This window comes from Scatophagus argus, chromosome 13 (genome assembly GCF_020382885.2).
Source record: "Scatophagus argus isolate fScaArg1 chromosome 13, fScaArg1.pri, whole genome shotgun sequence".
Classification (NCBI taxonomy): domain Eukaryota; kingdom Metazoa; phylum Chordata; class Actinopteri; family Scatophagidae; genus Scatophagus; species Scatophagus argus.
In genome coordinates, this window is record NC_058505.1 from 19,064,256 (window position 1) to 19,186,151 (window position 121,896).

Consider the following 121,896-nt stretch of genomic DNA (forward strand, 5'->3'; position numbering starts at 1 on the left):
CCATTTCATTTTCTTTACAGCAGTCTAACACCGGAGTTTTCAACCTGTGATCAGCTATTCAAACCATGCTGCAATGCAACCTCAGCACCATCCACCAGCTCACCTCCTTTTAGCCGCTCGCTCAACACAAAACACAAAAACCTGATCCAGTGCCAGTGGCTGTCTGTACCTACAGCCCACTTCTATTCACTGAGTAGAAGGGTGGGGGCGTAGGCCATAATTAAAGATGGCGGCAGTGCCGTCGCACAATAGCTCTGCACAGAGAAGGCTTTTATTGCATGTATTTTTCTCAACAGGAGAGTGGGCAGTCTACCCTCTGTGAGCCTTTAATTGGTTTAACAGCTGGAGAGGATGAAGAGGAGGAGAAGTGGAGGGGGAGGAGAGGAAACAAAGACATAGGAGAAAAGTGTGACTCGCTAGGATTTTAAATTTGTGGTGTCTGATGCTGATAAATTTATCAGTGGCAGACTGACTTTAGATATTGTGCATCAGAGTGGAAATTAATCATTTGCAACCCTGTCACCTCCCATCTGCACACTGTGTTCATTATCATGCATCCAAATTCTGATTACGAGTGAGCTGCAGTTGCCGGAGCAAATCGTGGGCTCATTGGCAGGTAACGTTTTCCCTGCAGCATCAAGGATCATATTATTTAAAACACTGAGATTGCAAAGACAGAGCCAGTACTTTTTTGTTTCAAAATTTTTAAAACATACAGTACTTTCCACATACTGGTGCGGCTGTGTGTGTGTTTGTGTGTGTGTGTGTGTGTGTATCTGTGTGTGTGTGTGTTTGTGAGCAATCACTCTGTGTGTGTTTTGTGTGTTCTTGGGTGAAAGTGGATGCTGACAAGTGTCTTTGTCTGTCCTCTTCCAATAAATGAAAACTAGAGCAGAGCCTTGGGGCAAGGTGAGGCCACTTTGTTCCTCTGGAGGTTTCAACTAATGGAGATCCAATGTTGAGTTGGAGGACTGGCCCTCAGCGATGCTGTGGGGATTAAAAATGTAATCCACTGTACACATTGCTATGTACAGGCTGGAAACTGCAGCCTGGGTTGTATAAATAGCTCCCCTTCTGTACTTTTCCAGCAAACTTTGAAAACATGGTTGATGACCGGTGAGACTGAATCAAAACAGTAAAGTTATGGACTAGAAAACCAAAAATATGAGCTACAGTATTCTTAAATGCATGATAAAACTGATAAGAACTACAGAGCTGGGTGATAATTCCCTGAGTTTCACACCTGTCCCTTTCACATTACATATCATTTGACCAAAATATTGGTTACGGTAGTTAAATACAGTTGAAAAGACAGCTCTCAAATCTACAAAAGCGCTACTTCTGGGGAGGCTCATCATAGAAAGTGTTAATGCTGTATGTTATCAACAATTTTTGGAAACAAAAATTGCTATTTAACAAAGTCTGCACTGTAAAAAAAACAAAAACAAAAACACTGAACCAAAAGCTTGTAAATGAGCATAAAAACCCTGCTTGGTTTCCCAATATATATATATTTATTTTCTGTTTTTTGAATTTTTTTCACTCTTCAAGGTGTTCATACTGTTACAGGCCAGGAAGGTTCCAGGAGACTTGCAATATCTCCTACCTGCGCTTACCATTACTCTTGCAGCAGCAAATACAATATGTACGGTAACAATGACAAGCTTACTGCTGAGATGAGCGAAAAGAGTAAATACATTTGTGGAAAACTACCAAGACATACTTTCCAAGGGCAAACTTAACTAAAATAGAATGCATTCATGGTTAGAAAATGTTGAGGTTGTCACCAGATAATGGTAAGCCAGCCTTATCGTTCTTGATATCTACTGCAGCCTACTCCTTCCCGGAAGTAGTAGTACTGGTACTACTACTTCCAAGATATCAGCAAACAGTGTTGAGATGTAAAGAAACTGGGATTATTTCCAGTATCTCACATTCATACTGCTTTTTTTCTTGATCTACAATCATTGAATATTCCTTACCTTTTTTTCTGTGGCTATAGACAGATTTTTACAGGTGCCCTGTGGACATATCATGTTATTTGGGCCTACAGTCCTGGATATCTACAGTTTCTGTCTTTATAAGCAGCTTATCTTTAAAAACAAAAGGGTTTATGCAATCTGTAATACCACCCTGTTCTCTTCAGCATGCCTATTCATCAGCAGTATATCCATCATTATTCCTGCCTTGTTACGAATGAATGTTAGCTTCAGTGGAGGTCTAATGGGCAAGGTGGGAGGGTATAGATAGAGGGATAGATGGTAAACATGTGTGATGTGTTGAGGGGGACTTCCACAGCTACACTCCAGAGACAGAAAAGCTTATTTCACACTTCATTTCATTTTAATACCTAGAACAACAGCATGGGAAAACACACACACACACAAATACACACAAAATATCTCCTTGATATATTCCAGATGTGATGGGCAAACACACGCTCAAGCACATAAACCTATAAACACCATAAATTTCCATGTATGAACATGAATGCACACACACATTTGTTTGTCACCCACACACTTAATGTTGAAGGATCAGGAAGAAGGGATTCACAGAATAAAAACGAGTAATAAAAATGGTTAAAAACCAGAAGCATAACCATATTGTGGCTAGATGATCCTAGAAGAGAGCTTGCCTTGCATTTAATCTTTAAAGTATTTTTTGTGTGGGCCAACAAAAAATCAATCCAGCACTGCTCATAAACTGGGAATGTATTGAAAGTCTGTTTGAGATGTTAAAAGACAGTAAAATAAAAAAGTTTAAATTTCATTAGGTGCTCTAACTACGTGGTTGAAGGGGACAAAAACATATAATCTTATTGTTATTATTATATTGTGTTCTCTAATCTCAGCACGTTGAAAGCAAGGACGTGCTCGCTGGATTACACACATAGTTTTATTTTATTATTTATTATTTGGTATAGGTGACTATAACTAATTCTTGGAATGTTTAACATTGACACTTGAATCTGGCAGGTAGTCAGATTTATGTAGTTCTTTTCAGTGTTTCAGCAGCTCAGAAATTAATTGAATGTTAATTGGATGCTAAGTAGCTAGCTAACTGACTGTGTCCCCTTGTGATTGCCTTGTCATTTTACTTGTTGAGAGCTGGTAAAACTTCTCAAAATCCACCTACTCACAAAATTCCACAAATTTGTCCATATATCAGCTATAACCCTTTCATATATGAATCTTTTGAGGGACAACAACATTCGAGACAGCTGACCTGACTACTAACTTATGTGAAGATAGATGTCATGTCTCCACTTCCACTTTCTACAAGCGGAGACAAAATTTTCCTGTTACGAGTGATGCCGCTGTTCACAAGTGACATCATTTGGAGCCAGAAGTTCTGCAGTAGCGGCTGAGCAGTGGAGCCATAGGTTCACATTCTCGCCCATACACCCTCCTAACCCAACTGCAAGCAGAGCAGAGCTGTCAATCAAAAATTTCCACCTTTTAATAACATCACATAACTAATTAAAACCAAATTTATCAGAAAAACTGAACACTTGAACATACATGATAAGAACTGTCTAAAACGGCAGAAACCGACGTTGCCTTTTTAGTTTGGCCCATGTACCCTCTGCTAACATGGAGAGTTTTTGACCTGTACTGAACCCTGCCACCAGGGGGCAATCAAGATGTTTTGGCTTTGCTTCTGGGTGGCTCTCATGTTATTCATTCTTTTGTATTGTTAGTGGACCTAACAGAAAGGCAGCTCTGAATGTATTGACTGCTTCTCAGTAGCCTTGCAACCTTGAGTACCTCAAGGTACCTCCCTCCAAGGTATGGCTTTATACCCTTAATATTTTTATGTAATATAAATTCAGCTGTCTGGCGAGAGTGTGACAGAACAGAAACGGTCAATTCCAGTGGGATGAATGTAGCCACTGTAACTTAGTTAATGCTAGCTAATAACTACAGTCATTGTTTCAAATGACCCTTTCTCAAAATACAAAATTTATTCCATGTATGATGTTGTACATAGTACACATTTTTTCCTTTTGTTTATTGCAAGCATGAATATCCCTTCAGTCCATGCATGTCCAATCAATAGCACACTTTTTAGCATCCTCACAAAGTATCACAGGCGTATAGCTGATTTTTGCATGTGACAGTGAAAGGCTGGTCACAATAAAGTGGTCACATGATCCCTGGTTATTCAGGTTGTGATTCAAAAGGAGTAAAAAAGTATTCTCTCTACTGAGACTGAGTGTGTGATCAAGTGCTGATATCATTACAACATTCACTGATGAAGGTAAAGGTGCTCTATAACCCTCATGTGTGACATGGTACTTGTATAACTTGCCCAGGTAATAATAAAGATTTGCACAGGTCTTGAATAAGTCTCTTTAAAGGGTGCATACCTTTTACATTTAAATTTCCATTAACTTGTTGTTCTGTACTCACACAAATGCTCACAGGTTGTGACAGGTTGTGAGACCTAAAGATTACCTGTAGACATGACATTATTATCACTATTTGAAACAGAAACAAAGATGCACACACAACAACACACACCACTTGCTCATATCACTGGCAGTGTGAGCATATACATCTTGTCTTGTCTTGCATGTCTATGAATGTCGACCAATCGTATATTGCACTGATTTGAGCTGACACCTCGCACTTTTCATGTTATCAGTCATTAATGAGAGTGAAGAGCGTCATGGGTGTTGTAACCCACCTCCACACACACATACACACGGACAAAAGCCATCCCAGCCTGCCACATTTCATTCATTCATCCATTGCTGACAAGAGAAACGGAAACACTTAAACAGAATTTCACAGCTGGGCCTGATTGGATATAGTTTGTTTATTAGTTTGGTTATGCATATCACTTGCCTGTCAACACACAGCCAAGCATAAACTCATACACAAAGAGAAACTACAGAATGAAAAAAAATCAGGGCTCAACAATAAGGATTGCCTTTTTGACTGTGGCAGGTAAAATGCCGCCACCACTGGGCTAGAAAATTTAGCTATAGATAATTAAAGCTGATGATGAAAGCACCTGGGTGTGCACCTGGGTAACACAATATTATTATATTGGTTTCTGTAATTTTCACTCGCTGCAATTGTTTCTGAAATTGAATTTGAGAGGAAAAATGAAGTAAAGAAAAAAAAAGAAATCAAGAGAGAAAGAGAGCAATTAAACAATAAGTTCTAATCATCCATGAGCCCGGTCTGAGCCCCAGGTTATACACAGCAAAACAGCTCAACACCAACCAGTTCCTTTGTCTGGAGCCAAACTCAGGTAGCAGGGCAATGATGCAGACAATGTATACACATTCAGTCACTGAGTAGCATAGATGCTATTTTTGCCATAATAAAGAGAAGATGGCTTGATGATCTTGTCAGGAAGTACTTGTCCTTTTGTTAGTTATATTTCAATTTAGTCTTTTATTTGATTAAACTCTTGATATATTAGTTTTGTGTTATGTTGTCACCAATAAATAGACAAGCCTTTTAGTCACACATCTGCAAATGTCTTCCATGGTAAGAATAAAAGTCACTGGATCACCAGAGTTGTTATACTTCAGCCCAAGGGGGGCATGAATGTCTGTATCAAATTTTGTGACAGTCAATTCCAAAATGGGATGAGACATTTCAGTAGAAACCACAACTTATGGTGGCAATAGAGAAAAACTGCAAAACACCAAAGCATTAAGATTCATCCCCTGAGCACCAAACTGCATCCTTCATTTGCAATCCATACAATAGCTGTTGAGATTTTTCATTCTCGACAAAGTGGTGGACCGGCAGACACTGCCATCCCTAAGCTATGCTAACAGTGTAGCTAAAATAGTATAAAGTTAGAACAGCAGCTGAAGTGTGAACCATTTATTCTTTTGATTCTGACTTTCAGCCAAAAGAAACATCCATTCTTCTGATCGTTCCACCCATCCCCAGCTAAAACACTTACAGACACCCCAGTGAACACAGCACAACACAAAATTTATGTTTTGCTGCACACTCCTCATTTTTGTATGGTGACACTGCTGTAGGTCCAAACACACACACACACACACACACACACACACACTCACACAGAAAACCTCCCACTTGGTTTGTTGAGGGTCACAGAGATACCTCCTCTTCCCATCAAGTGCTAGCCATCTGGTGCTGCATTCACCACACCATGGACTCATATGGAGTGTGTGTTCATGCATGAGTTTGTTTAATGTGTGTGTGTGTGAGAGAGCATCTTTGTGTGCAGTGGTCTGGAACCTATGGACCCCTCCCATAACACACACATACACACTCATAGGATGACAACTCAAGTTCCCGTCTGGAGTGTATGATGGTTAGCTGTGTTAAGAGGATGGTGGGTGGAGTGGGTGAGGGGTAGATAGGAGGGCTATGGGAGGTGGAGATGATAGAGTGCAGTGGTGAGATGGAACAGGGAGATGATGGTGACTGAGGGTAAAATGATGGCTCAGGGCAATGAAGATGGAAGTGGTGGCTGAGGTGAAAAAGAGAGTGCAGCGAGGCAATGAAATAGTTGCTGTTTTCTCCTCATCTGGGCTGTGACTCACCAGGTTTTATGCTCCATGCTGTTTGTGATGATTTAATTATCTAACAGAAAGTCCCCAAAGTAGGAAATTTTTTTGTCGTATATGATATTTGTTTCTATGGATGTTTAATTTTCTATTCATAAAGCGCAGGGTTGGAATTTGGCATCCATCACCAACCGAATGTTGCTCTCAGCTACGATGATGGGTAAGCAAAAGTGTCAGTCTAACAAGGGCGATTTGTGTCAAACCGCAACGCAAGCTGAACTGTGCGTTTGTTTGTTTCACTCTGACATTTTAATGAGGATCGGCTTGCTTGAAATTTCACTAACAAGGGTACCCAGGGATCAGCACAACCCACCAAATGTTTATCAGTGGTGTATTCAAAACTGCAGTATTCGTATGTGACGAATCAGATGACTATATGTAATGTCAGTGGAGGTATGGGGGGAGGGGCAGTACAAACTGATGAACCTGTTAAGTTAATGAATATGGTATAATGAGTGTGGTCACTAATCTACAGGAGGGCTCCATGATGATGAGACGCCACCTTTGGTGAACCTGAGAAAACTCCCACACGTACACACACAAACACTGAAGCATTTGCATTAACACACATGTGGATATCCTCTCACACACATGTGGATATCCCCCCACCCACCCACACAATCAATTTCACTTCTTGTCAGATTTCATTTGCCAGTTGACAAAACAGAGAAAAATAAATTTCACAGTTCCAATTGGTTAATTACTCTTTGTTTGTATGTGTTCATGTGTGCCTTTAGAAACCCCACATAATCTTTTAGCAGAGTGGTTTATAGACTGACCTGTAATCAGATGTCACAACACTTATCATGCCAGTTTCATCATGTTGTGACTGAAAGGGCACTCGACCGACTATACACATGAAGTTTACTCATTATGAGAAGTGCTGCTCAGGAGGGACTCTGCTCTGGAGACAACTTTCCAAATTCTGACAAAATAACCCTGGTGATGTCATGAGGGTTAACTCAGATTAAGTTTGAGACAACAAATTTAATATATAACAGACATCTTGTGTCTATGCAGAGTTTGAAAGACGTGAAGTTTGAGTCATACATGGGACAAAGTCAGAATATTGATGTTTCAGAAGGATTTTCTGTAGCAGGGTTCAAAGCTTGGCAACCAAACCTCATGAAGAGCACATTCAAACATTTCAAATGTCCTGCAAACAAACTTAAAAGCTAATTATCAGGAGTGATTTTAAGGAAATTGGTCTTTTATTAATAGTTTTCTACAATTTTTAATTTCACCTAATGGTATAAGCAACACTGGGAAGGTTTGCGGTAAAAAATGTTTTCTCTAGCCAGAGATTTATGTTGCACTTCTGCAAAGGAGAAGATTACAATGCCTCTCTTCAGCTTATACTATGGTGCTGTTCAGACCTGTCAGCTCTAAATGCAGGTGTGAATACTGCCAAGACACACTGGGGATGCATTTGATATCCAATTCACTATCAGCAATTTCTATCAACAGAAACCTGAGAGAAACCTGTAGAAAAACGCATTTCTGCATTTCTTTAGTCAGAAACACACACACACACACACACAGAGTCTTGTTTCCATCACTTCTGGGGACATTACATAGACTTCCATTCATTTCCTGCCGTCTTAACCACCACCTAACCATAACAATAAAGATTACTTGCCTAATCCTAAGTCTTACCTTAACCTAATCCTAACCTTAGCCTCACCTTAAAGCAAGTCTTCACGCTAATATTTAATGATTTATGTTGTGAGGACTTGCATTTTGTCCTCATAAGTAAGGCGGGTCCTCACATTGTGACTGTGTAAACAGATTTTTGTCCTCAACAACTACAGCAATACTCGTACACACACACACACAGCAAAGACATTAACAGGATGAAAGCTAGCTTCCCTTTTTGTTTTCTGATCTGCAATGCTAACCTGCCATATTTGTCTCAAAGAAATGTTTATTGCTGATTCTCTCAATACATTTAGTGCTGTTTGAACATGCAGAGGAACAACACACACCAGGCAAACAATGTCTTCAAGTCACACAAGCCATTTGGCCGATATGGTGAATGATGAGACCATAAGGCTGCTGGGTGTAAAATCACATTCTAACATACACACACACACACACACACACACACACTTCAAATCACCCCCTATCACCATTAGAGACATCACACATACTCCAATCGGGGCCCAATGAGCCCATACAGAGAAAGAAATGGGCAACAAAGAGTACATTGGGGGGTGGGAGAACAGAAAGATAGGAGAGAAGACAGACTGTTTGATTTCTGTAGCTTTGAAGTAATGTCTCCAATTTCTAATATAACTCTCTCACATTTGATGGGAGTCCACTTTGTTGGAATGAAAAGAGTCGAGTGGAGGACTGAAATTGGAGGTAAAGAAAAAAAAGTGTAATATTTTATGTTCTGTTTCAGATGCTACCTTTAGTTTTTTATTGTCTCCCATCAAATGGCTTGCCTTACACTTAATTACAGGCCTTTCCTGTTATTTCAAAAACTCTTTTTGCCACTTTGGGTCATTGCTGAAAGGAATGAAATTGGTGTTCCGAGCAGAAGAAATGGGTTTCGTGTACAGCCTGTCTGGACAGAGGAGCTCAAAGTTCTAAGTAAAACTGCTGTTCCTTCACTTTGAGATGAGCCAGATGAGATCCTTGGGTCATCCGATTAGGATTTCTTCCAGATATCACCAGGTGTGTTCAGTTGATAGAAGACCTGGGGTCTTTACATGATCTTCAGATCATTATGCAATGGAAAATTAAATCATAATATAAAATAGAATTAAAGAAATAATGAAAACATCAGCTTTGAAACAGATATAGTACCACAAAAATATTGCTTAAGTCAGTAAAGTCAAGACAGTGTTCTGTTTTGGGAATGTCAGAGGCACCATTCTCTCCGTCACAACTCAGTACACCATTAAAATGATTTTGAAGCTGTTCTTATTTGTTGTTTGCAGACTTATTTTTATTATTTTACTGCACACAAATAAAAGACATCCCTTTTTGTATTTCATTGATGTATTTTTAGATTACAGAGGAAAACAGCCAAATGTGTCCACACTCGGCACATTTCCAGCTAACGTCTTCCTCTAAAGGGCAAAAGAGGCCTTAGAACGAGCTGAAACTGGATTCACAGTGTAGTGCTGGTGTGGGTCCAACAACACGAGTCCCACATGGCATGAAGATGTGGAGTCACTACATGGGCTCCCTATGGATTTCAATGTACAAAGAAAAATTCACCCAAATGTTGGTCCTTCATAATTAAATTGGGCTAGTGACCAATGCATTTCTTGACATGAAGTTATATAAATTATCAAGCAAATAATCAAGAAGATGCACAACTTAAAATTCAAGTCAAAATCACCATCATCTCAAAAACAAAGCTCAAAAGAGCTAAAATCTGCTGCACTGCGCTTTACTGACCCACAGCCAACACGTTCACATGGGCATTTGGTCTCCTTTACGCAGGCTGCTGCCCTCCATCCTTTATTCCATCTCTCTTTATCTCTTTTCCTCACTGTTCCTTTTATTTCATTTCTTCCCTTCTTCTCCCCTCCCTCCCAGGTTTCACAGTTTGCTTTTCAGCTCTTTCTCCTGCTAGATGTCCAACTGAGGGGTGAGAGCCTCCACAAAGCCCTGACACCCAGAGTGAAGGAGAAAAGGGGCTGAGAAAAGAGAAAAGGGGGAGAGAGAAAGGCATTGGGAAAATAGAGGGTGAGAGGTCGAGGTGGAAGAAGAGAAGAAGAAGAGACCAAGTGGAGAAGAGAGCTGTGAAGGGAGCAAAGAATAGAGGACAGAGAAAGAGCAAAGAGGGAGGATATTGAGAAAAAGAGGCAAATAGAAGAGGGAGAGGGAGAGGTAGTCCGTGGTAAAAGAGATAGAGCAAGAAGAGGAGAAAAGAGGCAGGAGAGAGGATAATGGAAAAAAGACAAAGATGCAAGGAGGAGCAGAGAGAGAGAGAGAAGCCAAGAGCGAAGAAGGGATTGGATTTGACACAAACAAGAGCGTCCAGCAGTGTAGAAAGGTGGAGATGAGAAAAGGGGTAGAGACAGACTTGATGAAAAGAAATCAACCTCTGAATAAAGAGGGAGGGGAAAGATTTGGTTGCCAGGAGCCTGTGCGTTAGTGTGTATTGTAAGGGATGAAGAGTCATAAGTAGCTGCGAAAAGGCTTGTGCCACCTCTACTGAGAAGAAGCCCTTCACACAACATCTCATCAACTGAATGCGTGTGTGTGTGTGTGTGTGCGGATGTGCACATATCAGTGTGCAATTTGGAGAGGAAGTGTCTTCAGGCGCAAACTGCACACTCATGAGTTTGCCATAGGTTAGGTGATTGCACACTTCCCTTCCCCCCTTGACACACACGCTGTCCACACATGTGCTGTCTGGCCAATCCGCAGCCTGTCGACACCTCAGTCTTATCATCACCTCTGTGTCAGTGTCAGGCTGACAAAATGTGACAAAAAGTGACAAAATGTTCTGCTCTGATCTGAGCCTGTCACACACTTGCTGCATTTACATGCACTTAAGAAATCCGATTATGCTCAGCTTTTGGCAGTAACCTCATTTCTGAAATGTTGTGTGAATTAGAAAAGTGGTCTCTTTAACAAGGTTAAGGGGTTAAGAAAAACCTGGTAAACAGAGGTTAAAAACTGGTTATTCATCCAGGTATGCGCTTGTAAAGGATTATTTTCACATATCAGCAAGACAATGTAGAGAACCTGGCAGGTATCAAAGGTCATATTTCTGATAATTGATAATCCACTCAGATTAATAACTTGTACATTATTTATTCATTTACATCCTCACATAATTAGACCTGTTTTTAGACCTAGTTTTGGCTACTAGTTGGGTCAGTTAAGGAGCACCCAGTGGCCAACTATAGCAACTTTACCCACAAACAAATTAGGAACTAAATTAGGAAATTAATTTGATTTGATTGCCAACTTTGGCCCCTTTTCCAGTGCCACAATGTGACGAGTTGAAGTTCCAGATGCTGGTGTGTGAACAGTTTTCCGTCTTTCTATCTGTTCCAGCATCACACGATCATCATTCAGTCAACATTGAGTTTGAAAGAGAGACTGAGGTAAAAGATATTTTTAAAAAATAACCACTGTAACTGTCACAGGCCTCCATGCTGCTTTCCTGTTTTCTGCCATGTTTGTGACAACAAATATGGCACGCCAGGAAAGAAAAAATCTGCTTCTTTGAGAGCATCCAAACATGATCATTGTCTTTTCAGCAGCCTGATGATTCTGGATTCTGAGAGAGATGGGCCCTGACCAACATGAATTCAGGCACCCATTAGGCACTGCGTTCTTGTACATAGTGGAATAACTAAACAAGTGCAGGGTGGCACCATCACACCAAGAGGCAGCAAGGCTACATGATCCTCTTTTCCATACACATGTGCTGTCTTGACTTGACTCTGTTTGAACCTGGTAGGGATTTGCATCTCCATCATAACAGGGCTACAGGCGTGAGGGTGTGTCTTTAACTGACAACGAGCTTGTCCTCATTCAACAATGCTTAAAAGCAGCAGGCTGATCTAGGCTGCGACTATTGGTCAAAGGAGGCTGTAAAATTTGCAGTAAGTATTTTTCCATTACACAGCATGGCAGGTAACAGAGGTTGTTTACCTGCTGGAGGTGAGTTGTTTGCTGAGGTGCAGCAAGAGTCTGTTGTCTGCATCTCTTCATCTAACATCCTGCTGCTGTTTCTGCTTGTATTCCTCCCCTTGCAGTAAAATTGTATTGACGAACAGCCACCCCAGTTCACCCTGGACTGGTCGCCAGTCAATCACAGGGTCAACACACAAAGACAGACAACCACACATTCTCACACTCACACCTAGGGGCAATGTAGAGTAGCCAATTAACCTAATGTGCATGTTTTTGGTATTGTGGGAGGAAGCCGGAGTACCCGGAGAAAACCCACACAGGCACAGAGAGAACATGCAAACTCCACATAGAAGGGCCCAGACCCAAACCCAGAACCCTCTTGCTGGAGTTTAGTTTGGCAACACATGCTTGGTTAGAAAGGGGGGTTGTGGCCGCAGTTGGTGAGATGTCACTGGTGTTCTTCAGAGATGTTCCATCTCAGGTGAAGCGCAACAACTTGCAGCACAGTTGAACTTGAAATAGAAACCCAAATCAACGCAGCACAGCTTGACTCGGCACAACCAAAAGTGACCATGGAAAAGTCCCAGTGGTAGTAATAGTCATCTCATATAAAAATGTGTTGCAAGATTCAACTTGTGCAGGAAACCAGATAGAAAGATGTTTTTCACGTCTCTCCAATCAAAAAGTCTACCCGAAAGCTACACAGCCGAAAACATTTTTGCTTCAGTCTTTACACTGGAGTATGGAAATGGCAACCTTGAGGCTTAAAGTCAAGAATTTTTCACCAAATATGTATTAACTGTGGTGGCCTTCTTCAGTTCAAGGAAATTCACAAAGCCAGTTTTTCCTTCAATAGGGAGGTGATAAAGGAAATCAATGCCAATAACACAGAGGGTTGTCAGGAAGGTGACATGAAAGAGGAACCTTGATGGGAATCACTAACAGAATTGGTTGTCAGAAAATTGTGCGTGTCATCGTTTTTTCAAAAAAAAAAATCAAAACAGCAAAAACCAAAAAGCAAAGATAACACAATGTCCTTCATACATGTGCACACTTCTTTTCATGTAATGACAGCAAATGTCCACCAAAGAGATACATGTTTGAATTTTAACATTTTATAATATCAAAAGGAGTTGGAATAAACCCTCTTTCAGTGGGTGATGTTCCTTTATCATCCCACTGTCTCTACACCCATGAGTGACAACTTCAGTTACGTCTGTTGTCAATCACACACCTTTATTTGGTGAAGTTCCCTAAAACGCTGCACAGTCCTGGCCACAATCAAACACATTATTGACAAAATAGCATGCATTAGCCTTTGTGATTTTTCTGGTAGGTCCGCAAACTCCACCAGAAACTTTGAATTATTTCTAGTTGTCACTCTGGACTTAGAAGAGTGCATGACATTTTAATACACCAGTACAATGGATAATAGCAGGGTGGCATTGATTAAAAAGTCAAAACCATGAGTGTTTAAAGTAGAGATGTTGGATGGGTACTTGGTCAGTGATTGGGTTGCGATTGCTAAAAGAACTAGTGACATTTTGATACAAAAATACTGATAATGCACAAACAAGAGACATGGTTAGTGTTTAAAAATAAAACCAGAATAAAAATATTTGCGCTGGACGTTTCTACAGACCAAACAGGTGTTAGTTTTGTATGTTTCATTTGTATCACATCACCATTTCTACATCATACCACTTTAGTCAGCAAACCGGATCATTTTAGCGACCACTGAGACAATTTCTAGTTGTCATTGTCTGCATGGAAATAATACAGAAAATAAAGGTATTATTATTCTTATTATTCTATTCTATTACTCAGAGCCTCAATAAATATTAAGGTGACATTTTGGAGTGATGTCAGTTGTGAGCTTATGTTTCAGTGCATTATTAAGTGTTTTGATATGTCACTGGGAGAAATAAACGTTACAGATTGACCAGGGGGTATTACTAAAAACTTGAATTTAGATTTTCCGTGTTGCAATGACAGATCTATCCCACCTGAACCCATAACATACAACGTGTGAGATGGAGACTACCAATGGGATTATTCACAGTCTCTGGTAATTGTTCTGATGCAGGTCTAAAATCAGCCCTCGGTGGTCTACCATTCACAGAGCTTTAATTTAAAATCAGGTCAGTAGTTTACGAGACCTTGCATGTGACCAAACACAGTAACATTCAGACACAGATCTATTCTCCCTTCTGCCTCTCAGTCTGTAGCCTTTATATCACTCTACAATGACACAGCGGAGCTCAAAAGGACAAAACTGCGATAGAAAATAAATTGAAATAATTATAGTCGTCAATGCAGAGAGAGGAAGAAAAGAGGGACAGAGAGAAAGGTGCATGTGCTTTATTGTCCTCCAGCAATGAACTGCTCAGCTGGAGGGTTTGTGGTGAGGAAAGTATGTACGGCTGTCAGTACCTTGGTTAGCAAGATGTTGGGAGACAAAAAAGTGTGTGTCTGCGTGTGTGTTTGTGTATGTGTGCGGTTTTTGCGTCAAGGCCAATGAACACAAACACATTGTTTATTGAATGTCTTCATACTGTGGTGAAGCGATTTTTCCTCCCTACTGGCTACACAGAGATTTCTATTTCTCTCTTTCTTCTCTTCAGGACTTGAGTCTTGTTGAGTGTGTATTTTTGTGCGTGTTTGTATGAGTGGACTCCTAGTGAGATACACAGCAATGGCCTCGAAGCAGTACGCCTGCTGGAATTGCGTATGAAAACAAAGAGCATACAAACGCATGAGTTACTAATATGACTACATATGTATGTGGGTGATTGTATTACTGAGTTTGTGTGCGTGTGTGTGTGTGTGAAACGTGGTGAGGTATGCTGCATATTAGAAGATTTTTTAAACATCTGGATGGAAATCCATAATTGAAGTGAAAATTCAGATTTCGAACAATTTTCACATATCCTCCTGAGACCCGGCCCATTCATTTGTGTCCTTTGTAGTGGACATTGTGTTCACCTGTGTCTTCCTAAAGTATTTGGAGTTAACCTATCAAGCCCTATAGCATTCTGTAGAGGACATCCTGGGCTTTCCAGTGATATGTCATGTGATGGGTTTGCATGCTGGGAACTTTACTTTTTTTCTCTATCAAGATGGCCGCCATACCAACAGCCACATTTTATGGAAAGAGGAGAGGTAAGTTAAATATTCTTTATCTGTTGCTATTTTTTCCATGATAATTATATATATTCTTGTTTATTAACATGTCAGTAACAATATTTTTACATCTGAAAACAGTTTTATTATTTCTGTTTTGAAATAACAGTCATTTAATGAATGTCAATTGTAGTGGACAGCAGGATCATTTTAATGTATTTAAAGACTGCACATTGTTGTAGGAGAAAAAAGTGAAGCAGAGAGGATTCTATACCGGATAATAGAGGGAGATTCAGATTTGGAGCTGTCAGATGAGGAAAAGGATGAAGATGAGTATGAGCCTATGATAGGGGAAGATGGTGATGAAGAGGGAGAGGAAGAAAATGCAGGAGAATCTGATGAGACAGAGTCAGAGTCAGAGAGAAACCAGCAAAGTCGTCGTGCTCTGTGGGCCAGGACTAACTTGTATGTTTTATTTAGTTTCAGGCTATTGTATTCAATCTTATTGTCATTTTTAGAGTTTTGTAATATTTGTACTATATGTAACATACTATATGCAAGTTGTCTAAAAATATGCTCATGATTTTGGTCAATAGGGAGTAATATTGCATGCATGACAATGAAATTACTGCATTAATCCAAATTGATGTGTAAAAAAATTAACTGTTATTCCTTTTATTAACTTAAATTTATTTGTGTTTTTCTTCCATCCATCATAATAGATTCACACCTGTGTTACCTGTGCTCCCTGCCTATCAAGATGACCCTAAAATCCGTGAATACTGGAGTCCAATCCAGTACTTTTCACAGTACATTGACGACAACATCTTTGAAGATCTGGCAGCTTTTACAAATCAAAGACAGCTGCAAATGACAGGAGTGTCAATGAATACTACTGCCCAAGAAATCAAGATTTTCTTCGGCATATCAGTACACATGGCCTGCCTTGGCTATCCCAGAGTCAAAATGTTTTGGGCTAAAAAAACTAAAGTGCCGGTAATTAGCAGGAAAATGACAAGGGACAGGTTCTACAAGCTGAGAAGCTCACTCAAGATTGTCAATGACCTGGATGTGACTGAAGAGACAAAGGAGTCAGACATTCTTTGGAGAGTCAGACCACTGCTTGACCGTGTGAGGCAAGGTTGTCTCAGACTTCCAAGGTGTGACAAGGTGTGCATTGATGAGCAAATAATCCCGTTCACAGGCCGCTGCCCAGTCAGGCAGTATGTGCCAGGAAAGCCAAACCCTACTGGCCTAAAAGTTTTTGTGCTTGCCTCGCCAAATGGTTTGGTCCTGGATTTCGAGGTCTATCAGGGCAAGAATACATTCAGGGGCCAAAGACTGGGAGTTGGAGCTGCAGCGGTCTTACGTATGGTCGAGTCTGTTCCTACAGGAACTTATGTGTTCTTTGATCGATATTTCACGACGATCGATCTCATGGACGCTTTGCTCTCAAAGGGTCTTCCAGCAACTGGAACCATTATGAAGAATAGGGTTCCAAAGCAATGCCAGCTGCCAGAAGATAAGCAGCTGAAAAAAGAAGGGAGAGGGGCTTCAGTGACGTTGGTCCGGAGGGGGCCTGAGCTGGCAGTGACGAAATGGTTTGACAATAAACCAGTTCTGATGGCCTCCACTGTCTACGGGAGAGATCCAGAGGATATCTGTAGCAGATGGTCCAACAAAGACAAAGGTCATGTCCAGGTGAGACGTCCAGCAGTAATCAGGGAATATAATGACAACATGGGTGGCGTAGACCTCTGTGATCGAATGCTGAGCTTCTACCGCATGTCAACCAGGACCAAGAAGTGGACATCACGTGTGATGACGCATTTCTTTGATGTTGCCATCACAAACGCTTGGATCCAGTATAAGTCTGACAGTACAGCACTGAATCGACCAGCTAAGAACACCCAGCAGTACCTGGACTTCAAATTGCACCTGGCTGAGGAGCTGCTGGATAGTCCATCATTTGATGACAGCAGTGAAGACAGTGAGGAAGAGTATCAGCCACCAACCAAAACAAGGATCCCACAACCAGAGCCATCTGTACGCAGACTAGGAGCCAGGCACATGCCAGAGATGATGGACATAAAACATGCTGAAAGATGCAGGAACAAGGGCTGCAATGGCAAGACATACATGAGGTGCACCCAATGCAAGATGTTCCTCTGTATAACCAAAAAGAAAACATGCTTCCAGGATTATCACCGCTAAAATATGCAGGGGAAAATGAAATGCAGTACTGTTTATGTTCTATGTCTTATTCTATAGTTCACTGTTAAACTAAATACATGTTTTTTGTCCTCGCAAGCAACAAGCATCAGAAAAGTGATAGAGAATTTGTTTTTTTGTTTTTTGATCAAATTAAATGTGTTCTTGGGTTAATATCACTCATAATCTGTTAATTTTTTTATTTTCTGAATTCAGTTCTATTTTCACATGGAAATCGTCCTGTTGTACTCCACAGTGGACATGATGTGAAATTAAAATTATAAATATATTCAAAAAAATTAAAATGGTATGGTGTTTTTTTAGGCCCAAATAGATAGGAAATCACACAAAAAAAGAAATTGTAAGACACTTTTTTTCTTCAGTTCTCAGGAGGATATAGTATGCACTTCACTGTTTAACACAATGTAGGTCATGCGTTTTAAATTTTTTTGTCTTCGAAGCATATTGAAGATACTGTGTTGTGTTCGCTTACAACTCCAGCAGGAGTTGTTCTCATCTAGCATATGCTTTGTGGAAAAGACTCCCTATCAAAATCCACCTCCTTTTAGACGTTTTCTAGGCATGTCTGCCTGGGAGGAGACCCTGGGGTAGACCCAGAATTCACTGGAGGGATTACGTATCACATTTGGCCAAAAAACACCTGGGGAAACCCTTGGAAGAGCTGGAAAACATTGCAGGGGAGAGGGACATCTGGAATACTCTGTGTAGCCTGCTGCCAGGGCAATCTGACCCCCCAGTAAGCAGAAGAAAAGTGATGGACCCTAACCCTGAGACTTATTCCTTCTGATGGTAACATGAAAAACAGCCGGCTGAAAAGCGTCAACTTGTAGATACATTTAACATAAACTTTCTTCCAAAAGCCTGAAATGTCAGATAATATTACGCAATGACACAATGTTATTCAATGTACGATGCTGCTTATTATGCAACAGGTCGAGCACCTAAATCTTTGCATGGATAAGAGATATTTTGGCAGTGGATAAAAGTATTAATTATATCAGTATTTCTTGGTAACGTTACATACTAACTGTACATGAGCTGATTTAGAACAACAATGCAATACATTCAAGTATATCTCCTTGTTTCCTTTGTGAGCTGCCGAGCACAAGCACAACGTGCAATTTTTGGCCACTGAGCTGACTCACTGCAGCATCTGGGACCTCATTGCCTTGCTAAAGGGCAGCTTGATAGCAGTGGTTTAAGAGAGTGTAGTGAAAGAATCACATTTTCATCCTCCTCACCGAGAACGAATTTGTAATCTGTCCTCACCGGACACCCTATAACCACAATCCAGCTCCTCCACTTTTCTCTTTTGGAGGCAGGAGAGAAAAATAGCAAGAGAAGGAGGAGTCAGTGAGAAAACGGAATATGGGGTGGGGGAGTTATCACAGGGGCAAGAAAAGAGGAAAGAGGGAGTGACTGCAAGAGCCAGAAAGAGTGATTGCCTATTGACTTGATGAGAGAGAGGATGCATCATTATATAATTGTAAATCCCAGAAAGATAGGGTGTAATAGGGCTGTCTCCCCTCCCACTGCTGCTTTGGTAATTTATCCCTCTCTCTTTCCATCTTTTCTCTCTCTCTCCTTCACCCTGTCACCCATCAATCTTTTTCCAATTACCTGCTCTGTCTATCCACAAATCCATCATAATCATTTCCATGGTAACGGGTTGCATCCTTCGTTGGCTTTGGCCTATTGTTCAATATAATTGCATGCCAAAAAGTAGTCTTTAGAAGAGGGAAGGGGATACACAGAGAGACACAGATCTGGATACTGTCTCCGTGCTCAGCGACTAATGTCTCTCCCACGTCTCCAAAGAGTTCAAAAAGAGACTACAGAGGAGATCGTCTGTTTAATTTCAACCATGGCGTCCATTCATCAGACATTTTATTAACCATTATGTGTAGACTGGCTTCATTCCAGGCTGATGAAACATCTTCTCTGCCAGCACAATTGTCAATTATTGTGAAACTGAGATGGCACAACTGTCTAGCGAAGAACAAAAGTGATACCACCACCCTCCAAAAATCTGTTAAGGTGGCTGTATTTTATTCGGTACATAATTGAAGGTTAAAGTCAAGCTGAAATGAAAAACATTGTTTTAACCCTTTTAGATTGCACATATAGTCACATTGTGCCCCCACTTAACAATATGTGCCAAAGAAAATATACAAAAATAAATGCCAGTCAGTATCAGCAACTCCCCACCAGACTGTTATATGGAAGCAAACAGCACTTTGTCTTGTGTTTCACTTGGACTTTGATGGACACAAATGTAATTTGATCTGCGTAAAAAAAAAAAAAAGATAAAAATAAAAACTGAAAAATACCAAAGCTGCTATAATGAACAGTTCTTGTAGCAACAGTATTGCACAATCTCTTCCTAAAACGACCACTAACAGAAACATGCAAATGGTGGCTGTTGAAAGCGAAGACAACATCAAGCAAGCTGAAGAAAATGTCAATAATCTTCTTGTCAGGATATTTTAATTTAGCAAAGCAGTTTCTGGAAATGGTTTCATTTTTTTTGTAGTTATACAAGTCAAACCTCCCCATTCATGCTGCATATCACAAAGTAGAAGAAAGAAATTAAATGTGTTACGACAGCCAAAACATGATTTATTGTACCTTTGCATTTTTTGTGCTATCATATCATAACATGTTTGAGCAGCACACTCAGCAGTCTGTTGTTTACAATAATCTGCAGAACATAAATTGGCAGAGTCTGTACAAAAAAAAGTACATTTGCATGCCTGCACAGTGTGTGTATTTATAAAACTATGACCAATTTGATAGTCTTCTTTTAAAGCCACATGCAAAGCAGCAAGAAAGCTTGTGTTCAAGTGCACTTCACCAAACAAATTTTCAGCCCAAAGCTTCACTGAGTTTAACACTACAACAAATATGTTAAGTTGTGCCCAGCAAGTTTAAATGTACCAGCACGATGGTGACTTACTTCCTATTAGTACTTGTTTGTGGCTTTTGCTCCACAGTATTTATTCATTACTCTGAAAGTCTTAAAGATATGACATGTATTTCCTCAGATTAACTGACTCTATTTTCTTGTGAAGTGAACTTTAGCATAAATATTAAGTTTGGCGGCTGGCTCCAAGCCTTCTGTGTCCTGCTGTGGGAATCAACCACACAGCTGCATGCTTGACCCATTCACATGAATGTGTATTAGGTGGCCTGAGGTAATTGATATGTATAGGACACATAATGGTGTGAATTCAATTAGCAAGACACTAACTTTGTAATTCATGAGGAGAAGTTGGGATTGTTATCTGCTTTAGAGTAAAATGCATGCATGTCAAGGGCTTTCTCATGTCTGAATGCAGGGGTGATTAAAGTGTTTTTATTGTTTTAAATTAATTATCTTAAAATTAACTTCAAAGTATTTTTTTTAAAAAATGTAAAAAAAAAATATGCAAGAAAAGCATGATCACATATTACACTGGACCTATTATGGCTTGATTATTAATTTATTGTTAAGTGAAGTGGTGCTTTGCTTTAAACGTTTTTGGGTTTTTTTTAATTGTAACAGTCGTGTTAGATGCTCATGTAGTAATGGCTTATTGCAATGCATAAAATAATACATAAAAATGCATATCTGACTATAAGAGAGCAGACCTGGGAGCTGTGGCTGGTATGCCATGCTGATCGGGGAGACGAGTGTTTTGTTATTGTGTTGGTTAGCGATGTGTAACATCCTCTACCTCCCACCAATCACCAATCCTCTCTCTCTCTCTCTCTCTCTCTCTCTCTCACACACACACACACACTTTCTCTCTCTCTCTCAGCTGCATAAAGTCACACAGACATATAGCATATAAAACAGGAAATCAAGAGATCTGACTTTGAAAATAAAAGACTCGCGATTATCAACAAACTAATGCGGCACATTTTACGCAATTTGTATTCAGTAGATTTTTTGGGATAGGCCTATATCAACGGTTCAGTGTGAATAACTCAGTTCATCACCTTTAAAAATCTGTATCCCTATGTCATATTGAATATATGGTGGTGGAGGAGTACACATACTTAGGGGTGTACTTGGATTACAAACTGGACTGGTGCAAGAACGTGGACACTGTTTGCAGAAAGGGCCTCTATTTTCTGAGGCGGCTGAGGTCCTTCAACATCTGCAGGACGATGCTGAGGATGTTCTAAGAGTCGGTGGTGTCCAGTGCCGTCACTTATGCTGTTGCCTGCTGAAGCAGCTGCCTGAGGGTGAGGGACACTAACAGACTCAACAGAATCATTAAGAAGGCCAGCCATGTTGTGGGAGAGGAACTGGACTCTCTGACGGTGGTGTCTGAGAGGAGGATGTTGTCCAAAATAAGGACTACACTGGACTTTCCCTCTCACCCTCTCCTCAATGTGCTGATCAGATATAGGAGCTCGTTCAGCAACGCACTCTCACTCCCATGATGCACCACAGGAAATCATTCCTGCCTGTCGTCATCAGACTACTGGACTCTAGACACACGGACATACATCATATATATCTTATATTTTATTTTATATTTTACTTTATTTTATATTTTCCAATCTTTTCGTTTTCTTGGTCGGGAAAATTGCAATATCTGTAAGAAAGAAGAATTTCCCCTTTTGGAAGAAACTTCACTTTTACTGTATTTTCCTCAGCTGTGGGGATGCAGGAAGATGAAGCCAAAAGGAGATGAACCAGGGCAGGTCCTTGGACCTTGGCAGAGCACTCACGAGCAAAGCTGAGCAGCCATGGAACTTAGCGCCATAAATGATCTTCCTAATCTTTTGCATCCAGAAAACTTGTCCACGTCTCTGCAACACAAAGAGAACTCCACAGGCAAAAATTATTCATTTGACTTTGAATAAAAATGAGCAACTTAAAGAACTTGTAACAACTTTAAATTTAAATAATGAGTCAACTTCCAACTCTGATGAAAAATTATAAAGACGCAAGGCACAGGTATATAACTAAATAATCTTTTTTTTCCACTTATTTTTTGACATTTTAGCACGAATTCCCAGCATCATCAAACACAGTTACAATTTTGGAGACGTTTTCATTTAATAAGGCAGTGTTTCCTTGTATATTTATATTAGGCCAGCGAGGGTGCGATTGTTGTTTTTGTTTGTGGGATCATTTGTAAATACATTTTATTTTGAAAAGTTGTAATCGGAAGTCTTGTCTGGGATCCTGTCTGTTTTGACACTGGCTGCTCTGTGTGTGTGTGTGTGTGTGTGTGTGTGTGTGTGTATAGTCGGCTTCCTGCTGCTGCTCGGTGTCCGCACAGCGTCCGTCTCGTCAGTGTTGATCGGCTCGCCATGGCGGAAGGACGCAGAGAACAGCCACATCCTCTCCTCTCCTTACCACCGGCCAGCAAGCGACCCTGCCTGCGCCCTGCTCCCCGAGGTCCCGGCCCGGGGCCCGGCCACGGCAGCGGCTTGCCCAGCTCCCGATATCGTTCTCCGGAGTCTCTTCTGGACTGCGCCGCGAAGGCAGTAGCGGAAAAGTGGGCCTTCGAGAGAGTAGAGGAGCGCTTCGAGCGGATCCCGGAGCCCGTCCAGCGACGCATCGTCTACTGGTCTTTTCCCCGCAACGAAAAGGAGATATGCATGTACTCTTCGTTTCAGTGCCGAGTTGCCGGCGAGGAGGGTCCGTCGGCGGCTACCGGTGGGGCTGGGGGTGCTGGGTCCGGAGCTCCCACCGCCGGCGGTGGCGGAGGATCTACCGCCGGTACGACGGCTACTGTTGGGGCAGCCGGAGCAATGGGAACCGGAGACGGACTGCCTTTCCGACGGGGTATCAGGTTGCTAGAGACCGGCTGTGTGGAAAACGTTTTACAAGTCGGTAAGTGGAATGTTTCAGTGTAACCGAGATTAAGCTTTTCTGGCACAAACAATGTGGACCGTTTCCAAGTCTGTGCTGCTGCTGCTGCTGCTGCTGCTGCTGCTGCTGGAGCTTTACTGGGGATGATTGATGGAAGTTTTCCCTGCTATCGTGGAAAGTATGCAAAGCGTCTCTTGCCCCCGTATATACAACCACACACGGGTATTTGTGTGTTTTTACTTCAGTGGGCACACAGGAAGACGTTTGTTGTCAAATTCTGAGCTTTTCTCGGCCTCTCCGTGAAAAAGGAAGCGAAGAGAAGGTCGCTTGCTAGCTTAGCCGACCAGCTGCTGTTAAAAAATTAAAGGGCTTCCTATTGTGGCTTCTCATTACTCTGAAGCTGTACCGCTGGCGTCTTTGCCCCGTTTTGCCTTGACGTCGAAGCTTTGCCTGGTTGTGTGTAAGGGCTTTTCAAATAAGACGAGTCGTGTTTTAGCACTTTCTATCAGTACTTTTCTTCCTCTCTGGGGCTCCTCGTCGACGGTGGGTTCTGGCTGGAGCCGTAACCCCGGCAGAGAGGCAGCGGGGGGAGGCGCGGAGGAGGAGGGCTGACAGACGCGGATACAAAAGGACCCAGCGTTATAGCGTCGGGGCTTTATTTTTGTTTGTGCGAATTCCCCGCTGCAAAAGTCGTTTTTTTCCCTCCTCAACTCGCCATCGGTTGAGGACGGCTTAAGTAAGGAACAAAGGCGGTTATTGGGTCTCTTATTATGATTAATCCAACGTTAATCCGAAAAAATCCCTTCACAGTTTTGTGTTTATTTGCTGCTGCTGGTCGGACCGGACAAAGAGCGCAGTCGCCACCAGCGTGGAAAATGTATGCTGCGAGTGTTTGTGTGATGTTTTTTTTATTATTATTAAAGTTAACCCATAAATAGCACTTTATAACATCAAACTGCCTTTTATTCTTGCGCTAGCCCGAAAGCCTCTCTGTCGCTCGTAACACAAAAGGCTTCCAGTTGAAATGATCGATAAGCGTCTCGCATTTCCAGCGCTGCAGAGAGGCTGTTTCCAAACAAAGGGCCATTCCGCAAAGCTCCATCTCCGCTCACATTCTCATTAGCTTCAGACCCCCGGCTCTGCGCAGCCACAAAATGAGCTCAGACATCAGGGACATTGATGAGAAGAAACCGATGGATAGCCAAAAAGAGGGGGGAAAAAAAGAAAGGGGAAAAAAATAGCCTTTTATGGTTTCCGGGAGGATTATTCTTAGGCCATATGGTGTGAGAGCCACTGGAGCTTGACTGGGGTTTCATGTTGCTCCAAGGTATCTGGGGGAAAGCTGCAAACTGCGACTGCTGTATCTAATTGCATCTTATAAATGCTCATCGATTCAAACCCATAACTAAATGAAATTTGAGACTTATGAATATGAAAGTGATATTTTCTCTTAGAGAGATTTGTTTCCTCGTGGATTAATAAGTTTGTAAGTTTGAGTCTGACTGAGAGAGTTGATGTATTAGAACATTTTTATACAGTATAAGTGAAGTTATTTAAGTCACACTTGTTGTGGCTTTAATTGATTGCCTCAAGACTTACATTTAAATCATGTGAAAAGGACTGTTTGTATAGCACAATCTATGTGAAGGGCACTTGAACAAGTTAGAAGTGATGGCCTACTTTTAACACTTCCTGTCATTACAAACACCTCAACTTCCCTACCTCAGCTTGCATTTAGAACAAGGGGGTTCATCTGCTGGTGCGTGCATACACAATGCTCCATTTAAACTAATAAAGTGTACAGCTCACAATGGTATATTCTGTGACTTAACAAGCTGTGTACCATTAGACTGTGAACTTCAGTTGAAGTTTTAAAGTTCAAAACAATGCATACGCCCGTAAGCAAACACTTCCAGTCTTACCTGCCTCACTGGCGAATCGTTTCCAATCTCCCCCAAGGTCAGTCATAACAGCCAGGCACATGGTTTTGTCTTTCTGTCAACAAAACACAAGACGGGCTGAATAGCTGTGTGACATCAAGATAAGATTTGGCTTGTTCTTCACTTTGCAGACCATGGGAACCAGTTACCAGAAAGTTTACTGACTTAACAGGAGAACAGTTTTTTTGTTTTTTGGTTTAGATAGGTTGGGCAACTGAACACCATCATACACAATGCATTCATTAAGGATTGTGTTACACACCTGTAAATGGTAGTGTTAAGATTGCTTTCACCTGACGTGACATTATATTGTCACCACTTAAAATAATGGCAGTACTTGTTTCTAAAAAAAAAAAAAGTGAGATGGATGTGCCTTGTGTACTCTGTTATAGGAACTTGGTGGGGAGCGATTAGGAATGAGACAAGGCTGCATGCTGACACATGCATGTTGGTTCCAAATGTGGCATTGCAGGGAATGGCAGGCAAGAAAACTGGTCTTTTAACCCACATGATATGCATATTAATTGTGAAGATAGGGCTGCAAGCTACATTTCTACTCCAAAACCAAATGCTTTCTTTAGTTTAATACGCTTGTAGTCGAGACAGAGTCGTTCTGCTTGCGTCAGTCTCAAGTTGGCTCATGTCTTTTTTTTTTCTGGCGTAAATCGTTCATGCAATTTTGGGGCAAATCAGGCACTCTTTATTGTAATTCCCCCTTCATGAAAAATCAAATAGTAGTGATGCAGCAAACAACCAGGAACACTGAAAACTCTGTGAAATGATGAGCTCACAAGCTAGGCTATCATGAGGTATCATATTTTTATGTTATTCCTTACAGCTATCACAAGCTCAGCAGGAACTCGTCTCCCGATAACCTCATGCTTGTCTTTAGACTTGTTTTTTGTCATGGTTTCTCAGAATTGGTGTGCCCATAGCCAGATATAGAATAGCTTGTGTTTTTGTTAGGTAGTTGCTAATGGGATCTGGTGCCAGAGAGGAAAGGCGGGGTTGGGGGTTGCTATGCTTTTCTACTATGCAGGATCTGAGACACTCAGTGTCTGGGTCATAGCAAGTTTAGAATGAGACTGTGAGAAGAGGAGGGCAAGTGTTGCCCACTGGTACCATGATGAAAGACCAAAGCATGAGGAACTATCACAGGAAATGTCTTAATTTATGCTAGACATGTTGTCTCACTTATGTTGCCCTCTGGCTGCTGATATTTGTTACCCTGAAAGTTTGCATATGTAACAGCACCTCCAGCAAGCTGAGTTTTAATGAAGAGGTTTTAGAAAAAGAGAGTAATGTCAGTACAAATTGATCATGTTAATTACTGACGACATCTGTGTATGCATAATCAGTGATAAAATGAGTTGACTGGTGTGTCCCTTAGGTGCCCTCCACCCCTGTACATACTGACTAAAGGCCTTTGTCTGTCAGCCTCTTTTAACCGTAATACTTGCGGATTGAAGAGACGTGAGCTCATCAGCAACTCATCAGCCCATGTGTTCATAATAATCTACTCCTCGCTCCAAGTCATAATTAGAATAATCAAAGCTAAGCGTGCTTGTATTTGTAAAACCCCCCCCCCACACACACACACACATACACACACACGTGCACCCAGAAGCCCCCTTGCCAGAGCCTTATAAAGTCCTCAGAGAGCGGGAGGAAGGGATATTAGAGGGGGGAGTTGGGGGGGTGTTCTTAAGCTTTGAGTCAAGCTTGGGATTATTGGGTCATGCTTTGTTACCCAGCTGTAGAAAAACCCCTTGTTCACAGAAGGGGTGGGGGGTGGGGGTGCCTGTGTGCGTATGGGTGTGCACGTTCCCGTCTTCGCACCGTTACATAAAGCTGTAATGGGTCCCTGATGCTTTTTGAAGCACTTGTGACTGACAAAACGAAGCAGCGCGGTTGAACAGGATTAAACTGCATGGGACAGTGAGTTAGTGGGCTGAAAACACTGTGGGGCATCTTAACTCCTAACATCTCAACTCCTGAAATGACTAAAAGCTCCGACAACTCCTCCTTTAATTAGGTATCGAATCAGAACTGTTAAGTACCAAAAGTTGGCATAACAGATGTCTGGTCGGTTTCATACTTTTGGTTTCTTTTTTCTTTTATTTATTTGTTTATTACAGTTTTGGATTTTTAACCCAAAATTTGGAAAAAAAAACATAGATGATTTATTTTCAGGTAAAGTTTGTGTACTCCACATTATAATTAAAGTAAGTAAAAGAGCAGATATTTGGCCAGACTGTTTTTCATTTCCCATCACTTACTAAGGTTTTTAGTGTGGAGAGCCTATGGACTTCCTACTTGATATTACTCTGTTTACTCAGTGTCACTTCACGTATGATTTTCACAGTGTGTGGGCGGTTGGTCTTGCCAGTATTTGCTCAGATGTAATTTCCTGGTAGAATGACCGTGAGGTCCTTTGTCGTGGAAAGCTTGCGAGCCTCTGGTGTAAATCTGCTCTCTGGTTGCTCAAGAGTGTTGCGATAAAAGGCAGAAGAAGGCAATGAGTTCATCCTCGCTTGCCTCATCTCCCGTCTTTTTTCCTGACTTGACTCTTGGGACAGAGTTTGCTGACACAGCTCGGTTTTCATCTTTCTATACATATCTCTGTCTGTGTCCTGTCTTTACCTTTCTGTTTTCTTTTCTAATTGGCCAGTTTCTTTATCTGCTTTTCACTACATCTTGACTTCACGTCTGCTTCCTTTCTTTCCTGCTCTTTTATGTTCTTCACACAGCCTCCCTCACTGTTTCTATAACATACATCAGTAACGATGACTCACACTTTAATGATATTTTGTCTAAGGGCTGTTAGTCGGCCAAACCGAGATCTTAAAGCCCCCCACCCCCCTCCTTCCTCCCATGTCTCCTACACTGTGAGGTTTCTGCTGGTTGAGGAAGTGTTAGTGGTGTTGGCCTGGGTAATGGGGGATGCTGGAAAGAGTCAGTCATGACTGTTGAGTTGACAACAACACTCCGCCTCTCCGGTGTTTCCATGCTGCAGGGATGTTGGCTCATGTTCTTCTGGGTAGCCATGAGTAAATTCACAGGAGTCAGTCCCCTGTAGGACTTAGCTCAGGGTGTATGTGCATATACAGGAGGAGGGAATACATGCATATGTGTTGGAGGGTTTGAGGGTTTTGGTCCTGCGCACTGGTTTATCTTCAAAATAGTTGATAGTAAACTTAACTTATTACACAGACAATACTGTAATATAGCGTACTTTTGCATGCTTTTAGCCATACTGTACTAAACTACTTGTTTTTTACTTGTTTGCTTGTTGGGATGTTGTAAGTTGTATGTTTTTTAGACCGTCAATTTTGGCCATTTTTGACCGTTTTGGTCATTTTCTAGACTATTGATATGATTGGCATGTTAGTCATAATGAAAATGGTTGCTAGTTGTAGTTCTAATATAACAGGCTACATATTGTTTGACCTCATATATGGTTTAGAGTTTTGAGCTGCACTTTTTTTCACATGAATGATATATGAGTTGTGTGTAATCTGAAAGGTGCGCCATGTAGTGATGAACTTACAGAGAACTATCACCACATTCTGCAGTTTTGTTCTGGTCCACGACTTTACTGTTTTGGTTAATTATGTTTTATAGTTCGTTATTGTTTATGTCGTAAAGACCACTGTAACTGTGTTTAGGAAAGTGCATTATAAAACTGCTATTATAACTAAATAAATGCTCATCATCACCAAAAGTGCATTTTTAACATGTAAGTGCTTTGACCTTCACTGTTGTAATTGTAGCTGGATGCTTGAACAATAATTTGCAAAAGCGCATCATTTTTTTTCTCCTTAAGTGAATTTGTTCTTGTATATCAATTTAGCCATTTATATTCACGGCAGAACCCACTCTGAGCCACAACTATAGCCACTGAGCGCACACACACACACACAGCCATTCACACATATGTAGTCTATCTTCAACCCTTCCCCAACGCACAACACAGACAGACAATATTTAATCAGTGTAATTAATTTCATGCCCGCCACACTCGAAGAGAGAAAATCGGTAAAACAAATCGTCCCCACACTCTTATTAGCTCTCGGAGAGGCTTGTGAAAGATGAGGCCATTAAGAAGATGCTCTGTTGTTGCATTCATCAAAGGAGAGAGGCACCTGTACGGATGCGTGTGTGAGAGCACATAAGGGCTGATTATATAAAATCATTCATCAGAGGTTGTTGTTTGAGGGCTTCCTCCAACCCGATTGCGAGGGGACCATCTGTATGTTACATATCGTACACTAAAAGCACAATGGAAGTAGAAAAGAACAGCTTTTTCTATTGCCTCAGCCTTGTTGCTAAGTGCTCTGAACTGGTCAGTTGCGCAGTAGGTCCCGTGTTGTGATCCTCTTCAAGTTCAGCAACCATTTAAATGTAGATGGTCATGCTGTCATCTTTACAGACATTTAGTAAGATAAAAAGCCTCACTGATTTGTCAAATGAATAGGATTTGTATTGGAGCATCAAGCAGTGTCTGAAACCCTCTCTGTCCACATGGAGGACATCTGACTATTTTTCCAAAGTTTGCAGTCTGACATTTACACCCACTTCAGATGGGAATTGTCCATGTGTGTGGAAGCGAGAAAGAAAGCAGGTTTTGAATCTCCGTCAAGCTTTCATTTTTATCATTCTTCACATGACTAACTTCATAACTCTTTGTGTACGTGCAGCTGAGTGTTAAACCTTGAATGCTTTAATCAGTTATTGTGTCTTGTTCCTTTTGTCCCTATGACGACAAGCTTCTCCATGTGCCTTTGAGTGTGGCTATTCAGAACAGCTAGTTTGTTTCAGGCGTACTCGGGCTGTTAAGTGGGCCTGTACCAAATGTCATGTTTTTTTTAATCTCATTCAAAGCTTCCACTGAGGTTTTCGAATGAAGCTTTAAGCGTCTGTTGTCATATTTTACGATATCATCACCCCGGAAAAATCACCAAAATCCATAAATTTAAATAATTGAATGCATCAGATTAAACAGAACACTGGGTGCCAAGCAAATGCAAACACATAATGATATTTTTTTTTCTTAAGTGCAGTTTGTCTGTAAATAAGAACTGCAGCTTCTCAAGTCAAGACCAAAGTTGAAGTTGTCTTTTGTTGTTTCTCAGCTGGTGGAAAGAAGAAGGGGCTTAGTACTGCAGCAAGAATTCCGAAAACAAACGTCTCCTCTGCTCCCTGACTGCAGTCTGGAAAGTCAGCAGGAAAGACTGCTAGCAAGTAGAAGAGCAAATAGTTCTGACCTCAGTATAAAAGTTGTATTTGAAAGATTTAACACCAGCAAATATGGATTATGCCAAAATATGCCAAAAGCAATACTGAATTAATGTAAAACTACCTGGATTATTATTTTAAAGACAAAAATCTCTACACCAGAAGTATTGAATGAATCAAACCTGCGTTCTTGCTGTATCCTCCGAATTTCCAGCATTGTTGCAGTTTTTTTCCTGTATGTTTCCCACATGTGCTTTGAGTTTAAACCTGGCCTCAGGTGTGTCAGCCACATTTTTGCTGTGATTTCCGGTCGTGCCATTTCCACTGCAGACTTGTTTGCAGTAGCAAGCAAAAACTGGCATTCTTTGCTGTTGGTACTGTTTGCTCAGCTCTGTCTCTCAACAGCAGCCTCTGTCTTACACTTGTGTAACAGTGAAACGTGTGTGCGGAGGCTGTGTGTATCTCCACATGTGATGAGATAAAAACGTACAGCAAACACGTTTTTACTATCCCTGTCCTGTTTTAATACCTCCCCATCCTGTGTGTTGGTCCATGTGTTCTCCTCCACCTTTAGTGCTTTTACCTTGTGTAGTGGGTGTGCAATTATCAGCCAAGATCAATGGTAGCCTTGTCCTTTCAGCTTTTGAAGCTTTGACAGTCTCCTGTATTTGCTGTTATTGCTCTGTTCCACACCTGTCTTTTATTGGCTTTCTGTGTGTCCAAGTGTGTGTTTGCCATGGTTATTGTATACATTTGGCCCCTGTCCATCTCTCAGAGAGAGGCTGGGCTTGAAAGAGAAGGCTGAAGGCCTGTATGGTTGTGATTACTGAACAAATGTTGGGCAGAAAGGACCAAAATGGACAGCAATTAAGGAGAAGGGAAGGATTTGAAATGCAAAATACACCCAAATCATACTCTGTCTTTGTATGATCGGGTTGTTAACCTCACATGCACCAGAATCCATGATTGGAGGAGGGACTACTTTCTGTATAGTACTTTTTCTTGTCATATAATCTCATAACTCATCCCACATGGGATTAAGTGAGGGATTTTCATAAAAATAAAGGCAATGCCTGTGGCATGGAACACGACAGGAGGGAAAGTCCAGGATGATTTAAGTGCAGCAGAGGAAAGCAGTGACAGGTAGCATTGTTCAAAAAAACAAAAAAGTAAAGCTCTTGGGAGTAGACCTATTTGTAGAGGCTGTGATTCGTCTTGTTTTCTAGAACCTGAAGTTCAGGCCTCAACACCCAGTGCCAATAAAGTAATTCTATACCAGATGAAAACATCAAACCTGTCTTCATTTTATTTTTTAACTTCATGAGGGGGGGGGGCAGCAGTGCTCTTGTGTGTGCTGCCATTGATTGCTTGATGGTTGGATAGAAATCACTCAAGCAGAACCCTTATTTCATGTGTGTGTCTTCTATGCTCTTGCTTTTTTTTATTAACTGCAGGCAAGGAGCCCCGAGAGCTTAAAGGGATAGTCTGAGTTTTTGTGGAGTATGTTTGCAGCTTTTCACACAGAGCCAGCTTGAAAAAACATTTCAAACCACTACGCATTTACCCATCCTAACAGAATGACAGCCTACAGACATGAGAGTGGTCAGCCTTATTTAACTTTTGACCGGAGAACAAATAAGCAGTTCCCAAAATGTAGAAGTATACTTTCAAGAGTAGCCTGTGTTTGACACATATGTTTTTTCTTTATTCGTAATGCAGATACAGAGATGAAACCCAAACACTGAAAAGATCGAGAATCCTCTGAGCCACGTAGATTACGTTTGACGTTTTACGTTTTTTAAGGCTCGTCTTGCTGTGGCTCTGCGGGTTAGATCTGTGTGGCAGAGTGGAATATTACATTGCACATTACAGAGGTACACAGCATGAACACAAAGCACAGTGTTATGTGTAGCGACAAATGGAAATGAGCCACTTTAGAGAATCTTAAAAGTAATGTGATTATCTTTTTTCTTTTTTTTTTAGCTCCATATATGTGGCATTTTGAATACGGCACGCTAGCACTTTCTCCATAAAGTCCTGCATTGTGTTAGTCAGTCCTTGCTGCTGATGCTTTCCATCTTTCTTTTGAATGCAGTGACTTTGGTGCTTTGTTGTGTTGGCCATCTCCACTTGAAATGGGCAGCCTTAGATCATAGATATCAGGCACTGATAGTCATCGCTCCTCTTTTGAATACACACTCGGCTGTGTATTGCAGTCACTGCCTGTATCCTATGTGCTTTTCCAATCTCAGCAGCACTCAAAGCCGCTCTCAACAACAGTGCTATTACTGCCAACAAGACAGACGAGGGCCCATAGGAGTCCATTGTGTGTGAGACATCCATTATAGTTGGATTAGAAACTATTTCCATACATTTGGTTGCCTTTGATCTGAGGAAATGGGAGTGAGTTGTCAACAATCAGGCTGCATCTCTTCGTTTTTTTCTTTTCGCATGTGTGCAGCTTATTATCATCGTGGTTCACAGATGTGCTCTTTCTCTTCGTAGCGCTTTCATGTTCCTTTCAGACGCTGTATTTAACAGTTAATATATGATTCATGAGCAGTGACCTCTTCAAGTGATTTGGTCTTTTCTGATTGCTAAGGTTTCTCTCCCCCTGGTCATATTGTGCTTTTCGTCACTGTCTTTCTTCCCCCAAATGTGTGGATAGGATTTTAAAAGAAGCACTTAGTGCTAAAACTACGAATAATTGTATCACTTAGAGACCAAGTACCCTATTATGGTGATTCAGACTGTCTGTGCATTAGCAAATGGGCCAGGGCCTCCTGTGTGGCTGAATTATTCTGAGTCGTTTCACTGTGTCAATCTGAAATGTGACTAGCACACCAGTCTTAAATCCCCAAAAGGTCCTAAAATGTGCTAACCCCTCCCGTTTTCCTCCGTAACCAGTTGTGACAGACAGATATTTAAAGGCACAAACTTTAAATCAGATGGAATGACAAAGTCTTGCTACCTGTTAACTGATATGCATGTTATTTTGATGTGCAAACACCAAACAACAGCTTTATTTAAATTACTTAAGGATAAATTTGATTATTATAGCACTCTAGAGTTTACTTTTATTATGATGGCCATTGTTCTTTTTAGTAATAAGAACAGTGTAAACACCAAGGAACATTGGTCTCTTTGGGCGACCTGACAAACTTGCTCTCCTAGCTCTAATACATCTCTCAATTTCTTAAACCACTAAATGCCCCCCCCCCATCAGCAAAAAATGTTTACAGATTGGCACTCGTGTTCAGCTTTGTGCTACCATACTTGCCATAGTCATATGCACAGTTTTTGTGTGAAATGAGGGTTTATTAATACTTAGTCGTCCTCCACATAAAATGGTTTGGATATTCTAGCTAAACTGTTGACTTGTTTCTGAACCTGTCCAGTTATACCGTATAATGTTTGAATTTGTTAACTCATTTGACCTTTTTGCACTTTTGCACAAGTTAAATTCAGTTCTACACATGGCAACATACTTTATATTTTTGTGGTTAAAAATGCACCTTGGGGCTTTATCAGGAGCGTTACAGAAATATTTACAAATGTAAGCAAGCATCATCAGTTATGAGAAGATATTCTTCAGCCTTTCCCTCACTGTGACTCAGCTATCTGAGGTCAAGTCGCTCTGTTGCTAGCCTCTTCCTTTATGAACAAGCCAGGCAGCTAACTGGTGGGACAGATTCGTAAGGGTTTCATCAGGCTGGAGTGCCAAAGTCGCCTCCTCAGCACTTGTTAATTGAATGCTGCATTAATGTGAATCACCCCGTTTTACCTATCATTTTCTCCATCTCTCTCTCTCTTTAGCTTGTCTCTTCTATACATTATTCCCCTGTATTCCCTTCCTCCTTTCTCGGCATGTCCGCCTGCCTTCCTCTCCGCTTTATCTCCCTGCCTGCTAATAACAGCACTCTGTGTGGGTTTCTTTAGTGCAAGGCCTGCTATGGCCCATTAGGCCGCAGCCTCACTGACAAATGAATGGTAAGACAGACTGCAGAGAGAGGAGGAGGACAGGAGGCGAAGATGAAAAAGGGCTGTGGCAGGGACGGGATTGGTGGGAAAAGACGTGAAGGTGTGTGTTGGGGGGGCAGAAGAGAGGGAGAACAGGGTGTGAAGGAAGGAAGGAAGGAAGAAAGGAGGGAGGGAGGGAGGGAGATGAGAGCTGAAAGGCAAATGTAGAGTACATAACCAACCTGTCACCTCTGGTTCTCCCTTCCCCCTTCACACACACACACACACACACACACACACACACACACACACACATGCCGCAGTCACAAAAAAGCCAAAGGGGAGGGAGGGACCTCATTAGGCTCTCAGCAGTCCATCACACACAGGGAGAGAGAGAGACTACAGAGCTCTATGGTGGGGGATGGGGACACCCTGAGAAAAGAGGGGAACAGAGGGAGGAATGAAATCGAATTGATAGGAGCAGTCAAGTGCAGCCACACACACTCGCACACAGTGGATGGAAGAAGACAAGCTCCCACCACACACACACACACACACACATACAGGTCCTCTCTATGCAACATGATTAATGTGGTCAACAGCCGTGAGGATCAGTCTGGTCGAGACCTCTCACCCTTTTACATGCATGTGGACACACACACACACACACACAAATGTTGCCCCCCTCCTCTTTGAGTGTCTCCATGGCCTTTTCTCTGCCGTCTATTCACACACCCTCCTCACCCCTCGCACCCAAACAAAGATGGAGGAGACAAACACAGTGGATGTTTTTCTTTGCAGCACTCAGTTAGACTTGTATAAGCTTGGCATCAATTCCATGCAATTCTAAAGGCCTATTATGAACAAAATTAGACCAAACTAAGAGGGCATGGCAGGTGTTGATTGCTCTGTATTATTTTTTAAAATAAAGCGTTGTGATGGTCACCTAAGGAGGATCATGTAAATTTCAAATTGATTTCAGTTGAGATGACCCGGTCGAGTACATAATGAATCAGGTTTATTTGTGAAATCAGGGTTCGTGGTAGAATTTTGTCTTTTTCTCTCCGCACACAGTGCTCAGTATACGGCAGAACAAGACAGTGTCCCTTTTGTGTACTTACATACTTTTGATGACACAAATATTCAGCTTAACTCATGAAATTTGAGGTCTTCAAGAAAAAGTACTGGAACGTTAAATTGTCAAACTCCAAAGCACAGAAAAGGTAGGCTTTCATGTGTCACTGTTGAAGGCAGGAGAAGAGTTCTTCATAGAACGCCTGGTAACTGACAGAGCGCCTTGCCAAACAGCAGGTCCTGGACTTAAACACAGAGCAAGCAGTCAGAAGGACAAAGTCAGAGCTATGTTGCAGCTGTAAATACATTTCCACAGATACATAATGAACAAATGGATCCTGGGTAAAACCCCTCCTGCTAATGCTGCTGTTTGAAACATTACCTTTTGAAGATGGCCTCAAGACGTTTGAACCCAAACCACTTAAACTGTCAGCTCAGATGAGGGCCAGTAAACTGTCCATCACTGGAAGCACATAATAGGTTACTAAATGTCCACTTTAAGCCTTTGAATTATTTCCTGTTCCTTTGCTGCGTGCTTCACCGTGTGTGCGTGTGCGTGTGTGTGTGTGTGTGTGTGTGTGTGTGTGCGGGTGCGAGCATATATCAGTGAATACAGGCTTTCTAGTAGTTGTCATGCCGTAATAGGATTAGGGGCCTTCTCTACTGCCTTACACCACAGGACCATTGTAGTGCGTGGGTGTGTTTTTTGTGTGTGCTGGGGTTCGTTTGGGAGTTTTGACTGTAGGGGTCTGTCCTGTAAACCTGGGGGGTGGGGACGGGGCGGGGCAGTGTGTGCACGTGTTTGCCTGTTCACAAACATGAAAACATGAACATGAAAACTTTTGTGATACACCGACTGATGTTACTGCTGAAAGCAGCTGTGAAGTGTATAGTTTTATTTCCAGTTGTATATACTGGAAGAGAATGTGTATTTTTTTTGTGTGTGTTAATGTCATGTGTATTTTTCTTTATTGTTCCCTTTTTTTGTTTTGTTTCTTTTTTGTTTTTCTGCCCTGACCTTGTTGGAGATGGTGTTGAATGCAGAAAAAGATCCAACATCCTATCTGAAATTCTCTTGCCTTTTGCCTTTTTCCCTTTAACTCTCTGCTCCTCTTACCACACACACACACACACACACACACACACAAAGCGTGATATGTATGTTCCCTTTTTTCATTTTAAAGTCTAATTTTCACCTAGTTAAATTTTGCTTAAAAAAGGGAGCATGTGGCACGCTAAGCACTTTTTCTGCCATGGCAGCAAAAAGGAAATCTTTGTGAGTATATGTATGTTGTGTATGTGTGTGTGTGTGTGCGCGTGCATGCATGTGCATGTAAATCAGCATTCACAGTGTTGTGAGTTATCGGTGGGATGAAACACCATTGCTGTAACAATGGGATTAAAGTTGTGCTTATGAAAGAAGCAATTAAATGGTATCTTATCTCATCTGCTTCCAACACCAAAAAGCGCTTTCATATTTTCAAGTTTTTCCTATTCTCCAGAGGCATGTGCAGGTTCCCAACAGACGCTGCTGATTGGCAGAAGGCCCTTAACCGCCCTTTCATCTTATTGGTTGGTTGAATTTTGTCAAACGTGGATGTGCTACAGAACTCCTTAGTTTTTTTGTTTTTTTTTTTTAATTCATTTTTCTGCACTGCTGCTGGATAATTAGACATTTGCTCATGGTGAGTGAATGTGTATTTTGCAGCACTTGCACTGCTGTAATATGAGAACAGGGTGGCTTTTCTGTGCTGTTGTGGCGTTTGTTAAGTTGTCCAATTGCAACAACAACCAACTTCCATACAGCGAGGTCTCACGCCTTGTATGTTTGAAATAACCCTCAGAAATCAATCCTGACAAGGAGACTTTAAAAATATAAACTTGATGACTAACATAGATTTTGTCTTACTGTTACATGTTTCATTGCTTAATTTAAAAATAATAAATAAATAAAAGAAATGTAAAAATAGCTTGCTCATCTGTTTGATGCACCTGCTGGTGTTACAGCCTTCATATTCTTTACAGGATATTTGCCGATGCTGAGGTAACAGTTTCAGGGCTGGTTAAGGCTGCATTATGCAACAGTAAACCAACTCTTCATCCTGTTCTCTCATACCTCTCCTCCCCTCTGTCTTTTCCACTTTTGCGATGGAAAAAAGTCGCTAACGGGCATATTCACGGCTATTAACTTTAATCATCTTTCATGTTTTCATTCAGAGTGGTCGGGTGGTGGAGAGGGCGGATGAGAGAAAAGCAAAGAGATGTAGCAGTGGGAGGGAAATTGCTGTGTGATTGAAGAGGGTTTGTCAGGATAATTCTCTCTGATTGGAGTCTCTGTCTCCTCTCTCTGTCGTGGTGAGTGCCAGAGCTGCTACTTACCCTTGACTTGGCCTCTTTGTCCTCCGTTATCCCTCTTTCCTCCTCTCCTTTCCTCCTTCTCTGTCTGTCGAGTCTGACATAGAGGAAACATTAGCTTTCCAAGGATGGCAGTGATGAATTTGACGATGTGCTGATGAGGTGACATCTTCCCACCCCGTGGACATGTTGGATGCTTACTGCTTCTCACGATTTGAAGCTTAAGATTAGATTTAGAAAATAAGCTCAGGTATACTAGTGAAACACGTGTAATGAGTGTGTGTTTTGGGAAGACTTTCCATCAAGCTGAATGTGATGACTGCGCTAACTCGAGGCACGGTAGCTTCTTGCGTCCAGCGGCTGCTTTCTGCAGTTGGAGTGTCTCCCAGGGCCTCACAGATTGTGTTTCACTGACCTGACCTGCCTGTTCTGCAGCTGATGGGCTTTTGGCAAAAGTAGTTCCTAAATTGAATTTTGAGTCCGGCCATTTTGCTTTTTGAATCTTTTACGAAGGGAGGCTGTATTTCCGTGCCGTTTTGTCTCTTCTTCTTTCTTTTTTTTCGTCTAACAAATTTGGAAACCTTTATTTGATTATTTATTCATTCATCACTTATCTCCATTGTTAGATGTTGAGTCATGATCTGTTTTCTAAATGCCAAACAGGACAGCTGTCAGTGATGCTGTGATTTATATAACATGTAAATGTTTGCGCAAGCTTTGCATCAAAGGAAAGTGAATGCCAAGGAAGAACCGAGTGCTTGGAAACAAACACAATTTAAAGATTGATGACAAGTAAAGAGAACACCGAACTCTTTCACTGCCTCCCGAAGCACGTTTAGGACTTTTTAGCCTCTAAATGCTCCTCTGTTTTCACTAGCTAGTTGCTAACTTTACAGTGGGTTCATTGCAACAATATATTTATAGCAAAACAAGGTCTGAAGCTTGACAGTAAAACTTGTTGGCCCGAAAACTGAAACAGATCAGGTAAAAACACATTTGAAAAGCTCTCTGTACAGCTGTAGAGCTGCAGAGTTTGGTAACAGTTCTCTATTGGATCATTATAACCAGTAGCCCCATTCATGTTACACTTACCCATTTTGACCCATTGTTAACATGAATTTATAATTTAGAGCAGCTCTAATGTGGAGAGAGAATTGAAAGAAAATGTATAACCCAACTGTAGCTACACATAATATGGCAGAACCACAAAACTTTGGTTCAGCTTTCGTAAATGAGTTCCATTACCACAATCGGTGGCTGTTCTGGGTGCAGTGAGCTGGCCTTCCCCTGGTGTTTGGGTCATGAGACGGAAAGCAACAGACACTCCACAGTAACAGATGCATGTTCACATTCATGACGATTAGCTGCTTCCCCTGTGGCTGCCACACAATCCAGATATCAGCTCTTACACGCAGCACACAACACACACTCACAAACTCACACAACTCTGTGTATCTAACGCAGTCTCAGTACTGTTCCCATACACACTAAACTAACAGTATTTAAATACACACACACACACTTACCGACCCTAGCCTACATCCCTGGGGGGGGTTGCCATGCTATTTAACCACGGCTTTTGTTGCAGGGGTCTATAGCCAAGCCAGGCACACCTTTTAACTTACAAAGACCATTTCAATTGGAAGCCAGTGGTTACTGGGGCCTGGGGCCACTTTGTGTGTGCGTGTCTTATGGTGGGAAAACCTAAAGACTATGTTCAGACCCTCCTCAATTGTTCAGTTCCCACTCCTTTTCTTTTCTTTTTCTCCTCCTTCTTCCCACCTTTGTACTCAACCCAAACGAAACAAATTCCAGTTGAAGCGCTCCGTAGCTTTGCCTGTTGCAATGCCCTGCTTGCCCCCCTCAAAGATGAGATTTTACTGTCGCCTGAATCATATGTATCATGAAATAAAAATAAAAGCGACCCTCTGCGCTGTTTTGAAATGGCAGACCAGCTAGGAGAACCTTTAGTAGTTTGACTCTGTGTATTATCCCCGATGTGAAACCGGGCACTAGTTTGAGTGTTGCTGCCAGGTGATTGATTCAGCTGGCTCAATACATGGCAGCACAACGGTAGATGACTGGTGAGTAGGCTGAAGAATGCTTCTGATATCAAATACCACAAAGCCAAAGAAGAGTCATCTTTCCAAAAGCCAAGAAAGGCCTTGCAGGGCTTGCCAGGACCAGCTTTAAACACTGCTGGTGAAAACCTGTTACTTATCAGAAGCTCCATTTCCCGTGGCAACAAGATGAATCCCGTAAATAACGTAAAATCTTTTTGGGACCCAGAGGTGTGGCTTTCTTGGCCGTTCCGGGTGAAGACTGGCTGAAAAGGCTGACATCAACTTGGGTTTATTTTCAAACTTTATGTAAATACTTCCATAAAAAGTCCTTTACAAAAGAAAGCACAAATTCAGTGCATTTATATGCACATTAATAATTTGATTCTAATCAGATTAAGGCAAACTCTGACTGTGGGATTTGTTATGTAAAAGGCCTCAGTCAGATTAGTATCTTAGACTGATCTGCATTAATATAATCTGATTAACACACCTAGAATTCCCTTCACTAATTACTAATCACAAATTAATCTTAAAAGTGGAAATCATTTTGACACACAGCTATACGCTTCAATTCAGTTTTCTTCTTTCTTATTCACTTGTTTTTACAGAACGTTATCACAAATCACCACTGTATGCTACCTGTGCGACACCAAACAGCAGTCAAGCAAAACTTTGTTTCCTTTGGTAGATGGGGGAGAACAAAACAGGACTAAAAGGAGATGATTATTGGACTTGTGCTTAGGACTTGAGCCTTTTCCTTTCGGCCTTTTTCTGTTTTTGTAGTCACGTCTCCCTCTGCTCCCTGAAGTATGGTGTCATGGCTGTCTACTAACTTAAGGGGGAGTTCCCCCATTCGTTCCCATTCGTCTGTCTCTTCTCCCTCAGGTCCTCACACTGAAAGGACCTCTTCCTTTTTCATACATGCTGTGTGTGTGTGTGTGTGTGTGTGTGTGTGTGTGTGTGTGTGTGTGTGTGTGTGTGTGTAGGGACAGGCTGCTGTGACATTTCTATTGAGTTCAAAGCAGAGAGGGGGGAGTGTTTATGACACTAGAAAGCAGCTATAAGATCTCAGTGTCTGAATCTGTCACTCTTTCACACACCACATGAACCTATCTCACCCCCGAGCTTGAAAACTTAGAGCTTCTCTTTGTGGTCCATCCTGCTGGTCCATTCATTGTATGGTATTTCATGCCTAGCTAATGATCACTGCATTGACCTCCTATCATAGAAACACAGTCATTGAGCTTTTATCTCTATAAAAGAAATACAGCAGACGATATCTGAGCTGCAAACAGGGCTAGGCTTGCAGCCGTTTACGCACACACACACACACACATTCTCAAACAATCCTGACTATATATCCTCTGCCCTGATGAGACAGTTGGAGACGTTTGTTCCCTGTGGGTTTAAAGTGAGACCATGCTCGTTTTGTGTCAAAGGAAAGGTATTTTCATTCATCCAGGGGCAGGTTTGGAGCGTTGTGTTGACAGGTATGCACAAACACACTCTGACGTCTGGGCAGTTACTATGTTAGTGTGTCTTAGCACATACTCTTTGATGACTGTACAGGAATGGAAGAAAATCCACCCCATCATAAAATCATTCTTTTAATGTCTGTTGTTTGTTTGTTGTGTGTGTGTAGAACTGTATCTACGTTTGGGTCCAGTCATGTTGGTTGTCAGTGGATCTCAACATGTGGAGGTCTCCTCCAGTCTTCATATGAATATTGGTGGTTGTTTGTGGAATGGAAAAGGTACTCAAATAAGAACCTTGAGGTACCAACAAAAGACCAGTAGTTTTGGTGCGTGTACGTACAAAGTCCAAGGGAGAAAATGAATTATGCTCCAGGAATACCAGTTTGAAGGCTTATCAGACACGAAGACACCACTCTGCTCTCTGCAATGTTCTGAGGCAGGACGATAGTTCGCACAGTGTTGGGGGTATTCTGCCTGGTATATGTGTTTAAATGTTTTAGTGGCAAACACAATGCATTGCATAGGGATCGACTGACATGGGCCTATAAAATGATAAGCAATATTAAAGCTATACAGGTATACATCTGTAATAAAAAATAAAAGGTTTGGGGCCAAAGTGATGGAATACAGTGTAGTACAGCAGGTTGAGTCTGTGTCACCTTTTTGACTTCAATGAGATGATAAAAGCATGAAGCTAACTAGAATGCTGAACATCATAAATTCATATAGAAGCCTTTGCTCTAAAATAGACTAGTTTTCTGTGGTCTTTTGCCTTTCTACATTCTCTCCATAATTTCCACTGGGAGTCTGAAACTTTAATGGGCCCCTGTGGGGGACTTGGTTATGATCACACATTTACCCTATGCAGCTACGTTACATTTAGCATTTTGTTGAGGCTCTTATCCATGGAGTGTTTCTAGTTTGTCATTGTCACATAAAGTGTTGCAGTTTTTCAGATTTAGAAAGCAAGACATTTATGCTGTTGTTTTCTTTTGAACACAGGAGAAAAAAGGACATACCCATGTAAGGAGAATCCTCCCAGTGTTTCCTGCTAATTGAAGCGAGAGCAGGCAGTGCCTGTGAGCTCACTAGTCTCCATGCAGGGCTGTCGCCGAGCACTTTGCACTGTCTCTCCAAGCTCTATTCATTAATTCATTTCTTATTGGGACGGAGATAACAGGATTAGTGCTCCAAGCATCCAGGAGTCAGCAGGGAGGGAGGGGAACCCTTTAACCCTCTTCCCTCCTGCAGACAATGGCTGTGTGTGGGTGTGTGTGACTTTGTGATTGTGTGGGTTTGTGTCCTTGCCAGATGGGACTGGTGTTTCTTCCAACTAAGAAAATCGGCAACGCACACATACATACACACGCACGCACACACACACACCACATTCTCCAGCTCTCATCCTCCTTCTGGTTTGTGTCCAGTCATCCACTTCTCTCTACTGTGCACTGGCATCCGGCAGAGCTGTGTTAACAAATCCCAAAATCACAATGTTTTTGACCAAATACTATTCTTAGTATTGATTACTGCTGATATTATGATGGCTTTTTGTAGACAGAGAACATTTTAGATGCAGAAAGTTACTGGTCTCTTGATAATATATGATATGATAAAGTATGACTGCTAGAACATTCGAGTATAGCAGAAAACATAATCATAATGATCACCAGCAGGCTTATACAGTACTGTACAAAAGTCCACCGTTAGATTTGTTGTTTTAGCAATACTGTAATGACTATATACAATCATTTCTCAGTCTCTGTGTTAGAATGCAACCAGAAAAAACGGGAAATGTCTATTCAGTATTAAAAAGCGGGTGAAAAACAGAAAAAACAGCTTCTATAGCCTAAAGTGGCAAATATTTATTGTGACCTCCCCTTATAGCATATCGCAGTTGCAGGAACCTGGCTCTCTTAAATCTAAATGGAATGGAACCCTAATTACTGTCATTGTTCATGCCTGCATTTGTCCCAATTCATGTGAAAATGGAAAAAGGTCTATCGAGCATTACATATACATGTTGTATGAGTTAAAGCTATTGGAAGCTTGCTAACTTTCAGTCACATCGTTCAAAATGCCAAAGATCACAGGATTTGACAGACTTTTGCATGAGCAAGGCCACTCTCAAAGGGAAATCAGCAAACAAACTGGATACTCAAGATGTGGTATTCAAGCTGTTCTAAAGAAATCTGAATGATCAGGAGAGGTCGAGGACAAGAAAAGGACTGGAAGGCCAAGAAGACTTTCAAACTCTGATGAGAGCTTTCACAAAATTTCTTTTTTGAGAGACCGGAAGAAGTCCAGCAAGAACCTGCCTCAGCATCTGACAGCTTCATCGCTAAGTTGACCCTTCCACAGTCCGAAGAAGCCTGATCAGGAATGGTCTTTGTGGAAGGGTCGCAGCCAAGAAACCACTTTCTCAGAAGGGGAAAAGAGTATTATGGAGTGACAAATCCAAGTTGAAATTATTGGGTCTAATCGTAGACAGTATGTGAGAAGAAGAGTTGGAAAGAGATGGAAGAATGAGTGCTTGCTGCCTTCAGTGAAACACAGTGGAGGGTCTGTCCTGCTTTGGGGTTGTATTTCTGCCAGTGGTGTTGGCAATATTGTCCAAATTGATGGGATCAGTGCAGACAGGTTTTAGTTCATCATGCCATTCCTTCTGGAAAGTCCCTGATTTGGAATGGTTTCATTTTTCAGCCTGATAACAATCCCAAGCACACTGTCAATGCAGTGAAACCATATTCGGGGTGAAAAACAGCTGATAAAACACTGACACTGACTTCCACAGAGTCCAGACCTGAATATTATACAGGCAGTATGGCATCACCTTGACGGAGAAAGAAATAAAAACTACCTAAATCTAAAGAAGAACTCTGTGAAGTGTTGAAAGAAGCCTCCTCAGCGCCAAGGGAGATCACGCTAAATACTGACTTTAGCCTGTAGAAGGCGTTTTGTTCTGAAGTGAAAAGTGTGTTTTAAATTTTGTGTACATATTTCGTGTATTTTCTACTTGAAAAATAAATATAGATGGTGATTAAAACTTTGATAAAACATCTAATGGTGGCCTAAGACTTCTGTATAGTACTGTATCTTGATATCAGTATAAAAGCTGTATGTTATTAAGCTTGAGCTTTCTGTAACAACTAGTAATAATCCTCTTATAACCACTTTTAACATCCACATTCTAATGCATGGTTTGCACTGAAAATAGAGCTGCGAAGTGGTTGACAGTTGGATTGAAACTGATTTATCTGTGCAAAGATGAGCAACTTTGGAAGAAAGTATCTAATACTCTGATCATCATAATGTTGCATACAAAAACACCAACTGTCAAGGTGAAAAGAAACATCCAATCACCAATGACTATCCTCAGATCGGAGCATTTGAACTGGAAATTTGCAATGGGAAAAAATACTTCTAAAAATCAGCAGCATCTTCCACTTTATCATTCAGTTGCACTGCATGTTCAAATTTAAAGGTGACATTGTGATTTCCTTCCAAGGTTTGGCCAGATATAACATTTTTAAAATGTTTTTATGCTGTGACTGTTAAGTGCCTACAGACAGTAAACTAGATATAAACTTTAGGATTAGGTGACTTGTCCAAGGACACTTCGATTGCCACTGGCGATTGAAGCGCCAGCCCTTCGAGTAGTGCAATGACCTGCTCTGCCCTCTGAGCCACATCTCCATTTCTTAGAACCCTGTCCTCTTACTATCACACTGTGATATGTAACAAAAAAGTCTGACAATGTCTCAGTCACATTATGATGCTAGATTTTGCACCTTTTAAAGGAATGTCATGTAAGAGCCATTCATTGCTTGAAATGAGTACTATGTCTTCCTAACTGATCTTCAGCTTGCTCTCCATAGCTCCTCATTTACAGCAGTGTCACCTCCTCTTCTTACTTGTCCTCCCCCTCCCTCCCTCTGTTGAGACAGAGTCTATTGCCTCCTCTTGCTGTTACTGTGGAGAGACCGGCAGCATGCATCCCAGGAATGCAAGCATACACACATTCCTACATACACACACACACACACACACACGCACACACTCACTGTCAACCACCCGGTGCCCTGCCAGCTTCGGGGGGTCATTGTGTTTGGCACGTGGCCACTATCTCTCCTACGTTACACACACACACACACAGAAAGAGAGAACATACACTCGCCCCTTGCCTGACTCCTGCCTTGGCAGACAGCTCCTGCTGAGTAAGGAGGCCCTTGCTCTCTTTCTTTCTCGCTTGCTCTCTCTTTTTGTCCCTCTAGTTTCTTTTCAGAGTAGCCTTCTCTCCTTCTGTGTTCCCTTTATGTCCACACAGTATTCTCATTTCATGTCTGCCCACATATTTAACACGACCTCAACCTGCAGAGGATGAGTAAACCAAAGGCACTCCCGTTTTCACTCATTTTCCTGACGCCTGCCCCCGTCCTATCAAATCTTTCAAAAGGTTTTCCTGTCAGCCCGATTGCAGCATCGCTAAGCCGCACTACATGCTTTTGAATTGACACGTTGTAACTGGATGTGAAGATTTAACTTTGGTCATTAGTCATGTCTTTGTTCTGCTGCTGGCAGTAATGTCTCAACAGCTAAGAATTAGAGGTGGGGCATCAGAGAGGTGGGGATTCAGTCAGCTACATTTAGCCTTGAGATACAGACGATGTTTCACAATGGCTTATATTGTACGGCCAGGCTTGCCCAATCCCCCTCATGGTGACTCATATTCATTACAGATGTAGGCTGCTGCGAAAACAAGAGTATAACTTGATATGAACCAGGGTGAAACCCGAATGTGTAGTGGCTGCCTAAGCATAGATTTTTGCAACTCTTTGGTTACTGTGTCACTCTTTTGACCATTGTTCAAACTCATTCAAACCAAGCACGCTGGCTGTTGATTAAGGGATATGTACGTTGAATGACGTCTGAGTCACTGGGACAAGTGTTAAGCTGTTTGCTCACTGTAAACCATACAATGACTACTGTTCTCTAAGCCATATAGATAATAACAGTATTTAGGGACTAGTAAAAACGGGGCAGGCAGTGTGTTCTTCACTACCACGCTGTCCTGTCTGAGATGATTACACTTACACTCTCTGAGAGCTTTGTCCTGGTATGAGAAATATGGTCAAAATGCCTCTAGCTCATTCTTAAACACAGATTTTGGAATACAGGAGAACAAATATTTTTCATGTCGTTCAAAATAACTTTATGTTTTGCCTTTACTTTCTTAGTGCTTTATGTTTTTAGGTGAGCCTTAAATGAACATGGTGACCAACCAACCTGTTATTGGACACGCAAATATCACGGAAATAACAATCCAAATATGGTTGTATAGCTTAACATCCATTTCCTTTACAGTTGTCAATTGAGAGCATGGGAATGTAAGATGAAAGCAGCCCTTTTTTTGTGCTGGGCTTGCACACACAACCATAAACATCTGCGGTCGCGCAATTGTAGCTGATGCCATTGCTGAGACTGAGTCTGCAGTCCCACTGATTGTTCATGGCTCCTTGCTGATGATTGACTTCTAATCTGTGTGGCTAACAGTTTTAATCAGCAGCTGATCACAAGGAACAATATTCTTTTGTTCAGGAACAATGTCTTTGATAATGCTTTATCTCCTTCTCAGTGGGTGACGGTTGGGAGTTTCGTTACCGGAAATATGCAAAGCAAACATCAAGATGTGCAGTATGCTGGTTATGTTGTGACAGCCCAGTGTCCTTGATCCATTTCTGGGAATACGATATATGCAGCCTACTGCTATTTCCACAGTACCAGCTGCCTTCCTGCAGAGGGGATCCAATGCACTTGCTGTAGATTTGTCCACAGTGTGTGCATGGCCATAGTGGAGATTCTGAGACCATGCTGAATCCTGTCCTGATACACAGCCTGGAGTCAGGAAAATGTAAGAAGTGATGAAGTGAAAGTGACACGTGTCCATGTAGGTTGATGCTCATTAGTAATTTCATTTTCATAGGGAAGTATGTGAGACAAGCATTAGTGAGTAATGGATTGCGATGATAGAAAGTGCATTATTGAGTGATGCTTATCCTTCATTAAGTTAGGACATGTCAAGCCTTGACTTACAAGTTTAAATCTGCTTCCTGAGCCCATGAACAGTCACTACCCAGCACTAGACTTGAGGTAAAAGCCTGTCCTAAATATTCGCCCATCTCCCTCCACAGCCGCCAGCTGAGTCTCGTTCAAGTTTCTCTGTGTTTTTTTTTTCCCCCACTCTTGTCACCAAGATGAAGAGAGGATCCTGTTGTGTTTCTGTGGTGTAGCCCGGCACTGCCTCTTTTCTCTGGGATCTGATGAACAGAGCTCGTTTTATGTGTCGAGTTTCTCCATAGCTACACTTTTCTTTATACCTGAGAAGAGAGAGAGAGGGAGAGAGAGTGTTTGTGTGTACTTCTGTGTGTGTTTTTACGTCTGCATGCGTATGTGTGTGTTTCACTGTCATGCCAAGGACAAGCAGGCTTGTCCCGTGCCAAGTGGTGCCAGGCCAGCTGGCTGTCGCTCATGCTTTTGTTTTGTGCTATGCTCTGTATTCAGCCCACGACACACATTGTTGTGAAGAGCCTTTCGCTCGCTCTCCCTCCCTCGCCCCTTTTGTGTGTGTGTGTCTGTGTGTGTTTTATAGTAGTGACCTTGATGTGGGGAGAAAAGTACATGTGGGCCAGTAGAGAGAATTAGAAATTAAATGCTGCTACATGTACTTACCTATTTAATATTCCCTGATGTTTGCCTTCAGATGTACAGTAACCATTGTTTTTGTCTGTTGGTACACCCAAGAGGTGAAGGGGCACTGTTTTTGGTTTTGTGGTGAGAACCCTTGCGTGACTGCTGTTGTCTGACATCTCACATGGGACTCTCCGCTGAGTGCTGGGTGGCAATACAGAAAGGAGTGGGAAATTTTCTCAAAATGATCAACTGTAAGAGTTGTTGTGCTGTCAGTATCAACAGTGTCTGGAAGCACATTTTGGTGTCAAAACTGAAGGGGCTTCATCTAACGGTTTGGTATTTTTTTGAAACTGACCATCCAGAAAGCATTGTTTGGGAATATGGTGGTGAGGAAGTATGCAGGATATGAACTTCTATCCAAAGCTTTGTTGCTTTGATCCTTCACACAGCTGCTTCCAGAACTTTTTTTGTCACTACAGTAAACTGCAGTTGCTTGTGAATTAACAGCAATTCACGAACCAGTTGGGATATAAGAAAATACTGATACACTTGAGTAACGCAGTGTTGTGTTCTGTGGTATTTTATTGTTTTTTTGTTTGTTTTTTTTAATTTTAGTTTGCATGCAGAGATTCCTGGCTGTTGTTCATTTTGTGTAGTGTTGAAACCCCCGATGTGTAGATAGCATTGTTGGCTATCTTCTGCCAGTTGACTGAAGACACTAAGAAGTAAGCACACATCACTAGTGTCAACACAAAAAAATCCAGGCTTATGAAACAATATATTGCCTTGTATACAGGGTCAGAGTATAAGGCAATATATTGAATTGTTCACCTGCATCGTTGTATTGTATCACCACATTCGTGCCAGTTCACAGCCCTACTAACCAGCCTGGAACGGCGATTCTAAAACGATTCCTCAAAATGTTACCATTTAAAAATATTCAACATGTTCACGGTAAATGTCTAAAAACAACCTTTGTTATGTATTTCGTTAAGTTATGCACTTAAGACAATATTCGAACCCAGAGAAGCAATTTTATTCAAGTAGTTTGTTCACCTGTCACTATAACTTAGAGAGAGTCCGAGAATGAGGAAGGAAGTCGCTGAATGTGACTAAACATAACCTGAGTTAACCTTAACACTTGTCCATTAACATTTCTGCATGAGTCACGTTAGATTTTCATCGACAATGGTGGTTGTTTATCAGCGAAGATGATTCCACATTATTTGCATCTTTTTGTTTTCACTGATACAGGATCAGAAACAACATACTTGTACTGTGTGTTCAAAATTTGTGTGACCGGGTTCCCGGTTGTGAATAAGTCTTGAGTGAGGATCAATATTTGACAGAGGTGGTTTATGAAAAGACGCTTTGTCCTTTTGTTAACTTTTGCACATGATAGACAGGTAGGTGTTAACTGTTACGTGAGTCATGTTTTGGATTTCTTCACACACATTTGTGCCAATGAAACAGACCGAGCTGACTGACTTGAAATGCAGCGGCAGAAAGAGAGTGTCTCGAAAGAAGTTTGATTGGCTGGTTCTCCCCCTGTGGTGACCCATGAGAGGATATGTTTTAAATGTCTTGTTCATGAATATTCATGAATAGAGTCCAATCCCTAAGCCCCCCCTCCCTTCACACTCATACCCCACCTCCTGCTGCCTTATGTGTCCAAAGCTGTTTTTAAATCTACATAATTTAGATTGAAGTGCCTTTCAAATGGCCTTCCCCGTTCTGACACTTTCCAGATACAAGAGAGAGCCACACTTATTAATCAAGCTCTCATTGTGTGTGGGATAGTGTGTGTCTGAATATGTGTGTGTGTGTGTGAGAGAGAGAGAACGAGATGGAGACAAACAGTGATAGGTAGTTACAGAGGAAAATCCACAGTGGTAGGGCAGTGCAATAAGAGAAAATTACTGAGGAAGAGAAAGAAAGTTATTCAAAGGGTGTGTGAGAGAGAGTGAAACAGGAAAATTGAGATGAGGAGTAGTCTTGCTGCATTCACACTGGGGCTTAAAAAAGGTAAACCAGTTGACATAATGAGATGCTGTTCAGCCACAAAAGCAAACTGCCACAGTGATTTTGAAAAACAGCATGTTCAACTATTAAATTTGAATCCGTGCAATTAAAAGCGTTGCCGGATCATGCCTTACCTGTTGTCGAATAGACGTTCTATTCTTGACGAGAACAATAAAATTCATCTTCTTTCACATTTTCTTTGTGACAGTCAACCTTGCCAGAGTACAGCATCATTCTCCAGCTGAAAACCATTAACGTTGCCGTTAACATTGCCACATACTCAACACTGGCACAATGCGAGTGTGTGCCATCTGGCATTAAATGATTCTCCACAATGCACGTCAGGATAGGCTCTCTCTTTCTTTGCCAAAATGAAACTTCTTCAGCAAATTGACTCCCTGTCACAATGTGGCCTTTGTCGTCCCACTCTCCTACACCATTAAATTTGTGCTGGATTTGATACTTGATACATTTTTGCAGGCCAGTCAATGGAAACATGTTAATGACACAAACAAAAAAAAAGTCTGGATGGATGTCAACCAACATCTCCACTGATGTGAATACACCCTCATCAGATTCTATTCACCAACAGTGGTGACTTGAATGAGGTGCATTGAAGTCAGATAGAAATAATGCCAATCAAATCATGCTTTATTATTATGGTGTCTTTATGTAATCAAGCATGTATTAAGAACATGGAGACCCATGGGCCAGCACACAAAATTCATATCAAGATCAAAAAGCACATCAAGGTTGCAAACTTCCCAATGGGAAGCCCCAAATGGGGCATGTAAAGGAAAAATCCAACATGTGCGTGTCTGAAAAGTGTTTACAGCTGTCTCGGATATTGTAATGAACATGAAAGACATTTCATTCAAGTAGAGTTAAGCTTGGTCTTTAGTTATGTACAGACTAGCTTTTGCTGAAGGTGATTGTTGAAGCGTAAAAGAATGTAGATCTTAGCTCCGTTTCTTAAAGAGAGGTTTCACGATAGCAGTTTTCAGCGCCATGGGGAAAATACCAGGAAGCAGGGAATGAGAGACAAATACCAACACTTCATTCTCTTGACAAGTGAATGCTCTTAAAGGGCTGGCAGGCTTGGGGTCACATGAGCAGGTTAAGGATTTTAGTTGTAATTTGTCTTTTCCTGGCCCAAATGATGATGCAAATGGTGTTGCTGATACTGCAATTGTAGTATGAGTATGAGTTTTCCACATCACACTGAAAAGAAGAAGTATAAATACGATCATGTTATGACATGTGTGTCTGTATCACACCAGTGTTGTCCTTTACTGCATGGGTTTGGCGTTTGCTTGGTTCTATAATTGTATAATCATAACCAAAACAGTGCCTGAAAGACACATGCGAGAACCTGCAGAGTTAGTTGATAATTCTTCGTTGGTTTGTCACTAAACCAACACCATGTAATATAAAAATAATGATTCGTGTAGCTTCAATGATCCTGTGTAACAAAGGTGTAAACTATGAAAGCTATTATGGAGACGCACGAGTCAGATAATCAATTGGTAGAGCTTTGTGTTTTAATGAAACCCCCAGCATCCCAATAGCCAGGGTTGAAAATTCACTTTTTGGCTCCCACTATGACTGGTGGATTCTCAAATCTACCAGCCAATTACATTTTTTTACCAGTCACTTTCCTGTAAACTGATGATATGATTGTGTGGGCGTTCTCAATAATATGCTAAACTTCTCCAAGGTTATTGAGGCTTGTTAGGGCCTTCATGACTAAACAATGACAGAGAGATAATCATTGTTTTGTTCTAAAATAAGGTGTACCTGTTATCGACATCAGCGTGATACAATCTGGACCGGCCCTCACAGAGGGTGCTATTGGAAAGCACGAGTTTCATTTTGTGCACGCGTATGAATGCGTGTTCACACCCGAGACGGTTATCTTTACCAAGCTGCAGTTTATAAACACTGTTTCCTGTTGGCACTGAAGCATCATAAATAGTTGTATTTCAGCCTCACTTGTCAGACACAAACCCACAGAAGACAGACACAGACAGGCAGAGCAAGAGATGCCCTGGCCAGCTTACGAAGACAGACGGGGAAGAACAAGATGCGCTGCGAGCTAGCACGTCAACTTTTGAGTACATCCCCCCCCCCCTTCACAAAATTGCCTGCATTTGGCTGGTGGCAGGTGCTAATTTCCAACATTGCCAGCAACACACATACAGTATATGTACAGTTCACTTATACACACACACACACACAATTATCCATACAACTGTAGCCCAGGGTTGTTGTTATTAGCCTTTCATTGTCCATACAGCTGGGATCGGAGCGCTTGCATCAGTGTTAGTTCAATCTCAAGCCGTCGCTGCACTCTGTGAATCCAGGCTATTGTGATGGGATGTGATGTGTGTGCGAGTTTGTGTGTGTGCCGGGCCAACGAGTTCATGCCCGTCCCTCCTGTCTGTCCTGTATTACCAACTCATGAAGCAAAATACATCCTTAAAAAAAAACTACAACATTTTATTTTAAAGTGCATTAAAGATGAGCAGAGGGAGAGGGGATAAAAGAGCAATTGAATGACTGAATAGAGTAAGTGAGAGAATGGTCTGCCTGGCATTGTGTGTCCCCTAGTGCATGTCGTAAAGGTCTCTCTCCCTCTCTTTCACCTCAGCTCCGTGTGTGTGTGTGTGTGTGCTAGAGAGAGAGACTGAATGAATGTCTAGTGATTGGAAACCTTTTCTTTTGTAATTTCAAGTCTCTGCCAGAGAGCATTGTGGACCATTGTTTACCAGCCTCTCTTCCTTTATTCTGCTTGTGCATGTGTGTCTATGTGTATGTGCACATTATGTGCGTATTTGTGTGACAGTTGACATTATCAGATGATTGCTCCCACGACGTGTGTGTGTGTTTGCGCGTGTGGGCACACATGCCTGTGTAGTTATGTACATGACAGCTGACATTATTGGATCGCCACTATTGTGTATGTGTGTAAGGGTTGAGTTATTGGAGGATTGTTTGCATGTGTAAAAGTGTGTGCACTTTCAGATTTGGCCTGTGGTTTGACAACATGATGTTCTTAATGTGTTTAAGTTAAGAGTTGCAATTTTGTGTGCAAAGTTGCCCAAAACCATCCCTCGTGTGTCACTTCTTCGCACGTGTTGTTGACTGAACTAAACAAAATTTTACGAGAAAATCATACTGCGGCTCAATTTGTTATTTGTTTAAGAGCTGATTTTTTTAAGTCTCACTTGTAGTTTTTGATGGTGTGGTTCCTGTCATTGCTCGTCTCTCCCCATTCTTCAGCTATAAAACAAGGTAGCTGTCCTGGAAGCATCATGCTTATATCATATATCACGTCCCACTAGCAGCAAAGTTTTTCCAAACTTGTGTGTGCAGACAGACTTTATTTAGACTCAACTCAAACTTGAGCTGTATTTGAAATTGCGCTAGAGTGAAGAAGTGGATAATTCTGGACTGTGCCGTTTTGACTGGAAAGAGCACTGCCTTTTAAAAAATGTGCAATGGTGTGAGCATGTTGCTACAGGTAACAGGAAATGAAGAGGAAAAATACAATACCATCCAAGATGTCCAGCCTGCAGGCTTATCGGAAGCTGAAACACTGGACTGCGTTTAACAACATTGAAAGTTACCGTGGAAAACGTGTTTGCCTGGCCTACCCAGTACCTTGCTGCTGGATGATGTCTCATTGAGTTGTGTAACCCTGAAATGTGCCTTTGAACATGGCCTCACAGTAAATTAAGCCTGTGGTGACTACAGTGACAGATGCTCTCATTTGAAATAAATAAATGAACCTCCACTGGAGAATAAAGCTCACTTTGTTGAGCTTGATCCCAGCTTTAGATGGCAGATTCAAAGGAGTAGACAGCCTGCTTCCAGGGTAATGCTACAGTGGCTTTGTGAGCAGAGCCTGTTTGAGATTGTTAAGCTTTCCCCCCTCTAGTGTTTCTACATCTACTCCATTGAATTACATTTTCCAGTTATGGTGATTTCAGTTTGTGTGCTCCTTCACTCTCGTCTTTTGTCTTTTCATCTCATGTTCATTACAACAAATAGGTTTATCATGTGTTGTTTGCCTCTATCCATCCTCCCCCTCCATTAGCTGTTCTCCTCCCTGTCTCCCATGGCTTCCACCACAAGGCCTCCTGGCTGCTGCCTGCCTGCCTGCCAGCCGCCTCTCGCCCATTGTGGGCTAACAATGGCAGGCGAGGCCCCAGCCTCAAGGCCTGCGGCCTGGGTCTTAGAGGGGGTGTCGTCGGTGGGCGGTGCTTGGGGGAGGAGGGGTGTGCTTGCCTGTGAAAGGCTAACTCTGTGGGGGCAACCAGTAGGGGTGGGAAGCTAGGGGGTGGGGGGGTTCGTACAAGAAAAAGCAGGTCACGCCCAGATTAAAATTCAGTGTCTGTCTGCCTATGTCAGCAAGCTGGCCTGGTACACGTTGCGTGTCCGGAGAGTGGGGATTCTCTTGATTTTCAGGGTGCCTGCTGGCTCACCAGTCAACATGGTGAAAAACAGGAAAGGGAGGAAGCCAGAACTAGAAATTAGAGAGAGAGGAATGAAGACACAATGGGGGGAGTGAGGAGAAATGTGTGTGGATAGGAAGGAGGAGGAGGTAGTAATCAGTGGTCTGGCCCTCTTCATTGCTTTGCTTCAGCTCTTTTGAGCACACCTTCAGGGTGTATGTGTGTGTGTGTGTGTTGATGAGGGGGTCTTCTTAATGGGGCAGCAGTAGCGTCATAATGCATGCAAGACAAAGCTGATTTAGTGATGCATGCTTCCTTTGTGTTGGTGTTGCATTTCGGTGGGGGGGGGGGTCTCTCAGTAATACACACACATGCAGACACATACACAAACCAATCCCCCTCTGTTTTGGGCCCCATCCCCATATGGTGGCTTGGCTTGATGAGAGCTTGATGAAGTCAACCAGAAGTCCCCCACCCTTCTTTCTCTCTCTCCCTCCCTCCCTCTCTCTCTCTCTCACACACCGTGTGTGTTTCTTTGTAAATCTGTGATTGCTTTTCAGCTAATAGATAAATGAGAGTTTCACCCTTGCAAAACTATTGTGGGTGTGTGGGTGTGTGTGTGAGAGAGAGAGCAAAGGGGGCATGTGTGGAACGTCAGCTTGTATACTGGCTTGCAAGCTGTTTTCATTATATTTCATTATTCATGTTTCATGCATGATTGTGCAAGGAGAGCACTGATCAGCTCTGTAGGGGTGGAGGCTAATCAGGGGGTGGAAAGGTTTCTAAACTTGGACGCTCAGATGGTCCAACTTACACCACAAATGTCACAACCTTTCCAGCACATAAAATAAAAGAAAGAATTGAAAAAAATATCATATGGAAGTTGAAACAAAATGCCACATAAAACCTAGAGCGTGTATTTATTTTCAAATTTGCAGAAACTTGTGGTGCAAGCAGGAATTGAACTGAGTCCACGTCTGAAATTTCTGCTTCTTTTGTTTAGTATGAACCCCAGTGAGACTAGCTGATACTATGGTAAAGGTGCAGCCAGATTACCCGGTAAATCGAAAACATTTATTGCATTTGCTTGCTTATGCTGTGAATCTAAACAGTGATTCACCTTAAACATATTTTAACATCTAAAATTAATTGAGGTGACTGTTTGTATGCATGGTACAAGACAAAGTACTTTGCAGCTTTGTTCGTCAGAAATAAAGCTGCTGCTCAGCAGCTGAAATGTTGACGACATACTGTACTCAGGCCACTTTTAGTCAATGCAGAACATCAAAAAGTTGCTTAATTATTCATACTGCGTATTTTTGCAAATTTTGTGAGCTTGTGCAGCGTGTCTGCCTTCAGGGGCTCTATGAGAGTTATCTGCTTGACAAGCCTAGGTGAATGTGCTCTTTTTCTAAAATGTCCACGACGTTACTTTTGTTCAGTCTTCAGACGTCGATTTGGCTGCTTTCATCAGATATTTGCTTTTAGCTGCACTGTAAACAAAAGCACTGATTAATAAAGCTGGATTTGTATTTCAAATGTTCAGCTATGCGCTCAATTGTGTTTGTGCACAAACTACAAATGCTCGGCTTTGTGTCTCCTTCTTCTGTGTCAGTACACAAACGGCGTCAGAGCGAGATTTTTCTCGCCTTTATGTTTTTGTTGCCACCTCGCCATTCCTTGTGTTGTGTCCGCCAACTCAGAATGGAGCCATTTTGTCTCCTTCAGTTCCTGAAATGAAATATAAGCCTCTTAAATGCATACTTATCTTGCCCTGCAGACTGCGCTTGAAGAACAAACACACACATGGCTGTACACACACGCACACACACACACACGCACTAACTAACTAAAGAGGCATTGTGATGCCAGCCCTTGTTGTTCCTGAGACGGCGGCTGCATGCATGTGGCAGATGGTTGTTCCTTTGCTTTGCATGCCGCCATATTAAACAAAAACCATGGCTAAGGCCACGGCTGGTTTAGGAAAAGGGCAAAGTGCGAGAGAGAGAGACAGAGGAGGAAGAGACAAAAGAGGAGCAGAGGGAGAGACCGAGACAACAGGCCTGGCATACATAAACACAAGCAGGAAATCCATGTGTGTAAATTGTGCATATGTGTGTGCGTAACCACATTAACATTGCATTCACTGCTTACACAAATACATATGGACAGACACACACACACACACACACACACACACACATCCTCTTAAATTTACATACAAAGATAACCAGAATACACACATTCGTACTTTCCAGATGAATGGTTTGCTGCAGGGAAGGATCTGTACATGTAGCAGATATCATGTGGTGTGTATGCATGTGTTTTTATTTGTGTGTGTGTGTGGTTACAATAACTGGAAGGAAAAGAAAAGAAAAGTGTCTTTAAGTAAAATGAAGCATGGTAATTGGAGGTTAATTTCAGAGCAGGGACCTTTTCCAGCTGTCGGCTCCTTTCATATGCTTACATGTTTGTGTGTGCATTGTTATCATATTATGTTATCGTCTACTTCAGCTAAGAGGAAAGCTGGCGAAATACTGACATTCGAGAATCATTTCTGCCTTCTGCACTTCCTTCAGTTTTAGCTATACTTCTAGCGCTGACAGTAATGCTAAAATTATGTTCAAAAGTTTTAAAGTATATGTATTAAAAATATTTTGAGTGTAAAGGAGAAATGACATAAGACCCCCAACTAGTGTTTGAGACAATGACCATACAAAATCCTGCAATGTTTCACTTCATTGTTAAGCCAACAGTGTCTTAGCCAAAAATTACATCTTTGCTGTAGAAACATCAAGTGCATGCTAACTGCTAGGGAATCATGTTGTGTGTTGTGTTGTGTTTGCACTTTCCAAATTAGCTGCACAGAAGAGATAAAGGCACACAAAATGTTAGCGGGCGCTCATGTAAGTTTGACGGCTACAGTTTTGAACGAAGCCTCAAAGCTAACAGGTTGTTGCCTGCCAATTAAAAGTAGTTATATATGATGATGACAGGAGACATTTTTCTTATATCGTTTCCTGTATCAATGGTCAACTGCAGCTGTTGTTTTTTGCTAATTGGTTGCCCATCAATCAAACAAAAAATGAAATGTTGTGCATTATACTTCACAGTAATGCACTTGTGTTCATATGCACAGATACAAAGAGGAAGGCTGTTTCTCTCGCCTCTTACTGATTTGCAGCCTTCAGGCATATTTGCACTCTGGTTTATTTACATGTTAAGCTTTGATTGGTCGATAAGACGCCCATGTGCGTTCGCTCTCTGTGAGAATTAACACAAGTGCTATTGTTTCGTGTGAGGCGTCACCCAGCATGCCATAGAAGATTTGCATAAAGTTAAACATTTCTCAACTCGTCATTGTCTTATCGCTTGTTGCTGGTTTAATATCTTTGCACCTGATGTTAACTGCCTCTTTGTGTAGCATTTTTCCCTTTAGAAGAACTGACATCTCTGTGCTCCTTGGCTTAGTAGCTAAGTATTCAAATTACATTACCAGAATAGGGTTTAACTTAGATCATGCAAAGTTTTAAAAAGACAAACAACAACAACCAAAAAAAAAAAAAACAAAAAAAAAAAACAAGAAAAGGAAAGTCAAAAACTGGTCCAAATTTTCCAGCACACAATGAAAGCAGGCTTTATCACCTGTAGGGGATTGACATGAGTCTCCCTGAGTGTTTGCAGCTTGATAAATTACTTCTGCTTGTCTCTTTGTAAGTGTGGCCAGACAAGGCTGCAGCACAATAATGCCTCTGCACTGCAAACAACGGGCCGGGACAAAAAAACACAGTCTTCTTATCTCAAATTTAGCCTTGGGTGAAACAGGGTTTACACACAGAGGAGAAAGGACAGTTTCTGTGTATGACACACACTTACCAAGGCCCTTTAATGCTGCTTCACTTCAACCCAGCTCCAGCTTTGTATTTCATTTAATGTATTTCTTGTGTTGGAGCATTTCTGCTCTGTGTGCTCTCAGGTTTTTGGTCCTGTATTCTACTGCAAAGCTGAAAAGCGGCATTTATGGCTTTTTACCTCACCAAATAACCTTCATTCTAGTGTCGCAAATGCTCACAATGGCATGAATCAACCAAGTGACTCTCCATTAACAGCAGCATCTGTGCAAGTCTTGAATTGGACCACTTTGGCTTTCAGGTTGCATAGCTCGCTTTCTGATTATACAAATCAAGTTCTTGATTGAATTTCACTGTCAAGCAAAGGATGTCATCCCTCCCTCTATCCATCCATTCATTGCTGCTGTGCAGAGGCTACATCTTTTATCTCAAGCAAGATGCCTCTGTGAGTGTGTGTGGGTCAAAAACAGAACATACCAGCGCTCATATGTTTTCCCCCATTCTGATGATTTCGATTGGTCTTTGTCCATCTTGTAATCTTTTTTGACAAGCATTGTGCTGAACACACTCTTCCTTTCAGACTCATCTAGTTTACGTCAAGTGCTGCTTTTCCTCGCTCAGAAGTCTCCTCTTTCTCCCTTTTTCTTTTTTTTTTTCATCGTCCTTTTCTCAGTCAGGTTGGGAACTCGGGGCTAACACGTCAGCCTTTTACTGATTTCCGCCCATGTCAGCTCTGTCGGATATGCAGTTTTCCTCTTTCTTGTTGTTTTCGTAGTGACACATCAGCTGAAAGGGACTTGATTAAACCTTTCTCTCCTATCATTTTCTCTTCCTTCATTCACCCCTCACCCTCCACCCCCCCCCTCCCTGTCTCCCCGTTCTCTCCTCCCCTGTCGCAACAGAATGAAGCAAATCAGGGAATCAATTCAATGTAATCATGACAAATGAGTCCCGGTGGTTAGCAAGGATTTTTGCATGTGTGTGTGTGTGTTTGGGTTTGGGACAGGACTGCTGGGAAATCACAAATGAATCAATCAGCTGTTATCGCATCAGCATACACTGCAGGAGGGATGGATGGATGGATGGATGGATAGGTGGGGTGGATGAGAAGATTCAGTATGTGTATGTGTGTGTGCATATGCATGTCTGTTTTGCAGAGATAGATGGCTGATTGAATACAGGACCATGTGGGTGTCTGTGTGTGTGTGAATGAGAGCAGGCGGGGGAGGAGGGGGGGTTCTGTGTAAACCTTGGAGCTGTCAGAACAGATGGGAGATGGGAAGGGCTGCAGGCTGTGAGGGATGCGTTGGCTGCTGGAGGAGGATGAATCCTGCACGAGGCTACTTTTGGAAAGGGGCAGTGAGATTAGAGCAGGAAAAAAAAAGGCAGTAGTGGGTTGTTTTTCTGCTGGATGTATTTCTGCTGAAGGTGCAGTTTCTTGATCAAAGCAAGCAGTAATGTGTCATCGATGTAGATGGAGTGAGAGAAGCGTTCAGAGACAGTTAGGCTGTGGGTGGCTGAGGAGGATGCGGCAGTGTGTTTGACAGAGAAAGTGTCTGTTTATTTGTTTTGTCGTAGATGTCGGCCTGAATAATAGCCACATTCATTAAATGCGTGCATTTTTTTTGTGTGAAGCGTCCGTGAAGATAAATGTTTTATATCATGCTTGGAAAGGGTGTCTTTGTTTCAGGCGAGGTGGCCCATATCCGTTATTAAAAAAAATCAGTGGTTTTAACATAGAAGGAAAAGAATTGGGACAAAGACGTGCTTTGAGAGGGACATTTTACAAAACGTTTAAACTAATTAGTGTTCTCATGTGGGCATACTATGTAATGGTGACTTCAAAACATAAATTACATAAACGTGTCTTTGGCATTTAATCAATGTCTTCTTACTTATGGGCCAACAAAAGTGCTGACATGCCTGAGAAAAACTTAAACTGGCAAGTCAATATGTCATTGTGTTTTACTTTGCACTGACAGTAACAGTGATACTACACTTTGAAAAACCACTCACTGCTGCTCAGGTGGCAAAGTGTGTTTTGCTCTTTCTTTTTGTCAGTTGTAATCGACACAGACTAATTACTGCCACTGACAACATTTCTTGATTTAGAAGAGATTGCACGATTCTGCAATTGTAGGTTCAACCTTGTTTTGTGTTGAAGGAGTTGAGTGTTTATTGCTGCAGCTGTAGCAAATAATGGAACATCTTTTGGGCCAACACCTTACTTAGACACTTTATGTAGTGTCAAGGTTTGTATCTGTCTGCGTGTCTGCATGTCTGCCTGTCTGCGAGGCCTGTGGTGAGGCTTTGGTCGAACAAGACTATGGGGTGTGTGTGTGTGTGTGTGTGTGTGTGTATGTACACATGCACACTTTGGCTTACCTCCTGGCTCCATTTCCCCAGCTGATTAGGGGTTAATGGCCTATGAGCATGGGGAGCTGTATGCCTCCTGATTGGCTGACTTGCTTCAGCGTGGGCGGAGTTGCCATCGAGTGACAGATGGTGTACAACAGGGAGGGAGAGGGAGGCAGGGCAATAGAGTGTGTGTGTGTGTGTGTATATATATATATGTATATATAAATATACATATACATATATGTATATATGTATATGTATAGTGAGTGAGTATATATAGTAGTCACATATACTCACACCCACATTTTTGGTTTTCTCTATATAGTCACACACACAAACTCTTTTTTTTGGTTTTCTCACACACAATGTTACTACTTTGCAGCATGTATGTATATTTTGACTGAAATGAAGATCATCCAGATTAAAACCATGAGAGGTGGAGAAACTGCACGGGATCAGGTTTTTTCCTCTTTCTCTAAACAGAATCAGAACGAGGATTAAAGCTGAGCTTTGAATGCACACAGCTCCACGTGTAGCTTTAAATGATGTTCAGCACACACAGTGAAAGTGCTGTTGTTGGTAACAACAAGTGACACGCACACACACATTTTCTGCTGCACAGAAGATGTCATTGGCAGATGATGTGTGTGTGTTTGTAGGTTTGTAAGGCAAGAATACATACCTGCAGAACATACACACACACAGACATGATGTACACACACCCCCATGTCATTTTATTTTATTTTTTTCCAAGGATTAGGCCAGATCATCGTACTTGGCAACAGTCCCAGTTTACACTCATCACACTCCTTATTATCCTTTGTTAGAAATTCATCTGTTTTGCCGAACCAGTCCAGTAGCCTGGTATAGAATAGCATGAAGAGCTGCTGTGTACGTGTGTGTGACAAAAAGACAGATTAGTGATATCTACTGTGAATATCACTGACTGGTTTGTGTTGTTTCGTCACTGTGGCATTAAGAACAAAAGCAGACAGGATCTGAAAAGGTCGTTTTGTTGATGTTTTGTTTACGTGTGTGTGTGTGTGTGTGTGTGTGCTTGCAGACTGTCTTATGCAGTGTGTTTTTATCAAGTGTCATTGCATCCCCATCTGCTGAGGACACACTGTCTCCCTCAGCCTTTACACACACATAAAAGTACTCTGTATGTGAGCAGCAGAAAGGAGGGATGCAGTTTTCCACTGAGCCTTTGAATACTGAATCACCAAGCTTTGGGACAATATACGTCTGATGAAAGGGAGAAAGAATATACTCAGCTTTGGAGAACCTCAAGGTTGTGCTCTGGGTCCCCTTCTGTTGGTATTTAATCAGCTTCCCAAGGCAGCATCATTCACTGATGAAGCACACAAAATAGTTACTTCATTCAGTTAGCTAGTTGGGACTAGTTTGTCGATTTAGAGAAGCACACACATTAGCTCTCCTGTAGAAAGTATCAAGCTTCTCATCTTCTCAGCCAGAATACAAAAATGTATGTTTCTTAAAATGCCTATTAACTATTTAACTTTGAATGAGTGACCAATCACAAGAGGCTGTCAGAAATGGTCGCATTGTGTGAGGAAAAGACTTGACTTTGCTGCGAATGCCAAAAAAACTGCTAACTTATGGATTTTTTTATTAATTAAACCCCGAAAATTGAGGGTTTTATGTGTGAACCTGGAAAAAGGATAGAGGAGAGGGGGCCCCCGACAGACAGACAGACTGTGAACTGTGACTGAGACATTTTAGATGTGAGTGAAAGTGAAAAGAGCATCGGTGTCACCATCACATTCATCCCCAGTCATTCATCCCTGTGGCCCGAGCAACAATAGGCTTTAGCCTAATAGACACAGACACGGAGGGGGTGTCCAAAGCTAAGATGGAGGGAGAGAGAGAATGAAGCTCTGCCAGTTGCAGTAAAGTCTTTGTACCTAATATCATGTGCCGTCTAAACTTCTACGCTCATCTGAAATGCTAAACTGAATTTCTGTGTAGAGATGACTGATGATTGACAGGACATTATTTAGACTGCTTGGAGGGAAGACAGCTCTCAAATAGTCCCCCGATGCTTTTAAGGAAAGCACTCCCCCGATTTTTGCCTGATCTTTTGCTCACCGCTGTGATGATTTCAGCACCAGAAGATCAAATTTGGACCCCCTTACACTAAGCTGCGGTTAGTGCAAATTGACTTTACAGGTACACTATATCCATTATAGAGACACAGGGAAGGGATGGAAAGCCTTTTTTTCCTGACATTTATGATATTACCATGAGCTGTGAGAGATTGGTTTGACAGGCGGACTCAGTGGGAGGGAGAGATTTCAGCATTTCCGAGGACTCGTTATGTCTATCAGTGGCAGACATATCAGCCTCTCTCTCTCTCTCTCTCCGTCTGCAGTCTGTTCTCTCTCAGTGTCGGTCTCATCCTTCCTGTCACAGTCAGATGGCCTGTTTGGCTCAGTGGACAGTTTGCGTTGGTCAGTCGTGTCCTTTTGGAGGACGATTGGTTGGTTGGTTGTCAGTATTGTCTTTGAGGGCGGTCAGTTGGTGTGTAGGTAATGTGTAGGTATGTCATCAGGGCTCTCAGCTCACTGTGTTAGGGAGTTGACGTGTCGTTTGGCGTGAAGCCAGCTGGGTCAGTTTATGTCAGTCAGTAGTCTAATTGATGGTATGCCTTTGGCTTTGACGTGGCTATCACCCAGCACTGGTGTATTACAAGTTTGTAAATCTACTTTCCTGGTAGAATACTTTCATGGGAGTTTAGCTTACTTTGTGTCTGTTGATTTTTGAGATACAAGATGAAATGATTGCTTTTGTATGAATAACTTTGTGCTTCAAAGCATTATAAATTGTACAGGGTTGGTGTATGGTAACATTTACACCAGGGATGCACCAGTCCTGTAATGGGAGCTCTCCACACTGCCTATCTGTAAAGTGAGATCAGTTCATCCCTACCTTGGATTCACTGATGTATTAACCAGCTTGGAACGGCTGAATCATATTGTCCCTTCTGAAGCTACACCTGTAGCAGCACACCCACATCAGCGTAGCCGTTTTTGTCAAGGCACTGCTATTTTCAGTTGTTGAGTTCTTGTTTCTGTAGGCTGGTATTTTGATAGTTCTATGTTGGTAATCAACAACTGGTGAAGAGTTTAGTCTCGGTTGAGAACATGTTTCAGTCAGTAACGGTGACAGCGTCATGTATCAATCCCTCATGTGGTCGTCTGTTTCTCATCATATTCTCCTGTAGCTCTTCATTTTCCTTTATCACAGTGAAAGCAATTCACAGTTGATTGTGTGTGTGTGTGTGTGTGCGTGTGTCTGTACTTCCTCGTCTGTTTGTGTGTGAGCTCATGACATTTGGTTTGGAAAAGGCTATTGTGGGGTTTTGCCAGGGAGATGGCTTAACACACACTTACTAGGCTGCTTTACCAGGCTGGCCAATACCCCAGAATTTAACTGTGTATATGTATGTGTATATGTGTGTGTGTGTGTGTGTATGTGTGTGTGTCTGTATGTGTCAGTTTGTCAGAGCTTTAGAGCCCATGCCCAAAATAGCCATATCATTGCTTTCCAGTTAGCTTGCTCATCTTCCCTTTATGTCTCTGTCTCTCTCATGTCTTTCTAGCTGTGAAAGCAGCAGAGGGGTTGCTATGGTTTGGTGAGATACAGTAATCCAATGTGTACACTTGCACACACACACCGCACCCCCCCCCCCCCCCTCTCTCACACACACACACACACACACACACACTCACCTCATAAATAATTGACCCGTCACAGTGAGAAGACAGGACAGACCAGATACACTCTTCCCTCCCCTAGTCTCTGTTCTCCTCTCACGTTTCCCCCCGTCTCACCCCCTTTATCCTCTCCTTCCTCTCTTGCCATTCTTTTACTCAGCTTTCTGTACCGTCTTTACCTGTCTATCTTTTCGCTTCTTCTTTTCTCGTCACATTGTTTCTTTTAGTACCTGGTCTATACATCCCCACAGGTGACAGCTCTGGAATGAAAGGGATTAATAAATTGTTATTTATCTGCTAACAAAACAGAAGACATGTATTCAAAATTAAATGGGAAAAAAAGCACGAACAATGGAATAAGCATAATTGATAAAAACAGGATTGTACTCCTTAGATAGAATCAAAGATAACATAGGTGTAATGGAGGGTGTCGTGTTTTGATCAGTTTAACACAAAATGGATTATTGCTATTTTTTTTCCTCATGCTTGAGAATGTTATTAGATATCAAACATTTTATGTTACTCAAACAATTCTTTAAGAACATCAGACTGGCTGCTGGCTCCTGGTTGGTTTGGTTTGGGCCCTCGTATAGGGCCTTGTGGTACTTCACAGTTGAGGAATTATTAAAAAATCTTTTTTTCATTTTTTTTTTTAATCTTACTTTAAATTTCTATTTAGATGTCAGCTGGAGTCAGACTTAATTTCTGACACAATTCAAAAAGACCTCAATGCTGTTTTTAAGCAATTCTACCTCTTCGAGGCATGCATATCGGAACATTGTATGTGCAACATTGATTGTTGCGCATGAGATCTATCAGTTGAGTTCTGTTGGCCTGTCATGAAAGTGAGGACAGTTGTTAGTTCGATATGTGACCCACATTGCTCAGGCCATCACGCTGGGCTTAGTGTGTGAGGGCCCTAAAGATTAACTGTGCAAAGCAGAGTTAAAGTTCATCTCTACAGGCACCTACCCTTAATACCCGGGGGGGGGGCTAAATGTGTGTGTGTGTGTGTATGTGTGCGCGTGCATGGACAGGAAACGATCACACCCTAGCAACCCCCCTTCTAACTGCGCACACACACACACACACACACACACACATTAATGCATAGGCACATAAATAGAGATAGAGGCGGAGAGAGTATCAGATGGCACAGTGCCTTGTTGGAGAAGTCTCATTAAGATGTGTGTGTTTTGTTCTGGAGGTTCACCCTGTAGGTTTGTAGAGGCTCAGATTACCACAGATTTAACAATATTCTCTGATGTTTCTTTCAATGTTGATTCACTGACAAGATCCAGGTTGAAGTGAAAACAAGGACTTTAATAAACACAACATTAGTGATTTTTATTTTTGCCATCATTATTGCCCATGAAAGTGTTAAGCCAGGAAAATGATTTACACGTGTGGATTATAGAATCTCTATTTGAGCTTTTTCAAATGTAGTTTTAAAATTGAATTTGGCAGTTATGTGTCACAGGCATTAAAATGTCAGTCGGGATGGTTAAACGTGCATTGCGACTCTTTATGTAAATGTTTTGTGTTTTTTTTTTTTGGTCATCACAGTAAATGATGAAGCTCACTCCTCAACCCTTTGTTTTTGGTTTCTTTGCAGGGTTTCACCTCAGTGGCACAGTAACTGAACCCGCCACATCATCAGAGCCAGAGGTCACCCACAAGGTGGCCATCAGCTTCGACCGATGCAAGATCACCTCCGTCACCTGTGGCTGTGGGAACAGAGATATTTTCTATTGCGCCCACGTGGTGGCACTCTCTCTTTACCGAATTCGCAAGCCTGAACAGGTAAAAGCCACGAAATGAAAAATATATTTATATCTATGAAAAGTCTCACAAATTACCATACATAAAATCAATACACTTGATTTAGATAACATGTCTTAAAGCCATACACCAACATTTCTGTGTGTGTCTAATGCAGGTGAAGCTGCGGTTGCCCATCTCGGAGACGCTGTTCCAGATGAACAGAGATCAGCTGCAGAAGCTCGTCCAGTATCTGATCACAGCCCACCACACTGAGGTGCTGCCCACCGCTCAGAAACTGGCCGACGAGATCCTCTCCTCCAACTCTGAGATCAACCAGGTCCATGGTGAGGGGACAACTTTTGCGGCAAACTTTTAGATTCTAAGTTCAGCTGATTGATTTTCACGTCTGACTTATCCACCGCATCCATCTAGAGCCTGTTTTTTCTGTCATAAATGTGTGGCAGTCAACGGGGAAACTATTGTTGAAAAGTCGCCTCAGTTGATGCCCGTCCCTCTGCAGTGATATCTTCACAGCAACAGGCCAGACTTAAAAGCTTTCAGACTTAAAAGATGCTGCATGCTAGCCTACAAGCTGTCATACGTCAGAGCCCCGATTACTCCAGCAAAGCAACAAGGCAGGCTTCAAATGGCTCTTTTGATTTCTTAGTTCCTTCTCTTAAATGACTACCTCTGTCCTGGGCAAAAAAAAGAGAATACTGAAATGGACGCGGGAGAAGTTAGGTGAGATGTGTAGAAAGGAAAAGGACACTGAGAGGAAGAGACAGGAGAAATGGCACTTGGGGAAAAGGGGTAGAGGAGGCAGGAAGGAGAGGAAAGATAAAAGCACCGGAGAAAGTACTGAGATGAAAAAGAAGAGGAGAGCCACCACAGAGCGGCAACAGAGAAACGACAAACTAGACACATCCTCTTTCCCGACAGAACTCTTCTGTTTCTGTGTGTTTTCATCCTCTCGGCTTATTGTTGACATTCTCCAGCTCTCCTGTCCAGGAAGCCCCGCGCTGTGTTTCCTGTCTGTGTTTGACAAGGGGGATCATGGGGGTTGAAGTTCAGTCGATCCAGGAGCGATGCCTTCTTTGATGAAGGAATGTTGCTGTTTGCTGTTGCGTACTCCCAGCCAGTTGGAAACACATCTCGCTTCCTGCTAGATCAAAGCAGCCCCCCCCCCCCCGCCCATCTGAGCATATCTACATTTCCCTATAGTATTCCTCATATACACACACACACAGCACTGAACAGAAGAAAAATAAATTTGGGCTTACTTTCCCTTAGCACACGATTATTGAATTTTCTTAAGCATCACATAGGTGCACTGTAAGTTCCATGCAAAACAGTACATGTGAGTGCACCAGAGTAACAATTCATTCAGAATTTCTCAACCAGCTTTGATATTAATGTGATATTGAAATGATCCTTTTAGGTTTTGTTTTGGTCAGTTTTTCAAGCGTATTTGCTGTCTGCACACGTTTCTGTCTTTGCATTTTGTGTGTGTCTGTTATTTAATATGTGTGTGTGTGTGTGTGTGTGTGTGTGTGTTCTCAGGTGCTCCAGACCCGACTGCAGGCGCCAGTATTGATGATGACAACTGCTGGCATCTAGATGAGGATCAAGTGAGGGAGCAGGTCAAACAGTTTCTGTCACAGGGAGGATACTATGGCTCTGGGAAGCAACTCAATTCCATGTTTGCCAAGGTATCCACAAACACCACTTCCTGGATAGGATGGGATATTGCAGCTGAAGTTGCGAACTTGAGTTGTTACTAGAAATGTGTTGTGCTGTCCACTCCAACTTCCATATTTAAACATAGCTTTTTTTTGGGAGGAGGGGGGCAGCACGACTGGACAGTGACTTAGTGTTGCACTTCTCTAACATGGGTCAAATTTACAAATTTCCCATAATGCAACTTAATAGTGTGTTTGACCCTTACCAGATGAATTCCAGCCCCACACCCCCATGTGGGCTTTCTGTTAAAAAAACCAAAAAGAAAGTATTAAAACTTGAACAAATTTTCATGGGTAAAATGTGAGAGATTCCACTTGCAATGGTAGAAATACAGAAATACTGATTTGTAACAATTTTCTACCAATATATATTTTTTTCAGAATTTCTTTCCTCTTCATACTAAACCCACTGCTTCTTCTGTACTATCAAAGAATATATGAAATCACACAAACTCAAACACCCAACTTCTTGCCTCCAGGGTTAGTCTGGTTTTCCAACAGGAAAATTGCACAAAAGAACAGGGTGCCCACAGGTCAAGAGACAACATAAGATTTCTTTAAATGCATCTTTCAAACTCAAGGCATTAACAGGTCATTAACGTGGTTAGATATATAGCTTTGTGAAGAGTCAGAGTAGGGGATTTATAGATGCACTCTATCAGAGTGGAACAAGGCCACTCAAAGCAGACCTATATTCTGATAAGTCTGAGCTCTCGATTTCAGTGCCAAACCATTTCTTTTATGCAGCTGTAAATGGCATCAAGGTCTTTATCATTAACATCTTAAATGTAACATTCCAACCTTAACTTTAGTAGGTGATGTGTGTTGCCCAGAGATCAGAGTTCTGTCATTTCCATTCATTCTGATTTCAAAGCAGATTTGTGTGTGGAATTTAAATGCACATTTCTATTATCCACAAGTATTTAAGGTATAGCTGCTTGCTGCCAGCTCAGAAGATCTAACTCTCATATCTTTTTGTTCAGTATGATGCTAGGGCCAGGAGGTGGTTAGATTAGCATTAACAATAGAAACCGGTAGAAACAGACCTGTGTGTATGTTTGACCCCAGACGTCAACAGCCACATTTTCATGTTTTTTTTCCCTCATATTCTGATGACTAATGGTTTAAACCAATACCAGATGGAAGGAGATCAGAGTGGATTACATACATACAGTAACTGAACCTGTGCTCACTGGGTCTTTCCAGGTGAGGGAGATGCTACGAATGCGAGACTCCAACGGCGCAAGAATGCTGACACTCATCACAGAGCAGTTCATGGCAGATCCCCGCCTGTCGCTATGGAGACAGCAGGGCACAGGCATGACAGACAAGTGTCGGCAACTGTGGGACGAGCTCGGTAAGAACAGTCAGAGAAATGTCAGACGAAATGAGAACCAAAGTATTAAAATGACTTTCGTGTTTAGGAATTTTTCAGGTTGGTCAGTCATTCACTGCAGGCCAGACAGCCAGGCTGTGTCCAGTGTCCAGTCTAGTAACTCAAGAGAAATCGGCAGTCACCTTGTTGGGTAAACATTCATCCAGTCAGTAGCTTCCCTCCCTCCCGCCTCTCCTCTCACTCCTTATACAGAGTGAACGATAAAGGCTGCCGATCAATACGGCTGCTCAGCTTCTCTGCAATCAATCTCAGCATTTAGAGGGTCAATGAGAACACTTCCTGGGTGAGTGAGGGAGATCATGACACAGACGCGGACAGAAATAACAGCCAGACAGTCAGGGTTTGCTGCCTGATCGCTTTGCATATGTAGACAGCAGACTGACTGTTAACTGATTTGAAAGGGGAGGTTGCCAGCTACTGTTTTTCTACAGGTAGGCAGTAGGTTTATTGTATGGGTTTTCTGTATGACATAATGTTTGAGTATTCATGTGCATAAATTGTATTTTTTCTTGATTTTTATCTAAATCTGAAACTGTTACTCACTGCAAAAATGTCTTCAAGTCATGTAATGAAGCAATGTTACCAAGAATAAATCTTCACTGTCAGCCAGACACTGTGCAGCTCAAATTCTCTTTAACAAACCGCAACGTCTGACCGCCATTCTTTTCCCAGGTGCGCTGTGGGTATGCGTGGTATTAAACCCCCACTGTAAGAGCGAGGAGAAGAGCAGCTGGCTGAAGCAACTGAAGAAATGGGGTGACATGGATATCTGCCCACTGGAGGACGGCAACTACGGCAGCGAGCTTCCAAACATCACCAACGCTCTGCCACAGAGCAACCTGGCCCAGGGTCAGTCCAAACACACACACAACACACACACATCTGAACTTGTGACTCCCAGACAGGTAGGACGGGAACAAGGTGATGCTATTTCTGACTGTATGTGTGTGTGTGTGTTTGTGTGTTCCTCAGACTCTCTGTCCCGGCCAAGGAGGACGGTGTTCAGCCGGGCAGTCGAGGCCTGCGACCTCCACTGGCAGGACAGCCACCTCCAGAGGATCATCAGCAGTGACCACTACATGTCTCCATCCTACCAGAGAGAGGGGGAGAGCCTGCTGTTTAACCCGCAGGGCCTGCCGCTCTGGCTAGGTGAACACACACACACCCTCACACACACAAACAGTAATTCTGCTGATATTGAGGCCAGTATCTGCAGTAAGCAGCTTCCAGCTAAGATCTTTCAGATTCTGCAACTTAAGCCAGCTATCAGACATACACTGGCGTTCTGCTGAGACTGCAGTGTGTGTGTGTGTGTGTGTGTGTGTGTGTGTGTGTGTGTGTGTGAAAGAGAGAGAGAGAGAGAGAGAGACACAGAGAGAGAGAGAGAAAGAGAGAGAAACTGTCCTGACTCCACCTTCTCTCTCTGTCGACCACATAGACCATGTTCCAACGGCATGCGCTCGCGTCGATGCCCTGCGCTCTCACGGTTACTCCAGGGAAGCCCTGCGATTGGCCGTTGCCATCATCAACACACTCCGCCTCCAACAGCAGAGACAGATGGACATCTACAAACACCAAAAGAAAGGTCTCACACACACACACCCACACAGAGAGAGAGAGAGAGAGAGCTGTTGTTCTAGACCAATCATTTTAACATCTGTCCTCGTTTTCATTTCATTTCCTGCTCTCTTCCTCCCTCAGATCTTCTCCAGAGGGGCGTGACTTCCACCACCAACCTGGAAGGCTGGGTGGGCCACCCCTTAGACCCAATTGGCTGTCTGTTCACCACACTCACCGAAACGTGCCGTGTGGATGACGACAGCACCATGGACACTGGAGGTATGTAAAACAGCTACAGTTTTGTTTTTCCTTTTTGAAAGTGATGAGAAGAGAGAATGAGAAATTATCACAACTTTGTGCCAAAGTTTGACAAAAACAGTAAATATTAAATAGCTGTTATGAAAGTTTGCGTTATCGACAGACAAAAATTCTGGCATGCCTGGTTATTGACTCTCACAAACTTGAGTGCAGTTCCCATAACTACTCTTGTCACCGTTTACCACTCAAGTGTCTTTTACTTGCAGACTCTCTGCTCAGTGATTCTGCTAAAATAATTTCCAGTTCACTTTGTTCCGTAGAAAGCTTGTGAGTCTTTATAATGTACACTGTACCTTTCATAATTTTTACATTTCTTTTTTAAACATAATGATCTGGTCTCAACCACGGTGACATGGTGAACAAAGCTGAGAATAAGCTTCACTGAGCATGTCACCTACGCTATTAGCAACCATTAGTTAAGAGTTCTGGTCAGAGCTGCAGCAGCCGAGCAATATTCTTTTTTTTTTTTTTTTTCTTTTTTTTGTTACAGAGACAGGAATAAGAGCCAGAGGAACATTTCAGTTGTTAAAGTCAGTCTTGCAGACTGACAAGTGACTAAGAGCCTTTAATCTTGCTGGCAGCCATGTACTTGCTTTGAGCTAAATGCTAATGTTGTGCTAACATGCTCACAATAACGACACTGATATTTTTATGCATAGCAGGTATATTGTTTAACATGTATGAATGGCATATTTAAACGCTAACATTTGCTAATTAGCACTAAATACAAAAGTACAGCCAAGACTCATGGGAATGTCAATAGTTCTGCAGCCATTTGGTCATAAGCCAAAAATGTAAAACATTTTCTGGTTCAAGCTGCTCAAATGTGAGGATTTGCTGCTTTTTTCTGTTTTCTATTGTTTGGATTTTGGGCTGTTGGTCAAAAAAAAAACAAGGCATTTGAATGATAGGTGTTTCTCACATTCAACAATTGTATACAAAATACAAAACATTTAAGCGATACTGGAAAGAAAACACAGTGACACTAATGTGTACGTTTAGATCAAAATCATTCTCCCTCTGCGTGTCTGTTGTGACTGTTCAGTCTGTGGAACTGCTGTTGATGCCCTAAACTAACCCGCTGTCCACTAAACCACATGGACGTTATCAAAATTCATACTCATTCATGAACCTCACCCTAGTTTTCTCACACAGTACATTAGTCCTGGCACACTTAACCAGCTGATGCAGTGAAATCCTGATCGGAGGTGATTGGACACACCGCAGTGACTCATCAGGCAGCAGACTTCATGTTCTAATATCAGCGATGGTGCTGCACACAACCATAAACCAGCAGCGCACAAATGGATCGGGTCGGAACACCTTGTTCATTTAGACCACACTCCTTTTGTGTGTGTGTGCGTGTGTGCGCGCGCTGTATCTCTAGACTCCATCACCATTTGCATTTCTCACTCTGCTTGGGGCCTTTTTTTTCACTAGTGGCCATTGCATCAGAGCAGAATAGGGGTTGGGTTTTCTCATTGTCACCAAGCTACAGGGAACTATTGTCAGTTCAAACAATGCTGACTATTGGCACACTCGTTTGTGTGTGTGTGTGTGTGTGTGTGTTGGCAATAGAGTGAATGATTGTCTGATATTGTTTTGGGAATTTGAGTAGTGTAGTATGACTATTTTGTGTGTGCGTGTGTGTGCATGTGTGTATGTAGCCTGGTCACTATGCTTTATTTCCCTCTGGAAGACAGCTGGGAACATCTGTTAAAAGGGGGTGGATCTAGACTAGAAGTATCAGCCAACCAAAATGCAGCCTTTTCTCTGATCTTTTCAAATCAGCCAATCACTCAACAGCCCTATGGATTAAAAAAAAAGAGTTAACTCTGGGGTTAAGTCTGTGAATCAGTTTCCACTTTTCCCTAGATTTCTTCACCCACCCACACACACACAGTTCAACATATTACATGAAATAAACAGGATTGAGGAGATCTATTGCTCAGAGAGGATTTAAGCAGAATGATGGGATGGGGGAGCAAAAGAGAACAAATGGGCACCAATCAACAGCTGAGACTCTCATAGCATCTGTTCTCAATTATCGCTGCCGAGCATTTGGCGTAGGGTTAGCAGCCATCTTAGATTAGTGATCACAGTCTGCTATGAATGGCATATTTACATAATATTCCACACAAATTTAGTGATATATATACAGATCATACCAAATTTACCAAGTTCAATTTACTCAAGGAATTTAAATCTTTTACTTATTTTATATATAACTTATATTATTAAGTATTGTTCCAGTAATGAAATTGCAACAAATAAACTGAATTGATAATACCAAGCCAAATTACTTTCATTGCCTTAACAAATGCAAGAGTAGTAAGGCCACTGAGTTTGGTAGGCTCAGCCCAACATGCAATGACTGGTAACTGATAGACCCACAAAAACAAATATCATCTCAGCTTATTAAAGTCATTAATATCTTTTTCTCTCTTTTCATATTATTATTCAGTCACAGAAAAAAAGACTCCTTATGTTGCAGTCTCTTTGTTTCGGCTGCATTTGCCTCTCTTCATACAGAACCAATGGAGATTAAGTTAATGAATTAAGTGATTGAGGCTGAATTCATTTGAGCGCAAAACACTAAGTAATTTCCTTTTTTTCACTTCAGAAGGTGACCCCAGGCCTCCAGTCTACCACCATGTACCAGTGTGGGGCAGTCCAGATGGAGGGGAGTCTTACCTGACTTTGGCCTTAGAGGTGGCTCTGATGGGTATGGGCCAGCAGAGGATAATGCCAGAAGGCCTCTATGCTCAGGATAAGGTGTGGTAGTCTTCACATACACACTGACGCATTTGAAGTAATAATGATAAACTGATTTTTACCCCTTCATAGAGATTACAGTAATTCTAGGATGCTAGCGGTGGGAAACTAAACTGCATTTGTGGTTTGTTGCATATTAAAAGAGGCAGTGTGAATTTGCCTGGTGGGGACAAAGTCGCCATGATACAAAATCACTATAATTAAACGTCTGTGTGAAGTAATTGCCGTGCAAAAAGAGAGAAAAGGTCACAACATTTTGTTTCTCGACAAACAAGCAGAAAGTCGTCGTACTTAGCTTCACTTTGAATTAGAATAAATCCAAGGAAGCGTTCTTTTTTGTGAGCAGTAGTCTGCTTTAGTGCTTAACATGGCTGCCATAGGCCTGTGCTAATGTCATGGGAATCAGCAAAAATAATAATGTTTTATACAGGGCAAGTTTATTTGTGTAGCACCTTTCAACAACAATGCTATTTAACTAATTTTACAAAAGATATGATGGCATTAAAGAAAAATATGATAGAAACACAAGGCAATATAAAAAGATGTTATGATATGAAGAGGTTTTAAAACGTGTTTCAGGTTTAAGCAAAGATTATATTTAGAACCAGTAAATTTCAAAAAAGGACTTCTTACTTCTAAAATAAAACCAGTCTCAGTTTTGTGTACTGTAACCATGGGCACATACAATGCAAGGGTGTGAGGTATTAAAGCACCCTGCTGGCATTTTTAATACCTCAAGCTCAAAATCCCTTCTTGAAAAGGTAATTAAAGTGCTGAGTTGTTGTCTCTTTACAAGTAGTTGTAAATCATTGATCTCAATATATTGCGTGTGTGTTTTTGATCTCTAACATGATCTACAGTTAGACTGTTCTCTGACTGTAAGAATAGTCTAAGTGCATTTAAACTCCCGTTTTTAGCACTCTCTCCCCTTTTTTCATTGAGGCCAAACAGAAGATTTATTGTTTAACCACAGTGAATAAAATGTACGATGTGAATATATTCCAGGTGTGTCGTAACGAGGAACAGATTGTTGCTAAACTTCAAGAGCTGGAGCTGGATGATCTCCTGGTTCAGACTCTTCGGAAACAGGCCGTGCAGCTGCTAGAAGGTATGACAGCTTCTCAGGACGCTCTTTTCCCTTTCATTTTCTCTAGGATTCTCAACTTGAATTTGGTGAGGCTGATAATGAGACTGATTTCAGTTGTCTTATCTCTCGTGTAACTCGTATCGGTCGTGTTTTTATTAGTGCTGATTATTGTTATCCTAGCTTGAACCGTGATGTTCATTTACCCAAGTCAGTACTTCATTCAGACTGTGTAAATAAGCCTGTGTGCTCATGATGGTCCTCCTGGCTTTCGTATGGTTTAAAGGAAACATTATGTTCTCTCTTGGTCCAGCTGGTCCTTTCAGCGGTCTCGGTGAGGTCATCCACAGGGAGAGCGTTCCCATGCACACCTTTGCCAAGTACCTCTTCTCTGCCCTGCTGCCACATGACGCTGACCTGGCATATAAGGTGGCACTCCGCGCCATGAGGTCAGTTTCACAGCTCAGTTCAGTATTAAACAGCCATGTGTCGCATATTGAAACAATAATGCACACTGTATGTCATTTTTAAACAACTGCAAAGTGGAAACATATGATACCATAATCTAAATGACTGGCAGCATCTGTCTAAAGATATGGGCAGCTACAGAAAAATACGGAGCAAAGCTAATGTTATGTGTTTTTGTCAGGCTGCCAGTGCTAGAGTCCTCAGCAGGCTCCGGGGACGTGGGACACCCTCATCATGGTATCTCCATAGTTCCAAGCAGATACCCGCGCTGGTTCACACTTGGACACCTGGAGTCTCAGCAGTGTGAGCTGGCCTCCACTATGCTTACTGCTGCTAAAGGTATGGGTTAACACATCAGCATGCCCAAAGAAAGCTGTGCTCACAGGCGAGAAAGTTCCCTTCAGATGTTTCTTTTAACTCTTGTTAATGAAGTTTTTTTTCCCCCCTGCTTACAGGTGACATGTTGAGGTTGCGGACGGTGCTAGAAGCCATCCAGAAAAACATCCACTCCTCTTCCTTAATCTTCAAACTGGCTCAGGACGCCTTTAAGATAGCCACACCAGCAGACAGCCCGCCTGATATAACTCTGCTCAACGTGGCACTGGAGCTAGGACTGCAGGTGTGTGTGTGTGTGTGTGTGTGAGAAAGAGAGAGAGAGAGCGCGAGCAGAGTATGAGGGCAAGTCAGTCATTTCCATCAAGCATTTCACCACAGAAAACCCAGAGCACTGGTCACCAGTCAAAACATGCAACACTTTCCTCGAACTTGTAATTTCTGCAGGCCTCCACAGCCTCACTACAAATTAACAGAGAAAACATCACACAGCGTCTTACTGTTGTTGATGAGACGAAACCACATAATTAAAGGTTTTGAGATCCACAGTAAATACAGAAAAACTCTTCAGATGATCAAGGCTGCAGTCACTGTGGCTTTCTCCTGCTATTTAGAGTATCGGCCAAATTCCTGTCAGCAAAACTGCCAGACGAGTGCCCAAGAATGCAAGGGTCTCAATTAGTCATCTGTGTGATCATGAACACATTTTGGATTCATCTGTCATCACTGGAGACATGTGGTGTTGACTCTCTCTTTGTGAGAAGCTCACATTTCAAGTTCACATAGTGTTTCTGTCAATATTACGTCTGACATTATAGATTGTAAAATGTTTTTATTTCAATTGTACAAAGTGGCAGGATGAGATAAGATGTGTGTTTTGCAGGTGATGAGGATGACTCTGTCCACACTGAATTGGAGAAGGAGGGAGATGGTTCGCTGGCTGGTAACCTGTGCCACTGAAGTCGGTATGTGATGCCTTTTCACACTCACCAGTAAAACAGGATTCAGGGTTTAATTATCTCCTCCATAGCATCTTAAAATCTTCTCTTTGGACTACCGTGATGCATTTTAATTCCACAGTAATAATTCCATTTTAATTCATTCATTCATTTCATTTCAATTCCATTTTAATTCTGCTTGAAGGCTGACTGAGATAAAGAGCGGTGACAAATCAAATGAAAAACCAAAAAAAGCATCCCTGGACCACCACAAGCCTCCGAAGCAGCTTGCCCCCAAAATAATCCTTCATTTGATATTTTGACGATGGTGGTGCAGAGCGCCATGTAACATGTTGCTCCTCATCCTCCCATTCATTGACCCCTCACGTCCTGTATGAAGCATCTGTGTTCATGATCTTTCTCCACTCATTTAGTCATGTTTATTCCTTAATTTACATTTTGTCATCTGTAATTGGCTGGCACCAAAAGCGCTTCAGTAGTTAAAGCATACTTGTCACATTGCTAAACATGTGGCTACTGTTTGTAGTAGTGCTGACTAATTCATATTTTCCTTGTCATTGCGATATGAGAATGTGCGATAAACACATTGCAAAATAAAAAAAAGTTTCACATAAGTCAGAAGCAAAATTTATGTAACAGCCTCACAATCCCCTAAGAGTCATTGAAAACTAAAATTACCTCAAAAGGAAACAAGCTTCAAGGCACAAAACCAGCATCGAGCAGTGTAGCAGTGTAAACCTGATATCGCATAGATCATTCTGAAACAAGTCTGTCCAAGTAAAGGTTTCAGAATAAAGCACAGTATGGCCATAGCTATCTTCTTCTCTCCTTCCATGTCAGATAATGTCTCCTAACTTGCAGAATAAGAAGAAGAATTTACCGTCCTCATAAATGTGGAATTGTACCAGTATCATGTGATCCACATTCTGTCCGCAGTATTAAATCTGGTCTTTCTCTCTTCTCCTCAGGTATGCGGGCATTGGTGAGCATCTTACAGAGCTGGTACACCCTCTTCACACCAACTGAGGCCACCAGCATCGTTGCGGCCACCGTCATGTCCCACAACACAATCTTGCGTCTCAGCCTTGACTACCCTCAGCGTGAGGAGCTGGCCAGCTGTGCCAGGACCCTGGCCCTGCAGTGCGCCATGAAGGATCCCCAGAACTGCGCTCTTTCAGCTCTAACGCTCTGCGAAAAGGACCACATCGCCTTCGAGACAGCCTACCAGATAGTGATCGACGCAGCCTCCACGGGTATGACCTACTCCCAGCTGTTTACCATTGCAAGGTACATGGAGCACAGAGGATACCCTCTGCGGTCTTTCAAGTTGGCCTCCCTTGCTATGACCCACCTTAACCTGGCTTACAACCAGGACACGCACCCAGCTATTAATGACGTGCTCTGGGCCTGCGCGCTCAGCCACTCTCTGGGTAAAAATGAGCTTGCAGCCATTATCCCCCTGGTGGTGAAGAGCGTGCACTGTGCCACGGTGCTGTCTGACATCCTGCGGCGGTGCACAATGACAGCGCCAGGTCTCGCCGGCATTCCGGGGAGAAGGAACTCTGGGAAGCTGATGTCAACAGACAAGGCACCGCTGCGGCAGCTCCTAGACGCCACGATCTCGGCATACATCAACACCACGCACTCTCGACTGACGCACATCAGTCCGCGGCACTATGGAGAGTTCATAGAGTTCCTGAGCAAAGCCCGGGAGACTTTCCTGCTGGCACAGGACGGCCACATTCAGTTTGCCCAGTTCATAGACAACCTGAAACAGATCTACAAGGGCAAAAAGAAACTGATGATGTTGGTCAGGGAGCGTTTCGGCTGACCTTACCCCTCCTTCACAGGGACCCTCTTCTTGGGAAGTAGTTAAAACTTATTTGTTTCTATTTAAGGTTTTTTGGATTCCTTGTATTTTTACTTCTTATGTTGAGCCATTAAGTCTTAAGTTTCTGTCCTGATTTATTGTTTTGTTTCTTAAATGTGAACCAAGAAGTGTTCGCAGTGCATTGCTCTACTTCATTGAAACTGCAAATGGGGAGATGGCTTGGAATGTCAAAGAAACAGCAGCAAAGGCAAAGCATTTTTCTCCTCCAATTGATGTTTAATCAAGTGTGAACAAGTCAAAAGATTGTGATGGGAAAAAAAAGGAACTTTTGTTTTTCTGTGGCACATGACGATTTAAAAACCAAAAGCTTTTGTTGGATGGGGTACTTACTTTGAGCCAGAAGACACGTTCAGCTGGAGTTAACAAGAAGACGGGAAGTGGTTTTCAAAGTGGAAGGAACATGTCATTCCGAAAGGAGGAAAAAAAAAAAAACCCCTCTGAGGTCAAAAACACACATAGTGTTACTGTCACACCTTGACTGTATTATTTGTCAGCTTTAACTTCTCTATCAGAAATGGCCTCTTATTTCATTCAGGGCATCTTAGTGTAGAGAGGACAGAATACAGAACTACATATGTGGTCTCTCTGTAGAAGAAGTCAGTACCAACGGGTTTATGAACTTAACTAAAGCCATCCTAGACTAGCTCCTACCCTCTACATCTGCGGGTCAGTGTTTTTCCTCAACGATACCTTTAGAGGAAACACCATGTTGCTTCACAGAGTGCATGTTTTCGAATCCAGAAGCCTGACAGTGACATTATTCAGGCAGTACTAGCTAAGGTAGAGTAGTTGAGGCTCCACGTGCACATATATATACAGTATATCTCATATGTCCTCCTATAAGCTTATTAACAGTGACAATACACAACTGTGATGAATGGAGTGGTCACAGTAAGCCCATCTCCAGAGATACCACTGCACTGCTGTACAGCTTTGTGTCCAGAATCATATAAATCTATAAGACTGCAGCGGTCACCTTTCACTCGCTAGATCAAGGTTTAGTCAATAAGCAATATAAGTCAAGCCTGTGCTTCATTTTTATCACCTGGCAAAATTCATTTCAACCTCTTTTGTTCTGTTAAGAAGCTCTGGAACATAATGGGACCTTGTTGATTTCAGCGACTGTTGGTTGTTAACTCTGTCTGTAGCTGAAGTTCCTTTTCCATCTCAAGAACTTTTTCTGGAACTCGGGAACCTTTTATTTCTTTGTTTGCCAAAAGCCTTTCATGAACCCAGAACATTAACCCCACTTTAATAACGGAAATCTGGTCCCAGTTTTGATTCTTTTGGTCATAGTTCATAAGCCTAAAGCCCTGGCAGACATACATAAAATCAGTAGCGGTGAACATAGCAGAGAATTTGGCTCAGCAGAGGCCAACATAGTGCTCCATGTCTGCCAGATGAATGACTTAGCAACTGCTTGCTAACATGTTAACCATAGTAACTTTTCTGTGTTCTTAGCTTATTCCATTACCAAGAACATTTTCAAAATAATCATTTAACAGTGGTTCAGTTAGTGTCTGGATAAACTAAACAACAACAAAAAAAGGGTAACTTTTAGCAACTTTAAAAACCATAATAATTGGAGTCATTGTCCTTATTATGGCCAAAAATGAACATATTTAATTCGGTTGTTCCTGATTCTTTTTTATTTTTTTTTATTGTTTTTTTTTTCTCCAGTTCCTCGGTCTTGTTATGGAAAAGGGTCTATAGTTACTGAAGTGACTGTGAACGCTACTGGTTGTGATCATTCTGGACTTTGAAGACAAGTGGCCTTCTCTTTCATTGTTAGATACACAGTGCAAGCAAACAAAAAATGCAGTGTATTTTAGGACTTGATGACATAATATGTACATGTACATATGTGAGACCACATGCCTTGGCACAGGAAGTAATTCATTTCTTTGAGGGATGTTCATGCATCTTTTTCTTAACCAATGGCAAAGTGTTGTTAATGGCCGTGTACAGTACAGCAAGAGCTTGAATCTTTACTGGTCGGACTAGACGTCATCGTACAAGCACTTCGCACAAATACCTCTTCAGTACGTTCCTGCCTGCTTCAGCATTTATTTATTGATTGTTTGGGAACTTTGTATGACTGAGTAGGAATCGCAGACACGCAAGTACAACACAGCAAATGAGTCATCCTTTCGATGGCAGGGCGATTAAAGAAAAGGGTTTTTGAGTGGAGGGACATTTTCTCGTCTGCTTTTACATTCCATGAGAGCTACCTTCACCCACTACCCGGGTAGTCAGTCACAACTCTGGGCCTTTTTGATCTGAAGAAACACAGATAGAAGAATGAGGGGAAAAAAGGAAAACTGAGCAAAAGAAAGAAAAGAGAGGCTAAACTCAGTTCTCAGGGACATCACTTAAAGAAACAAAACAAAAAGTAGTAGCATTAAGCATTTAAGATATTGTAAATATTAAAGTGTCAATTCAGAAAATTGTAAAGTTATAATTATTTATGATAAGTATGTTATGTGTTTGTTTTTTGTTTATTTTTTTCTCTTTATATATTTTTTTTTTTTTGCCAGGGGTGTACTTGAACTGTTTTGGATGGTGAATTTGACAAATTCTTTTTTTTTTTTTTTTTTTTTTTCTTTTATTGTCAGAGCAAAGACTTCAAGGCATTTCTCAGGTGCTCCTGTGTACATTTCTTTCTGTTTGTTTTTGCTATAATAACTATTATTATTTGTATTTTTCATTTGAATTTTTAAATTTGCAAAGAAAAAAAAAACTGTTTTCCCAAAGGAAGCATGTCATTCGGAGTAGAGGAGAATGAGGAAGGCATTCATTTGTAAACAGTACAAACCTGACTATGCAGAACCACTTCGATGGTCTTGACGCCTCTTGAAGATGCCCCCAGAAAACGTAAAAGTGTGGAAGAGACACAGCGGACTGAACCACTATTAAAGAGAGGAGGGTGGGGCGGGGGTGCAAAGACGAGACCCAGCATGCTTGTATTTGGACAATGCGCAGTAGCCAGCCTGCATACGCTGCAACATTTAATGGAGAAAAAAAAAAAAAGAAATGAAAATGGTGGGAAATGCCTTTCTGACCGATCAATGTACAAAGTTTATTTTTTGCTTTACTTCTTTGTTGGTTTTATTTAATCAGGACTCAAGCCTTTAGTGTCTTCTCAGAAGTGTCGGGTCATGTGGCGCGGCACCGCAGTGAGACAGAACAATACACAAATGTCAGAGAGTCTGAAACGGCGACTGTGTGAACAAAAGAGACAGTCTGTGGATGACCTTGTGTTCATTCCTCGTTGAAACTTTTTTGATTGCTTTATAAACTCCCCTCAGCCTACGTAGCTGGCTGAGTTCACCTCTTCTATCTCATTACCATAGTTTTTTTTTTTTCTTTTTGTAAACTTCAGTTCATTGCCTCACTCCCCCTCACACTGGGAGGATTTTTGATTTGAAGCAATGCAGCGATGTGTCAGTGACCAGCTTTCAGCGCAGCCACCTCCTCTGTTGTCCTGCCCTCAAGCACAAGAGTCATCAGTGCACTGCAGCAGCCTCATATCTGCACAAAGTCAACTTTTGACAAAAACTAGACTTTCTGCTGTTGCTGCAACGGCTAAATGAGGAATTTAAAAAAAAGAAAGAGGTTGAGTTCATTTTTTGGCTGCTACATTAGCACGATAAGGATTTTTTTCCTAAGTCATAGATGGAAGAGGGATTTTATTTTCCCACTTGCTTAACGTGGAAGCTCCATCTAGCTGCCTTTTATGTGATGCGTTAACTGGTAGCATTACAACAAAGAAGTTCCTCCCTCTAACTTGATCTCTGTTTCTCGGTCTGTTTTAACTGTATCAGCCGGTTCCTGATGTTTAGTTACCCCCCCCCCCCCCCCCCCCTTCTTTCTTTAGTAGGAGAGTACTATATGCTGGTAGAGATCTAGTTCACCTACTGTTTCCCAGTTTGTTTTGTTTTTGAATTCTCTCTAACTTAAGGGAAAATTGAAAGTGTTTGTTGCCTCTTTGTGCTACTGATTATGAAAAGGTATTTCCAGTATTTGTTGCCACAGAAGTATGATAGCTTATCATCAACACTTGTTTGTTTTTTTTTTTAATTTGTAATTTTTTTGTGCAACTTCTTGAGCTACTGTCTATAAAGCGAAAATTTAATACTATTTATGTAATGCTACTACCATTTTATATTGATTTGTGTTGGAATCTCAGTGCTTTTCTATGAATAAAGTGTGAAACACATTAGAAGGACTTTATTTATGTTTGTTGAACCAAGAAACATTGCTTTGAAAACGACATTTACTGTGTGTGGTCTGGGTTTTCAAAGCAGTGATGAAAAGTTACTAAGGAAGAAATCTTATTACTCAAGTACCAGAGTACTTGAGTAATAAAATTTTACACTAATACTAAACTACAGGGAAATGCTGTTTCTTCTTTTTACACTGCTTTAATTTTTAATTTCAAATTTATACAAACACATGTTATCTAAATTCATTCTAATGGAATGCACAGTCGTTTCTTCTGCCTCTGCAGTCTCATTTGAGCGACAGGTTGGTATCAGATGCATTTTATAGTCGGCTTACCTTCATCTGTGAGACCCTGAAGGGCCATAGCGGAAAATGAATACATAAGAAGGCCACGTTTTACTACGTCAAGCACTCAAAATGCTAATGTTTGAGCACATGATGAGCACTGATTAATTCATGAACACTAGATAAGTCTATACAGAGAGCCAGCACAAAGACACCAGCCTTGTTTATAAGAGTGTTGAGTACCTGGAATTCAGTCTGAGTCAAGAGTAGATGCTGTATTATGTGTAGCTCTGATTGTGTCTGTATTTTTCTTGTAGTTGGTTTGTAAAACTTGTCACTTTGCCGGTACAGCACACTGAACTGTAGTTCCCCCCCTGGTAAACACACACTGACCTGTCAGCTATCGCAGTGCCTCCTGTGGTGCTGCTTAAGTGTACCTGAGGTAGGCTGAGCTGACAGGCCGAGTGTCTGCTGGGCTGCCCGTCCGGCTCACAATTACAACAAAAATGTGGGAATGAGTTGTTTCTCATGCACACAAAATAGCCTTTTGAGTTCTCAGTGTAGTAAAATGTGGCCCGCATTTATTTTTCTCTTAATGCCACTTCTGGGCTCCAAAATAGACTACTTCATCAAGCCGTCATGAGGATGGCGATAGTTCTGTTCTCTCATTTTAAGGATGCCCCTGCTCCAGTACAACCCAATGCCTGTTGACAGTTTTTGTTGCAGGTGGAATATTTCGTTTTGACCATTTTCAAACCATAAAATCAAAGTTTGATAATGTTGTGGCTGATTGATGATTGGTGTATGTAAACATGTAATTGAAATGATTTAAATAATTCATTTATTTACAGAAATCATTTATTCTATAAAATGTACCATAAAGCACATAAAACATCTGGTAATACACTGGCATTTCTATATCTATTTTAAGGTTTTGTATTTTAGAAGGCCTGTTAATAAGGGTATCAGTGGGCCCGCTCCCTGTTCAGCAGCCGTATATGGGTTAGATCTGTAATGTCCCAGGAATGTTTTAATGGAAAATGTAAATGACTTAACAATACAGTCCGTATCCCAGCTGGCACAAGCCAGCATTTTCAGCTATTCATGTCCCCAGCATCAGTGATGAATGAAGCATGTGGAGGCTGATACAGTTCTATCAATCTCTCACTTGTTTGTCCCTTATCAGAAAATTTTTCTTCTATCACTCCTTCACTGCTTGAGTCTCATTCATTAGAGATTCCTGCTGTGCCATATGAGCAGGCAATCATCCCATTGAGAGGTGCTAAGTGTGCTCGTGACACCGTATGTGTGTGTGTGTGTGTGTGTGTGTAAATCTAGATTGATTGGCTGATGTGAAATGAGCAGATTTATATTAATTATCCAGACAGATAGATGGAGAAGTGATTGCTATATGATCAATCTTTTTCTCCTTTGTTTTCAGTGCATCCCCAAATCTCTCCCCCTTCTCTCTCTCTCTCTCTCTCTCTCTCTCTCTCTCTTAAAGGGACAGTTCACCCCAAAGTCATCCTTCCATCCTCGGCTGAGTTGTTACATTAGTTAGCTTAGTTAGCTAGCCTCTCGTCCATCAGTGGATGCATGCTTTCTCCTGCGCAGTAGAAAAGAAAGTTCCCACATAAAACTGCTCACAACAAGGCCTGTGGATAATCTTGAGTAACCAGATCAGAAATTGCCTTTCAGTTTTTCAAATGTAGTTCAGATGTTTTTGGCACTTTGAGTAGCACAGGCCAATTGCCATCTAGCTACACTGTATTTGAGAGAAGTCAGACATTTCTAATATTGACATCTCCAAACCTTTATCATGCACACCGAAACAATCTACATGGACAAATAGCACTGCATGTGAGAAGAAAAATTTGGTGATTGTTGTTCAGCAAATGCATTAGTGTCAGACATTTGTCCAAAACATGCTGGATGTACATAAACATTTTGGGATAGTAACATCACAGGCTTCCCAAAGAAGATGTGGCTGATGAGAGACACATCTGGATTACCTTGTTTAGCCTGCTACCACTGCAACTTGGACCCTGATAAGTATGAATAAATGGATGGCTGTATCAGGAAGTTCTCAAAAGCTGAGGGCTTCAAAGTCACCTATCAGCAAGGACATACAGTTACATAGCTATGGAACTACCATTTTCATGTCCAATTAAAGCCACTAGGGGGCAGACAGGCTAACGGTGAGTGTGTGAATAAATGAACAATTTAATGATTTAATACTTGAGAGACAATCTTCACATAGCTTTAAGTTTACAAATCTTTAAAACCCACCTCCTACAAGGTTATGAATATTTTACAGGCAACTTTTCCCAGCATTCCACTTGTTCCACAGAATGTTACCTTTCGCGATCATGTAGGTCACAATCCAGGCCCAAATCTCCAGGTTGAACTTGGTGGGACAGGAAGTCGTCATCAGCAAAGAGGGACAGTCACAGTCACTCAGCATCTGCATTAATATGAGGTAGCTCAAGGTCTAGAGTTTCAGTTTCTCCCTCCGCGTCCCTCCGCAACCACTATGGTAATAATGTCTATCAGTCTCTGTCACAGTGGGCTGTGTGTGGATGTGTGAGCTCATTCATGCATGTAGTCATTGAAAGATATAGTATGTGTGTGTGTGTGTGTTCGTGTGTTTGGGGGCAGTCACTGATAAAGCGCTGATAGTGTCCATCCATGGCAGATGATGTACAGCCTGCTGTCTCTCTAGGCAGATTGGATTTTCAGGCCTGCTGATTTGCTGAGAGATGGAGCCTGGACCTCCTTCAAACAGTCACACACACACACACACACACACACACACACACACACACACACACACACACACACACCTGTTCAATATCTGTGCACAAAATACACACATAAAAGCCCAGATACATACACATAGTCACAAATGCACACAAGTGCACAACACGAAATGACTCATACGTGTACACACACATGTACATACACAGACAAACACCACACACACACAAATACGCACACTTATATATTATTCTCCTGCCAAAGCCTTTAAAGTCGACCATGTGGAAATTGATCTCCATTTCTAAAGACCATAGATTCATTGTTACAACCTTCTTTCTCTGTCATATACCCACACACACACACACACACACGCACGCATGCACACACACACAGCCTGTCACTTTGTTCCCAGATGGCCCACTGACACACAGTCGCAGCCTCTTCAGTCTTACCTGTCGGCAATCAGCTGTGATTTTTGTTCATTTGTCTCCGCTATTTACGCAAGGGTGGGGGCACAACAAAAGCTTTGTGGGTGGTGTGTTTGTGTGTGTGTGTGTGTGTGCAAATCTGTTTATGGTACTACAGCAACACAAAGGACAGAGATGAATGAAAGCCGGCTTTCATTTGAGGAACAATTGCTTTTTGCCATCATCAACAACATTAATTCAGCTGCTTTGAGCTTTGTATGTTTTTGTATTTATTAATAACTCTAAGGCCCACTTGCTTTTGCTCATTCTTAATTAATCTGATGGCTTGAATTCAACATTTCATCCCTTCAACTGAAATGTTCAGCAGACAAATCCAAAAAAGATCTACAACATTCAGCAACTGTGGAATTGCTCAAAGACCAAAACCAACATTAAATAACAAGTATTATGAGTGTATTTAAGCTGGATACAGATGCTGATGTGTACCTTGTACATCTGGATTAGACCTGAGGGGTGCGTGACAAAGCTGTGTTAGCTTGAGACTTATTCAGATTTATTCAGTTTTCCCACTCATTTTGAGTGTGAGTAATGTGTTTAGGCCACATCTGTTTAGGCCAGTGCTGCCTGCAAAAGTTTCCACCCTCCATTTTCTTTATGCTCTTTATACATCAGGGTCGGGTGGGCACTGACTACAGGTGAGAGGTGGGGTTCACCCTGGACTGGGCGCCAGTCAATTACAGGGCTGACACACAAAGACAGACAACCATACACCACTCATGCGCACACATTCACAGCTTGGGGCAATGTGGAGTAGCCAATTAACATGCGAACTGAGAACATGCAAACTGTGCACAGAAGGGCCCAGTCTGGAATTCTGGGGTCTGGGCCCAATGATGAGATTTTAAGATTTGAAGGGGTTTTAAATCATTAAAATTGTCTTTAAGCACAAATAACAAGTTACAACAAAGAGCTTTTGCAGTGGCACAATGGTGCAGGGGTTAGCACTGAGCAAGAGGGCTCCAGGTTTGAATCCTGGTCTGGGCCCTTCTGTGTGGAATTTGCATGTATCTAAAGAAAACTTATATCTTGTCACAAAATATTCAAACCTCTCTATCAGAAAGGAAATGCAGTCTAAAATGCTGGCATTGACCTCAGTGACGACAACAGCAGAGTCTCACAGCTGGTGAGGAGGCAACCCCTGAAATCATAGCCCCTCCCCACCACTCCAGTCTGGTCACATGATGTTATGATTTTAGCTGGAATCCTCCACAACATCAGCAGCAGCAACAACAACAACAACAACAACCGGATTTACCAGGATCTGCTTATCTGATGTTCTTAGCTGCTTCACAGAGAAAAACACAATTTAGGATTAATTGATTCCTTTTTCCCAATTCCTCATGTAAACAGCTTCCATTATGATTACTGTAGTACTGCACGTGATTTCATTGTAAGCCAAATTCTGTGTTATAAAGCTGTGCGTTTACCTCGGATTTACTGAATCGTTAAATTCACATGGAGACAAAAGACCTGGAGCTTTGTAATTGGATGCTTAGCTTTCATCCACTGTCTCATTGGTGGTTGTGGAGGTAATACACAGTGTCATGAGTCCTCATTGGTGAAGGTGATGCCAGATTTCAACATTTAGCAGTGGTGGTTATCACTCCACTGTGACTTCACAAGTTTGGTGATCCCAAGTGGCAACACATGCATTTGAAAGACAAGACACATTTTTTCTCCATCATTAACTAGTTGCTGGTCACTGGGTAACCTTTTCCCGTTTTGCCTTTTAAAGCGAATTCCTTTAAAAAAGTTATTCTATCACCACCATTAAACTAGTTAATGTTGTTCTAGAGGCCACATTGTGCTGTACTGTTTGAGCTGTTTATTTATATAGACCTTCATTATAAAGCATGTCTCAAAGGACTCCACACTGGATGATAAAATGGTGTTAATGCACCTTCAGGCAGGACACTGTCTCACTTCTGTCCCAGTTAAAGCCCCAGTCATTGTCACGTCTCTGTCCCATTTACTGGGCCAGGCCTCAGTCTCCAATCTGTCCCCCCACCCTCATGCATATGATGACTAACAACTCTGCTGCACAAACCATGCAAAGAAAACAAAATTTAGCAAGCACTGATTTTTAAAATGTGCTTAATATGTATTAACTTTTATCTGATGGTACTTGTAGCTTCCAAGGCTTGAAGCAAAAAGTAAGTAACAGTTTATAAAAAAGTAACAGTTTATAGGATCTCTTAGCATCTGTGAGGTTAGAGATTGCAATCAGCTAAACAACCCTCACTAAGCCTCACGTTGGCATAAAAATGTGAAAGGGGAAGTGATTTCATGTATTGAAGGGAGTTTACAGGTGTTAGGGAATGTCACAGCATAGGTGAAGAAGAAGATGTGTACAATCTCAGAAATGTCCTCATGTGATGTCACAGAATCAGGTGGGGCTGGAGGCTACGAGTTTGAAAATGAAAACGGTCCTGAGGTGTGCAGTTAGAAAGAAGAAGTCAGACCTCTGTCGCCCGCTGATCATCACTTGTGAAGCTAGCAGCTCCAGGCTACGTTAGCTGCCACTAGCATAACACTCCAATTCCTGACTGAAATGTAGGTGGCCGAGTTGCAGATGATCTTTGGCTCCTGCTGCACTGACTCTGGCAATGTTTAATACGGTCCATCGTGAGTATGACAGTGTTGACAGGAATGCAAGGATGAAATCTTTTAAAGGATCATTAAGGTTATCACAATTCATACTGAGGGGAAGATGAATATCATGAATGTCCATTTTTATGGCAGTCCATTTCGAATGGATGGACCAACTGACTGCCATCCTTAGAGCCCACCCTGCTTTGCATGGCTAAAAGTGAAGAGAACCAGTATAAAAGAAAGGGTCAGTAATAGTTACTCAATGTCTTTACAGAACCTGGTTTATTTAAATGACTTGGGAACAGTTTCTGACTTTCCGAGCATAAAGAAGCAGTGCCACCCTGCTCAAGGCCTGAGCTGAGTGGCAGATGAAAAGAAAATGTAATAACTTCACATAAAATAAAAAGCAACATAACCCTCACTGAAAATTAAATCAATCTTTATTTATTATTATTATTTATAGGGAAAAAAAAGATTTTCATGTTCTAAAAAACTGCAGTCACATGCAACCTTACATGACGCTCACAATGCGATTCCCTTCATAAGACACCTTTTCTGAGTTTTTCTGAGAAATTAAAAAAAAAGAAAAAGATTTTAAAAAATTTAGGATGAAAGACAAATACAAAAACAGCATAAGGCATCTTCTTTAATGTGCATTTGTTGGAAGATTTTCTAACAGCAAGAATAAAAATAAAAGCTGTTCATGCTCGCTGTGAAGTCATTAGGTGGCGAAATGATCAACTGCTGCTTCCCTCAAAACTGGTTTTACAACTGCAGTAGTGTGTGCTCAAAACTCTTTTCCTAAATCACCAACGTTTGATTTCACATGCTGATGTTTACAGCTATTAAGAAATTAGATTTTGTATTTGTACTTGCAACTGTTTATGGTGAGTTTGAATGACAATGGGAAAAAATAAGAATTTCATCTTAAAGCCGTTGAGAGCATTTTGATTGGATTTTGATCCAATATTAATTTAAATCCTGTACAACTGAAAATGCATTCATAATGTACATGCACTTGCTAAAATGTTTCCAGTGGAAACACATAATCCACTCCTGGTCAGATCAACGCATTACAGATGAACAGAAAACCTCATCTTAGAAAACCCAACATAATATGATGAAAATCTATGCTGAATGAGAATTCATGTTTGTTTTTTTGTTTTTTTTTGTGTCACACATTAATATCAGTGTTATCTATTTTTCCTCCTTGGAAATCTGTGGGAATGTACTCTTAAACCGCTGAAAACAGATGTGAAGCTCTATTTACTGCTCATCACAGTTTTTAATAAAATATTGCATTATTGTACATTTTGTCAATCACCACTGACAGCACTTTTGGCTTGCACATCCATCTTTACATTTGTTTGATCATCTGTTTCGAGTGTTGGTGCACAGCCTCGACGAAGGCGCCCACGTTCTCGGGGTCCATGTCGGGGTACAGGCCGTGGCCCAGGTTGGCGATGTAGCCCTTTGTGCCGAAACCCTCCAACATCTTCTTCACAATGTCTGAAATGCGTTCCTTGAGGAGGGAGAGGGAGAGGGAGAGAGAGAGAGTGAGCGAGAGAGAGGGGGTCAGGGGGGTTAAAGTTAAGGATCAACTGGCAGACATTTTTGGATCAGTCGTGGCTCAACTGCGGCTGTAGAAAATTTATAAGAACTTAGAGTGTCTGGGATAAACTTTGCTCAAACTGGGTCAGAGGAGGAACGGTTTTAGGAACTTCTGGTGAAGAGTTATAAATTGCCGTAGAGTGTGCAAACAAAAGTTTGTCAGAATGAATTACAACACTTCACTTGAGGTAGAAATATGTGAATGGAAATACTGTGGAAGGAAAGCAGGATTCACAGCGTGTGAACACCGAGTGCTGAAAATAGCAGCAGCTGAGAGATCAACCTGAGAAAGATGACTTTCTTTCTTTCTTTCTTCACATATCACTCCTCACTGTGTTGATCCTGCACAATCAGACAAGGACCACTAAAATAACCAGATTCCTTATTACGCGACGTGTGCAAGTGATTTCATTTGTGGCATTCATTTTCCCTTCACTTCAAACAAAATTCACAACATCTTGTCTAATAACTCTGTGACTGTCACATTTTAAATCTCTATATAAAATGTGTTAGTGCTGAATGCTATGCTTGTTTCGCTACTTTTACAGAGACTGTTGTGTTAGAGGAGATGGGTAGGGAGGTAAATGCTTGAAAGCAAGGGGTTGTTCTGTTAACCAGAGTGGGTGTGGAGGTTACCTTTGGAGCATAGAGAGCACAAGGGTCCATGTTTCCCTGCAGGCTGACCTTCCCTCCTGTGCGCTCCCTGTAAAAACACACACAACACAGGACACACAGGGTAATCCTTTAACCAACAGGTTAAGTATTTGATGAGCAGAGCAGGAAACACAGACGTTTGTTGACTTAAATCCTGTACTCAGTGACGATAAAGAGGTCACTAATGGTTAACCTTCTCTTCAGAAAACAAGACAGTATGGTCCATGATTAGTGGCTACACAACACTGGCTACATCCCTGAGATGTATTCAGCTTTGATTTAGCTTCAAGCTCATTTTCTGCAGCCTGACCACGACAGTGGACTTTGAAGCTGTGGCTGTATCTGCTTTTGACTGAGAAGATTTGTGTATTGATTGTTTTCTATTCCTGCTCAACAAATCTTACAAACTACAACCTAGTGGAGCCAACCCGGGTTGAAACTTGAAACTAATACATTTTACAAATATACGATGGGTTGATGCGGCACAGATAACACAGAGCTTGAAGCAGAGAAGAAGCGATTGAGCTGATTTTATTTTGTGTTTTTTGCGCCGTCATTTGAGAACTAAGGTGTGAAGGTGTGTGTGTTACCGTGCTGATCGTGGGTCAATGGTCCAGTCCAGTCCAACCACCTCATAATGAGACTGAGAAAGCTCCTCTAGAGCGTAGTGAGCGTCCTTTGCAAAGGCGATCTGGAAGACACAAACACAGAAGGTACAGGAAAGTACAAAAAGTAGATTTTCAAAGCAATTTCACTACAGGTCATCATGAAACATTTTTGGTGAAATGCTGCCATCTTCTGGTAATAAAGCAGAGCAGTTATTTATATGAGACCAGATGGATCCTTAATGATCCCTCCTGGGAAACAGTGCTGTTGAAGCAACACACTGATGATAAGAATAGAACAGAGTATTGAAACCAATATAGAAAGTAATTATAACAAGAGAACAAACACAAAAATACAGCAGGGAAATAAACTGAGTTGTCTGACTTGGCTCATTTAGGATGAAGTGCACATGTTTCTGTAGGAAAGAAGAATTTCCCCTCAGGGATAAATAAAGAAATTCTGATTCTGATGTGTACAAGATTAGCCACTGACGTTGTCACTGTTACTGCAAAAGTGTGATTGTGTGTGTCGCAAATATGGGCAGGTTCCATATTTGGACCGAGGCACATGTGTGCTAATGTGCACAGCTGTCTCTCACCATGGGAACATCCTGTCCTGCCTCTTTGAGTTTGTCTTTGACGCGGCGAGCGATGTCTCGTAGGTAAGGCAGAGAGAACTCTTTAAACTCGACTGGCCCCAGAATGCCAGCATGGGACTCGAACACCTGCAGAGCCTGGACAACACACGCAAAAATGGAGTCACCTAAAAAGACACCAAGCCAGCAAGCTAGTTTCTATTTTAAATATCCAGCAGACTCAGAGAAACATTGACATCATCTGGATACATCAGATAAATCTGAGTCCAATATTCACTCTCTCTGCTTTGGTCTCCACCACCTCCTGAGTCGAAAGAAAGAAGAACCTGTTCTACTTCTTGTTATTATTTCCTATTTTACAGTCATATTACTCAAGGATTGGTAACGATGCAGGTTTTACATCAGCAGTTATAATACAGTATTATTCTCTCTTTTCTCACACTGCTGTGGTGGAAGGTGACAAGGTCAAAGAAGAGCAGCAGCACTGAGCTCAAAACAGGTAAACAGACAGACTCTCTGTAGCCACGCTGCTGCCCCAAATACTGAGAAGTGCAGTAAAAATGGCGATGCACTCTGCTGGCATGACATTGTCTAGACTTTGTGTAATAATCCAGGTTTAAGCTCTCAGGCTGTGCTCAACTTTTTTGGTGGAAAAACTGCTGCCTCAACCGGATTTTGTGCTGATTCTGAGGAGCTGATTTGATTCCATAAGCAGTGTGTGCAGGAGCCGCCACAATCAGCAAACGCTATTCATATTCAAACTCTGAAATACTTCACACAATATGCCTTATTGCATTGTATTCTTACTGTGTTATCAGCTATCAGCTCCCCATATATCAGACCAGCTGGCTCTTTCTCCTGACATGATTAAGTAACAAAAAGCAGTTCATAAACGTGACCAGAGATTTGAAGGCAAGCTGTCCGACCTGAGCTCCAGCTGCCACCTGGCCCAGCAGGTACTGCACTATCACATCTGTCAGCATCCTCAACAGCATGTGGCTGGCCTCAGGGTGTCGGTACAGCCAACGCTTCGCCTTGGAGTGGGTGCTGGAGCCTCCGCCTTCTATCATGTAGGACATCAGCGTCCACTGTGAAGAGACGCAGGCAAGAAGGGAGAGTAAGAGTCACAGCTACTCATGCTATTCTCTACATCTTTAAACGTGCCTGTGTTTTCTCTAACCGGAGCTCCAGTGAATCCTATGAGCGGCACTTTGCCTTCTATCTTGTGTCTGGTCAGTGTGATGGCTTTGAAGACGTAGCCAAGCTCTTTGCCCACGTCCACTTTGGCCTGCAGACGCTGCAGGTCTTCTGGTTCCTTCAGGGGCTCCGGGAATGTAGGACCTTTACCTGCCACCATCTGGACGTCCATACCCAGGGCCTGGAGGGAGGAAGATGAATGAAAGAAGGAATAAAGACACACAGAAAACTCACCAGATGGCTGCAGTCTGTCATATTACACCATGTTATTGAAGAAAATGTCCTGATCTTATAGCACATAAAAATCATTTGCACTGTAGGTTTTTAAATTAACAACATAAATATACTATATAACTCTTTATATAGCTGGTTTCTTTTTTGGGAATCCACATCCTCATGTACTGTGATATTCAACTGTTCAGTTTCTTCTAACACCCTCACAGTAGCTGATGATAGCTCAAAGCAACATATAACACCGAAATTACCCAAGCCACCAAACTCAGCTGTATGCTGGTAGTAACGTTTGCATTACAAACAGCTTTTTATATTGCTGACTTAAAGTCACACTGAAATGGACATTAATGAACAAAGGGGCAAATCAGAACTCGGAAAATGGATTTTTCATTTCGTTGTCAGATAAGCTGACTGCGTATACTGTATGCACCTGACACAGTCAAATGCTATTTGAGCCGCGTCCATCATTTTTGGACACAGGGGGAAGAAAAACACAAAAAACACAATCAACAAGCTTACCTGTGGGATAACCAGGATGTCAGAGAAGATGATGGCAGCATCGAAGGGAAAACGTCTCAGAGGCTGGAAGCGAAAACAGGAAAACATTTTTACAAAGAAAGAACAGGGATAACACACAGAAATTTGATTAAAGTTTGTTGTTTCGTCTTGACTTTTTATTTTCAACCCATCAGCATCCACTGGTGGAGAAGTATTCAGATTCTTTACTTAAGTAAAAGTACTAATATGGCACTGTAAAATGTTATTTAAGTAACGTGCTAGTACAATCAGGAAAATGTATTTAAAGGTATTAAAAGAACAAGTTTAAAAGTAGTTAAGTAGTTTAATAGTTTTTTTCTCTGTAAAAAACAATCACAGAAGTCCAAACCTCAAAATTATTAACAATAAATGAAAATTATTAAAATAATTAAAAGGTTGTTTAAATAGTTGCCAATTAATTTTGAGTCAATCAACAATTTGTTTAATTATGTAATTGTTTCAGCTGCACTTGTTTATACTGATAGGTGGTTTAATTATAACATAATACATTTTATAAGCTCTTTGCTCTTTGAGTGAATGTGCTTTTACATTCCACCACAAACTTATTTACTAATGTACTTCTAGTCCTAAGTACCTTAAAAGTGAATCAGTGGATCAGATGTTTTAAATTATCTTCAGTGGTTGTTGGCATGTTGGTGCTTCTCCTTTCAAGATAATATTAAGAATAAAAATACATTACATTAGATGGCATCAAAATTAATTAACTGTGGTGGACCTGAAATGTGGCCATTTGATAAGTATTTGCTTTTATTCCACTGGTGATTTGTTGTCTTGTGGTGGTGGCTTAACATCCAGATGAAACAGCATTTCAAGTGTTGAGTTTCTGTATCGGGACGTATTTCTGAGTGAAATAGGATAGGCGCTACGCGTTCATCACCCCGGTTTGTTCCCCCTTGAAATGCAGGAGGTGCAGGCGGAGAACCCATGACACAATGTCAATGTGCTTAATCTTAGCTCTGTCCTGCTAAATGTCGACTGAAAGCACTGTGATACCTGCAGAGTGAGCTCACAGCAGGCCTCTGGCGACCGACATGTCTCAAAGAAGTCTTTCCCTGCTCTGAACTCACGAAACTCTGAAAAATAAATTCAACAAAACATTAATGTTTATATATCTTAATGTTGGTCCTCAAAGTCCAAGACAGTTATTCATGTAAGCAAAGTCTTCCAATGTAGGTATGAGAGACAAAAAAAAAACATATTTCAGGGGAAAAAAAGAAGCACTGATCACAATACCTGGTAGGTATCTTCCAGCCTGTCTCATACACCACACGGGGACATGTTCAGTTTCTTCTCCTCGTGCTGCTCGCAGGAACGTATCGTTCTGGAGTTGGGGGAAGTCTTTGGGGCTATGCAGAAAAAATAAAACCCTGGTTTTAGAAGTGTTTTCACTGTGCTCATGAAGCAAATCTGCAGAACCACAGCAGCATTAGCCAGTACTAAATGCACATCAGAATATACACTTTAAAAAGGTAAGCATTGTTAACGAAAAGACACAGGGCTTTTGGTGAAGAGCAAGTCGCAGTCAGTGTTACACGTTTTACTGTAGAATAAATTGATGCAAAATTTTAGATAATGACTCTCACAATTACTCTTTGTGTGAATGTGGTTTAGTTGACAGTTTCCTAATCGCTATAGCTCTAGGGCTACAATATGGTAAGAAGCTCCTGTTATCTATCACACAGGCATGTCCCACCCTCAGCAAACTTATTATGCATCCAGCCAAAGAGTGATTGTGAAAGATAACACTCCTCTGCTCACTTATCATCTTCCAGCAGCAGAACAACGGTTGAATGAAAGGCTGCTTCGGATGCATCGCAACCTGACTTGAATTCTAAACTTTAAAGTGAATCTGAATGTCTGATGGATCACTACAAATTGCTTTCAAGTTACCAATGCAGAACACTGAAGCCTCCACTAATTATGCACACTGTACTGCAACTTTAATTCACTTCACTTCTGGGAATGAACCTTTTACGTAGGTTAGACTAGAAATAATGAATAATGACAACTGGGAATTATATTCGAAATAACACTGTAAAACAGTGCTCGTTGTTGCATAATCTAGAAGCCGAATTTATCTCAAGACCCACACGACTAGTCAAAGCTAATAATTCATGTTGCAAATGGATGCGCCTTTAAATGTGAGCAAGAGAAGATTACACTGCTGATTTTCTGAATGAGAGTTCGCCATAACAGAAGTAGCTGTGCATATGAGTTAATACGTAGCGTCACTGCCTGGGAAATGTCTCCATTTTGTTGAAAAGAATTTATTAAGGCAGAACACGATGCTAGATTCAATTCATGTGTGTTTGTGTGTGTGCAGAAATGCTTTCAATAAATGTTTAAAGACCAACACAGCATGTTTCATAACATCATAAGGGTTTGACAGGCAGCCAAAATACTAGCGTTAACCTTAAAGTAATACTGTACGTTTTGAGGTAACAACAGTAGTACTTACAGGATTAAACCGTCCTTACTCATGTCGGCAGGGCAGAAAAGATGACAGGCTTTCTTAGACGCTGCTCTGTCTCTCTCTTGAGATCTCAGTTGCGACCTGCAGCTCCTCAACTGTCATTTAAACCTGCTTGCACAACTTGTTCTCCTCCTCTCTCCGTCGATACAGGGCGCGGCCATATTGGAAGGCCATGTGACCAGACCAGGAAACGAGGCGGGGATTCAAAATAAAATATTTAATAAAATATTATACATTTTTTTTTCTTTCTTTCTTTCTCATTTTGTTACTAAGTTTCGTATTTTTAAAGGTTATAATTATTTTGGGAACTTTAAAATGGGTTAAATATTAAATATACAATTTCCATATGATTTAAGTAAGAACATAATTAAATGCACAGTATGTAATTTCTTTCCTCAGGGAGAAATGTTCACAGACATGGCAATGGTTTAAAGTTTTAGTCATGTTATGTTTAGTCAAATTCAGGCAACCAAATGAAATGCACTGATAGCTTGAATAAAATTATAAACTTCAATGTTTGAAACAATGTAAACACGCAACTCAACAGAATATACAACAAACATAAATCCATTTTTAGACATTTTATTCTGAAATGTTACATATCATATCTTCAATGGATATTCATTCATGTGACAGCCACATCACTTAAATACAAGCTAAATGTATGTAAAAGCATCTAACGCAGAATAAGATTTACTGCCTATAACTGTGGTTCATACAAAATGTTCTCATTTGAATTAACAACAAGCACACAAATCAAATAATCATTAAATAACAAACAAACAGACAGTTCATGCTCCCAATGTTCAAAAGGTTACATTTAAATTTTATTCATTTAATACCAAGAACCATCAAACTTCAAAATCAAGTGCAGCTTCTAAAGCTAGATCACGCATTTGATTATGCAAAAACCATAAGTGAAATGAGGAAATGATAAAGAAAGAGTACAGGCTTCAGAGACAAACAAAACAAGCAGGAGTTACAGCACTTCAATATGAAGTGGACTTCAAGGTGCACAACCCTTCACTGCTTAGTGAACAGCAAACAAACAGAACAGCTTATGATATATTCAGTCATGAAATGTAAAATGCATAGTGATAATGTATAGACAATGTGTATATCTTACATGTATATATTTTTTGCACCTTAACTATTAACCCAAATGGAAATATTATCATGGATCGTCACAACATATAATGCTGTTCTAACATACCTGGCAGTTAGGAGGATTGCGTTTTCTACTTGAAAAAGACCACCACTAATTACAGCCTGGGAGATGTGCCTTGCAATTCAGTCACTTGAATAACACCAATAAAATGATGTATTAATCGCTCTGAAGTCAGGGTGATCATTAAATGTTTGCTCGGTATGAAAAGGTGTTGTTTTACCTGTTAGCCATTTTAGCAGCTGGTTCAATATGTAGCATGTCAACCTTTTCCATTTTGTCACTTTGTTTACATAGAATCAGTCTCTAAGAGGCAGCTGTTTCTACAGAAGCAATACATTAACCTTGCTATAATCTACCTTAGCTTTACAAAATTTTTGTATAATGTTGCTGCTTGTTCAGCCCTCTGTATCCAATCTTAACTGAAATGGAACTGTCTATTTAGAGCATATAGATAGCAATGCCTTCGCAAATAAGACTCTAGTGTCAAAGAATAAAAATAAAATAAATGCCCATCTGTTTTTATGAAATTTGTGCAAAATCTATCTTCTCCTAGAGTAATATAGGTGCCCTAAATATAGTTAATATAGTATATATATATATATATATATATAGTAAATATAATTTGAGCAGACAAATAACTCATTCAGTAGAGACAATATAGCATATTCTGGAACCTGTAGGTTGTTAAAAAGCAACTGTTAAAGATGTACAATATATAAATGTATGTAGATATAGATATACAAAAATTACAAAAAATAAAAATATATAACTAATGTGGCTCCAAGTATAATCTGGAGTGAATGTGGAATGTCTTTATTTGTTGGAAATGTCCCTGTTTATGGTTGCTGCTGGTACTGTCCCTCTGTGGCTGTGTAGAAGTCATCCAGGACACTCTGCATGTAATCAAAGGTGGGCCTGTCTTCAGGTTTGTCCTTCCAACAGGACATCATGATCTCATAAAGCTCCGCAGGACAGTTGTGGGGCTGAGGCATCCGGTAGCCATGCTGCACCGAGGACATCACCTCTCCTTTGGACATACCTGAGGACAACGCAGTCAGACGTGAAGGTGTGAATATACAGTCGGCACACATACATATTCAAACTGACATGAAAGAGAGCACTGTAGAAGTATTGCTGTGTTTGTCTTAGACCTAGTAGTTGTGATTAATTGATGATGGTGGCTGTTGCAGAGGTTGTTAGTGTTACCGTAATGTTTTTTTACATACAGTGACAATGTAAATTATACCAGATATAGCTAAAAGCTCATTTTCATCAGTAGTCCCATAGTGGAGGCCTCCACCGATGGACAGATTAAAGAAGAAAAGAATCAGCTATAGCAAATCATACCCTACACCTTATAAATAAAAAAGGCATAACAAAAATAGAAAAACCAAAAAAACAACAACGACAACAACAAATCATCCACTCTAGCACAAGTATCACAGTAAAAAACATGAGCGTTAAGGGGTTGTTCCCCCTTACGGGCAATTCGTTAGTATAAAAAAATCACCAACCACATGCTCTGTACTAATTCTTTCTCTGTCTGTCTCTCAGTGACAACAGACCTGATTCTGTTGTCACACTGTGGTTGTGGTAAAAGATAAGAGAATTTTTTGCATGCGGTTCAGAAAGTCACCAGTAGAGGGCAACACAATGCTCCAGTTAAGACACTAAGCACAATGTCATATCCCAATTTGGTTGCTTAAAACAAACCTTGATTACCAAGTAATATCAAATGACATGATAGGGTCCTGAGCCTGGACTGACAAAAACTGACAAAGGATCAAAATCTAATCCTAAAACTTATGTATATCATTTCAGTTGATACATTGCTGTAACCGCTACCTCTAACTCAGTGTTCTGAACATCTGAGATGACTCCACAAAGTAATACGCAATAAAAGAATTTGTGAATACATGAAAACATTATGAGATTACCTCAATAGTTGAGGATAGTAACAATAATGACAAATCAGCCATATCACATAGTTCAGTAAATATTTACCTGGGTACGGGATTTTTCCATAGGTTATAATCTCATAAAGCAGAACTCCAAAGGACCACATGTCTGACTTGATGGTGAAGGAGCCATAGTTAATGGCCTCAGGAGCGGTCCACTTAATGGGGAACTTGGCTCCTGCAGATGGCACACACACATACAAACACAGGCTCTTTAATTTTCCTATAGTTTCAGAGTTCAATCAGGTTTCACATTATGACAGTGAGAAACATTCATTCTGTCTCTGCACAACAGCCTGTACTAGTCTGTATCATGTGTTCTCGACGAGAGAGAGAGAGAGAGAGAATGAAAGGAAGCAGAGAGTGTGTGTGTGGTTCAAGGCCATCAGAGGTATTGGCCACTGTGGTATGGGTGCAGAGAAAAAGGAGCGCAACTGGTAAATGAAACAAAAAGTGTCACGCAGAGCAGTGGTCTTGCCAAATAAACTATAGATTTGGCTTCTGCTTCAGAAAAGATGATTTTCATTTGCGTCACAAGTGTCCGATCAGGGACTCAGCACATCTGTGATGGGAAAAGCCTTTCTCAGAAGAGAGAAAAATAGAGAAACACACACAAACACACCCACACCCACACGCACACACACACACAAAGTTTACCCTCTCTGGCAGAGTATTCGTCATCCTCTATGACTCTTGCCAGTCCAAAATCAGCTATTTTACATAGCAGACTCTCTGACACCAGGACATTAGCTGCTCTCAGGTCTCTGTGAATGTAATTCTTCCTCTCTATATACGCCATGCCCTCTGCTATCTGCAATAGCACCAAAAATACAGATGAGCAGGAATGAAAAAAACAAACAAACAAACAAATCAAAATAAAACTAATGAACACATAGTACAGACATCATGACACTGCAGTGCCTAACTTATATCACATACAAAATCATTCATGTATGTATTCAAACAGACTAAAGACTGGGAATGAGTGGTGGGGTAATTGATGTTATAGAGTGACTATGCCCAACAGGAACCTAACACCAGTTTCTAATAAACAAAAGCTGTGGTTTTAAACTGAAACATTTAAGGTGATAGTGGTGGCTACCAAGTCTCACATGTTTGCCTCTGACCCTTTTCCTCTTTAACATCACTGTGAATTGAACATACTGGGTTTTTACTGGTGCTCAGCAAAAAGCGAAAGAAAACATAACATTTGGATTTGGCATTATTTTTGACATCTTATTGACAAAATGATTAATCAATAAATTAGAATAATAACTAAATGTTGATTAATTGCTAAAGCTAACTAAGAACTTTGTAAACAAAAATGTATTTTAAGCCTCTCAGCTTAGTTGAGTTTTACAATATAGATTAATTTATTTGTCATTTAATCTTTAGTTACACATCAAGAGCAAGAGGCACCGCTGTCAACTATGCAGAGGTAACAGTAGTGTTTTAGTTCAGACGTCTGTAATTTCGTAATAATTATTTTGCAAGAATTTTCCTAGAAATGAATTACATCATTTAGTACTAACTATTACAAAAACTCTATCACTCTACTCTGTTAATACATAATTTATTTGCTTCGGATAAGGTTTGCCTTCATGTTTGCTGCTAAGTAACATCATCCTTCATCGGCTCTCACAGACTTTCTGAGCCAGCATGGTGAGAAGAACAGCAGTCACATACCAACACATGAGCTGATTTAACAGTGAAGTGTCCTGTTTGTACTTTTGGTTTTTGTTCCTCCTTCGGTTCAGCAATGGAAACAGTGATGTTTCACAACCATGCGGGACATCGAGCTGTGAGGAAAAAAGCAGCGCATTGTGGACAGTGTGAAAATCACCTGAGCTGAGAAATCGATGAGCTTGGGTAGTTGCAGTTTGAATCCTTCGTCGCTTTTTAAGAAGTCTAGTAGGCTCCCTGAAGATAAGACAGAACAATCTTAGAATCAAAACAATCTTACTCACAAGGAAAGGAAATATATGAACATATATCCAAATATATGCCCAATATATGTTGCATGTGTGCCATATTTAGGGCCATATATGTGCATGTATGAGGATATATAGGAAATATATGTTTCATATATGACTTATCCACATATATGCCACAGTCAGGTGCATATATGTCATACATAATGCATATATCTCACCTTATTTACAAATAATGTGCATATATGTTGTCACAAAAACAAAATGTATGTATGATTGCACTTATTTTAATTCAATGCAGATTGAGGTTTGCAGAAGAAAATTCAATGTATAAGACAACAGCTTACACATTCAGACTCACAAAGCTGAACCGAGACACCCGGCTTAGAAGGCTATAGGGCTCGCAAGTGTGACGTAGCGGAGCGGGACAGCCGCAGTGCATTGTGGGCATTGCTGGCAACTGAAAAGTTTGTTTACGCCGGCTGCATGCGTGGCGCTGCTCTCGTGTTCTGTTGTTTTGTTTAATCAAGTTGAAACACGCTGTTGTAACGTTAACATGGTCGCTTCGGTACAAACAAACGACGGGCTGAGATATTTCTCATTTCCTACGTGGAAGCAAAGCCAAGTCTGTTTTGTCTCCGTGCAACTGGACGTGTTTACATTCAACTTTTTCCTCTTTTTTGCTGGAATGTTGCTACATCACGGCGTGACAAAATGAGCTCGTTACAGTAAGTGGACTTTAGAATATTTTATGTAACCTAAGATCGTAGTGATGTCATTTATTCCCATTAGTGTTTGATAAAGAACATTTAAAAAAATATCCACGTATGGTTGAAGAAACAGAAGTATATTGTTTAGTAAGGACGTTCATTCTAGACCTTGAAAACACTATGCATAACATAACGGATTTAAAGGTACAATTACTACATTTTTGGAGGTTTCAACTACATCTCATATCTGTAACAGGAAGTGGTCCCCTGAAAATGGAAACTTAGTCCAGTTTATCAGTCTGGATGGATAGATGGACATGATGCAACAGCAGAGCATCATTTGCTGTTGCACCTTTTTCACTATACAGTCCCACATGGAAAGAAAATATATGAACATGTCTTTCAACTATAGTTGAATATGTGCACATATGTTAGAAAATATATGTGGCATAGATTTAAAAAAAACATATATGTTAATATATTTTCTTTCCGTGTGGGTAGTGTCTGTGTCCTCATGTACACTGGTGCATAATGTTAGGCTCCCTCTTTCAGGAGTTTATTTCTTTCACCTTTTACTTACTTAACTAGCCTGTCAATCTTCTTTTATGAAATTATGTCCAAGGATCAATGTGTGGTTGCATAAACACCGTATTCCACAGTGCTAAGTCCTAATACTGTATGCTTGGTCTGAATTATCTAACAATACAAGTTTATTGCACTCACTGGAAGTAAGCTGCAGGTAAAAATGTCAACTACATATGTCATAATAAAGCTCATTTACCATTTGCCATAAATTCAGTGATGATATAGATGGGTTCTGTCTTGGTGACAACAGCATAGAGTCGCACCAGCCTGTCGTGCTGCAGAGTCTTCATGACGTTGGCTTCATCCAGAAAGGCTTCAACCGTCATGGTGCCTGGCTTCAACGTCTTCACCGCCACTTTGGTTGTGTTGTTGTAGTAAGCTGATTGCACAGAGATATTTGTGGAAAAGGGAGAATATTGATACATTTCCTTTAAAGTATGACATCATCTGCTTGACTGGTTTTAAAGTTCTGTGCCACATGACCACTGGACTGCTACTTTCAAACAGGCTGTAACTTGAAAACTTGAAAAGAAAGCTGTAACTCTTTGAAATGTTGTTCTTTTAACCCAAAAGTCTAAAGCCTTTCACAAATGACATACAGTCACTAAACTGTTTTCAGATGCATGGTTACACTCAATATATCAGTTATTATTCCATTTAGCAAAATAATACAAATCACAGGAAGTAACATTAATAGTAACAGCTTTTGAATAATCTGAAGTTAAGTCTATAGGAGGAGATATCCTGACAATTTAGCCTCTCATGGATCAATCCCACAATGCCTGTCCCTCAATACACAATCACACTTACAACAATGCAGCAGCTGTTTGACCACATAAAAGTGCTTTAACTCAATCATACAGTGATATCCATGCAATTCCAATGAAGCGCCTCGCCATACCAGTACAAGACTATATACAGCAGTGTATATACTAAACCAACTGAGATTTCCTCCCTCTGTCATGTAACAAGTTACATATTTCATTCCACAAATCCACAAAAGGGCCTTCCCCAAACTGTTGCCACAAAGTTGGAAGCATAGCATTGTCCAACATGTCCTGGTATGCTGAAGCATTAAGGTTTCCCTTCACTGGAAGTGAGTGAGGGGCCGAGCCCAACCGCTGAACAACAGCCCCATACCAGTACTTTTGTCTATATAGTGTATTTTTGCACACTTCGTGCTGTAACGTTGTTGGTGTTTCATTGTCAGTCAATGTTTGAGCCATTCATAATACACTGTGAGTAAAACCAGCTGTTCCTAGTTTGAATACATTTCTTTTCTAATCCTGGTCATGAATGCAAAGCATCTAAACACATCGCTGCATCACAGTGAATACACAGTTCAGATATACAGCTTTTTAAGATTGAACAAACTCCTTTGACAACCACAAATTTGTGTATGTATGTAAATGATATCATTATCACAAATGAAACAGTGAAACCACAGCATGGCAACTGTGTAATAAAATCTGTTCTCTGTTAGGTGTCTTTACACACCCCTTTGGTGTGCACATGCAGCGTAACTACTCCCAAACCTCTGATGCAAATCCCCCCTGAGACTCAAACACTTCCTACATAGATAATAACACTGATGCACACACGAATGTGTTCTTCCTGTGCCAGTTTATATTGCAGAGGTACGTAATAGACCTAATGGGTAACAAAAGATGGAAGTCACTGTTGTTTTAATTAGGGGGAAACTGAACTTCCCCCATTCTGTTCACTTTTGCAGCAGTACAGTAAATATGGGAAAGGACTTAGAAATCCTCAGACCTGCACAACTGAACAAGAAGCATTCCCCTTTACCCAGTCACCAAAGTCAACGTGGCATTTTGGGGGTATTTAAAGCAACTATTTTAAGTGACTTGGGGGTGGATTGGTGCAATTGTGTGCAAAGGTGTTGTGGATGTTTGTGTTTCTTAATTTATATTCGAAATTATTTTTATTCTAAAGTATTTCACATACAACCACATTGTTTCTTAAATAGGATCTTTACCGTCTCAAAGACCAGTTGAATTATTTGCATTACTTAAGTGGGTAAATAGCGTTACTTGCCTCTCAGCCATCTGCATCGTGAGAAAGGATTGTTTGTTCTTAGAAATTACTGTGAACTTTGATTCCAACAAATCTATAATGTGGTAATCATTCTGATATCTGCTTCATGTAGAGCCAATTGTGACTTCCCCTCTGAGCAAGCTAACAGCAGCTAACTTTGCTAAGGCAAGTTACCTTTTGTCAGCTTTGTTACTGTTTGTATTTTCACAACTGCCTTGTTTGGACTACTAATAAATCCATCTTCTGGTCTAACGGTGAAATCTGTTCAGGAAGAGATCCAAGCCATATTTATATTCATGCAAATCATCTTGTAATCATGATAGCCTTGTTTTTCTTCCTCTCACTACCTGTTTGTCACATGGCCAATTTGCAATCTAATAAAAATAATACAGATAAATCATGAAAGTTTGGTTTCCCCAAGAGTCCTGACGATGAATGGATGATGGAGGCAGATAAAAACAGAACTAAAATGCACTAATGCATCATTTTTTTCTTCTGAAGTAAATGAACTGAACTAAAAATAAAAACCCTTAAAACAAAACAATTAATTGCAACTCTCAGCAATCCCAACTGATGACATTGTGAAGGACAAGAAGCTGTTTCTGTTGTTACTAATTAACTTAAGTCTTACGTTTTCTCTTTACTCACCCATCCAGACTTCTCCAAACTGCCCGGCTCCGAGTTTCTTCACCATCGTAATGGACTCTTTGGAAATCTCCCAGGCGTCTTTATCCCAGGGCTTCTGGGCTTTGGGCTTCACACATGGACGGTCCAGTTTACGACACAGGCCATCTGCTTTGTCTTGAAGGTACACACATACACGCGCACACAATGAGAACTAAAACATCCTTGCTTCAGTTTTAAAATTTTTGTTATAATCAATAACCTATTCAAGTGTTCTCTAAATACTGGGACTATATGGCATTCTATTTCTTTCACAAACAAAGGTATATGCAGCTGATACTAAGCATACCAACAGCAGCTTTGAAGGTTAGGATGACATTGTTTGAATAAAGGATATTAAGCACATTCAATCATTCCAGAGCCTTACTCACTGTGGTAGTGTTTGATCATGCTACCAATGTCCTGGAAGGAGATTTTAGGAGAGATGTAGTATCCACCATTATCCATCTTCCTGATCTTATAGTGTTTGACCACATCTGTGCCCTGGGCGTCCATGTCTCTGATGGACAATGAGTAGCTTCCTGTGTAAAATTAGAAAAAGTAAAAGAGATTGAGCAGCTTCCCTACGAGTACTGCAAATGGGGCATGCTTGTGAACGTACCTCTGTCTCTCAGGGCTGTTGTGATTTCCCTACCTTTTGATGTTTCGCTTTCCCTGATAAGATAAGAGCCTGGTTTGTTTGCTGGTGCCAGCAGCTGCCTCTCTGCATCTTTTCTTGTAATGTCCTTGAAAAACCAACTGCAATGAACAGGAAAGACATTGAATATACAAAATGGACACATTTGTCATATTCACGTCGGCTTTTCATCCATTTTTACAAATGGTACCTCGATTGCCTTAAAGCTTGAAAATCCTCTTTTGTGATCGATAGATGACATAAGTCAAGTTAATAAAGCTGTAATAAAATAAAATCTTTCAACAGAACTGACTCTCTAATTCATGTAGATTAAGTCATTTTGCATGTTGTGCATTGTTATATATATTGCCAGAATAAAAAATAAAGACAATAATGTCTTTTTTCAGAAAACAACCCAAAAACTGTGTACTGAGAACAACATTAAGTAATATGTTGAGATGCAGCTACTCACTCTTCTGTTTCCATAGTGTCAGCTCGGCCAACATAATTGGATGGGATGAATCCTACTTTGTTGGTTGTCAGTGATTTTGCTTTCCACCACTCCCCATGTCTGTAGGAAATATCAATGTATTCAAGCACAGTTATTGACTTTCCTTGACTGTCGGTGTTGACAGAGTACCTTTTCTAAAACCAAAGCATTCTAAAGTGCTAGACTAAGGGTCTTTCTTAAGTGGCTTTAAAGTACAAGACGATAATTTTCTTTATACATTAACATATCACATTCATCAGCTTGTGCCAACACTTTGTTGTAATTGTAAAAGTAAAGGAAACGCCAAATCGTAATCTTTCTAATTTCCTAAGCACCATTTAACAAGTATTTCTTTAAGTATATTGGTATCATTTAAAACTTTTGGATAATTTATAGTATGTCCTATGAATTTCAACAGTCTTTTTGGTGATGCAAGAATCTATAATGATGAATGGACCAGTGGGTGTATTTGGGTTGAAAAATGGAAATGTGCCCAACTCGAGCGGTCTCCTTGTATGTAACGGAAACAGTACTTCATCACGGAGATCATGTAAGCATTTATCTTTGGTTTTTGCCTTATATCATACAGTATAAAAGTGACAAATAACATTTCTTGAAGCTGAGTCAGTCTCCCGTCAGACACTCACTCCTCCAGAATTTTCATCTTTTCTCCCTTCTTGAATCCTAAGTCGTCAGGGTGCACAGCTTCATACGGGTAAAGGCCAACCATTATTTTATCACCCCCCTTTTGCTCTATAAGAGGACAGACAGCAATACAAAAACAGGTTAAATACTCACACGGAGGCATGTGTTCTTACAACATTGATACAGAAAAGTCAGACAAGGCATAAAATACCCACAAATGGTGACTGCATAACCATTTACCAGCAACCTTAACTAAATATGACAGTGTGACAGTAAATGTGTCATTGTCATCAAGGAGCCACTGTCCTCTACTAATGTTTGAATAGACTCACAAAAATTTTGAAAGAAAAAGTTTTTTTTTTTTTAATTAATTATGTCTAGTCTGTCTGGAATAGTACTACTATCTCTCTACTTATTTCACTAATCACCCATTTTGTGTGTCTATAATAAATATTTAGTTGTAAGTCATTTGCACACACCTGAATACCTTTTTATAGTTTTTAAATTATTAACTTCATTTCACACATTAACTGTGGATGGATGACAAAACATCTCCAGTATAGTTCTATGTTATTACAGTACTCACATGTGAATATTGGCCACAAGTTATTTCTGGCTACCTTCTAAAATTCAGCTCATGAGCTGACTTTCCCAAATCAAATGGGTCTTTTACAAAGTTACGGCATTTTAAGTGCAAATGGAACCGTAAAATAGTGTTTTCTTGAGCTGTGATGGCAGAAAAGTGACACATATTGATATATTTTTAAAAAGAACTTTAATCTTTAAGAACTTTAAGAAGTTAAGAACTTTTTAACTTCTTAAACTACCCTCCCACCCCACCTTTACCTTCCATAACAAACTGTTTGGCTATCAACACTAAGATTTTTACAAAAACAAAGTAAAGATGAAAAGAAAAACATTAAGAGATATAGGAATGAAGCCTACCTTCCATCTTTTGGAACACCTGACCAGGTAACAGGGAATTATTCTGCAAAGGTGTAGCACAAGTTGTCACAGTCAGAGAGATCTGTCTATCTATCTATCTATCTATCTATCTATCTATCTATCTATCTATCTATCTATCTATCTTTCTATTTTTAATTGACAGACTACAGTCTTTGAGATTCAGTTCATTTCCTGAAAGACATCATTGTGTGAGTCAGGGAAGTTGTGGTGATTAGGAAATATCTGAGTCACTGTTTTTCCGAATCAGTGGCAAAGGGCGTAACTGAATTATAAAAGGCTCTTTTGAGAATTAAGTCATTTTCATTGATCATAGCTATTTTCACCTTCACTGATGTTGTCTGACTACTTACTATGTTGTTTTTTGTATTGAAGGTAGGGTCTCTGACATAGTGCGTTTGCTCAGTACGTACAGTCTGCTGGCCGATCTTCCCCTCCACACCTCTGCTCAGACCTTCGCTCAATGTGGACTTCATGCAGCCCATCCTGCCTGCATGAGGAAGTGAGAAAAGGAAAGAGTGAACTGGGTGAACTGGACGGTTACACATTTACTATTTAAAGCTGGTGAAACAAAGACTTCACATATTTGGTAATGAGCACCTGTTACTTTTCTGCTTTTGCATGGAAAAATAACTTTTTAAAAACTTTTCTGTTTTTTCCTCTGTTGCTGTTCTGGCTTGAGGCTGGCCTCCCCAGCCTCAAGCCAGAACAACACTGACACAATAACATTCGCATGCAAGTGCATACAAATACATATGAGAAACCAAATGACCTCAAAATCTTTTAAGGCTTAAACTTCAGGGGATGATTCCTGTGTGACAAATAATGGTATTTCACAGGGAGATGGAAAGGGACCACAAAAGTAACGACCAAAGAGACCACAAACCTCGACAGTGATGAGTATGGTATGAAAGTTTAATGCAGTATGGTGCGTAGCTCTGTGGTGGTCTGTAGCAGACTTTGACAATGGCTTTTTTGTACCTTTTGTTTTGTCAGTCACCCTAGCAGCTTGAATCTAGACGGCAGCTTGACAACAAGTTGAATGGAGAGAAGTATGTGGGCGCTTTGAATTCTTTTTTGTTGGCTTGTTTTTTTTTTGCATGTGACACTTTGTACATGAGGCTTTCAGCAGTGTGCAGTAATTTAGAAAAGAAATTAAAGCGGAAGACATAATAGTTTTTAACATACATCCCACTGTCACCTGCTGTGCAGTAGTTTTAGGGTAACACTCGCCCACACATATACTTTATTACTGTAAATGCTCAGTGTTGACTTTTCAACACTTATTTAAGGTCTGCCTTTCTCTTCTTTCCTTATTTTATAAAATACTTTGCTCTATTTTGTTTGCTGAAGTCAGTTTCCATGTTTGTTAATGTTTAAACTAACCACAATACTGCCACAACAGTAGAATAATTACTTCTTGCAGTTCTACTGGTTGTGATAGTTTACTTTTTATTGCATTATAATGTGCTTGCAGAGATTAACAACGTACTAGTGAATAAAATCATAATGTCTGGGCCACCATTATACTGAAGTGGCCTGGCTGCTGCCAGCGTGTGGTCGTGCATAGAAAAAAGTGTGGCTTTTTTGATGCGTGCTGTTTGTGTATTTTAGGCTTTAAGAGTCTTCGACCATGTTAGCAACTCTGCTGGGCTCGGATACAGCTTTATCTTAGTATGCTAACACTCGCGCTACAAAGCTATTTTGTGTCCAGCCGTTGTTTAAAGTGTTAGCAGGTTGCCCAGCACTTCTCACCACGTACAGCTAAGGCCAGTGGGAATGTCATTATTCAGCAACTTGCTGATCCTAAGCCAAAGCAGTAGACAACTGATATTTGGACTTTGGCTTTCTAAAGTTAATACAGTTCAGTTCAAAGGGCGAGACAGGTGTGCCTAATAACTTTTATTGCAACCTATCCGTACATTTGTTCTTTTTGTGTGTTTTTTTCATTTTTATACTCAATATGTGTACTCCTTTATGTAGCACCATGTAGCATCCTGGAGGAACTTTGTTTCATTGCTCTGTGTATTACACATACATGGTTGTAATGACAATTAAAATAAAACCTCCCTGTAAGTTGTTGAGACATTTTATTCAAAACCACAAATTCAAACCTCATTGTGGTTACTAAAATGAATGTAAGGGCATCATCAAAATCATAAAGGGTTGACCTGAACCTTCAGCCTCCTGGTTTCCTGTTTACTGATCTGAATGTGACTTGTTTGGACAAAGGCTTTGGGCCACACTTTGGTGTTTAGTGTATTTTTAACATTGCTTAATAGATATTTATGAATTTGAATGACAGTATATTAGTTGGTGGACTAATATAGGGATGGCGAATAAAAATGGTGTCACCAACACTTTGGCAGTTCGTTACTGATTATGTAATTAATTTAGTTTAGTGCCTCTGTTATATATGACAGTCTGTAAACTACCAGATTAACCAGATTAGATTAACACACACACTCATTCACACACATACAAACATTTTGTGTGCTATTCCACAACCAACATTTAAAGTTCCTCCTTCAGAAAGAATAGGAGAGGTGATAAACTTTGCTAAAATTTGATGCAGCTAAATGACGTGTCTTATGGTATATAGTGTATAGTTTACATCAAATTAAGCTGGTGATTTATTGCAATTTACAAAACATACTTTTAATCAGAGGTCTTTTTTTAAAACTATGACAAAACATAGGTATACTTGAAATTTGATAAAACCATCCGTACTGAGTATAAATTAGCCCTTGGCATTTAAGAAAAATCCAGCCATAATTTAAGTAATTTTTTTTAAACACACTCCATTTCAAGTAATTCTCTGAAATTGACTCATGCATTCAAATTGACAGCTAAGCCTATAATTCTCAGCCTCGTCAGTCAAGATAACAATTTTTGCCACAAATTGATCATCTTTTTTAACTCTGTGTGCAGAGTTACAAAGGTGCACATAGAACGCGATCAGATAAGACCTCAAGCCACAATCAGTTCACATCTGGTGTCATTCACACCTCGCATGAATTTGCACTTACCTCTCTGAGTGAGTATCCTTTGTTAAGGAAACAGTTCATCCAATGTGAAATAGCAGCCAAGTCTTTCGATCTTTTCTCGGTGTGTTTCATCAGACTGACTGACAGAGTAGTGGTATTTGGTTTGACAGGTCAGCCAGTTGACACGCACTGTTACACTCGCCCTGAATGAGGAACTCAGAGAAACTGGTGGGGGATTTTTCTTTCTTGCCGAACTTCCTGGTACAATTGTCTAATGATTATTTGCATAATCAGCAACACACACAGGCTCACAAACGCACACAGTGGTGCACAGGAGACAGACAGTCTTTTAGCTCTTTATGTACAGAAACACTAAATTTGTCAGTGTTAAGAGTTTTACAATGTCATAAAAACATGAACAAACAGAATCTCTTATTCTGACAGTGTCTACAAATATTTTAGTAGAAACACATTACCTTGTTTATTTTCATTAAATGCTTAATTTTTAATTTGTTAATAGTGGTTACATGTATGTTAAACATAATGTATTTTTGCCAGCGTTTTTTAAAGTGCCGTATATGTTGTAGCGTCAAGTTTATAAATTCTCCCACAGTGCTACCTGCTGGCCAAATGGCAGAAGAACAACAAGACAAAAACAGCACTTCTCCGTCATTTGTTATTTATTTTGACACATTGGGTAGAAAATATGATTATAGACAGTCAGACCAACAGCTACACGTTTATTAAAATCATGCCACATTGCCCCCTATACTTCTACATGCTGAATTATGAACAGCTAGATTTACAGCGTATTGTTGAAGAGTGTGTGAGAGCCACTATGCAGTCACATGGCAGTTTACAACTTGAAAACCTGACTGAATGAGTGTTATAAATCAGTTTCATTGGCCCTATTATTAGCTTGAATGAGAATGACACGTAGTCAGGCTGCAGTATTATAGTAAGATTATACTGGGGGGGGGGGAAATAATGAAATACACAGTTTTTACGGTGCATGCATGAAGGTCTTTGCGAATGATGATCATGGGATGTATCCATTCTTACAGGAAGAAGCAGTAATGTGGTTCAGCCTCAATGTCTGAGACAGAAACCTTCACACAAACATGTTACACTTACTGGAAGCTCCACTGAGTATTGCATATCTACATTTAAGGAATAGTTTGACATTTTAGGAAATACATTTCTTCACATTACAGTTGCTGAACTGCCTAACTGATGATCATAAATCAAAATCTGTTTCCTATAATAAGGCTAAATGACACTTTTGCTCCTCCCACAGATAACTGAAGTACATGATGAACAACACAGGCAAAGCAGGGTTACGCTTGACTAATCTTGGCTAATAAAAAAGTATAAAATAAAAAAGTATAAATACCACATTTTCCCAAGTTTTAGCTTAGCCTAGCATAAAGACACAGGTAGCCTGACTCTGTCCAAAAGATAAGACAGTCTCGCTACCAGCACTTATAAAACTTGAAAATTAACATGTCAAATAAAAAAAAATGCCTGGCTATAGACAAGAAGTTTACTGACTCTTTTAATACTTCAGTTTTTGGACAAATTTAAAGAGAAGATATAGCATGTCAATTATTCAGTTTTAGGGGTGTTGGGAGGTGGATATTAGCTTCGCACACAGCCAGGCTAGCTGTTTCCCAATTTGAGCTTTTTATCCTCTAAAGCTAAAATAATCTGCTGATTACAGCTACATATTTAGCATTCAAACATCAAAGTGGTACCAGTGGCGATTTGAAGCCAAGCAAAGTGTATTTCCCAAAATTTCATACCATCCATTTAAAGTTGTGATTATAACGGCATCGTTAGAAAAGTAAAAAATAAGAAGTATAAATATTTTAAAAGACAGTACGTTATCCTCATTTTTTTAAACCACTGACTCATTAAAATATGTCACTCATATTCACTATTATTAACTATTGTTGGTGTCAACAGAACACTGCCACACCACAATGTCCATGTACTCCTACTGTCTCCTGTTTTTTTTTCTGTATATACCAGTTTCACATACAGCATATGACTAGGTTTTGTTCCTCAAACACAACAGGATCAGTGAACACACGTTTGCACAGATGAAGTTACCAGGCCTCAAGGTTTTTGTTCATGGTGTTTTCCAGCTCTACAACAGCCAAGTAGTCCAATTCCCTCTACAGTATTGTCAATTTAAAGGAAGCACAAGCCATTAGCTGGCAATATAATCTCTATCAGCGTCACTACAAACATGCTACTCCCACTGTGACCATTACATTAGCACGTCTCAGTGGTCTCACAAATTGCTTGCACGACTACAAAACTCACAGAGGTTCTCAGGCTATGATTCCAATCATCTGGCCTGTGTGTTTAATAACTACGACTGAAAGTAAAATCGGCTGTACAAGGGCTACAAATTTGTCTGCTTACTCCAACACTGATACACCCCTGCCAACCGCCTGTTCTTCGAGTGCACAGCAGAGTCACAAGGACATATGAGAGCACTGGGTGATCAGATCACAGCACAGCACCTCCAGAGTGGATTTTGGAGGGGGTGGGGGGTGGTCAGTGCCCTGCTTATGGGTGCCTCAACAGTGGTGGTGCTACCCTCCAGCTACCAGCCCACTTAGGACAAATGGCTTCATCACACTGGTGGCTGGAGTCCATCTTGCAGCTCTCTGTCCACTGGCAGGAGTGTGTGGCTGGTTAGCTGTTCCTCTGCTCAGCATCCCTGTGGGCCGAGGAGGAAGAGGAGCTCTGGCTGTCCTCAGTGTCATCTCCATCTGCAAAGGAAAGGGAAGAAAAATTACTATCTACAGGACATGAATATTAATAGGATTAGTGTGTTTCGCATGCATTACCGTGCTTCCTGGGCCCAGTCATTATTATCTTTAATCCACCTTGCAATGTTGGCCTATTGTTTGGCCTATTGAGTCAGATTGAAATATCTCAAAAAATATTAGATAGATTGCAAGGAAGTTTTGAATGACACTGAATGTCTCGAGAAGATGAATTCTAATAATTTTAAGGATCCTCTCAGTTTTCATTTAGTGCCATAATCAGGTGAACCTTTCAATTTGCTCAATACTTTTATGACCAAATCCCTGTAAAACTAATGACATTTGCATTAGCTTTAATTGTATGTTAGTGTTACTTAGCAAATATTAGCATGCTAATATCCTTAACTAAGATATTGAACATACCAATAATAATAATAATAATAATAATAATGATAGTTAGCATTTTTATGGCCACTTTCAAGGAACCCAGGGACGATTTACACACGAAGAGACAAAGAAAATAAACATGTAGGCTTTCAAGAGTTTTCTCAAAAATTTCAATGGATGCAGCATTGAATGTATATAAGGCAGAAGAGTTCCACAGAGTGGGGGGGTGCTGCCACAGGCTCTGACCCCAAAAGACTGCAAGCTTGGATTGGAGGGTGCTGAACAGATCCATCTTGAATTATGTAAGTGGAAGAAAAGACTAAATTAAAAACTCTCTGTGAAAGAACCGTTGAGCAGAGAGATTTACAATGTTCTGATTTTTAGCTTTGGGTTATGGATGTTATGTTAATCATGTCTGAGTGACATGTTAGCCAACAGAGGGAAAGAAAGACATGTTGCCCTGAAAAGTGGAAAACACACTTTTTAAAACTCGGCCCAGGCAATGCCTGTTGTGATATCTGCAATGTGAAATGCAAAGCTGCCCAGGGCAGTGCGTCTAACCTGAGAAAACACCTGGTTAAACAGAAAATCTGTCTCAAAGATGATGAGTGCACTGTGTCTGTCTCCTGCGGTAGCAACTGATGTTAGCACACCTGCAGCCAGTGCCACACCCATTCCAGGCTGAACTCTCCATGAAGGACCAAACTTAAATTGAGACATTGACAACTTCATCATCGTCGTGCAATTAATTAACTGGTTGGATAAGTTGTTATTAAGGGTAACTGGGCTTTTTTCACTGTCGTGGATGACATTGTTTTTTTTAACAACCTTAGCTTACAGATCAGTTGGCCTCCACTAGGGGTGGGCGATCAAGCCAAAAAGTAATATCATGATCTATTTAATTACGGTTCATGATCTAAACTGCCGTCTGTTTTCTCAGTTTTAAAATGCCCTATCGGTTGTAGCCAGGCTTAAGATAAACCTATGAATTTCTCAATTTGCACCGTTAAAATACAGTATTTCAGTCAAGACAGATCTTTTTAACACAAAATTTTCATCTACCATTCTACTAGCTGCAACTCATGGTGCATTATTTAGGGTATGTCACCTAAGGAAGAACCTGGCTGGCTCCATCAGGCTTTGCTTGTTCAAGTAGCAGTGGTTTGCTAGTCAATGATATTAGTTTGTTTGGAAACAGAAGTACAAAAACATTAAATGTCATGATTTCTATTTTTCCCCTGAAAAGCAGACTGCGACTTCAAGATCGATCACAATCTGAAATCACCAGATCGCACACCTCATGCCTCCAACATTGCTCCTTCCAAAATCACCATTGTGGAAAACAGAGTTATCATGAGGGATGTTGAGAAAATTAAAAGAAACAGAAGATAAACAAGATCATTTTTAAATTCATATCAGGAACATTATCCTCAGTGTACTGCAGCCTGTAAAGAACGTTGTCAGTGCCTTCTTCTAACTTTACAATAACCCTGAAGAACATGTGACTGTCAGACCACAGTTCAAAGTACACTAAAACACACTATGACTTTATTTTAATTACCATCATGATAAATTTGCACTCTCAGATAATATAGTTTGGAATGTTTGTGAAGAACTTTTCTCTTGCTATATACCTTGTACAATATATAAACAATTTATGTAAAAGTGGAACTGACTGAAATAGTCTCATGCAGCAGGTTACCTCCCCCTCCTGCGTTAATGTGCAGCTGGGACAAAGACAGGGTGAGGGGCAGTTCACGTCCCTCTGGGTCTGTGGGACTCTGCAGGATGTCGTGCATTGCGTTCCTGCGTCCCGTCCTGCCAGATGCAATGAAGTCTGCGTACGCTGCCTCAACATCAGACATCGCTCGTGCATCGTCCACACAGCAATACCTGCAAGGAGAGCAGCTGTGGCTTTAAACACTTAAACACACACCTCCTGTGGTTCAGCTTCAGCAATCAGAGTGTGCCAATGAATTAGCTTTATCTTATTCTCTAAACACTGTTTAGTCTACTACAGATATTATTGATGTAATATTCAAGCTGCCTAAAAGTTCATATGCCTATTTTTCAATGACACATGCAAGTCTACAAATGTTAGTGAATATTTACATTTCTATTTACATAATTTTTAACTTCTTCCTCTAGCACTGAATTACTTTCAAGTAACAGTTTTCCTGTTCATTTCCCCCCAGTGTACAGTCTCATGCTACAGCAGGCAGAACGTAATAATTGGGCCCACAAGTCAGGTGTCATGGATAAAACCGTGAGCACCAAGTCAATATTCCCATAAAGACTAACGACAGAATGTGTTGTGTCGTAGTCCCGTTTCAGCACCTGCTCACCTTCTGATAGCTGATGGCTGTATCAGTGTTGTAACCACTAGCTACATTTCTAGGGAGTGACTTCACCGACAAAGCAGCGCCACGGAGCCGACATCACATCAAACGATCCGCCGAAACAAACAAAACAAATCTCAAAATCAGCGAAACCGACCAGTCTTCAAAAGGTAATAATCCAAAGGCCTTACACTACACACTCCACGATGAGTCAATGCATGAAAATCATTTAGGAATATTAATCACATCAGTGGGATGGTTTCAAAAGTCCCAAGTCTATTCACCATTGCTGTCGCATCTTCCTCCTTCGCGACCAATGAGCAGCCGGCAAACCGTAACTGAGCGCTGATTGGACAGGAGACACAAAAGGATGCAAGGAGAAAGCTCTGAGAGGCGCAGAGGCTCGTGCTGCATTCGGGATCACCTTGGAAATCTCACATAAACGACTGAAATAATGATGTTGGTTACTTGGCTGTTTAACATCGGTTAAAAAAGAAATGTACATCAGTGGTAACAGTAGGGTGCTTTTGTAGATTAATGCAGACTTACAAGGTTTTAGTTAAAGTAAATGGAGAGGAAAAGCCCACATTAAGCAGATCATTGTGTTTATTTATGTAAGTCAAACACATTTGAGTATGTTCAGTTTGTCTTACAGTGGAGACCAAAAATGAAGTCAAATGTAACTGAAAAACATTGGTAGGAGGACAATTTGAAAAGATAAAGCATGAATGTAAGAACATTAGAAATATAAATAAAATGGAATGAGATCTAGTAGAATAATTTGGACAAATATAATAATACAAACAACATGATCTTGGATCTACAGTTCCCACACCACTTGGACTCCGAGTCCAAGTGGTGTGTATAAAGGAGTTTTATTCCTTTATACACATGTTTTTATTTTTGTCACAGCTATTGTACAACCTATGGGATTATGTGAGGCAGTGGATAGTAAGCCATCTAGAGCACAGCTTATATTGGGAATAGAGTTAGATAAATGGGTATTTTCTTAAGTAAATTCATTCATGTTCGCTAGTATCTCCTGATAACTATCCATTCTAAGCCTTATGATACAATATAATTGTAACAATATAATTATGCAAGATACTTATTCATACCACAGGATGGCAGTGCTGTCAGTGTGAATAAAATACAGCTACCTGTGCTACATAATAACCACCTCTAATCTGGAAAAAAACAAAACAACAAAAAAAGATAAGATAAGTGAATGAACTTCTATTGTTATTACACTGATTTTCCTAATAGTTCCATATTGTAAAGAGAAAGTGTGGATGACTTAAATGTCTTTCTCATGAAAGAAAAATAACAGTGCAATATATAGGAAACACTATCGGTGTTGACCTTCAAACAGTCATGACTCCAGCTCAAACAGTGGCCGGTAGAAGCACATCTGACCGTGTTGCTGTGGAAACATCTTCTCCTCTTGAGGTGGAGGGTTTCAAGAGGACAGACTTGGGAAGTTTTGAAAAGGAATGTGATTAGTGGTAGAGAGCTGAGATTAGCTCACTCCCACCAGGTTCAGAAGCTGTGCAGTGCTACTTTACCTTCAGATCTGTGCTACTGACAGGAGCCACAGAGGCACAGCTGTGGATGTCTGTACTGCTGCACCTCTCTGTAATCTTGTCCTTTATTTTTTTCCAGTTGCACCTTGTCTCTCTGTAATTGATGCCTCCACAATAGGCCACTCCACACAATCAGCCAACAGGCCATGATTACTGGTCCATAACACCGGCACAATTATGAATTTAAACAAGTATTAGTCATACTTAAAATATACTGCATTAAGTCATGTTGTTAAAGAATGGTGTCAGCTGCCCCTCCTGTCTCTCTGTTTGAATGGACTGTGATATGTTTTGCAGTGTTAACCTCTTCAGGAAAGAGAATAGTAAAAACTGTTTTGTTTGAACTCACGTAACCTCACTTATAGTTTTTTTTCATATTTAGTTTTCATCAGCAACGGGCAATAAGCACACTTAGTCAAGTCTAATTCTGAGGTAGTATTTCCATTGTAAGTATTTCCTTGTCATGTAAATATGTTTGTCATATTCACATGCTTTTACTCATTTTCATGGTATAAAATTGTTTACAGCATAAAAATGTGATATCTCTATTTTAATAGGGCCATGTTGTTTATCAGAACGTCCCTTACAGTGCAGTAAATGAACATGTTAGAGGTGGAACTGAGTGTTCAAAGCTGGATCGTTACAGAGACATTGATAGCAGCAAAAAGTCAGATGCAGTGCAACCGAGCAGCTAAAGGGGTCATCTGTAATCCAAATGCAAACAAAAGGGTCACTCCACCAAAACATCCACTGTTACTCTCAAAACTGACTAACAGATGTTGAATACACAGACAGACATACATTACATCTTATTTTATCTCAACAGGAATATCTTCAATTTACAATCTACAATTTTTGCATTACAGTAAGAACAACTGATATACCGCTGATTTTCCCTTTAGGTGTAAATGCCTGCTCAGTGAATTTGAACTGAAGTCTTACTGAATGTGACAGACCACCACAACTGCACTGTAATGTCTGTGCTGTTTGGACAAAAAGCCGTATTTTCAGAAGAAAACCATACTTCAGAGTCAAGAGCCATGCTCGTGGTGTGATCAAGGCTGATGTCAGCATGCCAGTGTATTTACCAAACATCCACAGATGCTAAGATATTTCACTTAGAACTACACATTTAAACCTGAAGGTGGTGCTAAAAGCAAAGTCAGGGATCAGCAAAGTCAGTAGGATTCATCCTCTGTGCAAGACTTCATGTCAGTCCATCCAGATGTTGTCCAGACACAGAGCTGTGCTACTAGCATGGCTTAAAAATGTAAAGAAAAAAAAAAGAAGTGGAGCCCATCCAGCACAATCTCCTCCTTTGATCCTTAAGTTCCATGTTTTCTAACACGTCCACCAGCTTAATCATTACCTAGATACCTTATCCAGATATGGATCGCATATTAATACCAGATGTAAATGGTATCTATAAACAAAAGTTCTCAATCATGTATGGTAGTAGTTTCATGTTTGAAAAATACTCAGACATCTTACTACTTTGATTTGCCACCTCAAACACTAGCTGGATGTACATGGATTGATGATTGGATGACAGATACACAAATGAAGAGTAAACTGTGATTTCCATGCAAACCCCTAAGCCTTTCATAAACACACAGACTTCACATCACAGGTTCTCTCTTTTTCCTCCTGTCCCTTTGTGACAGTTGCAAAAGCCAGACAGAACACTGTGGAGATAACAACTCATCACTGCTGAATGCTCACCTCACTGTCTCACCACCACTGTCTGCTTTGAATCCAATAGACACAGCTCGACATATTCTTTAGTGTTAACATATGTCTAAAGGAGCACGTGTTCTCCCCTGCAGCATAACACACACACACACACACGCACACACCCGCAAGCAGCTTGTCAGTGCAACATACATTTCCCGCTGATGGACACTGAGCAGCTTCACTTGAGCAGGCAAGTGCCTTGCTTAAGGGGACTTCAATTTTGAGATTAGGTCAGATGAAACTTTAATGATCCCTGTGGAGATGTCAGATCATTAGAGCAGCGGAGGATAAGCTACGGATAAGAATAGCTCAAATGGATTATACTGCAAGAAACAGTGCAAGGAGAGCATACCTGTCATTTCATTGTACAAACCTGTGCTGTGTAAGGATAAATAAATCAGCTCTTGATACAAAAAATAAATAATACCCAATAATACAGTTTTACAGGGTAACTCATATTGCATTTTTAGCGTTCACATCAAGGCTCTTAAAATTGTGCATTGTGCATATGCTTATGTGCTGTCATATTTCAGTTGCTGATTCTTCCTTCCATTGAAGTATGACATTTTGGCAGCAATGTGTGTAGAAAATCTCGAACATCCAAAGTCATTTCTTGTGCAATGAAGCAAACACAGCACGCGAGAACAATGTGTGCAAGATTTAGCTTGCTACTGACTGTGGCATTTGGAAATCGCTTACAGTTGGCTGAACAAAGAAATGTTAGACAAAGAGGAAGTGAAAGAAAGAGCGAAAGAAAGAGGGAGAGACAGATATAGATAGAGCCAGAGATAGAAAAGAGTCAGAGCTCAGTTCAACTGGGCTACAGACCTTTTTTGCAGACTCCAATTGTGTTCAAACTCCCTCTAGTAAAAGCTTTGTCCTGATTTGGCTTGTGTGTGTCTAGTCTGTGCATACACTGTGTATTCTCTTCCACTCACTTTAACAAATGGGGAAGGTTTGGTTTCTAAGTTGTTAGGATGGAATAAAGTACAGAGGCAGAAAAATTGGATGTTATGGTATGGTTAATCACAAAAACAGTGTGGTTTACTTTTGCTTGCTGAAACTGCCTTCAGGGATGTCAAAAAGGAAAAGTTTACCTGGAAATGGTTGACTTCTGCACTCCAGCACAGCTGATACGACACTGTTGGT

General features: G+C 40.9%; 5 protein-coding genes and 1 long non-coding RNA gene across 10 annotated transcripts; 3 read left to right on the top strand and 3 right to left on the bottom strand.

Moving 5' to 3' along the window:
* The first annotated feature begins 15,105 nt into the window (after positions 1-15,105).
* On the top strand, positions 15,106-17,899 carry LOC124070022 (piggyBac transposable element-derived protein 3-like). 2 transcript variants are annotated; one of them, XM_046409611.1, is made up of 2 exons: positions 15,106-15,769; positions 16,027-17,899. In XM_046409611.1, the coding sequence occupies exons 1-2, from the start codon at positions 15,648-15,650 to the stop codon at positions 17,516-17,518; spliced, it is 1,614 nt and encodes a 537-aa protein (XP_046265567.1). In that variant the 5' UTR covers positions 15,106-15,647; the 3' UTR covers positions 17,519-17,899. The 2 variants fall into 2 exon arrangements, with proteins under 2 accessions (XP_046265567.1, XP_046265568.1); XM_046409612.1 differs by having other exon boundaries at positions 15,106-15,343.
* Positions 17,900-22,744: 4,845 nt separating this feature from the next.
* zswim5 (zinc finger, SWIM-type containing 5) lies at positions 22,745-83,077 on the top strand. The gene is made up of 16 exons (XM_046407836.1): positions 22,745-23,372; positions 66,187-66,374; positions 66,511-66,679; positions 67,896-68,044; positions 69,281-69,431; positions 70,143-70,319; positions 70,443-70,619; positions 70,909-71,055; positions 71,172-71,309; positions 73,972-74,123; positions 75,129-75,231; positions 75,521-75,656; positions 75,857-76,014; positions 76,131-76,294; positions 76,892-76,973; positions 77,936-83,077. Exons 1-16 carry the CDS (start codon positions 22,847-22,849, stop codon positions 78,796-78,798), a joined length of 3,480 nt encoding a protein of 1,159 aa, XP_046263792.1. The 5' UTR covers positions 22,745-22,846; the 3' UTR covers positions 78,799-83,077.
* Positions 83,078-89,626: 6,549 nt separating this feature from the next.
* Positions 89,627-97,309, bottom strand: urod (uroporphyrinogen decarboxylase). Its single transcript, XM_046409359.1, has 10 exons — positions 97,118-97,309; positions 95,893-96,005; positions 95,653-95,732; positions 94,621-94,683; positions 93,851-94,048; positions 93,597-93,758; positions 92,674-92,808; positions 92,060-92,160; positions 91,452-91,518; positions 89,627-90,726 (listed from the first exon to the last, which is right to left on the bottom strand). Exons 1-10 carry the CDS (start codon positions 97,138-97,140, stop codon positions 90,562-90,564), a joined length of 1,107 nt encoding a protein of 368 aa, XP_046265315.1. The 5' UTR covers positions 97,141-97,309; the 3' UTR covers positions 89,627-90,561.
* Positions 97,310-97,670: 361 nt separating this feature from the next.
* lyn (LYN proto-oncogene, Src family tyrosine kinase) lies at positions 97,671-112,144 on the bottom strand. 3 transcript variants are annotated; one of them, XM_046409106.1, is made up of 13 exons: positions 111,967-112,143; positions 109,291-109,427; positions 108,920-108,962; positions 107,977-108,082; positions 107,312-107,410; positions 106,858-106,961; positions 106,595-106,744; positions 106,188-106,340; positions 103,681-103,863; positions 102,102-102,178; positions 100,916-101,069; positions 100,305-100,436; positions 97,671-99,339 (listed from the first exon to the last, which is right to left on the bottom strand). In XM_046409106.1, the coding sequence occupies exons 2-13, from the start codon at positions 109,420-109,422 to the stop codon at positions 99,137-99,139; spliced, it is 1,536 nt and encodes a 511-aa protein (XP_046265062.1). In that variant the 5' UTR covers positions 109,423-109,427; positions 111,967-112,143; the 3' UTR covers positions 97,671-99,136. The 3 variants fall into 3 exon arrangements, with proteins under 3 accessions (XP_046265062.1, XP_046265063.1, XP_046265064.1); XM_046409107.1 differs by having other exon boundaries at positions 97,672-99,339; positions 109,351-109,427; positions 111,967-112,142; XM_046409108.1 differs by lacking the exons at positions 97,671-99,339; positions 100,305-100,436 and having other exon boundaries at positions 100,489-101,069; positions 111,967-112,144.
* LOC124069716 lies at positions 102,808-110,407 on the top strand. Its single transcript, XR_006845091.1, has 3 exons — positions 102,808-102,917; positions 106,196-106,347; positions 109,313-110,407. It is a non-coding gene; the product is annotated as an uncharacterized LOC124069716 (long non-coding RNA).
* A 448-nt stretch (positions 112,145-112,592) lies between the features above and the next one.
* LOC124070030 (cAMP-dependent protein kinase inhibitor alpha-like) lies at positions 112,593-117,772 on the bottom strand. 2 transcript variants are annotated; one of them, XM_046409637.1, is made up of 3 exons: positions 117,715-117,772; positions 116,794-116,984; positions 112,593-114,707 (listed from the first exon to the last, which is right to left on the bottom strand). In XM_046409637.1, the coding sequence occupies exons 1-3, from the start codon at positions 117,726-117,728 to the stop codon at positions 114,631-114,633; spliced, it is 282 nt and encodes a 93-aa protein (XP_046265593.1). In that variant the 5' UTR covers positions 117,729-117,772; the 3' UTR covers positions 112,593-114,630. The 2 variants fall into 2 exon arrangements, with proteins under 2 accessions (XP_046265593.1, XP_046265592.1); XM_046409636.1 differs by having other exon boundaries at positions 116,768-116,984.
* Between the last annotated feature and the right edge of the window lie 4,124 nt (positions 117,773-121,896).

Excerpts from the sequence above, each read along its gene's own strand:
- LOC124070022 (XM_046409611.1), top strand. The coding sequence starts at position 15,648 with ATGATAGGGGAAGATGGTGATGAAGAGGGAGAGGAAGAAAATGCAGGA. Across the intron at positions 15,770-16,026 it reads CTGTGGGCCAGGACTAACTT|ATTCACACCTGTGTTACCTG; the intron begins GTATGTTTTATT and ends CCATCATAATAG.
- zswim5 (XM_046407836.1), top strand. The coding sequence starts at position 22,847 with ATGGCGGAAGGACGCAGAGAACAGCCACATCCTCTCCTCTCCTTACCA. Across the intron at positions 69,432-70,142 it reads GCAACTGTGGGACGAGCTCG|GTGCGCTGTGGGTATGCGTG; the intron begins GTAAGAACAGTC and ends TTCTTTTCCCAG. Across the intron at positions 75,657-75,856 it reads GTGGCACTCCGCGCCATGAG|GCTGCCAGTGCTAGAGTCCT; the intron begins GTCAGTTTCACA and ends TGTTTTTGTCAG.
- urod (XM_046409359.1), bottom strand. The coding sequence starts at position 97,140 with ATGAGTAAGGACGGTTTAATCCT. Across the intron at positions 95,733-95,892 it reads GGCTGGAAGATACCTACCAG|AGTTTCGTGAGTTCAGAGCA; the intron begins GTATTGTGATCA and ends TTTATTTTTCAG. Across the intron at positions 90,727-91,451 it reads GTGCTCTCTATGCTCCAAAG|GAACGCATTTCAGACATTGT; the intron begins GTAACCTCCACA and ends TCCCTCCTCAAG.
- lyn (XM_046409106.1), bottom strand. The coding sequence starts at position 109,422 with ATGGGCTGCATGAAGTCCACATTGAGCGAAGGTCTGAGCAGAGGTGTG. Across the intron at positions 106,341-106,594 it reads CATGATCAAACACTACCACA|ACAAAGCAGATGGCCTGTGT; the intron begins GTGAGTAAGGCT and ends TGTACCTTCAAG. Across the intron at positions 103,864-106,187 it reads GTTTGGAGAAGTCTGGATGG|CTTACTACAACAACACAACC; the intron begins GTGAGTAAAGAG and ends CTGTGCAATCAG.
- LOC124070030 (XM_046409636.1), bottom strand. Across the intron at positions 114,708-116,767 it reads TGCTGCATGAGACTATTTCA|ATGGAGATGACACTGAGGAC; the intron begins GTCAGTTCCACT and ends TTTCCTTTGCAG.